The sequence below is a fragment of the Canis lupus genome, chromosome 12, assembly GCF_011100685.1.
Source record: "Canis lupus familiaris isolate Mischka breed German Shepherd chromosome 12, alternate assembly UU_Cfam_GSD_1.0, whole genome shotgun sequence".
Classification (NCBI taxonomy): Eukaryota; Metazoa; Chordata; class Mammalia; order Carnivora; family Canidae; genus Canis; species Canis lupus.
In genome coordinates this window covers 58,456,366-58,600,544 of record NC_049233.1, presented here as the reverse complement: position 1 = coordinate 58,600,544, position 144,179 = coordinate 58,456,366, and the positions used below count along the sequence as shown (strand labels likewise).

General features: G+C 37.7%; 1 long non-coding RNA gene across 3 annotated transcripts; it reads right to left on the bottom strand.

Annotated features, from left to right (window-relative positions):
• Positions 1–62,123: 62,123 nt before the first annotated feature.
• On the bottom strand, positions 62,124–130,045 carry LOC102153675. 3 transcript variants are annotated; one of them, XR_005368064.1, is made up of 9 exons: positions 106,264–107,495; positions 105,832–106,162; positions 102,633–102,790; positions 97,296–97,421; positions 76,307–76,461; positions 75,494–75,542; positions 67,082–67,167; positions 64,893–64,986; positions 62,124–62,474 (listed from the first exon to the last, which is right to left on the bottom strand). It is a non-coding gene; the product is annotated as an uncharacterized LOC102153675 (long non-coding RNA). The 3 variants fall into 3 exon arrangements; XR_005368066.1 differs by lacking the exons at positions 105,832–106,162; positions 106,264–107,495 and adding an exon at positions 129,990–130,045; XR_005368065.1 differs by lacking the exons at positions 105,832–106,162; positions 106,264–107,495 and adding an exon at positions 104,252–104,530.
• Between the last annotated feature and the right edge of the window lie 14,134 nt (positions 130,046–144,179).

The window sequence follows — 144,179 nt, the reverse complement described above, 5'->3', positions numbered from 1 at the left end:
AAAAACAGATTTTTACAATCCTGCTAGCTGTGATGGGTTCACTAAATTTTGTTGATATTTTTATACATTACTGGCAGTTCTTAGACTCTAGAAGCTCGTGGCCTATGGGAATGTCATTTAGATGCAAGGGGACTAATATATAATTTATCCAAGGATCAGAAAATATTTCCAGTGGTAGGCAAGCTGTGATTATTTTATAAGATGAAACATCCTTATAAATTTACTGATGGCTAGTGCTGGATGATTAAATGTTGTAAATAGTTGTAAAACATAGTGAGCTTTTTTTTCCTCCCTAGCTTGAATTCACCAGTACAGTGAATGAAAAACTGGAAACACAAAATCTTAAAATGACAAAACCATAGACTGATAGCACAGAGGAAAAAACTCTGGAAACTGACTTTTCAGCCATGTTATAGCTACATCATGTTCCCAAAAGCAGTGCTCTGTCCTATTTCTACAGATCCCCACAGAAAGATGTTATATGACTTATTATTTTAGTTACACTGATTAAAACTAAAGTGCTTACAAGATCAATAATTATATCTGACTTGCTTATGTCCATTCCAGTGTCAGTGTGGAAGAAACTAGATGCAAAATCACCTCTGGCTCATATATTGAGTAATACCTGAGTGGCAAGCTCACAAGCCTGTCACAAGCCAGTCTGGGTGGAGTATACAAATCTCCCATAAGACTGTTTTTTGGAGGAGTGAAAATCCATCACTTTCTTGTATCCACTACTTTCTCTTCACCTCCAACAGTATCTCCAGTGGTTGCCATCTCTCATGGGGACACAGCATTAGGTTGAGGGAGCCTATCCAGTCTGCTAAACTCAGTATCTCACCCCAAGGCCCCCCACATCCTCCTGCCACTGATGTCAAATTTGAGCCCTGACAATGGTCAGGTTTGAGGCGGGGCATTGAATCGTTGAATCCACAGCTGTTAAAATCTGGGAACATGGGGCAGCCCGGGTGGCTCAGCGGTTTAGCGCCGCCTTTAGCCCAGGGCCTGATCCTGGAACCCCTGCATGGAGCCTGCTTCTCCCTCTGCCTCTGCCAGCTAATTTTTAAATGCAAATAACCCTTGAAGGGATGACACAACAAGGTGACACAGGTCATCTTTTCCTTACCTGCAAGGGTTCTTATTAGATTTCTTTCTTCTGTGGCCTACAGCTTAAGGTGGAGTTTCAGAGATAACTATCAGATTATTTGAAACCCTGTTAGTGGTACTGGATGGGGACAATCTACTTTGAAGGGTTCCTGAGGTGGGTCACATGAGGGCTGAAGCAATATCTGGAGGAGATCTTTTTCAGGCAGATAATAATGGCAAGAACAGCCAGCGTTTCTTGAGGGCTTATCATGTACCAAGCACTATCCTAAAGCTTTTTATATATACAGACTCTTTTAATTCTCATAAAAAGCCTTAAAAAGTAGACTCTACCATTATCTCCCTTCTAGAGATGATAGAATTGAGGCAAAGTCAAATAACCCCAAGGTCATGGGAAACAACAGCGTGGGGATTTGAACTCAGCTAACCTGGCTCTAGAGTTTAAGGATTACCATCTTTTCACCTGGTTCCTTTCAAACAACAGTGAAGCTCTGGGGGTGAGAACCCACGAGAGAAATAGAGTCTAGAAAAAGAGTGTGGAAGCCCCACTAGCTAAATCACAAATTTCAATTTTGCTTCAGATTAGTTTTCACAATCTGTTCAAGGAAGGAGATTGTCTTGATCCCATGATCTCTCCCAGAAGTAGGAATCTGTGTTTTGTGTCAACTTTGTTAAGCCATGTACCACTTTGAGTGTCTTTTCCCTATATCTCAGATTAATTTACCAATATAAATTGCTTCTGTTAAAGAAAATAAATGTGCATAAATACTTTTAAATGTGAAGCAATCATTCTATATGATGATACATATCATTGGTTTTGATAAGTTTTTTAATTCAATATGGAAACAACTAAAATAGCTAGGTAGTTGAAATAAAACTACCCTAAATAAAAAGTCTATGGAAAAAGAAATCAAAAAAATCCTTTTAAAACAAGTAACTTTAAAACAATCATTTTGATTTTCATTGTATTTATAGATTGTAATCTCCAAGGCAAGTTGAAAAGTTGGGAGAAATTGTCTAGATAATTCCTAAAGAAAGATTACTTGTGTCCGTGTATTCTGACAAATAAAAACCAGTCTGGTTATTTTGCCCCACCCTGGATGTGGATTTCTTCAATGATTGGTTGGTTGCTTTTTGTTATTCTAAATACTCAGGAAAATTGCCAGGAGCATATAAACCAACAGCAGTTTCTGGAAATTTGCTTTTCTTTTTAAATTGAAAGACATTTGGTGAATTCTCTGTTCTAAAAATGGTAATTTAGGCAGGAACATTATGGGCTTTTAGATTTTAGAATCATGCTTCAGTTCTATCCTTCATTTTGCCAATAGAGATTGGTCACACTCCACCAGCCTGGTGTCGTGTTTTGGAACTTGGAACTTCCTATCATTGGGAATCATTGCCATATATTGCTCTGGGATCAATTGCCTACTGTTGGTAGTTTCTAGGAAAGCCATTCTATTCCTTTTCCTGCTCTGAATCAATAAATAGGTCTGTTATTACATGTGCCCCTGGGCAATTTCTCTATTATAGAGTCTAGCCTTGGAGTCAGGACGTGAGAAATAGGGTTGGGTCCAGGAGTGGATAGTTCTTTAGAGTCATGTGACAAGTGTTGCCAAAGCATCTCAAATACTGCCTACATTTTAAAGTTTAAGTTAGCATAAATTGTCTCAGAAGGGTCAGATTTTTGGTGCAACTGGAAAGTTGTTATTTAGTCAGTTTCCCTTGGAGGTCCTGGTCTTCTGGATGATAGCATGGAGGTACACAATCAAAGCAATAGTAGCAGGGTGGAGAGCAGGAAGCTAGAGTCAGCTCATTCAGATGAGTAAAGATCTAATCAAGTGCCATCTCGGCAAGGTAAAGTTAAAGAGCACTTGGAAAGAACCACCAATGCCAAGGTTTTCTTACATGAAATATAGCACAAGGTCAGGCTTCTAAACTCTACGTACCTCTGACCTTTGGCTCTTTTATGTCTCTATTTTTCTGGCCTGACAGACCACATGCCAATGTGCAACCCAGAATCCCTCACCCTTGTGATTTATGGCTTACAGCTGCTTCAGTGTCTCAGACATGGCAGCTGCTTTTCAGATGTCTTCAAACCAGAGGGAGAGTGTTAATGTGAACTTGAGTGGCTGCAGAAGAGAAGAGGAAAAGTTGATGAAAAAATCATCTGAATTCAGCCCCAAAGCTTTCCATTGATCTTTGCCTTCGGGGCCAAGCAAAATGTTTGGTTTATTTCATAAGCTAATTAGGTGTGTGAAAGGCTACTTGGCATCTGCTATTGACTGAAGCCGACAAAAGTGATCACCAGGCTGGGTCATCAATAAGGGATCAATAACAAGCGTGTGATTGGATTAGCCATTTGATCAATGCTGTGTGCTAATATATTAACAAGCAAATTACTGAGCAGCCCTTAAGAGCAGAATGCTGACTCTGATTGCATTACAAACTAGTGAGATCTAATGACCTGCCAAGTGCAAGGGGTTAGTTATACAAATCAAGACCTGAAAGTATTTTTTCCTTGAAGATTTCTCCCCCGCCAAAGAAAATGCTTTCTTAAGTGGGATTCAAATTAAATTACAATTAGTAAGCAGTTGCACTGGGACACCTAATTTCCAAGCAGATATCATTCATGACGAAGAGGGCTTGGGAAGTCAAGAGATAATAGCCTGGAGAACTTTTAGGAAAACCCAGGTAAATATCAAAAAAGACAAGCACAAAGAATGCCAGAATAGTCACCAATATTTCCCCAGTACAATTTCGGTAAATAGATTCCCAGGATGGATATATAGAATTTCATCATTATTAGGATCTAACGGTGATCTTTTATCAAAATCATATGGTCTTCCTAGCTCCCAATTTTGTTTTAAGGTGACCTGCTAGAAAAATTAAAAAAAAAAAAAAAAAGGTGACCTGTTAACTATTTCAATCTCAAGATGGGTAAACAATGAGACGTCTGTGTGTGTATGTGCACATGTGCACACGCGTGTATGCGCAGAGTGGAGGATTGTGGCCAACAGCACAGAATGCCCTTCCAAAAGAAAGCAAAGAAAAAACGAAGAAAAAAAAGGGGGGAAATTATGGCAAGGGATGTGGAGGAGTGAAGAGGTCTTTATTTTCCAACTCCAGAACTTGTCACTATTAGATGATTCTATGAGCAACCTTCCAAGACTAAAAAGCCACAAAGCAGAGCTTCTCTTCTACCCTGCTGTCCCCATGATTAGGTGAACCGTTTATTCGATTGATTGTGCTCTTTCTGATTCCCTAAGTGGAGACCAGGCAAGCCTTTGCTCACTTTCCCTCTTAATCCTTTTCCTTTTAAGAAACCTTTTTTTTTTTTTTCCCTTTGCCTTAGGGAAGCTGAACCGATTAGGCTAAATTCTCCAGTGTTATCTGCAGACTAGAAAGGTCTCCGGGCCCAGAGGTAGAGTGGCAGCCAGAGCAGCAGCAGTGAGGCAGGCGGGGCAGCCCCCCTGGCTGGAGCCCCCAGCCCCCTGCTCACTGGCCAGGCCCAGGCGGGAGGCAGCTGACAAAACAGCCGGCTTGGCCCACCAGAGCTGGGGGGGGAGGGTGCGGGGAAGAGGCTGTCAGTCAGCACCCCAGAGGTGTGGGGGCAGGGGACATAATAGCTGATGGGCCCTGTCAGTTCCAAGAATTTAAGGTGAACCACTGTTGGTTTGCCTGAGGCTGAAATGCCTAGTACCTCAGGGCTGTGTGTTTGGACACTAGGGGCTACGGGCAGATTTTCCCATTTGACATGCATTTGGTGGGTTTCAATTTTTATACCTTTACCAGTTAGCTTCTGTACCCAAGTAGCTAATTCTGTGCCATCAAGAATGTCTCATGAAATTTTTACGAGAACTATTTTTTCCATTTGAATGTAACTGCTAATAGGCCGTGATCGCAGTGATGACAATCCTCTTAGACCCCTTCCTTCATGGTGTTGTCTGTCTCATGTGGGAAGCCCTGTTCTGTGTTTTAAAATACTTTTTTCTGGAGGCTACCAAAGCATAACTTACAGGAAGCTAGCAATATAGCTAAAGAGCTTAACTCTCTTTTAATATAGCAATACATGAAACTATGCAGTCATCACATCTACTGTTGATGGATTCTCACCCAACACTTTACCACAGAGTGAGATTTTTGTAGCTAAATGACAAATCTTTGGGATCTGACAAAGCCTACGCTGCAGTGACATATGGTATAATGATATAATTGTCTACGCTACAAAATTAATTCTCTTAGTCATCAAAAATTACATCCATGGTGAGGAGCCAATGCTTTGAACCAGCAGTAAAAGCCCATCTAATTAAAAACTCCATGTTCATCAGAAACCTTAAAGAGAGCAGTTAAAGAATATCCTACATCTCATAAATGCAAAACAGGTGCCTATAATTCTATAAACCCTTATTGCAGTGTTGCTGGTTAATGCTTCTCACATTATTCTACACTTCTCCTTCTGTAGTGTTATAAATTTAAAGCTTAAAATGATAGCCTCGTAAGTATTTCTGCAGGAAGAATCAGCTGCATGGTTCTGGATGATAATGGTTATTTAAGATCTAAACCATTGGAAACCAAGCTTTTTGCTTGTCACTGTGTCTGATTTTGTAATGTGCTGGCTTGCAGGAAGAACTGAGAGGGAAGAGTGAATGGTAACAGGCTAAATAAATAAATAAATAAATAAATAGCTGATTCTTAGTATTTCATTTAGAAATTTGTGATTATTTCACTTTAGAAAAAAGCCCCACAAAAATCTTAAGTGGCTTGATAAAAATGATCAATAGAATATATTACACCTGGAGCATCACCTAAAATACATATGCCTTCAATAGTTTCTTTTTAGAAAAATATCTGTTTTGGTTTCTAAGCTATCTCATTTTACCTACTTCCATGATAAGCTTATTGACAGTTAATACTAAAGATTCAATGTTTTGTTTTCCATCAGTCTGAAGATTACTATGTTTCAGAATCTTACAGATTTGTTTTTTGTTTTTTGGGTTTTTTTTTTTTTTTTGGTTTGTTTTCGTTTTTACTTTGACTAAATTGAGTAAGAGTCTGATGTGGCCCTCATCAGTGGGGGGATGAAAGACATGTTCTTTTGTCTGCTTTCACCCATAAAAGATTCATCTTTCCCAGACGTAACTGGTTACATTCTTTAAAGGTCCAGAAGGTATGACTTGGTTCCATTAGATAGCTCAAGTCGTTATCCTGTGAAGAACCAATAATTAATCAAGATGAAAAGGCAGGGATGGGTAGTTAGGTGAAGCATACAGGTGAAGTGGTTTACAAGAAAGGGAATAATTCTTTTTTCCTTTTTTAAGATTTTATTTATTCATGAGAGACACAGAGAAAAGCAGAGACATAGGCAGAGGGAGAGGCAAGCTCCCTGCAAGGAGCCCGATGTGGGACTGGATCCCAGGTCTCCAGGATCACGCCCTGAGCCAAAGGCAAACCATCAACCACTGAGCCACCCAGGCATCCCGGAAGGAAATAATTCTAAGTAAATGCTATAAAATTCTGTTTGGGGATCTTCACACCCAGTAGGTGGCTATTATTTAAAAAAGACTAACCACTTCACACCCATGGGTTGTACATAAATATACCAGAAAATGACAGGTGTTGGCAAGGATGTGGAGAAATTGGAGCTCTTGTGCACTGCTGGTGGGAATGTAAGATGGCACAGCTACGGTAGAAAACACTATGATGGTTCCTCAAAAAATATAGAATATAATTGCCACATGATCCAGCAATTCTACTTCTAGGTATATACCCAAAGAAATTAAGCAGGGATCTGAACAGATATTTGTACACCCATGTTAATAGAAGCATTTTTCACAATAGCCAAAAGGGGTAAGCAAGCCAAGTGTGTATTGATGGATGAATGGAAAAACAAAATGTGACATATACATACAATGTGGTGTTATTCAGCCTTTGAAAGGAAGACATTCTGACACATGCTACATCGTGGATCAACCTGGAGGACATTATACCAAGTGGAATAAACCAGTCACACAAGGACAAATATTGTATGGTTTTACTAGGAGGTATCTAGAGTAGTCAAATTCACAGAGGCAGAAAGTAGAATGGTAGCACCAGGGGATCAAATTAGGGGGAAATGGAGTATTACTATTTAATGGGTGCTGAGTTTCAGTTTGGGAATATGAGAAAAGTTCTGGAGATGGATGGTGGTAATGGATGCATGACGTTGTGAATGTACATAATGTCACTCAACCTCACACTTAAAAATGGTTAAAATGGTTATAGTTTACCACAATCAAAAAGTACTAGTCAGGAGATAACACACAGAGACATCTATGAGCTCCCTATATCTCCACCCTGCTTTTTTGAGAAGAGGAAAGGAACAGTCACCTGCCACAGTACATGTTGCATTTTCCCTTCTACTGGGAGCTCAGGCCAGAGGGAAATATTTTTCATTCTTCTGCTGCCCTCAATTGCCAGGGAGTGAAGTTTGATGGTAGTACTGAACTGGGAGCTGAATTAGTCCTGCTTAACCTCAACCTGCTTTCTGGAGTAAGGTTTACAATCACATAAGTAGGCTCTGCCTCCTAGAAGCTTCCTCCACTGCACCAGGGGACCACAGTAAGAAGACTTGCAACTTTCACTTTTTTACCTTTATTTGGTAAATATTTACCAAGTGATCATGTGCCACTTTACTCAAAACCAAGTGCTACATCTTCAGTAGGAGTCGTCGTCATACCAGCCATTGGCCAATATTCTTTATACAGATTGCCCATGACATTAGTATTGTCTGTCTCAGCAGTTAGGGCTATAACCCCAACAGAGCAGTGTCCTTTAAAGACATGTCATTGGTCAGTTAGTTCTGAGATTTCTAACGTTTTAAAAACCCGTTTATATTTTTTGCCTTGGCCTTATAGGGAGCAAAAGTTTCACTACTGAATTGAACGATCATGGCAAAACACTACTTCTTCAATGCATAAAGCACCTGCAGTTTATACAGACTTCTATCCTAAACTGATCATCCCATAGTCTTACATTTTGAGATTTGTTTTTCTTATTTATATATTTTATGACAGAGACTTCAGGTCCAATCTTTATAAACTGGAGTTACTTGCTTTTTATCCTCATTTAAAAAGTATGAAGTATTTGATATGCTCAAAAGAACACATGCACTATATGTATAAATTATGAAGCCTAATAATGGAATGAATACCTGTGAGCTGACCAGCCAAGTTAAGGAATAGAACAATACCAATATTGTTTAAACAACCCTTTCACTTCTCTTGGATCCCATGTAAACTCTCAAGAGGTAACTCTAACATAATTTAAAAAATCATTTTCTTTTTTACTCTATAAGCATATATCCCTAAGCAATGTATTGTTTTTATTTTGTTTTGAATATTTAAAATGGTACTGTTACATATCATGTCTGAGACTTGCTGTTCTCATTATTATGTTTCTGAAATTCATCCCTCTGACTTGGATAGCCATAATTCCACTCATTTTCACTGATATATAGTATTCTATTGTATAAATACAGCACAATGTGTTTCTCCAATCTCCTGTTGATGAGAATTTAGGTTGTCTCCAGTTTTTCTTTTCATTGGCTACTGTGGACACTGATGCTGTGGATAGTCTCATGTGTGCCTTCTGGTGCCCAAGTTTTCCAATAGTTTTTCTCTGCAAAAGTTCTTTCTAAGATGCAAAAGTTTTTCTAAGGTCAGGAGAGAAATTGCTGGATTATAGGCTGTGTTAGTGTTAGTTACCTTTTTTTTTTTTTTAAGATAAAATGAGTGGAAACTGACTTCTCATCTTCACCACATATGCACTGTTTCTAACCTGTTCTAGGTTTTTAATCGACATCTCCTTTAATTTGCCTTTCATAAACTGTGGTGCCTCCAAGAAATGCCTCTTTCATTCTAATTTTTGTTTCTCCCATAAGTGAGCTCCTCCTCCTCAGATTGTACATTTCTGGTTGATCTTTAAGCCCAACAGAAAGCAATTCCTATCCTTTGCTCCTAACCTCCAACTATCTCAAAGCTTGTCAACTGAATATTTCCAGTTCTTTAAAGAAGGAATTAATTCCAACTGTTAACGTACTACTTTAGTACTATATAACTGAATATAATTAATACCTATTAAAGGAAATAATTGAGAAATCTACAAGTATAGCAAGAAGTTGCTGTGGCCAAGTTCAAAGAGGTTGCTGCCTGTGTTCTCCTCTAGGATTTTGATGGATTCACATCTCACATTTAGGTCTTTTATCCACTTTGAGTTTATTTTTGTGGATGGTGTAAGCAAATGGTCTAGTTTCATTCTTCTGCATATGGCTATCCAATTTTCCCAACACCATTTGTTGAAGAGACTTTTTTCCATTGGATATTCTTTCCTGCTTTGTTGAAGATCAGTTCAATAACCAAAATATGGATAGAACCCAGATGTGCATTGACAGATGAATGGATAGAGAAGGTGTGGTATATATACACAATGGAATATTACTCAGCCATCAAAAAGAATGAAGTCTAGCCATTTGCAATGATGATGGAGCTAGAGAGTATTATGCTAGGCGAAATAAGTCAGAGAAAGACAAATACCATATGATTTCACTCATACGTGCAATTTAAGGAACAATACAGATGAACATAGGGGAAGGGTAAGAAACAAAATAAGATAAAAACAGAGAGGGAGCAAATCATAAGAGACTCTTAACTCTAAGAAACAAACAGGGTTGCTGAAGGGGAGGTGGTTAGGGGGATGGGGTAACTGGGTGATGGGCATTAAGGAGGACACTTGATGTAATGAGCACTGGATATTATATGCAAGTGATGAATCATTACTTTCTACTCCTGAAACTAATAATACGCTATATGTTAACTAAATTGAATTTAAATATTTGTATTTTTTTATTTTTTTAAGATTTTATTTATTTATTCATGAGAGATACAGAAAGAGGCAGAGATACAACAGAGGGAGAAGCAGGCTCCCTATGGGGAGCCTGATGCAGGACTCCATCTCAGGACCCCGGAATCACGACCTAAGCCAAAGGCAGACACTCAACCACTGAGGCACGCAGGTGCCCCATCCAAGTATATTTAATACAACCTACTAACATTCTAGCCAAGAGTTTAAAACATCAGTATTTCAATTAGGTTTTTCATTAATTTCATCAACTCAGCTTGCTCTGGGATGGGCACCGTGCTAACTACTAGGAACATAGCAATGAACAAAACATGCATGACCCAGAAGACAGGTAATAACTAAGTGTGATTGACTTCATGAGGAAGAGAAGAAGTGTACTATGTTTTAAGACAGTGTCGGGATGCCTGGGTGGCTCAGTGGTTGAGCATCTGCCTTTGGTTGAGGTCATGATTCTGGGGTCCCGGGATTGAGTCCCATATCAGGCTCCCTGCATGGAGCCTGCTTCTCCCTCTGCCTATGTCTCTGCCTCTCTCTCTCTCTCTCTCTCTCTCTGTGTGTGTCTCATGAATAAATTAAAAAATCTTAAAAAGAAAATAAGACAGTGTCGTGGAGGACCAACCAAGTCTGCAGGTACAAGGAGTGGGGGCCATGCAGGCTTTCCCAAGAGAAAGGTCACTCAGTTGAGATGAGCAGCTGGATGTGAGATGGTCATCTAGATTAGAGGGACCTAGGGAAGCAGGTGGAAGGAGCATCACCCAAAGCCCTAAAGAGCTGTAAGAGTGAGAGGATTTTGAGAAGCTGGACTAAATAGGTAAGCAGGGGTTAGATCATGCATATGTTCAAGGACAATGAAATGTCTTGGCTTCTTTCCCCTAAGGGCAGCAGAATGATCTGATGAAATTAATGTTTTAAATCTATTGTCTGAGGGGCACCTGGGAGGCTCAGTGGTTGAGCATCTGCCTTTGGCTCAGGGCGTGATCCTGGGGGTCCTGGGATTGAGTCCCACATCGGGCTCCTTGCAGGGAGCCTGCTTCTCCCTCTGCCTGTGTCTCTGCTTCTCTCTCTGTGTCTCATGAGTAAATAAATAAAATCTTAAAATAAAAACAAATCTATTGTCTGATAGCTATATGAAAAGTGTACTAAAGGGGTGCAGTTGTCAAAAGTGGGGAGTCCATAAGAATTCTATTGCAGTGAGAGAGGATGGGACTTGGCTGAGGTGGTGGATGGGTCGACGAAGAAGACTGGAGAGTTTTAGAAGCTGAAATCAGCAGGACAAGAAGATGCAGACGAAGAAAGAGTTAAGGACATTTTCAGATTCCTGGCATCTTTATTGCCCTATAACTCAACAGAAAGCAAGCAAAAGTGTTCTACTCTGGGGCTAGTGGAAAAGAAACAGAATTATACTACTGGTGCAACAAGGAGAGAGAGGAAATTGCCAACATGTTTCACAGTGGAAATCATACTAGTGGTCAATATCTGTCTTTGAAAAATTTGCTTCATCTTTTTCTCAATCCTCTTCATATTCCCCAGCTGTTTCAGTCTAAACCCTTCCTCCTATGGGGCTGTACCTCCAACACCAGGGTCCTGATCTCTCCACAGACAAATCCCTCTCCTTCTGCTCAGCTTTCCTGGCATTTGCTGCCAGAGCTCATCATTACTAAACAGGTTTATTCACCTGACCTGACTGTAAGCCCTTTGAGGCAGAGACCATGTATTACAATCATTTCAGGGCCATTATGGTCTCCACTCTGCTCAGCACTGCATCATCGCTGCTCCTGATGGAGGCACCTTCAGCATTGCCCATCAATCCCGAGACCCGCGGTTCCTTATTTTGTAATCTCCATGGTCATCCACAAAGACATAGGTCTGGAATGCAAAATCAGCAACAAAATAATTTTATCTCTCAAGAACATGCCCGCATTTTTTATTGCTATTTGTCAAGTAGAAGAATAATCCAGTTTCAAAGTAACTAAATCCCTAAGCACCAGACACTTAAACCACTTGTTGTTGACCCTTTGCTCAGGACCAAAATATAGCAACTATTCATATATGTTGGGTTTTGGGTAATAGTTTCAGGAGAAATTTAAACAGCTCACATTTCAAAACAGTGCACATATTTTTCTAAGATGTATTTTGTAAATATGATTCACATTGCAATGAATAATTATATCTCAATAGTCCTGATAGGGATGTTTGGTTTTGTTTTAATTAAAATGAAATGACACCCACACACATATACATATTTTGTTCAAAGATAAAGGCAGGGGGCACCTGGGTGGTTCAGTGGGTTAAGCCTCACACTCTTCATTTCAGCTCAGGTCATTGTCTCAGGGTTTGAGGTCAGCCTGGTGTCGAGTTCTGTGCTCAGGGGCAGCTGCTTGAGATTCTCTTTCCTTCCTCTCCCTCCTGCTCTGTCTTCTCTCTGCTCACACCCCCTTTCTCCAAAATAAATAAATAAAATCTCTTTTAAAAAAGATAAAAGGCAGGACATAATTCACAATAGAGATGTATAACTTAAAAATTAGGTTTACAATCTAAGTTTTAAAATTCAAATCTACTATTTTAAGTTTTTTTCTTCCTCTGCTTAAAAGAAAAAGTGTACCCCTAATTTTATAGTGTGTATTTACATTAACACTCAATTTATGCACAGCAAACACATATTTAATGATGTTAGACTATTGATCCCCAATTGTTTATTACAGGGTCCTGATGGAGAAATATTCTGAGTTGTTTAATGATATCTATGCTTCATACCAACGTAGTGTTTTGATTTGAATGTTCTTAAGACCTTGTGAAGGAAGAAGTCATGGTTTTATCGGTCTTTCGGTTTATACAGGGCAACTAAGACACTGAAGGTACAAGCCACATTCTTAAATAAACTTGGTAGAAGGACTGTACTGTCTTCCCTTTCAGGCCAGCAGTACTTTTTTCCACTACATTTTCACTATTGGCATCCCTAATTCGTCTTGGACTTCTGTCTCTAGAATCAGACAGAACTTCGGGATGACTCACTGAATCTTTTTTTTTTTTTTTTTTTTGTAGTCTTAGAAATAGAAAACCATTCTAGATTTTGGTCTAGCTCCAGACTGCATTGGATAGAATAAATGTTGGCTCCATTCACATTGGTTTTTCAGAATGAAATATATCCCATTATTTAAGATACCACATTATTTTCTTTTGAAACAGTAGCATGAAATTCAGTAAGATTTTATAGTTTGAAAACCAGGGAAGACATTAATTTAGTTAAAAAAAATATAAAGATATTTTCATTATTTAGAAGGTGAATATTAAGTATTGCATCACTTTCAAATAAATAATTTATGTTATTTACATTAAACCATTAGAGATAATGACAGTTCTTAGTAAGTACAAACTTTTGTGAAACTTATTATGTTAGAAGTACAGAAGAAAAATCTCAAATGATGCCCAGGAAACGTGTACTTGCATTTTGTTTTAATTGGCTAGACTTAAGTAGGAAGACCTTTAAACTTCTTTTATACCTTCATGAAGTATTGAACTTCTTTGATAGTGTGCCAGAAAAAAAAGCATATATACTCCATATATAAGGTATCATCTACCTGTAAAAACCTTATGTCATCCTGAGTTAGATAATTTTGTATTGAAATGTTATTAATATTACTGCTTAACGTTAGCACACATTAGAAAAAAGAAATGATTTTTAAAAATATTTATTTATTTACTTGAGACAGTGGAAGGAGGGCAGAGGGAGAGAATCTTCAAGCAGATATCCCACTGGTGTGGAGCCAACATGGGGCTCACTTGATCTCATGACATTGAGATCATGACCTGAGCCTAAATCAAGAGTTGGCTGCCTAAACAACTGAGCCACCCAAGTGCCCCAGAAATGATTTTTTTGTGTGTGTTGGCCTTTATTTTATTTAATTTTTTAAGTTTATTTTTTTTTCGTAATCTTTTAACCCAATGTGGGGCTCAAACTCATAACTCCAAGATCAAGAGTTATATATATACTCTTTCAGTGGAGCCAGTCAAGAGCCCCAGAAATGACTTTTTACACATGCATTTAATGTATGCATCTAAGGATGACAGTGTAAAATGTGTCCTTAGATATACCTTCAAACAACCTAAAAGCAGCCTTTTTAGCAAAATTGGAGTCACTTAACATCTTCTCCTAACCACAGTGTACTTGCCATCACGCACCCTAACCATAATGTTCCAAACCAGCAGTTGCCAAGGAAGAGCAAGGGCATGATGTGAAGAGCAGAGATCCAAGGGCATCTGAGTATGTTGTTCTCTGTGGCTGGATTCTGTTCTCACACCAGAATATGGCCACCAGTGGCTTTATCCAGCATAAAAAATACAGAGCTATTCATAAGGAAATTTCAAAGCATAAAATATACATTAATTCATAGAAACAAATGATATAAAAGAGAAACGACTGATAGCCATCAATGGACAAAATATATTAATATTAGTAAACATATTTTTGATCAAATGTATTCACTTTTAGTAATTATGTCAATGTAATTTCAATAGCTCAGCTTAATATATACTCCAGTCAATATGAAAGATAAAGTGCTGTACCAACAACCCATTCTTTTTCTTTGATTTAGCTTTTTCCTTTTTTTTAGTATATAAAATACATACATTTTAACATTTATATAATGTCATCAATAAAATACCAGTTTTATCTTCACTCCTGGGTATGAATACTCCTTGACTCATTTAAGGATATGAATTATACAAGCCACGACTCTTCCTTCCCTCTTACATAGGATGCTGGCTTGCCTTTTGTATTTGCAATCTGTATGCTGAATAAATTGGTGTGTTCCTTTCCCTTGAAGAGGCTACATATTTCATACATATGTGGCAGTTGTAGGTACATATGTCTGCTGTAGGTACAACTCACATTCATCGCAAGTAATTACATAGAAAGGGTTATAGTGAGCAAAGTGAGTTGATAAAAATGATAATGCAAGGCTCTATATTTATTCATTTGCAATGATTTCCACATCAACTTCACTCAGTTTATAAATCTAAACATTAGTTCTCTTGCTGTCAGCACTTCAAACTCCACCTGGGATCAGTCAGCCAAGCTGTGATTTCTGCCTCCTAGAATCATCATGCAAAAGAAAGATTCTGCATTTGGAATGTAGCTGACAGGTTGGTTGATGATGCACCAGACAAAAAGGAATGCACTTTTCCTCCTCAGCTGTATAAGCTCCTCTGTTCCACAGGCTTATACCTTTAGTAAGGAAAGCAGATGTGACTTAAGGAACAGGGACAAGGGGGTGGTAGGCAAGGAGTTCTCCTTCCATGACCACATCTTTAATTGCAACACATTTTTGGGGGGGCTTATCTTATAAGGTATTAACATTTCCTGGGCATCAATAGCTAATTAGGTCTGATGATTTTATTCCCGAAAGAAAAAAGTTATATGCAAATTTTGCACATTTAAATGGGGGATATGATAACAAATTTGCCAAATAATCAACTCTGTCCAGCATATAATTCTTTTCCTTTGAAATTTCACTTTTTCCTTTTTTATTTTTTTTTACATTCTAAGTTTTTTTTTTTTTTTTCCTATAGCACTGACTGCAATAGAATTTATCAAGCTGTTTATCTTTAACATGCTAGTCATGTGTTACCTATCTCTGGGGCCTAGAATATTAAATTCATGAATTCTTCTTGATTTCAGGCTTTGACAACCATTCATTCGTACATTTCTTCTTTTGTGTTGAATGTTTATATTTCACAAAAAGAATTACCCTGAAGACATAGCATTTATCTGTCACTAAGCAAATATGAGCTCTCGAAAAAATAAGAAGTTCAAAAGTAAAGAATTATTCAGAATTAGGTGGCTAGTTGCTTCTATGTCAAAGAGGCAGACTTTGCTAAACAGAAATTCAGCCTATATTGGGTTCTGTTGGGTATCTGCAATTGTAGATATAACAGACCAGAAGTTGAATATGTACATAGCAGCTAGAAACTCATCATATGGATTTTAGGTTACCTTTGCACGTGGGCTTTAGCGAAGCTATGGATGGAAATGTTCCCATAAAAGAACTATCCCATTTGTATATTTAAAGCTTACCTTTGAATCATTCTCTCTGCTGTTTCCCTATCTCCTGTTTTCTTAAATGCAAGTTAATCTGTTTATTTAGATTAGACAGCCAATCAAATAAAATACCAAATAAGAGTCTGACTGGTCGAGGAGAGTTGAAAGTTACCCTGCTGTCGAAGATAGGAAAATAGACTAATAAAATTAATGCTTTGGCAATATGTAAGTCTATTTCCTTTCATATTTTACCTACTACATCAAACATAAAATCATCCTGGATACTTTCCATTATTTTTTAATGCAATAAATTTATTAGGTTAGTATTCACCTACATAGTTTTTATGTTACTAACAAAAATATTTTTATATAATTTTATTAAATTTTTAAAATATCTCTCTTACCCAAGAAAGACATCTCCATTTACAAATGGAATGGAATGTGTATCTCTAAGTGTGTCTTATGGGGCCTATTATTGTTCTTGTACTGACCTGTTGGAAAGTCAGTTCATTAAACAATTATTCTGGGCTGTGGTCTGAGCTTCTAATATAGCAAATTTAAAGAATCTAAAACAAAGATAGTAGTCTGACACAGAGTCAGTGAGCTATGCATTAGAAGGGGTTCACTGGCTATGACTTATGGTGGGTTATCTCCATCCTTGGTTTCTCATACCATTGGTTTTCATATGATAGCACCCCGGGGAAATCGTTTTTTATTCTTTCTTTCCTTTTGAACAGCCAAGATTAAGGATGCTTTTGTGGCTTCTTCTAACTACACATGGGCAAAATCCACAAACTGATCTTTCCTTGGAACCATAACACTGGAAAGCAGAACAAAATAAGACACATTCTGATTGCTTTGGTAAAAGAATTAGGGATTGGTGATGAATAGGGTGGCCTGGCACAATGCCTGGTACAAATTGGTACTCAATAAATACGTGTTGAATGAGTAGAAGAATAATACCTAATTACCAATAACATCAGCAACTTTTAGAAATGGCCCTGGGATTGATATTTTATCCCCAAAGGGATTATTCAGTCATTCAACAATGATTTACTAGGCACCTAGCCCATGTAAAGTTGTAATATCCACTCTAGGGAATACTAAAATGGATAAATTATAATACAAACTGATAACCGAAGTACCGTAAAATTTGCATGAGTACTAACATAAAATCGAAAGGAAAGGCTATGAAAGAGATCCAGATAAAGTTAGTGTAAAGGCAATTATTAGTTCTTCCCTGCGGTGACTAACGCACATCTCCCACACAGTGATTAATGATATACCCCCTTAATAAAAGCTACTACTTATTTACTGCCAAGGCCAAGTGCCTTCTAGATGCCAGGTATTTTGCTGCTATTTTCCAATTAATATGACAATCTAGCATGGAAAGCATCACTGTCCTCATTTCATAAATGGGGAAATGGCAGCTCAGAGAGGTTAAGAAGAAAATTTTCTCAAAGTCATGCAGCTAATCAGCTCTAGATCCAGTGTCTCTCACTGCTGCAAGGGGAAGACCTACTGAGTTCCTGCCTCTGTTTCTCTCTTCTTTCTGCAGCCCAGATCCTTCACTCTTAACAGCTCAGTATGTTCCCTCGAACCCCCTCCCACCACCAGCCCCACCAACTCCTCTCTCTGGAGAGAGTTAAGAAACGCTTAACACTCTGAAACTCTCCTCCAAGTTACCTCCAAGTCTTGTCTGGGAGAAACAGAAGAGTTCTGGGTTTCTTTCTGGTCCCTGAAATCAGTCCTCACATGATAATTTCCAACCTTTTGTAGCTTGTGCCCAAGTCATGCCTGGATTGTCTAGTAATCCAGTCCTTCTGGGATGGGGGTCCTGGCTTGCCTGGGGCATCTTTATCTGTGGACTGGCATCCTATCCTTGAACTCCAGCCAGGAATCTGAGGCACTACCACCTGACAACAGAGTTCACTGAGTCTCCTGGCATTTCCTGTTTGGATCCTCTGGGTTACAGATTCCCTAACATGGAACACAAGGCCTTTGATGGTAGGGCTCCCACTCACCTGTCCAATCTCACCTTCACACCTTCATACCTCACACCTTGGTCAGGCCGAACTACTACAAATCTCTGAATTTGGCCCATCCATTTTCCCACCTAGGACTTGACATAAATTACTCCCTCTATCAGGATATCTTTCCTCACTCTTTTCCTGTTTTCTGAGTTCACTCTTATTTAGAGCTTCACCTAGATATCCACCTCCTCCAGGAAATTGCCCTAGGTCTGCCCAAGACATTCTAGGTTTGCTCCTCAGTCTCCTTAGTAAGCTAAGAGCGATTTGAGGTCGTCATTGTATTTCTAGAAACTAAGCCAGGGCTGGCACACTGCAGACACTTAACAAATATTTTTTCATTGATATAAACCTACTCACAAAGCAATTTACAAGGACCATAAAAATCAAACAAGCAGCACTTGGACAACATTGATTTCCAGTTCCCTATTCTTTGATACAGTAATTTTCCCCTTGATGCAATATTCTAATATACTGGCTGACTCTTGTGAATTTTTTAGGCCACCATGAGAATTTTAGTTCTAGCACATGAGAATTCTAAGTCCCTCCTGTTGGAAGAATTATTTCCACTCATAGTTATTGCAGGGACTTACAGAGTACAGTAGTGTGATTTGCAGGTGTGGAACCTGGGGCCTAGATAAGTGTCACATGCTGTTGTGATGAGCCTCATGAACAGAAGATTTGAACTTGTATTCAAATTATATTTCTACTGAGATAGAATGTCAACATTTTAAGTATGTTGTTAATTAAGACGATTCTGTGTCTGTGAGTCTTATGTCTGACAAAGCACTTACCAAAAATTTTAGTAGGAATGTTCCTAGGAAAAATGTCTGTCTTGCCACCCCTGTGTCTGCAATGTGGGCCATCAGTTTGCCATGTCTCCCAGCAATGCCATCCGAGAAGGGAGAGGATCTTTGTCTGGGAGTGGTGATGGCAAACTCAGAAGATGGAATGAGTACCTCGTAAGGCATGGAGCCATTGCAAAAGGCCTGGAACACTGTCTGAAATGTGTTAAGAGTTTTCTGGCCACATTCTCAAATGATTAGGAACATAGCGTTCTTTCATGCTTTGTGGAAGTCTACTGTATTGCTGCCATCCTTTAAATAAAATTGTCTTTCTTTTAATGGAAGGAAAGGATTTCTCTGGGGTATTTTGTTGTTGTTCTTGTTGTTGTTGTTGAATTGTGTTCCCTGAGGCCAAATCTGCACAGAATGCTTTCTTAAATAAGCAAGTCCTGACAGTATCATTGGAAGAAAACAAAAGAGGAGAAAGGTCAAGTTTTCTCGGCACACATGGGCTAGCACTAACATTTACTCCACATTTATTCACTCATTCATTCAGGTGAGGTTTTAGAAACCTAGATTATGCCAAGCACTGTGCTGGACACTGGAGATCTGGATGATACTGTAGTGAGCAGTGAACAAGGTAGCATCACTGCTTCCTTCCAGCACTGGAGTCCCGGGAGTGGGGAGTGGAAGGCATTGGCTGTCATTGACCAGGGTGAGTTTTTCCTTTTGATCCATGTCTTTCTGGATTCAGAAGGCAAAATGGCCCAACAAGAACAATACAAGGAACAAAATCCTTTGTTCACTTAGCCCTCTGACTTTTTTTCTTAAATAAACTGATAACTCTCAGGTGGAAGATTTCTGATCATTGGTGAAGGAAGATTTCATAAATCACCACCCTGCCAGGAAAACTTGGGCACGTGTGACTACTCAACTCTACTAGCATTCCCCCTTGAGACTTCTGTGCGTGTATGAATTCCTGTATAGAGCAGAGAGACATTTCATTCTTGGATGAACTCGGGAGAGGTGAATTAGCCTCCACATTTTAGACATATGAATTATTCTTTAGTCTTCTTTATAATATAAAGGGAAATACATTTCATCTCATGCAAATACGTATTCAACCTTTTTTATTTAATTGAGTGCAGGAGTCAGTCTCCTATTCTATTTTTATTTACTTATTTGGTAGTTTTGAGGAAATTTCTCCATTTTACTAACCACTTTAAAATCCTTCTTCAGATTAAGATCAACATCTGAGGCTAGAATTTAAACCCCAGAAAAGGTAGTAAAGTAAAGAATCTTTAATTTATGAAACTGAACAAGTTGACTTATCCAAACATCTCTAGGGCTTTAATGGGGGATATCTATAATTCTCTGAATTGTATTCCTTTCACAGTGATATTTTGTAATTCCATTCTATTACCCTTGCTTAACATTAATGAGATAAAAAGATCACATTATGGCGATTGATGTTCTTCAAATTGAATGCACGTTTCCATGTACAAAGCTGTCTGCTAATTTAAAAAACATAGCATGTAACATAGAATCATGACCATGGTCATCACTCAGCTGGGACCAGATAGCATTTTTTATCTATTCATTGGATTTAACAAGGCATGAGATGGAAGCAGAATACAAAGTGTGGGTAGATTATCCCATATCCCTCCTTTTGGCCAATTCTTGGCAATCTCAGCAAGGAAACTGAGGCTTCATGTTTCCATGGAAATAAACCTCAAGGTCAAAGGGGCATATGGAAGGTCAGACAATGACAAAGGAACATCTGAGAGGCCATCTGGATGAGTGACCTGACATAATTAGTCATTAATCCCACTCTGGGGAACAATAGAGCTGGCAGAGAGTGTGTTTGGGCTTTGATCGTGGTCTGGGTGATCTCATGGGGAAGAGGGAAAAAAGCCCCACTTGGTAACTAAGCAGATTACCCCGGCATGCTATTAACTAAAGACGGGGTGGCCGAGCAGGCCGGTGGGATACGCATTTTACATATTAGACTACATTTCCCTTTACTTACCACAGGCCCCTCTAGGGCCATGTGGCTTTCGGATTAGCTTCTGGGTAGCATTTTTTACAGTTTACAATGGAAAGAGAGCAAGAGTCCCAAAATGCGTTGCTTAAAATTCTCAGGCAACAGATGGGAAGATAGCTGGAGAGCCAACGGCATTAGCCAGCTTGGTTTACAGGTGTCAATATTTACTAAGCAAAGTTTGCCAGGGTGCCTTTTGGGAAAAAGCAGAGAGAATAGTTAATCAGTAAAACAATAGCAATCAGTCCGTTGTCTGTTTTTAGCAGAATGGTTAGAATTATAAGTTGCCTTAAATGGTAAGGAGTACTCATCGGCATCTGTCTTTCTCTTTGGTTCTTCTTTTTCATGTTTATTAGTCTTAGCTGACTTTGATCAGTTACCCCTCACATGTAGCTGGAATCCTCCTATTTGAAGAGTTGGTGATGTTTTGAGATCGATTGTGTGCATTTTTGTAGGATGTGAACACGCTAGCAGTCTTTACAAATGCATGTATTTCGGCACCTGCTGAAATCACCCTCTGCCCCCCCAGGGATAACTGATTATACTTGCTGTGTAAAGAATGGTGGCCAGATGAGGTAGTAAATATATTGGACCAGAGTCTCTTTATTAGAACAGATTTTTGAAGAATGAAATTTAAAAGTCATTGCGAAGTTTTTCATTTTGAAAGCAGAATCTGATTAGTCATTTGGGTAGTATATTCTGGTAACCAGACATGAGGCACACATTACTGGAAAGGACACTGGGCTGAGGGTGGGGGAGCTGACACATATCATTACCCTAACTCTGCCGCTCATCTGACGTGCAATCATTTTGTGAGCATTTCTTCTTCTGTGAAAGGATGGGTTGTGCTATATCAGGGATAAGAAATATTCTCTCTGTAATGCCAATGATGATAGGTCAGTAGTGGCTGCCTACACATCCACTGAACATTGAGAAGGGCCCGTGGGGGGTATCTATGCTTGGTGGGAAAGAGTGGTTAGTATTATCTGCCATTGGTGTGGGAAGACAAGAGGCATAAGTGTTAAATGCATCTACTTCCAGATTTGATTATCTTATTTATCACTTCCAGTTCTAGAGAACTTAGAGGAGGAGACTATTTTCATAAATACTTTAAAAAAACTATTTAAAGTTGGGCACATATTATTGCTGTTATTCTCAGTAGCAGTAGTAGCACCAATGGTGACAGCAACCCAGACTCTTGCATTAGGTCTGGTCCAGAAGTGATGAGTGTGAAAAAATCAAATTAGCTTGGTTACCAATATTTAACTCTATTTCCTCAAGTAGAATGTGGGGGCCCAAGTCACAGAATGTCCTGACAAAATTAAGATGTCAAGTCAAGGCTGAATGTAACTAATGACAGAAAATAGCTCTTTGATATATAAATACATTGCCAAAGGATTTGTGCCATCTTGTTAATAAACACATCCATCACCTCACATATTTATAATTTTCCTTTTCTTTCTTTCTTTCTTTCTTTCTTTCTTTTTTTTTTTTTTTTTTTTTTTTTTGGTGAGAACATTTAAGTTTTATTCTCTTAGCAAACTTCAATTCTATAATACAGTGTTGTCAACCATGGATTTTTTTTTTTTTTTGATGTTTCACCATTTAATACTTGAACCTTTAAGTAATACTCTCCCAGTACAGATATGTAACCATGTATAATCATCAGGCTTTGTTCTTTTTTTTCCAAGTTTTTATTTAAGTAATCTCTACACCCAACATGGGGCTTGAACTCATGACCCTGAGATTCAGAGTTGGACCCTCTTCCATCTGAGTGAGCTAGGTACTTCTCTAGTCATCATGCTTTACATAGATCTTCAGACCTTATTCATCTTACAGCTGGAAGTTTGTACCACTTACCAACCTCTCTCTATTTCCTTAACCACCTCCAGCCTTTGGCAACCACTCTTCTGTCCTCTGATTCTATGAGTTTAACTTTTTTTTCTTTTTTTTCTTTTACTTCCACATGTAAGTGATACTATGTGGTATTTGCCTTTCTTTGTCTGGCTTATCATATTTAGCATAATGCTTTCAAGGTCCACCCATGTTGTTGCAAATGGCAGGATTCTTTCTCGTGGCTGAGAAATTTTCCTGTGGGGATGGGAGCATGAGGGTGTGTATTTATGAAAAGTCTTAAACATATTAAAGTCTTAAAACATATATGTTTGGCAGAGATTCACAAAAATCCCAGAAAAAAATTCACAAAAATCACACAAAAATTCGCAATAAATTCCAGAAATTGTCATTACTATCCATACTTTTGTTTCTGTTAGATTGATTCAAATCATATTCATATGTCTCTGTAATTGAAAACTTCCACTAAAATATTTTCATCAGAAAACTAATTTAAAAATTCTATTACTCTATTACTGTTGGTAAAAGCTTCCAAAGTTTTTCTTCTATGAAAGTCAGATTAAATGGCTGACATTTTTGATCCAATGCTTTGGAATGGATTGTCCAGGTCTTGGTAAAAATAATTGAGACATTCAAACTTGCCCTTTGATTTCTTCTGATAGTAAAATACTAACATCTTCCGTCAATTGTCCTGCCATTCTTCTTCAAAATTTGATTCTTTTTTCTATGAAATAATTAATGGCTTATTTCAGAATTTCTGTGGACCAATCAAGGAATGATTTAAAGGCTTCATGTTTGTATTATTCGTTGTTCAAGGTGAATGCCAGCTGTCTGTAAATATTTCTTTGCTTCTGATTAACCTCATTTATAACTTTAAGACAGATACAAATTTTCAGAACAGAAAAATTTATACAGCCTTCACTGTTTATTTCATATCTACTGCTTAGTTAGCAGACTGTGTAGCACTCTAAGGGTTGCACACACAAATTACACCCGAAGTGAGCTCAAAGGATTTCAACCTGTTGGGAACTTTGCCTGTGCTTACATGCATAACTGAATCTGTGGATGTTAAAGGATAGCTCTAAAACTGGGAATTCTCTGTCAACTTCCATATAGGAAACGATGCTTTTTAAAGGCTAAGTAACAAAAATATGCTCATTTAGAGCTTTCACATATATCATGGAGAGGCAACAGCAAACACAATAATTATTTGGGAGTTAGACAAACAGATTTGAGGGAGAAGTGTTTTATCACTGACATTGTTAAGGACATAATTGATATCAGTATCTCCACCTCCTCAACTCTTTTTTCTTTTTGTCCCATGGACCTCACATGTGATTCTCAAAACCATAACTTTGTCACTTTCCCAGCAAAGCATAGATCCTCTTCCCAGCTCATTTTACTTAGTCATAGGACCACCTCTCCTCAGTTCTTAATTTTGCAGTTCTCTCGAACATATTTTCTATTGCTCCATTTGACTGTACTATTCTATATTTATCATTTATATTAGCTTCTTAGTACATTAAACAAATCCAACAAATCCAAATCTCATCAAAAATACACATTTCTTGCTCTATTTTTCAGAGAAGACTTCCCAGACCCCTAGGTAGGATTAACTCCTTCCTACACTGAGATACCAAACCGTTTTTTCTGACACCTCTATTGTAGGTCTTACCATCAATATCATAATGATTTCTCATACATATCTATTTTTCCCTTAGCATGTGAACTACAGAACAGGAAACTTTTTTCTCCGTCTCCAACATCTTGTACAGCTTGAAACATAGTCAGTGACAATAAATTATTTTGAAAATAATGAATGAATATTTAAGCTGGTGTTAAGACTAACTCACCAAATTTTCCTGTCTTGCAGATTTTTTCCAAATATACTCCCCTTTTCTTCTTCAAAAATCATATATTGGCCTATATACGATTAATACTGCTATATTTCCAGGCAATAATTTTTGTTCTATCATGTAAATATTCCACACCTTCACTTGCACTTAGGTTAGAATTGTCAAGTCCCTGACAATCAGAGAACTTGGTTGTCAGGGATGTGGTAATGGTACGTGGTACTACTATTAGTAACATGGTACCAACTGATACAAGCTATTTCAAGCTTTTGAAACCAAATAACAGCAATTGGTAGCTCAAGCAGGAATAAGAGAGAGGCAAATGGACCAGAACACAAAAGACCATATTGTTGGCTTTCTAAGAAAACACACACTTTCTCAACACTATTTAAGACACATTGCATTTGAATGCAATATCATATTTTTTTAATTAATATTCTTTGCTGATAGGCCTTGCTTATTTCATTGACAGATATTTTGGATTTCTCTGGTAATACACTTCAGGAGAAAGTGCCAAGCTAGCTACTTCTTCCTGATATACTTTGATTATTATCATTGAACAATTTCCTACAAAAAACAACTATGAAGATAGTACTCAGTTTAGCGCTAGGAAATTTAGAAATAATATAAGACGTAGTCTTCCCATGAGGCTAAGGATCTTCGGGGGGAAGTTGTGGCATGTGTAGGGAATGATTTGAAACAATGCAGAGGTGTAGAGTGCTATTAAATCATGTAATACAGGCTCTTTGTACTAGCTTGGACTAGAGAATATCAGGAGAAGATTCTCTATGGGTCTGTGAAGTTTCTGCATGTCTTGCAAGCAGAGGCGCTTACTACTTTTGTTCTAAATTATTGTTTCAAAGATGTTTGTATAGTAAGCAGACTGGAAGATAAAGATAGTGTCTTTCTCTGGGGTAAGGAACAGGCTTGCTTACAGTCGTTATAAAAGATTTGGGTTACCTAAGCTCAAGATTTCCCTCATGTAACACAATCCACTCAATGTTTAGGCATCGATTTCTTTCTCTCTGTGGAACTTGGGAACGAGAAAATTTAATGCAAATATAATGATACTCAAGATGCTTGCTGTGTCATGAGTAATATAGTCCTCCATCTCTGATCTCAGAGTCTCATGTCCTCTGCCAGCATCTATGAAATTGTGGCAGGCTAATTTGTAAGCTTGCAAGTAGGGTAATGTCTTGGGACCTTTATAGCTCTTGACAGAGACTAGGAATAAAGCTGTATGGAATAAATAGGATTAGAGTTGTACATGAAAAATGAGTATGGTTTGGTAGGGAACGAATGCTATGCGCCAAAGAGTGAACTATGTAAAATGGGCTCAGATTTTGGAGGTTCTTAAATCAAGTTAAGTGGTTGGATTTGTTCTTACATACTGTATATTTTTGAAGAGGGTGATAAGATGAGAGCAATATTTCAGTAACATTGGTCTGTGTATTAGAAAGGAAGAGAGAGAATCGAAAATCATGGAGGCCCATTAGGAATCGTAGCAATCAAGATGTAAGATTATAGGGAGTCAACATGATAAAATTGGTATAGAAAGAGAGGGAATATGAGAAAAGACAAAAAAGTAATAGGAAACTATAGCTTTTTATTCTAGGTTAAGCCTTTCAGTGACTAATGGTGAGATGAGTTTTAAAGTCAGATAATACGAGCAGTATGATTTTAATCTAGTTCTTTAACCTCTCTGACTCTTAGTTTGTGGCGTTAAAACACCTATCCCACACCTGCTATTATAAGGATTAAAAAAATGTCAGTAAAAGTGAAAAGTCTTTATTCTGCCGCAGTCTTAATCACATAATATAATGCAAATAAGGGGTAGGATAGGAAATAGTATGTTTTAGTAAAGGTTGCTGATTTTAAGCTGGATGCTCTTACCAAGTAATTCTTAGAGAGAGGATTTGACTATTTCAAGGTAAGAAAAATAAAGAATAAAATTATATTTAAGAAAATTTTATTAACAACTGTGTAACCAATTAAAATATAGCAGAAGAAAAGTCTTTATTAGCGGGGAGTGGAGGGAGGCAGATAATTGCTTTGGATAAACTGGACTAAGATTATCACTTGGAAGTCACAAAGATGATATCTTTGGTTTTTGTTTTCTCTCTCTCTTTCGGTTACTCAGGAAGAAAAAGGACAGAATAGAAAACCACTCCTTGGACTGCTATGTGCCAAGATGACCCTGAACTGGTGCTTTGCCAAGTTCTCCCAGAAACAAATGACCTTTTTCATGGGATTTCTAGACTCTTTGTTCCTGTTACTCTTTACATTTCATTTTTATGCCTATTTCCATTTCTCACCATGTCCATCACACAACCATTAGAGCAAGAAGAGAGCATAAAGTACAAATCAATCTGTTTTGTTTCTACTTAGCACCCTTCATAAAAACTTTGCTTGTGAAAAGAGTCAAAATGAGATCAGGCAAAGAGCCCAGGGATTTCATAATCCTACCCATTCCTACCATTCAGCTCTCTACACTGAGCACTATAAAGGTTCTGTGCTCTCTAGCCTAGGACTTCTCTGTAGCCTCTACTTTAATTTTGTTTCTCTGTCTTTTCACAGACTTAGATCAGGTTATGTGCTTAATACAATCTTAATAAATATCACTAAAGAAAGCAGTTGAACAGTCATCAGTGAACAGAGAGATGAGAAAAAACGTTGAAATATTGCACATTAAACATTTGCAAAAATTAGCTACTTCTCATTCTGAGAAAAATTAATATTGGCCTCCAAACTTCAGAAAGAATAAATAAGGGGATACATTTACTGAAATTAAATGTCAAATAATTAAGAAGTGCCCTCACTAGCAAAGTGAGCCTTGTACCTCCTGGGAGCCCTATGAGTAGTATCATTCTTCAACTCCAGCATGTGCTGTATCCCAATTCTGCTGGATTTCCCTTCATAGCACTTACCACTTTCCAAAATATCATTTACTTATTTGTTATATTCTCTCTCTTTTTTCCAGTGAAATGTAAGCTTCACGAGAGTAGGCATGGGCCAAGGGACAGAATTTCGGTTTTGTCTCCTTTGTTCTTCACTATATCTCTGGCCCCTAGGATGGTCCCTGGCCCAGAGTAGGCACAAGGAAACAGTTGTTGAATAACTGCAAATATGGAGACCAAAACATGGGAGAAATAAAATGATCAAATTATGGGTGCTACACCAGTGTCTCCTCAAATTAGCAAAATTCTTATGTTTCTTAGGAAGAGAAAGATGCAAAGAAGGATGAAATGGGTAACTTAAGATTGCAAAGTTGAGAAAGTATTGGTCTCTGGCATCTATGACCTCTGCTTTTTGACTCTTGCTCTCTTGTACTAAGGCAGGACCCTATAGAACAAATTATGAGAACCCAGAAAGTGTCAGCAGGACAGTTTTGTTCCATCTCCACTTGGATAGCCCCCACTATCCAGGCTTCACCACTGGTGCCCTTTCTGCCAGTCTTCACCACATTCCCAGGCACTTTCAGTGCAGAGGATTCCAGAAAGCTAAAAATTTCCTATGCTTGTTTTCAAAGGGGAAACTCTGTGTATATATATATATGTGTGTGTGTATGTGTGTATAAGTTACATTTTTTACCTCTTACTTAGGACTTTCTCCCTTATTTTTATTTGACCAGTGATCATTTCTTCTTTTTTTCCTATCAGACACATTTAATCTTCCACTAAAACCTGATTCTATCTCTTTAGCCTATCTTGCACAGGACTATCCAAAATTTAACTCTTTCCTATGGTCCCAATTCTCATCTTTTACTACTATATCATGTTCTGGATCTGGGACCTCAAACTGCATAATTCAGCCAGCAGATGTTATCTCTCTTTTTTTTTTTTTTTTGAGAGAGAGAGAGAAGAGAATATTAAGCAGGTTCCATACCCAGTGGGAAGCCCAGTGTGGGACTCCATCTCAGGGACCCTGTCATCATGACCTGAGCTGAAATCAAGAGTCAGACACTTAACCAACTGAGCCACCAAGGCACCCCTATTTCATCTGGTTTTGAAGACTTTTAAAAATTGGGAAGTTTCACAGAAAGCTGTGTATTTCCAGTTACTTTTGCAAAATCAGAGTTGGCCATACTTAGTCTGCTTTATCACAGGCAACAATCAGCTGAAGTTCTATCATGGCTGTGACACAGGGTGGATATGTTCCACTTCACCAACTGCTCTTCCTTTCTGCTTCAGCTGGTATTATCAGTTTACTGTTTAGACCAAAAGACATTGGAAAAAGAGTAGGGTAAGGATGTACCAGGCCATATTCCCAATGATCTTATTACTAAAATCTACTCCTTTTAAAAGACCTAGATCAAGAAACTTCTACTCTATGCCATTGACTTGCTCTCCTCCATGCAAAAATGTATTCATTCATTCTCAAACATTTATTGAGGATCTACTAGGTGCTAGGCAATGAGGATTCAGCAGTGAAGTGTACAGAACCAAGTGTACAGAATCAAGGGTATATAGTTGGCAGTCATTAGCATCAGATGGTATTCAAGCCACTGGATGGGGAAATATCACTAAGAGAGTGTGCATGGAGGAAAAAGGGAGAAGTCTTCTTGGGTTTTTTTGCCATCACTGTTCACTACCACGGCTTTTCTCATGGCTTTTTCACCATATTGGCATTTTTTTCTTTTTACAATTATTTAAAAGATTCTGTAGTATTTATTTAAAAATAATTCAAACTTGTGGAAAGCTTGCCAAATGGTACCATGGATAGCCATATACCCCTCCCCTGCATCTCTACATTGGTAGGTTGTTAGTACTTCATCATATTTGCTTTCTCTCTCCTTCCACCCCAATGTTCTCTTTCTCTCTCTATCTCTATCCCCCATTTGAGAATTATTTGCAAACATGATTACATTTCACTCCTAGATACTTCAATATACATTTCCTAATAATAAGGATATTTCCTTTACAATTACAATCAGAAAGCTTAATACTGACACTATGATTAAAGATGCTTGTCCCTATTCAAATATCCCCTCATTGTCCAATAATTTTTTTTATAGTTTTTTGTTTGATTTTGGTTTTAGTATCTGGTCAACAATCACTTGTATTTAATTGTTGTATCTCTTTTGTCTCATTTAATTTAGAATAATTTCCTAGTTTTCTGGTGAGGGGCTAGGGATGGATACACAGGTGGGAGAATAGGGATGAATACACAGGAAGTTTTTGTGTTATTGACTTTTTCTTTTCTTTTCTTTCTTTTTTTTTTTTTTTAGAATTCTGGACAGTTGTTTTTCAGAGTGTCTGTCCATTTGAATTTGTCTTACCTGCATGTTTATGATTAACTTAGGTTAAACATTTTTGGCAAGAATATTACATGGACGATGTTGTATATTCCTTATTGAATCACATCAAGGCACACGGTGTCAGTTCTTCCTATTATTGTTAAATTTGGTTATCTAGTACTTAGGTAATTATTTAGGTAATAGAAGATAGTGTTTCTCAACTCAATTTCTCTATATACTGCTCCCAACAAGGTTTCATTCAATATTCTAGCATCCAAGGATCTAACTGAATACATTATTTTTATAGTGTAGTAAAATGATGACTTTCTGTTTCTATCATTCCTTCTACATTTATTAGCTGGGTTTTTTATTGTAATAAGAAAGCTTTTCTTATTCTCTCTCTCAAAAAAAAAAAAGCTTTTAAAGTATCAGTTTGGATTCATAAACTTTTAAGAAACATTTCATGTCTTTTCCCCCATTCCTGCCATTCATCATTTTGATTCTCAGAAGTAATTATTTATTTACAAGCTGTTTCCCACTTAACTGTGAGCCTCTTGAATGTGAGTCATAAAATCATGTCTTGTGGATTTTTCCTCATTGCCTCACACACATGGAAACCTATAGATGTTTACTAAATGAATGAATGAATATAACTACTGAATTATCTATCAAATTTGTTCATAGTTTTCAGCAATTAAAGCAATGAGATACTATTTATTATTTATCAATTGACAAATATCAAAACGTATCCATATGTTACATTAGCATGCACTGGGGTTTTAAAAGGATATTTATCATATGTTACTAGAGGATGATTTAGTAACATGTATTAAAAGTCTTTTAAGGAATAATGGCTAAGATTATGATAGAAATGATTAGAGTTAAAACACCTTCAAGTTTATAAAGAATAGATAAAAATAGATTTCCTTCAACTCAATAATTCCACTTCTAGTGATATCAGAGATGCATTTTTGAGACATCAAACCAATGTTTCATGTGGCAATCCCCTTTTTAGAGTAGTTTGGCATCTGACCAATGCAATGGATCAGTGCAATTCACTGCCTTGTGGAAGTGGGGTGAGAAGCTGCCAAGAACAAGGGAATCATTGCTTGACTTTAAATTTCACAACAGTGGTTGTTGAATCCATTGTGAATTAAAAGGCTAAAAGCAAGTACTTTGGATTTTCAAAAGCCAGACTTTAATGAGAAATGGGAAAAGTTTGTACATTTCAAATGAGTCAGAGCTTAAAAGACTTACCACAGAATAGATGATAAAGCAGGGAAAAATCTTGAATATTGTGTAAGCCTTTCCTGGGGCAAAAGAGAATAATCCAGAGAGAAGGGAGGGAAGGCATGGAGTCAAAGGTCAATGTCCTTGTTTCCACCCTTCAGGTTTGAACATCACAGAAAGGAGGTGCTTTGAATGGGAAGCCAACCCATGTTCTCTGTTTTTCATTTGCTACCCCTTCAGGAGATTACCGGATGCTGTGTGCCAACAGAAGAGTAGAAATGACAACATGTCTAGCTTAAACCAGATAAAAGTCAGGTTTTCATGGGCTGTCCATGACTGTCAATAACCAGAGCTTGTAATAGAATTCTGGGCACAACTGAGAATTAAAGTTATGTATCTTCCAAGGCATCATGATGGTAACAGACAAAGGGAAAGCTGAAAGGTGGACTCTGAAGGTGATCACCAGTGTGCTGAGGGTGGGGCATGGACAACCTCACAGACCTAGAATTTGTCCTAAAATTATTTTTGAAAATGCTATTTTTTGACATTTCATGGGTTGCAAACACTTTCAGCATGTATAGTAAAATTTTTGGTCTTAAAATATTTTTGTCTACATTACCTAAAAAAAAAAGATCAGGATAGTTAATGTTAAGTCTCACATTAACCCTTTACCAAAAACATATATAATTATTAGATTCCAAAGGTTGAGTCATGAAACATTTGGCAGTCATACTCTTTATTTGAAAAAAGATTCAATTGACTTGTATATTTTATATCCCTGTATTTGTTTCTTTGTCCAGGTCTATGTAAGCCAAACTATAAGATGTTAATCCTATTTGTAACTGATCACAAGAAGATTATTACATTTTAGGATTGGTTAGGTCCATCTACTTATGAAGTCCCATGCTTAATGAAGTTAATACTTCTACTTTGTTTCATTTCATTTAAAGGAAAGAACAACTTAATTTTTACTGCATAGCTGTTTGGGAAAATTTAATTCTAGCTCTCAGAAATTTCTTAGTCTTATTATAATGGTCTAAGATCATAGCAAGGTCTGAAAGGAGTTTTGTGGTTGTTTGGCAGGGGCAGTGGAGAGGGAATGGTGCAATCATAGCAGCGGCTGGCATTTAATACTAAGTTTCTGTTCTATGTCCTACCCATCAAATTATAAATGAGTGGATGAGATGTTATTGGCCACTAAGTCATTCCTGTGAAAACTAGGAGAATTACCAACGTGCAGTCCTCAAATGGTCATATTTTCTTTTGGAATGTTGTGCACAATTTGAAAAAGTTCAAGAGTGAAACATTTTCATCATGTTAATGAATGGCTTTTGCCTTTGTTGTTGTTGAAGTAGATGTGCCTTTAAGTTTTGTTTACCCTTTACAATAGATCTTTTTGCTTCAAAGACAAAAAACTTATACAAATCTTACAAGAGGGGAGGAGTAGAGATCATGGAGTAGGAAGACCTTGAGTCTGTCTCCACCTTTGAACACAGCTAGATAGTTACCAAATTATTGTCAACACCCAAGAAGTCATTTAGAGGTCTGAGAGAATAAAAACTGGAAATCTGCAAGTAGAAAAGCAACCACTTTTGGGAAGGTAGGGTGTGTGGAAGTTCACTTGGGGGAGACAGAGCTGTGGATGCAGCACCAGGGAGGGAGTCTACTTCCAGAGGCTACCACAAAGTATTAGAAGCAGTGGAAGGCAAAACCTGAACTTTGAAATTCACTACCATGAGAGACATGCCTGGATTACAGGCGCTGAGGTGGTGAAGACCTGCAGAATCCCAGGAGTGACAGGGTGGTCTGAGGATCCCCTGGGTCCCAGGAAGAAGGGGTGATGCCAGGGTGCTACACTGTTCCCAGGCATGGAAGCCAGGAAGCTGGCCGAGAGCAGCGGGTTTTGGTGCGGGCTCTGCTCTAAACTGTGAACTGCCAAAAGGTAGTGCGATGGCTTTCCTGAGATGCAGGTGGGACCCTCCCTGGGGGAACAGTGCAGGTCAACACCCAGGACATCCCTGAAACACAGAGTTTTCAAACTCAGTCATGGGCCTGAGATAAAAAGGCTGGGACACCCACAAGGTGAACTCAGGGTTCACACAGAAACCAGGGAAACAAATAGGGTGATCAGTTCCTTTTCTGTGAGGGCTCACTAAAGAGTAGGGGCACAGATTTTTAGCTCCAGGGACTAGGAGCAGGGTACAGCCATTTTCATCCCTCCTATGGGAGCTGAAAGCCTTCGCAGAGCAGGATAGCGCCCCCTAGTGGAGTCCTGGGCCCCCTACATCAAACCCCTCCCACCCACCCCCATCCCTCCCTTCCCCTCCCCACCTCTGCCCCCCATCCCCCTGCTCTGGAGAATCAGCACAGCAGGTCCCTCTCCCGGAAGACCAGCACAAACAGCTGGCACCAAGTCTACTGATTACATAGAGTGCTGCAAAGCTTCAGCTCTAGGGGCAAAGAAGATTGAGATTCTTTTTACTTTTATTCTTTATTTTTATTATTTTTTCATTTATTTTCTTATATTTTCCAATTCCTTTTTTTATTATTTAAAAAAATTTCATATATATACTTTTCACATATATATCCTTTTCTTGGGTCTACTTTCATTTTATTTTATTTTTTTTATTTTGGGATCTGGATTTTTTTAACAAGCCAGCAAAAACACACTGAGATCTAGTGGGGTTTTTTTGTTTTTTGTTTTTGTTTTGTTTTTGTTTTTGTTTTTTGGTTTTCTTGTTGTGTTTTTATTTTTCTTTTTTTGTTTTTTTTCTTTGTTTTTGTTTTGTTTGTTTGCTGTTCTTTTTTCCCCTTCTTTTCTTTTCTGGATAAAATGACAAGACGGAGGAATTCACTCCAAAAGAAAGAACATGAGGTGGAACTCACAGCCAGAGATTTAATTAATACAGACGTAAGTAAGATGTCTGCACTAGAACTTAAAACGATTATAAAGATAATAGCTGGGCTTGAAAAAAAGCATAGAAAACACTAGAGAATCCCTTACTACAGAGGTAAAAGAACTAAAATCTAGTCAGGCTGAAATTTAAAAATGCTATAACCGAGACGCAAACATAAATGGAGGCAATGAAAACAAGGATGGATAAAGCAGAGGAGCCAGTCAGTAATATAGAAGATAAAAGTATGGAAAATAATGAATCTGAAAAGAAGAGGGAAAGAAAACTAATGGACCACAAAGGTAGACTTAGAGAACTCAGTGAATTAATAAAATGTGATAACATTCATATCATAAGATTCCAAAAAGATGAAGAGAGAAATAAAGGGTCAGAAGGTTTATTCAAACAAATTATAGTGGAAAACTTCGCTAATCTGAGGAAGGCTAGAGGCATCAAAATCCAAGAAGCACAGAGAACTCCTATTAAATTCAACAGAAGTCGGCCATCCCCAAGGCATATCATAGTAAAATTCACAAAATACACAGATAAGGAATGAATCCTGGAAGCAAGGGGAAAAAAAGTCCTTAACTTACAAGTGAAGACAGATCAGATTCACAGTGGATCTGTGCATAGACTTGGCAGGCCAGAAAGCAGTGGAAGGAAATATTCAACTGAATGGGAAAAATATGCAGCCAAGAATTCATTATTCAGCAAGGCTGTCATTCAAAATAGAAGGAGAGATAAAGAGTTTTCCAGATAAACAAAAACTAAAGGAGTTCATGACCACTAAACCAGCCCTGCAAGAAATTTTAAAGGGAACTCTTTGAGTGGAAGAAAAAAGACCAAAAGCAACAAAGACTAGAAAGGATCAGAGAACATCACCAGAAACACCAACTCTACAAGTAACACAATGACACTAAATTCATATTTCTCAATAATCACTCTAAATGTAAATGGACTAAAATGCATCAATCAAAAGACACAGGGTATCAAAATAGATTTTAAAAACCCAAATCCATCTATATGCTGCCTACAAGAGACTCATTTTATACCTAAAGACCCCTAAAGATTGAAAGTGGGAGATGGAGAACCATCTATATGCTAATGAACATTAAAAGAAAGCTGCAGTGGCCATATTTATATCACAGAAACTATATTTTAAAATAAAAACTGTAACAAGAGGTAAAGAAGACCACTGGATCATAATTAAAGGGTCTATCCATCAAGAATATCTAACAATTGTAAATATTTATGCCCCCAACTTGAGAGCACCCAAATATATAAATCAATTAATAACAAACATAAAGAAACTCATTGATGATTATATAATAATAGTAGGGGACTTTAACAACCCACTCACAGCAATGGACAGATTATCTAAGCAGAAGATAACCAAGGAAATAAGGGCTTTGAATGACACCCTGGACCAGATGGACTTCACAGATATATTCAGAGCATTTCATCCTAAAGCAGGAGAATACACATTCTTCTCGAGTACACATGGGACATTCTCCAGAATAGATCACATACTAGGTCACAAATCAAGCCTCAGCAAGTATGAAAAGATCAAGATTATACCAACATATTTTCAGATCACAACACTATGAAACTGGAAATTAACCACAAGAAAAATTTGGAAAGCCCTCAAATACATGAGGGTTAAAGAACATCCCACTAAAGAATGAATGAGTTAGCCAGGAAATTAAAGAAGAACTTTAAAAACTTATGGAAGCAAATGAAAATGAAAACATGACAGCTCAATACCTTTAGGATACAGCAAAAACAATCCTAAGAGGGAAGTAAACTGCAGTACAGGCCTACCTCAAGAAGCAAGAAAAATCTTCAATATACAACCTAACCTTACATCTAAAAGAACTAGAAAAGGAACAGCAAATAAAGCCTAAAGCCTGCAAAAGAAGGGAAATAATAAAGATTAAAGCAGAAATAAATTATATAGAAAAAGCTAGTAGATCACATTAATGAAACTAAGAGTTGGTTCCTCAAAAGAATTAATAAAATTGATAAATCCCTAGCCAGACTAATCAAAAAGAAAAGAGAAAGGATCCAAATAGAGAAAATTATAAATGATAGAGATCACAACCAACACCACAGAAATACCAACAATTATGAGAATACTATGAAAAACTATATGACAACAAACTGGGCAACCTGGAAGAAATAGACAAAGTCCTAGAAACATAAACTTCCAAAACTGAAACAGGAAGTAGTAGAAAACTGGAACAGACCCGTAAGCAGCAAATAAATCAGTAATAAAAAAACTCCCAACAAACAAAAGTCCTGGGCAGGATGGTTTCCCAGGAAAATTCTACTAGATATTTATTTATTTATTTATTTATTTATTTATTTATTTATTTATTTACAAATATTTTATTTATTTATTCATGACAGAGAGAGAGAGGCAGAGACACAGAGGGAAAAGCAGGCTCCCTGTGGGAAGCCCAATGTGGGACTCAATCCCAGGACCCTGGAATCACGCCCTGAGCCAAAAGCAGACACTCAACTACTGAGCCACTCATGTGTCCCTCTACTAGACATTTAAAGAAGAATTAACACCTATTCTTCTCAAACTGTTCTAAAGAATGGAAATGAAAGGAAAATTTCCAAACTCATTCTACAAAGCCAGCATCACCTTGATTCTAAAACCAAAGACCCCACTATAAAGGAGAATTACAAGCTAATATCCCTGATGAACATGGATGCAAAAATTCTCAATAAAATACTAGCACATTGAACTCAACAATACATTAAAAGAATTATTCACCATAATCAAGTGTGATTTATTCCTGCCCTGCAAGGGTGGTTCAATATTCAAAAAACAACACAACACACCCTACTAATAAAAGAAAGGATAAGAACTATATGATCCTATCAATAGATGCAGAAAAAGCATTTGACAAAATGCAGCATTCTTTCTTGATAAAAACTCTCAACAAAGTAGAGATAGAGGGAATATACCTCAGTATCATTAAAGCCATATATGAAAGACCCACAGCTAATATCCTCAATGGGGAAAAACTGAGAGCCTTTCCCCTTGCAGTCAGGAACAAGACAAGTATGTTCACTATTACTATTAACATTGTACAGGAAGTCTTTCTCTCTGTCTGCCCCCCACCCCCCACCAAAAGAAAAGAAAGAAAAAAATCAGCTTTAGAGGAGAGGCCATGTTTGTTCTGTTCAATGGCATTAGCAAGGGCCTGACACATAGTAGGTTCTACACAAATGATGTACAAACAATGAATGAATGAATGAATGAATGAATGAATGATGCTCTGATATGATCTTTGCATAAAACTATAAATTTCTTAGGCAAATTATTTTAATGTAACTAATATAAAGAATTAAAAAAATAAGTTTTAATGATGGGGCCTCTACAGAAGACTGAAGGCCTTCAGTTTCTCCATGTTCTCTGGTCAAGAGAATTTCTCTTCTTGAGAGGAAAAGCCTTGTTCTCATCTCTGCATAGTGCCCAATAGAGACAAAGGGTCTCTAAGACCATTCCTGGGGGGATGGATTAATACCAAGAACCCAAGGGTGATGTCACCTGATAAACACAATGCTGCTGAAAAGTGATGACCAGGAAAACCACACTGCAAGTCCCCGGAGCATCTAACAGGGGGGGGAAGGAAGGGTGGATAACAAGTGATCCTCACAGAAGCTGCTTTCAAGAAAGGCAGGCATGGGAGGTCTGAAGCCTTAGTGATTTGACTCATGGAGGTGACAAGTATGGAGATTATTAGAAGTTTTAAAAATCATTACTATTTTTGTGCCATCTCTTAATTTTATTCCATTGGTTGGCATATTCTGGCAAATTCCATTCCATATTTTGAGAAGAAAACTGCCCCCCCCACCACTGCTTCAAAGTATAAATATCTCCAGGGTTGCTACAGTTACACTCCTTCCTCTCTGTCTGAGTTCAGTACCCCATTTTAAAAAGATATATTCTCCTCTCTCTCATCATTTAAGAACAGTTCAAAACTAAGTTGACCATTTTTATGGGTGCGACTGCTCCTCCTTTTGTGTCCCTGAAAGAATTAAATCTGGGCAGCAAAAGAGATACTGTTTATGCTTCTAAGGTTCACAAAGTTTTTCCTTGAATGTATAATTAGAAAATTTTCAGAGTCAGATTTTAACTTCAGATTGTGAAGGGTTTTGGTGCCTATTAATTTCTCTTTGAGAGATTAAATGTATTTGTATGGTTTAACTCAAGTCTTTCTATTTGGGAATAATGAAGTTAATAATAAATAAAGTTCTGCCCCTCAAATAACTGGCAAAAAATGATGAATGTATGTTTCCTGTTTGTCTTTCTGTTGGTTATAGACTAAATCATTTACAAATGGTCAATAAATAAAAGACCATTTGAATTCCCTCATTCACTTTAATTTAAAACAAATGAACAAATTTTATTAAAAAGCTACAATTTAGCAAAATTAAGATTTAAACACTTCAGAGTCTATCTGCAAAAACAAATGTGCCAATTTCCATGACCATATAACATAATTTGGTGGTTGAAACTGGCCTTATTTGGTGAGCAGGAAGTTCTGGCCCGACATCAGACCACCCATCAGGGAAAAATTCAATTACAGAATAAAGACAAATGAGAAAAATTAAGATGCTGTTTTGAGTAGTCCAAATTATCACTTTTCTTTGGTTTAGAGGCTGCTAATGGGTAGCATTGCATGAAGTGGAAAGTTTGATGAAAGTAGAGATTGTGGCATTATTCTAAATGCTTTATTTCTTGAATTGGAAGTCCATGTAAAAGAGGATTGGAAGAGAAGGGTCAATGGGTGGCAGTGGAGGACCATTCACTATAGAAATGTAGCACTGGAAGAAGAGGGGCAGGGGAAGTTCCCTCACCTACGCTGATGAAGGTAAGAGCTATTATCTGAGCCAAGTATTTCTTACTCAGCTTTTTATTTCCAAAATGCTAGAGGAAACAACACAAGTGGCCACAGCGACAACAGGGCACAAGTTTGGCTTGCCAGAACTCAGGATTGTTGAAGCAGCAAATCCTCCTGAAGCTCTGAGGTTTGTATCATTAATTGATGACTCTTCCAGGCTCAGTGGAGCAGCTAATGAACAGCACAATCAGTGCCAAGATAAGAGGCTCTCCTGTAGGCCACCATCTTAGATCTGCAAGTTGCATTATTTGTTTTTAAGCAACAGCATAATCATAGTGAGTACACAACTGGCTACTTCTGAGATGTGTGACGTGTTAAGTGTATTTAACTATGACTTTAAACCTGTTAGGTTATCAAATTGGTTTACATCAAAATCTATTGTTTCAATAGATTTTCCATAGCCAGACAATGGCAAGCTTGTTTCAAATAATGTTGCCTACCATAATTCTACAGAAGGGCTTTGGATAGTAACTTAGAGTTTTCTGTAATGAGGTTTTAATTAACCCATGAATTTCCTATGTTGACATGAAGCTACTAGAAAGGAAAAATTGCTATGGATTGGGTAGCAAAAATAATACTACTGGTTGAACTTTCTAATTTTCATAAAAATAATTATTTGAAATTACGATTAGAAGGTCTAATAATCTAATAATCTAATTATAATTATCATTGTAGTTATATAATTTATCATTGTACAATCATAATTTTTTTACTATTTACTGTTACTATTATAATACTAATAATGTTAGTAGTACTAAAATGTACATGTGAACTGGCCAGGTAAGTCCATTCTTAATAGATATAAAGTTTATTGTTACCATTTAAATAGGAGGAATATATGCAGAAAATGAGGAACATTCTTCATGTACTAGTTTTTTATTTTTTTATTTTTTTATTTTTCATGTACTAGTTTTTATACCCACTTTTGCACATTAAATCTGGCTTTCTCCTCTTTTCGAGAAAAATCAAAGGAACCTGAAAGCATTAAAACAAATACAGAGGAATATATACCAAAGGAATAAATAAGTTTCTAAATGACAATGATAACATTGGGTTTTGTTTTGTTTTGTTTTGCTTTGCTTTGTTTTGTTTTGTTTTTGTTTTACTCTGGAAAGGATTCAAAAGTAACTCACTATCTGTCTTCAAGTCACTACATTTCTGTAAGGGTTTTACATTGAAAGAGGCTTTATATGCAAAGAAAGTTGGGTCAAGCAACACAAAGGACCACTGGGGCCTCTCTACCCCTAAGTACAATGGAAGACTGACTCAGGCCCCAACATCCTCATAAGGGTGCTTGTCAATTCCAACAGGGCTCACTCACATGGGGTCATCTTTGGGACTTAAATCCTGCCTCCACTGCATTCTTGTTGATCTACCACGTGCTGTTCTTCTACACCTCCACCCTGGTGCTGTGTTGGCCAAACACAGAACACAATCTGTTTCCTTGTTTCCACACGTGTGCATGCATGCATGCACATGCACACACTATCTACTGACAAAAGATGCTTTTGGAATTAGCAGACTTTATTGAAGATTTTGGGCAGAAAGAGAGTGGCTTATATAACAGAAACTCAAACCACTTCAGCCTGACATTTAGATGTCATAAACCCTTTGCCATGCCCTGCCAATTTCCTCACCTGCTTCTTATTTACACTCTCCCCTCTTCTCCATTTTTTTGTCTTTCCATTGTTCCAAATTTCAAATGCAGAGCAGTTTAATCCCTTTTGTTGTTCGTCTTCTGCCAACTCTTGCTGACATGGTTATACTTTTCAACTCAATCAGTTTATAAAACATTGTTTTCCAAAACACTTCCTTCGAAGGAATTCTAGCACCAGCTATTTTAAGGTATTGCTTTCCCACTCTGCTATAGTTAGAAATAAGATTAATATATTTATATGTTAAGATAACTAAATGTGAAACAGACTGCCAAGTGAGATAATGTTTAGAAGGTCCCTGAAATAGAAATGCACTAATTCATTCAAGAATATTTATGTGCTAGGTTATTCTAAAAATTGAAGATACATTCAGGAAAGAAAAGCAAAGGAAGACCTTGGTCTCATGGGGAGAAGACAATACATATGCAAATAAATTAGCATAGAGAGCATATCAAGTAGTAATGCATGTCATGAAACAAATGGAGATGGGTACTAGAGGGTAACGGGGATATGTGGGTGATATTTTACATGGGGTTCAGCAGAACTCTGCAGGAAATGAAGATGTGAGCCATGCCAATATCTGGGGGAAGATTCTGGGAAGTGGAAATAGCAAATGAAAGTTCTAGAAGCAGGAGCATAATGGTTTTGTTTTCAACGAATAGCAAGAAGTTCAGAGTGACCAAGGCAGAATAAGTGACAGATAAAATCAAAGTGTCCAATAGCCATATCACACAGAGCCTTGTAGAGTAAGATCTTAGGTTTTATTCCAAATGAGATAGAAGCCATTGAAAGATTTTCGGCAGAGGAATGTTGTGGTATGAAATTTGTTTTGATGTGGCTGCTGTGTGGAAACTAGACTGAAGGGGGTAGAGGCAGGAGTATAGAAACAGGGAGACCAGCTAAAAGATCATTGCAGTGATGTGGCAAGAGATAAGATAGTCACCTGTACCAGGTCAACAGTGACCTGGTGAAATCATGAGAAGTGATAAAAAATAAGGCTGAGATTTTTTTACTACATCAACTAGAAGGACGGAGTTACCATTTACTGCAGGAGGAGCAGGTTTGGGGAAGAAATCAAGAGTTCAGATTTAAAGATGTTAAGTTTCAGAAGTCTGGAACACCAATCAAGAGCTGTCACAAGTGGGCAACTGAATACACACTTCCAGAACTAAAAAGGAAGGTTGGAACTAGATATAGAAACCTGGGAATCACCATCATTTAGATGTTATTTAAAGCCACAGGGACTAGATGAGATCACCCAAAGTGTGGTTCTAACCACTGAGCAGATGATGTGGCCAGTATTGAATGCAATCGTCCATCATCCCACCAAATCAGACAGAAGAAGATATTCTTTAAGAACCCTTCCAGCTGTAATTCTTTAATTTGCCCTATTTTATAAGTGAAGAAATTTATGGTTGAGAGTCTGGGAGTACTTTTCTAGAGGAGATGCTGAGGAAAGGACTTGTCAGAAAGGAAATGGTTGAATTTGTGAGAGAGGGTATAATTGGTAGTATAAGTTTCTGAGGGATTAGAAAAGATCAAATCCAAAGCTCAAGTAGAGGGACTGGCTTTAGGAGTCAGAACAGCTTCTCTACTGGTAGATTTAAATAATAGAATAATATTCTATTGGATAGATTACACCATCCTTTCCCTATTGTTAAACAAACCTTCCTCCCCCACTCATTATACTGTGATAAGTGCTACAGTAGAGCTAGGTATAAAATTAACTAAAATTAATGGGAATGTATCCATTAGGATATTGCTATAACAAAGGCCAAAATAATAGCAGTTTAAACCAAGTGTAATTTATTGTGTCTTTCTCAATAGCTTTAGCATCTACAGCCTGGGGCTACTATAGCAGCTCTACACTGTTTAAGACTCAGGCTCTTTCCATCCAATTGCTTTGCCAGTCTCACATGTTGCTTCTCTTTTTATGGTTTGAGATGGCCAGTTCAGCTGTATAATAACTTCAATCAGAAGAGCAAGAGGGGAGAAAGGGGAAAAGGAGGACATGAACAATCCTTTAAAGAACCAGGAAGTGGCTCAGAGTACTAGGGTCACACAGCATTGATCAGGACTTTGTTATACAGCCCCAGTAGGGAGACCAGAGACGTAACCTTCAGCTGATTGGTTATGTGTGCAGCTCCATTCAGGATAGTGCTGCTGAAGGAGGAAGTATTCATATCAGCCTGAGCGAAAGAAGAAGTCCAAGAAGTATTTGAAAGACTGAAGTTTGAGCTGAGAATTTATTTTGAAAATACAGCTTTGGATTTAAACAGTATTTTATTAATGACAAGTGATTTCAAGACAGTGATTTTTCGATATCCATAGCAGTCCTGTTAGGTAATCTGGGCAAATGTGATGATTCCTGTATCACAAATTAGGAAACAGAGACTTGGGTTAAATGACTGGATGGAAGTTGTATGTCTAATGCATGATCCTAAAATAAACCTATGTTTTCTGACTTCTCAAATCCAATGCTATGGCAGAGAACAGACCAAGATCTGACTCATACCCAAATAAAATGGTACTTAAGCAGAATTATATCTTATCTCCAGAGATCTTCTCTATTTGGGAACTTTTAGTTGCTTCAGCAATGTGGCTTCCAAAACAACAGTTTATAAGAGTAAGTAGAATGATGATAGGAGAAATATAAATAAATTTCTATCTTTTTGAGTTTAATTCGTACTGGGAAAACATCCAGACTTTTCCAAATGGTTTGTCTTAGGAGAGGAAGAAGGAGATCGGGGCATCCAAGAGGTCCTGGTGATGCGTCATCGGATAGGTGCCCTGGCTGCTTGTTTCTGTTCAGTGTGGGTCACTTCATTTGCACAGATGACTCTTGCTGCCAACCTCTGCCCTCCAGGGAGGCTGGGACTATGGGTACCAATGTGTGAGTTTTGCTTTCACACCCTCCAAAACCACAGACTCAGTGGCAGCTGCTATGTGCAATATAGCAGTGGCTCTGAACGCCTTTCTTAAACTCTTTATTTCAGTAGTATCTTGCATCCTAAAAACCTTGCAGACAAGAGAGCTTTTTTCAGCAGCCATCATTTATGCTCTGACATTGAGGTGGGGTTTCAGCATGCAGAGCTCCTACGTTATTATGGGGTCCTCATTTCATATTACACATCAGTGCATGGGTAGCCTTCCAAAACCCGCACTTAGCATCTATTATGAGTATTATCGCTTTGAGAACAAAATACAAATTTTTACCCAGTTTCGTGATTCTTTTTGTAATAATTAAAAGAATGATATCCAAATCTATATTTTGATGTGCATTGCCTCAGCTTCTTTAGAAGAATATACAATAACCTTACTTCTGGAACTCGAATTCTTCTGCGTTTCTTCATCTTATGCTTAAATTTTACATTTTTAAAAAGTCTTTTCTTTGTGATATGATGTATATTCGAGGACATTTATTCAAATGGTTAGATAGATTCGTGAAAATGGATTCAAAATCTAGCAAAATGTGATCAATGCTATAATTAATTAGTGACTGAGAAGTAATGGAGAAGATGGTGAGGAAAGAGAGAGTGTAAGACTGAGTAACAGATGGACTGGATGGGTGATGGGCATTAAGGAGAGTACTTGTTATGAGAAGCACTGAGTGTTGCATGTAAGCGATGAGTTGCGAAATTTGACTCCTAAAACCAATGTTGGACCTTAGGTTAACTAGAATTTAAATAAAAATTAAAATAAATGTATTTATGTACATTTATTTAGTCTGAGTAACAGTCAGAACATCTTTTCATCTAACACCCTGTAGAGTTAAGAAAGAACATACCACATACTTCTAGAGTGGACTTTCCTTTTACTCAGAATAATTTTTGCATTATGGTAACAACTTCTGCCTAAACTCTCTTTGCACCTCTGCTTTTTTTCTTCTTCCTTAAGAGAGGGATGTGGTATATTTTCACAGGGGGGAAGAGCTGCCTATGTATCAGTGCCCCGCCACCCACATACAAAGAAACTTAAAGGAAACTCTATGGGCATTCCTTAAGTTTTGTTCTAACCAAGGGATATGATGGGAAGGGAGACAATTCTAATCTAGAAGAAGCATGAGTTTCCTGTCAAAAGAACTTGAAATCAAATGAAGGCTTTCCATCTGCTGCAAAAGGCTCCTCATTTCCGTGTGGGTATGTTTTTCCTCCCCTTCACTTCGGTGTCACACTCCAGGGACTGCTGTGGTCATTATCACCATCATCATCATTTTGAGACATGCAAGACTTCACAGATCCCTTGATCTTTATACCTTGTCCCCAAGGGAGGATATGGTTTTCCTCCTTTCCAACATTGGCCAGCTTTCCTCCCGAGGTAATAAATAAGGTCACAAGACTGGTCAGCAGCTGCTCTCTCTCTATTTGTCACAACTAGTTGGGTTCTTTCTTCTGCCCCATTTGGCTTGAGACCTTCACTCACCTCTCACTTCCTTTCTTATCGAACTTCACTGCCTCAAAATTCTCTTGGCCAATATGGAGAGTCTCCCAGATTCTATAGGATTTACTGTTTCTGACTCAAAGTTTAGAAGAAAATAAGTGATTTTTTTTTCACATGAAATTTGCTAAAGATAGTGACAATAAAAGTATTTTTCAGGAAAGTGAAAAAATTTTTGGAAACTTCATTCCTTTTTCATCATTTATCCATTTTCTAGTGATTTTTAATAAACCATGAGACCTAATTTTTTAAAGCAGTTAACCAATTAATTATGTCTTACATCTGGAAATAAGAGTATTTGGTTTGATTACCAAATGCCACATGTAGGTCAGCTGAGTTAGCACTTACTGGGATTATAAAAATTACCAATTCATGATTTTGTGTTATTATCCAAATATAGCTCTTAAGATTTCTGCTTAGGAAGAAAATACCATATGATTTCACTTATATGTGGAATCTAAAAAAACAAAACAAATGAACAAACAAATAAAAATCAGAAACAGACACATAAATAGAACAAACTGGAGGTTGCCAGAGGGAAGGGTGTGGGGGGGATGGGTGAAATAGGTGAAGGGGATTAGAATGTACAAATTTCCAGTTATAAAGTAAATAAGTCACAGAGATGAGAAGTACAGCAGAGGAAATGTGGTCAATTAAAAAAAGAGAATTCTCCTTGGTTAATAGGTCAGTGATAGCTTATAACTTTCTACATATTTATGTATATGTACCTAATAGCTATAAATGGAAATTTTTTTCATTTAATATATGAATAGTGTTAATCACATAAGGTTATTTTAACCTCTGTTGCAGTCTTATATTTTATTCATTCCTATATTTTCCTAAATTTAACTTACCATCTTAAAGTTTGGCCTCTCAGAAGTATTTTTCAATGATTTATATATATATATATATATATATATTTGATATATAAATCATATATATATTTCCATATACATTTACATATATAGCTGGTTTGAAGACCGCAGGTAATTGATGTTCTTTGCAGCCTGTGTCTGATGCTGTCTCAGATGCAGTCTTTCCACGGCCATTGTATCATGTCAACTAGGACTCAGCTCCAACATTATCTGCTCAGGGAGGCTTTCCCTCTGCATCCATCTAAAGGAGTCTCTGGTCCCCTGCCTCCATGTGCTCTTTGGTATCATTCTGATTTATTTTCCTCATCTCAACTTCTTTCTGATAGTATCTTGCTTCTGGTTATTTATTGACAGTTCTCAACTACAGTGTAAGCTCCATTTAACTATCTGTTTTGTCATCACTATGTCCTCTGTTCCTATAATGATGCCTGGCACCAAAGAGGTGTGAAGGAAGAAATAAGTATTGAATGAATATGTGTTCTAAGTTGCTGCTGAGGGCAAGGTCACAGAGAAAAGCCATAGGACTGGTACAAAATTTGAAGGAAGGGGACCTTTCCCAGGTTAATGATATTGGATAACTCTTTATAAGCCACACTGTTCTGCACCACAAGGGCAAAGTAGTTTCCTGTCCTATTTGTAATCACAGCTTTTAAAGAAAATGGAAGACTAATTAAAATTGTATGCCTGAAAAGACATGCAGAAAATCATTTTTAAAAGAACAATTTTTAAAAAGAGAAGGAGAAAATGGGAAGGGAAGTGGTATTGCTGAAATGGTCAAGGAGTTGACATATGTATTTTAAGGACAGTGTAAATTATTATTATTTTTTTTGGTAAAGATTATTTTTATTCTTTGAACTCTCACTGGGAGAAATTTCATTTTGAAGCAGATTCTCACAAATCATAATTTAGAACCTACATACAGAAAGACCTTTCTCTTTCCTTGGTCAGGTCCACATAACTCTTTGGAGGGTTGGGAAAACCTTCACACTTGGTCATGGCTCTGTTTCTTCCTTCCCTGTTGCTTTCCCAGTGGCACTGCCCTCTTCCTGGGCCAGCAGATGGCCATGGGGAGCAGGGAAATAACACGTGGGGAGCAGAACAAGCACTGAGCTTAGCTGCACTTGTTCCAAGTATCAAGGAAGTCAGAGAAGACTAGAATCCAGCCTGAAGGAGGGCTAGAAACCAGAGAAAGTTAGCAGGAGACTATACCTTCTTTTTGTTTTTAGCTTTTTATTCAAGGGTAATATTCTCAGAGAAAGTTCACAAGTCCAAAGCATCTACCAAGGTGAACTTTTACAACCCGAGCACCCCTGTGTACCAGATCTGGAAACAGAACATGACCAGCACCGTAGAAGCTCTCCTTGTGGCCCCTGCCTGTCACTAACCCTCCTCACCAAGGAGAACCACTCTCCTGTTTTGCTTGGTTTTATACTTGATATAAATGGAATTATGTAAGATGCATGATTTGGTGTCTGGCTTCTTTCATTCTCTATCATGTTTATGAGATTCAGCCACATTTGTCATGCATTGTGTTTGTTCATTCCTGCTGCTGTGCAGTGTTCTGTTGATGAACACAGCACAACCCATTCATTCTGCTGCTGACAGGCAATTGAATAGTTTTCCTTCTTGAAGAAGGAGGTGGGAACTATTCTGAAAAGTCTGTTATAAACATCCTGATATATCTCTTTTGATGACAGTATGCACATACACACATACATTCCTGTTGGAGATAGAGCTAGGAGCAGAATTTCTGGGTCATAGGGTGTGCATATGTTCAGATTTCGTACATAAGCCAGTTTCCAGAGTGGTTACAAGGACTTACACTCACACTAGCAATGCATGAGAGTTTCAGTTCCTCAACCTCCTCACCAATATTTGGCATTTTCTGGTGGTTTTTTTTGTTTTTAATCCATGTTTAGCCATACCAGTGGATATCTACTGAATGTGATTTAATTTATATTTCCTTGAGGTTACCTTGTTCTTATGTGCTCCAGTTACAAAGTTTTGGTATCATGTCTGATGCTGAAGCCAGGAGTGAGCTACCCAGGGGCTCACATACAGAATGAGACACGAGACCAAATTCATTCTAAGACAAAAAGGTTAAAGGTTCTTGGGTTCAGAATCAAAGAGAAAAAATAAAAGCGGGCAGTAAGGTTACTTTTGAATCAACTTCACTTTCCCCCAGCAGTTCATCAAAGTTAGAACCCATCTTTTCAGATAGAATAACTCTCTATTCTATTCAAGAAAAATAAGAGTATATTAAAAAAAAAAAGACTGAAGCCTTTACTAGAGAAATGATTGCATAAATACTAGACTATAAAATTCAGAAGAATAATTACATGATGGACAGATTTATACAGACCTGGTCCTCATACTTACAACCATTCTAAAGGACAGTGAGAACAAGAACCCAGATACTCACAAATTAATATCCTTGATAAGTCTCAGAAATCACAAGTCTCATTAACATCTCTCCCAGAGAACTATTTTTGGTAAGGTGAACAGATGTTGGGGGAAAAAATCACCACTACTAGTTTCTTCCTGACTTTCTCTTTTGCTAAGGCATCAAATTGTGGGGTGAACTCATTTAGGTAAACCAGATGGAAACACAGAGCAGTGTAGCTAAAGTCTTGGGGCTACTCAAAGAATCATGACATTTGTTTCCTGGTTCTTCAAGACAAGCAGCAGGGCTTGATTTTGTGTCTTTATAATGGTCCTGCCTCAGAAGGCACAGGCCTGTCAAAAGTCTCTTCACTTTAAAAATCCACTGAAGTACTACAATTACATAAAATTTTTCCATGGGTGAAGCTGGGTAAAGCATACACATGACCTCTTTATTTTGGTAACTTCTTGTAAATTATAGGTATTTCAAAATAAAATTTAAACATCTTAAATATCTGTCTTCTAAGACGGAGAATCCATAAAAAAAATAAATTTCTTTGGATTTCAAACAGATATAAAAATGTCCTGTAATTTTAACAGCAATCACATGTATTCCTTTAGGTTACACATAGTAGAGAAACTCCTGTCCGAAGTGCCTATTAAAAGATTTTTACACGAGTTGGAAGCATTGGCATACTAAGCTGTGATACTGGGGCACGACATCTCAAGTACTCTGTTTAAATGATGGATATATGGTAGTGATTTTCACTGCTTTATTTCTCCAACATGAAATTGCCACTTAGCTTTCATAAAAATTTTAATGAAAAAATAAGAACATAATCAAATAGTCTGCAAACAAATCAGCAAACTAGTTGGATGTAGTGGCTTGCGTTAGGTCAACTATGTTAGCCTCACATAAGAAAGATAAATAAATAGAATTATTTCTGAACTCCCACGAGATGCTTCTTGAACAGGAAAATATAACCAAATTATTCATCCACCCCCTTTAGCTTCTAAATTATTCCCAATTTTAGTTCTTCAGACTTAACTTTAAAAAACAGATGACCAGATTTATAATTGTGAGATGGAAAGCAATTAAACACTTAACAATTTGAATTGCTTTAATTAAAATTGAGAATAAAATAATGAAGATTATGCACTTCGATTTCACTATGACCACTCTATGAGAGAGTTTTCTTTTTATAAGCTAGGAAGAAAAAGAAAACTTTGGAGAAATTAATTATGCTTTACTTATTTTTAGCACATTAGTTTTCCTTCAGGGAAAGTCTGCTATGAGTTTCTTTGTAGAGCTTGCTTTCCTAGAGACTCTCACACATCTTTTTTTCTTTTTTTTTCACCAACAGATACTTGTCTTCGGTGAGGAAAGGCAAAAAGCAAACAAACAAAGAATGAGTGATTAAGTAAATGCCTAGCTGTAGATAAGCACCTCATAAAAAGTGATAAATATACCAGACATCAGGATGATTTAGTGGAAATGTTATGCATATTATAAAACATATGTGAATTTATCCATAGGATAAAAGAGAGTGACAGAAAGCTAAATATTCCCACCAGGTAAATAATACATGTGAAGTTGGATAATGCAAACAAATTCTAAATATGCATAAAACATAACCAACTAAATACATATTTACCTAAGAGGTCCCATAGAAATTTATACTACTCTCTAATATTCATATAATATTAGTATGGAACATATTAAAGGGCATTTGGTCACACATACCAAACATGCAAAGACTATGATGAGTGTTATATATCAGCTAATGTTAGCTTTTCACAAAGGAATGTGAGACCCCAAGAGAGGTAATTAGACATTATGGTAGAAGGAGGTGACTGGAGCATTATCTTACAAAGGAAGTGATATTTGTGGCAATATGATAAAGTTATGAACACGCTTGCTCTCAGAGTCGAACAATAAGAACTTCAATCAATACAGCAACCTTGAAGCTACTGACCAAAGCAATTATTTTTAGGGGAGGCTGAAAGAACCGCAATGTGCACATAAGGTCACTTTCGTTAGAAGAAACTTGGATTTCTTTCCTTTGAATGCTGCTTAAAATTAACTTTAAGGCTCACTTACTCTTTTATTCATTCATTCACTTATTTGTTCATTGAACAGCAATGAACAAAATGACAGAAATCCTTGTACTTACAAGGACAGTAAACAAGTGGATAGTAAGACATATAATATGTCAGATGTGGAAAATACAGCAGGAGGGAAAGTGGAAAAGGAATGGTTTGCAGTTAAAATAAGGTCAAGGAAACTGACCTGGGTGAGACAAATGGAAGAGGAGGGAGTCATGCAGCTATCTTGGGGAGTAATGTTCTAGGTAGAAGGAGCAGCAACTGTGAAGACCTTGTGATGGTGACAAACTTGATGTGTTTGAGGAAGAGCATTGGAGGCCAGTAGGGCTGGAGTAGAATGAGAAGCAGAAATGTAGAAGAGGACAGAAGGGTGGTGCTTATGTGGCATAGGCCACTTGAAAGGCTTCAGCTTTCACCCGAGCTAGAGGAACACGTTGTCTCATGGAAGAAAGGCAGCTGGGCTTTGGGGTGAGGGGTGTGTGGAGCAATGTAGCTGGAGGGAAAAATTAGGGAGGAGAGCAGCAGAGATCATGGCTGGTTAATCTGGTTTTCTTCTGCTTGAAAGCTTATCAATTATCCCTAAATCTGCCTTCATGGGGATGAGTGAAATAATAAACTAGGGATCCAGTTAGGAGATGTGAGTTCTGTTCCCAGCCAGGACACTGATACCCCTCCACTACTACCCTGCCACCAGGCATTCTTCGGCTCCTCCATTTTTGTGCAGTAGAATATTGCAGGCAGGTGGACTTTTTCTCTTTCCCCTTGTGGCTTTTTAATGACCTCCCACACAGAAACATTAGCAGACAGCAAGCAAATACACTACACACGCCGCATTTCTTCACCCAGGCACACCAGCAGATTTTCTATTGATGAAATAGAATTTAAAGATAGTCTTTATTTTGTGGAAGCTGGATTGCTGTGCACTTTCACTCCCTCTGCTGGTTGTGAGGAATGTGGAAAAGCACAAGTCTTCCATCGTTCTGCTAGAAGAGATCCAGAGCTACCCGCCAGATGTAGGTTTTACTGAGGTTTAAGCCAGAGGAGAAAGAAAGTCAAGGAAGTAGTGTGCATTTAGGCAGACAACCACACGAAGGAAAGATTCGTTCTCTGCCTTGCTCATGAAAGAGCTGCAGAATCATGAGGAGCCTCAGGGCTCCAGCAACTTGGGACAGAAGCAGGGCTTGTAGAAGTGCCCTCAGTGCTCATCATAAGTAAAAAGACTTCATGGATAGTGAGATTGTGCTGTTAACAAAGAGTTAATGTAGCTTTATCTGGAGCACCCATTTCTTGTGATCTGGTCCTAATTTCAAGATAATAACTGTTGTGGGGAGGTGCTTATCTTAATGTTCATTTTTAATATGTCAATAGGGCAATCAAAGTCTAGTTGAAAGTCATTTCAATTATTCTCTGAACTCATTTAATGACCAGTCTGATTGGATTTTTAAAATGTAGTTCCGTAAAAATAGAGTCTTCATTAAAGTTTTTCTTGGGTTTTAATGCCTTCCCTCTGTGAGACCAGAAGAAAGTTATCACCACTAGCAAAGCATTTATTTTCAAGTCTTGTGTGTGCCTGGTGTGACCTGAGCGCCTGTGCCAAGTTAAATAAAAGAAGCTTGGACATGGTTTGTGAAGAAATTAACTTGTATACTTATTGTTTTAATAGGTCAGACATTTCCTACTCCCTCATATCCAATGACTTCCACCAAAAATAAAAGCTGCCGATCCATTTAACACACATCACATTTCCTGGAAAAGCCACGAATACAAGACCTACATTAGTCAGGGTCTTTGCGCAGTATTTGTAGGCTCTGCTTATCTTTGGAGGAGGCAGAGGGCTGGAGGAGCTCCAACCTCCATCCTCCTTCCTGCAGGTGAAACAGGAGTCGTGTTGATGAAGGTAGTAGCGGAGAAGAAAATGCTTGGCCCTCATTTCTTGTGAGCACTGCTGGCCACAGGAGTGATGACGTTGGTCTTGTAAGTCAGTCACATGGTATGTTTGCCTTCTTCCTTGTATGACAGTTATTTATATACTTTGCTTATTGAACTTCTTGATAGTAAACTCATCAAGGTCTGATACAATGTCTTATTCTTTACAGCACCTAGTATGTACTAGTTTCCCAGAAGAGATTGTTGAATAACTAAAGAGTTATTTACTAGATTCTGAATAAACTATTCTATAAATAGTTATATTTGTTAAGCATTTATAGTATGTTATGGACTGTGCTCAGCTTTGTAAATACTTTCTCACTTATTCTGTATAGATGGATGAAGTAGGTCCCAGTTATTTATCTCCATTTCACAGATGAGAAATTACTTGCTCAAAGTTACCTAGCTAAGCATTGTGCCCCAACCCATTTACATCATCTTTGCATATTGTCTTTATGAAATGACATGGCCCTTTGGAGCAGTGGTAATGGGAAAATGGGGTCTCATTCTACAAACCTGAAACTATTTTAAGCTCCCTTCCCAAAACAGAACAATCAAGGACCATATTAGCTATTAAAGTATTAATATCTTTGGATTTATAGGGATCCAAATATCTAGAAGATATTTGAAGAGACTACAACATTTTCATTCATTTAATTAAAATATCTTGCTGTAAAGTGCTGCAGATACAGACATGGTAGAGACACTTCAACTATAATGAGTCAATCATTAGAATTGAAATCCAGTATGCTAAGGGCATGGTTAGATGTGTGAGAAATGCACCACAGCAGCTCAGACAAAGCAGCACAAAACTCTACCTGAGTCTCGGCCTTCTCTGGGAAGAGGACATTTGAGAGGTGTTTCAAAGTGCAGCTGAAAAGGAAGGGGGGGAGCAGAGGCACATTGTCAGGGGGCTAGCATGGGGAAGAGTGAACATGTGTCCACAAAATAGAAGTTGGCTCCCCTAAATTCCCCCATTCAGTTCACACTTTTAACCATCCTTGGTGAATGAAATGCGGTATATATATTTAAAGGATATTGAAGAAATCCAGGAGCAGATAAATGCTGCAACAGATCAGGAGGCATTTTTTATCGAAAAATCCATGTAATTAAACAAAAAATGTCTTGCTAAAGACACAATAAGGAATTGTTGAACATTGGTGGATTGATCGAGACTGGTTATTGGAGTTGGCTAGCATACCTTGCAGAGGCACAAGTATGCAGAGCCCCTCCCCTGCTGTTGGCCTCAAAAGAACCAGATGAGAGCAGGTAAATGGAACAAAATAAATAAATCCTCCCATGCCAATCCCAATACAAGAACAGCAACAACACGTCTTTGTCTTTGAAAGCCAGAATTATTGGGATGGCATGAAATTGCAAATGTCAACATTTATTTTTGGCTACCGTGAAGAAGTAAATGCAAACTGTAAAGTTAAAAAAGAAAATTGCTGTGGCCTCTCAGTTTCTTGAGAACAGTCTTTATACTGCTTTACTTCGGAGTAGAATAGAAAAAGTACAGTTTTTAAAAGTAGTGGTTAATTAGCTATGATTTTGCTGTTTCCTTTCTCTGTCTACCTATTTATTTCTCGATTACATATTTATCATTCTTTTGTATTTAAAAGTTATATCAACAGCTTATACATGACATGAATATGATATATATATATATATATGATATATGAGATATATATATATCTCCTTTGACTAAAGTTTGAAATTTCTTTGTAATAACTTGGGAATACCCAAATTATTGATCCACTCTTTCCTGCCACAACTCTAATTGCCTGTTAACATTATTTCTCAACATACCTTTTTTCATATCAGAGATGAATACTGCCTTAAAAATAAATGCATATATAACCTGTTACAGTCTCTACATAAGATCATATCCATGTGAGCCAGAACTTAGTGTGGTAGGGTGATATATATCAATTTCACCATGCTCTAGTAAAAACATTTCCTGGACACCATTTTCACTTCATATGATGCTTAGCAAAGCATCAGACTGTTTACTCCTTTATAAATTATTAAACATCAGTGAGTCAGAAAAGTATTTCTCAAATCAGGTTTATAGGTTATTATTCTCCGAAAGGCTCTAACCATAAGATTTGGCATGTGATAATTATTAGTATAATTTTTTTAAGGAAAGACTATTGCTGCACACTTAACACTAGTAACTAGTATAAATAATGTTTGAATTGTAGGCTGTATGAATTTTAGTAAATGTTAGGTCTAATTGCCCCTAACAAGTCCAGTCGAAAAAGCACGTTTCAATTGATAAAAGAACATGCTACTTTCATGGTTCTCTGGCAAGTCAAAGGGCTTGTCCATTTTCTTGACATTGTATTTACTTAAAAGAGTTTATCTAAAGGGAAAGAGCAAGGCTGCAGGCAGCTTAGAACAATGTTGTAATTGTCACTAATTAAGTGCCCTCAGCTGTGTCTATACTGGGCTACTGTTTACTTGCCTCACACATACTCAGCTGTAGGTAGCCACACTAAAAATTCCTCCACTTATTACCTTCCTTTCTGTTTTCATTTCTATGTGGGGAAATATTGACAAATATGTCACATTTGACTTTCACGCTTTGTTCTGTCAATAGGTAAATTGAGGATGCAACTGTTCTTCCCTACTTCAAAATTATCTGTATAGAGAGTGGGTTGGAGTTGGGGGATACTGGAAGTTGCTCTCGGATTTGACCGATGAAATGATTCTGAGGAGTAGAAATGCAGCACAATCATGCTTGGAGTACATCAACATGTTCTCAAACATGCTCTTTACAGCCATGGCAAGCAATTCCCAAAGCTGGCTGGCATTTCAGCCAACATCTAACCACCGACAAAGTTAACTACGACTGTTATAGACCTAACCCATTACTGGGATCTATTTAGCATCATATTTTAACTACTGTACCTTTCAGCCTTAGAGACCTGTAAGAGTTCATTTTTGCCACCATGAACAATTCTTAAGCCTTCTTTGCCTTAGTTACCATGTTTGTAAAAAGATAATGAAAGACTAGATCAGTATTCTCAAATTTTAATGTGCATGTGAATCCTCTGGGCATCATATTAATTCAGATTTGGATTCAGGAAGTCTACAGTGAAGGTGGATGGTCCACCTTGACTCCCAGGTGCTAATCCACGACCATATACTGAGTGCCAAGGAGCTAGCTGATTTCTAGTGAGCCCATCAACTCAGATATTCTCTCGTAAGGTCTCTGCTTATGAAACATACTTTATCCTAGATTATGTAACAAATTCACAATTCACTGCTTTTTTTATATCATGCTACATATCATTTTATAACATCAGTGAACAAGATAATGAATGAGGGATGAAATTTAACCCTGGACTGTTTTCTAAAGTTTTTAATTTCATAAATGTACAGTAATTATAACTGTAGAAATTGGGTGCCAAAGTTATGCGCCTATGATTTTATCACTAAATACTAGACAGCAGAAAAGTAGCATCTTCATTATCTTTACCACTTCAGAACATCACAGGGCCCTATGAGGCTCCCATTAGTATCTATTTCATTTCCTTTTGTGTGGATAAATACACATTCCAAAAATACCAGGAGCTTTCAGATATTTATTTCTGAAATATTTGTGGATTTCCTTTTGATGCATTGATTTTCTTCAAGATATCTCAGAATTCTGGCCATCTCAGATTGCCTCTGGTCATATCTCTCCCATATACCACAATACCACTCCACTCAAGCTCCCCCCAAAATCAAATTAGGTGGAACTTTACTTAAGAGAACTCTCCTTCTGGAGTCTTTTTATTTGATTCACCTGTATGCGTAGCTTTCTAAGAACAGCAGAAATACACACAACATTTAAAAGCCTCTATGGCCTCTCTTTCTTGGGATGTTATTTTAGCATCTGCACTCAATTTTCAAAATCAGCCTATTTCATATTCTCATGATTTCATAAACCTTGAACAACATTTATACATCTTGCTCTCTCGGTTTTATTGTGCCAATTGCTAAGTGATGGTATGGAAGATTTTAACAAAAATATTCATTTCATATTTTTCTTTAAGAAATTAAATGCAGTAGGAGCAAATATTTTTTAAAAACGTTTCCAATGTTGTTCAAAGCATAATATGAAATGCTGAAGTAAACATTTATGCAGATAATGCATTCATGACTGAACTATTTGGATATTAAATATGGTTGTGGGATATAAATTAACTTAAGCTCTTGAAATTTATAGATGAATTCAAAAATGTAAATCTGCTCAGAAAAAAGCTATTTATCTCATCCGTTTGTATGGTAATTGGCGGTTCATAATGAAATAATCTGATGCACAGAGTCCAGCTAAATTAGCCTGCCCATAATGCACTATCTTGAAGTGACTTCACATTCTCATTAGAGCCTTTCTAATTTCTAAAGCAAAATTAATGCAATTAGTGATCAAATCAATACATATTGATCATGAGTTTCTTCAATATGGCATGAAAATATCAGGTCAAAAAGAAAGGGCTTTTTTTAAATCATAGAATTAATAAAAGAAATTTAACTTGTGGGAAAAGCCCCCCGCCCCCCGCCCGCCCCAGCTTTATCTTATTTTCCGGAGTTAGCTATTATTTATGAGAAAGTAGCAATATTACTTTTACCATTGTTTGGATGAAATTCAATATAATGTGCTGTGCCCCCAACCCTTCCCCCCAACATGTCAATACTGTATTCATTGTCCATATGGATTTTTCTTCCCATAAATATCCAAAAGCAAATTTTTTCCTCATGGTGCAGAATTTCAGATGACTAATTACTCAAAAGCATTTCTTTCTTTTCACATGCAAATGTAAGCAAGATTCCAAGGAGAAGTACACCCCCACAACCCCTCGACCCAGTAAATGTACCAGTGTTGGAGTGGGCTGCAGTTAAATGTATGCAGGAAGGAACTTGAGGCCCAGAATAAAAAATCAAAACACATTTGTGGAAATCAAGAGACTGTTGCTTTTCTACATACTAATCAGCTTATTTCAGTGAGAAATAAAATACTTCCAAGAAAAAAAAAAAAAAAAAAGGCTCCATCCCTGGAGCCCCTCCCACTCCTACCCAAATGGATTCTGAGATGTGTTCAACTGGTGTCTACAGAGGTTCTGAGGGCAAACTAGGGATGAACTACCTCAGCTGTTCAACTTCTGATTCTGAAAGTCACCAGATTATGTAGATTTGGGAGGAAATTTCTGAGTAAACCCTGAGAAAAGGATCATATTATTGGGCCAAGTCTACCTTTGAGATCTTCCCAAGGGCTAAGCTGGAGAGACCTGATCCAGGGCCTTAAGACTACAGATTGTAGCTATGGCCAGTTAAGTTGCTTCTACATCTTGAAGACATGTTGGAGCACAAGCCACTCTTCCTAGGTCTTATTTCATGACTGTATTTCCAGAAGTTTTATGGCTTGTGAATAAATTCCCTTTTTGTCTGCGATAAAATTAAATTGCTATGTTTTAAGAAAGGTAATTAATTTGAGTTTTTCCTGCAATTTTCACACCATATGAACATGAATAAAGCTTTTCATGGCGTGTAAATTTATAAACTGTGATTATGGAAATGAATGGCAGTGACAGGTGTACATTTTATTTTGTTTACAGACTGGTCCCATTTACTTGAAAGTGATTTCACAGATTTCGGTTGAAGTTCAGATGCTTTTGCACTGGTATGAGAACTCTTTGGTGCTTCTGCTGGGGCAGCTTGGCAGAATTGATTTTATATCCTCATCAATGTCACAGTTCTTGAAATTAGAGAGTGTTTTGGCAAAAATAGTGGGTTCATATTTGCCAAGTCATTTTTTAATTCTCCTGAGGGGAACAGTACATGCATTTATAGGTGTTTCTAGAATACTATTTTAGAACAATATTGTCCTAAGTTTGTTGTATGGTCATTAGACCTTTGTGATTCTTTGGTTTAAAAAAAAAAAAAACCACCACAGATATCATGGATAAAAATGAAATTTGGAAATGCCTTATAGACTCCCAACAGTTTCCAGAAAATGTAAAAGTGTAGATTAGTGTAATGAGAGCTCTGAGGAGCCCTGCAGTCAAGAAGCATATTTAGTGTTTATTGAGCTCAACATTCCCAAATTAACTTGGCCACTCGATTTTCTGGTTTTTCGTCTTCTAAAATCTATCAATGCCCCCTTTAGATCTACTTTGGGATACTCTGATCTTGATTTGGTAAATGGTAGGGAAGTTATAAAATCTGAATTCTGGGGATATGCTGAATGACAATGACCACTTTATGTGTGGTTTTGGTCATTCATGAGCAAAACCAGATCATGAACATACGTCTCTCCCCAACATTAATATTTTGTTCCTCAACCTGAAATAGTTCAATCAAATCAGTACTTTAAAAAAAAAACAAAAAAACATTAAGACTGACAATAACTGGGACGCCTGCCTGGGTGGCCCAATGGTTGAGTGTCTGCCTTCGGCCCAGGGCATGATCCTGGAGACCCGGGATCTAGTCCTACCTTGGGCTCCCTGCGTGGAGCCTGCTTCTCCCTCTGCCCCCCCCCCCTCTCTCTTTCTGTGTGTGTGTCTCATGAATAAATAAATAAAATCTTTAAAAAAAAAAAGATTGACTATAACCTTTACCTGGACTACCTATTTCACATTCTCCCACTTTCTGAGGAAAACCTAAAATAGCTCTTTAAAAAATTAAATAATGCACATTCATTATAGGGAATACAGATAAGGGAGGAAAAAATCACCCTGAATCCCTATACATACATATCTTGATGTATATTCCCCCTATATTTTTATTTGACTATAACTATGTATCAATTTTGTATTTGATACGTGCTATTTTTATAACCTATTTTTTTTCCACTCAGTGATACACAGTGACTGTGCTTCCATGCCACTCATCTGTAACATCATTGTTTTTTCATTGCACCCATGTGCCATACCTTTTAAAAGGCACAAAACATACAGCGGGTAAAGGGCCGTGTGTTGAAAAGGCTTCCACGTGTTCTTGTTAGGTGTGTGGCAGGGCAGGTCCTACACGGACACCACTGCAGTGCTGCAGGGGTGGAGGGGGGCAGAGGGGTCGGCTCTTCCTGGGGACGAATCCCTCAGCAGAGGGAAATCAAGGAGCAAACAGAAGCTGAGCACCCTGTCTGGGTCCGTCACCCCCCAGTCCTCTCCCCAACTCATCTTCCCAAATACTCCTGGGGCATGTCTCTGCTTGTGGGTGCACCTTCTCACAGGTTGGAAGGGGATGTTGGCCTTAGAGACCCTCTCTGCAGGGCCGAGCAGGAAAGTCAGACCCTCCGCCTATTAGGATATCTAATAGCCAAGCCCACCAGCCAGCCTTTAGCTGCCTGCCCTAGAGATGCCTAATGTCTATGCCACACCAGAAGCTCCCTTGAATGTCCCCCGATTGGATTCTGGTTTCTGGTCAAGCTCTGGAAACCCGTGTTCTGCTGCTGTGAGTTCTGATCTTGCAGTAGCCTGAACAGGTTGCTACTAAGGCTGGTACTAATTTGATTTGATCTGATATTTAAAATTACTCCTTGCGGACACGCTGCGCACACGTATGCCAAAGATTATAAGAAAGCTCCAGTAAAACAGGGGGACATGTAATAAGATTTTCTAAGGAAATGGAAATCAAAACTCATTATCTTTTCAAAAAAAGACTTCTCTAAAGACCCCAGTCTGAATCAAATGCTCCCTTACATACATTTCCCAACTATTTTGCACATTCCTAAGATTCCTGTCACCCTACAGTGTTCGCCTGTGTGTGCCTGCGCAGGTGAGCACCTGAAGGAGATGCCACCCTGTTTTACCTGCTTATTTGTAATTTTCTGTAATCCAGCAGAGTCCCTAGACACTAGTTGTGGAGCAGGGAGCTTAGGGTCTTACTCCAATTTAGAGAAGTGGTTAAAGGCATGGAACCTACAGTTCAAGTCTCAGTTTGCTGTGACCTTGGGCAAGTTATTCAATCTCTCTGCTTGGGTTTCTCCATTTAAAAATGCAGATGATAATACTACCTGCTTTGCACGGTCATTCTGAGTAACAATGATTTGGATTTATAATGCACTTCTATGGGGGCCTGGGTGGTTCAGTCGGTTAAGCATCTGCCTTCAACTCTGGTCATGATTCCAGGGTCCTGGGATCGAGCCATGTGGGGCTTCTTGCTCTGGGGGTGAGGGGGAGGGGCAGGGGAAGGGATCCTGCTTCTCCTCTTCCCCCTGCTTGTGCTCTCTCTCTCTCTCTCTCAAATAAATAAATAAAATCTTTAAAAAAAATAATGCACTTTGAATAATGTTTGGCATACAAAAGTATTGCATGGCTATTAATTTAATTTTACTTTAGTCATATTGAATTGCTACTGAAGCCTCTGTTTCTTTACAGGTGCAAGAGAAATATATTGGAAGTGGCCAGCACGGAGCCTGAAACGTGCTACAGGCTCGGTGGACACTTCCCGGGCCACACTTACAACCACTGTGTCCACTCATGAAAGCTTGAGATGGGGTGAGCATGAAAGTGCACTGAAGGCGTGCCCGTTAGCAACTTCTTGGGCCTCTTGCTTCCAAGCCCTCTTTCCTGCACATCTGTAGTGGTCGTGCAGTTGGCTACTGCAGTTAAGTTATACCACCAGATTGTTGTGGCTGTTTCTCAGGAGGAGAGATCAGATGTGTGTGTGTGTGTGTGTGTGTGTGTGTGTGTGTGGCAGGGGAGGGGGGCGATCACTCATGTGAAAACAGTAGGAAATGCTCAACCCTGCGTCCCCTCCACCCTTTCTCTCCCAAGCTGTGACACTTTGTAATGTAGGTAAGAGAAGAAATCATAGTGGGGTCTTTGGATTGGAGATGGGAAGGAGGCCCATTTTTAATGGCATTGAAATAAGAGGTAAGCCTAAACCCACCATTGCTTATTTATGGCTGTAGTTATTTCTCTCTGGTACATCCCAGAGGGTTACTTTCTGTTGTTAATTGGAACTTCTAAGCCATTTTTATTTACAAAGTGTTTTACAGTCATTGGTATTGATGACTTATAATTCCCCCATGAGTTAGGTGTCAGGATGAGGCATTGACACAGGCTCCACTCTCAGGAAGCTGAGACGTGAGGGTGGATAAATCTGCCCGCCCCTCCCACACAGCAGCCATGGGGTCCCGTTTTGCTTTGTTGTGGCTTGTCAGACCAGTATTACCTTCTCCATGTGCTCCAATAGCCACTACGATCGGATTCCGGAATAAAGGGTCTTTAGAGGAGGGTCGGAGGGAACCTGCGACACTCGGCACGCTTATTTTGTTTTTTAAAGAAGACAAACAACTGCCTGTTTATTGTTAAATTTGTAGTGCCAGTCATGACAAGCATAAGGATAGTAACACTTTTGCCAGCAGGGTGCTTATCTGTTTTACTAGTTCAGAAGGACTTGATTGATGTGAAAGGCCAAGGTCTCAGTGAAGATAATTTAGCCATTTCCATACAGTTTATGCTTGTGTTAGTTGTATCCTGCAGGGGAGTCCCAGGGGGTGGCTTCCCTGACCTTCCCTCTAAAAGGTAACACATAGGAGATTCCTGAAGGAACCATCATCTAACAAGACTAATGATGGCTTCCATGCCTATTATCATTCAGAGACATAGAAAGAGGCTTTAGAAATGCAGTACCACATTCCTCCCTTGATGTTGCACATGATCTATTAAGGCGTTATGTGGCAGATAAATTAATCATTAAAAACTTACTGTTAAGTCTTTACAAATAATAACCAGGTGTACCTTGATTATCTTTGATCTCAATATATATTTTTTCTGTCACTAAACAGATGATACATAGCAGTTTGTTTTACTGACTTTTCTGAAGGACCCAAAGAAAGAAGGCTATTTTCCTCCAGCACTTTCTTCTGCCTTTTTTTTTTTTTTTTTAAAGTTAGAAGGGCTACAAAGAAGTTTTTCACTCAGTAATAGCTCATGACAGCCAGGATCACTTTTTCATATTGCTTTGCTGGGATGTGAGTATAAAGCATCTTCCCTGTTTATTATTCTAGCCATCCTCCCAGTTGATTTATTTCTCCCATTCACTGCTACTTAGTATTTAAAAGTTCTGACCAAGGGACACGCTCCACATCTTGTGTGCATTAGGTGTTCCATGATACACTGGATTCCACTTACTGCCATCACTTTGGATTGAGGTGGATTTTTTTTTCAATATCATATGTTTTTTCATCACATTAACCACTTCCAGAGCTAATAACATTTTCTACATTCCAAAAAGAAAAGAAAAAAAATGAGAAGATGAAATAATACAAATACAACAATCAAGCTAGATATACATAAGACAAATGAAAATGCATTACAACACAGAACAGGTTTAGTACCATAAATGATGTAATGATTAAATCATTCTTAAGTGATTTAATATGCTTCTGGGGAAACTCACGTTAATAGAAATTGCTTGAGTAACTGATAAATTCAGACACGGCACTAGGAATGTGGTGATGGAGATGAGTGGTAACAGGAGGGGAAGAGGTGTCCTTCCACAGGCAGTAGGTTTTGTAAAGCTTAAGACAGCAAGTTTGGTTGAAATTCTTGTTCTCACCACATATCTCTACAGTTTACTCCCTTAGGAAATACATGCTTTTATTAAAGGTTAGTTTAGAGAGGTAAAAGTTTTAATTTAGCCTTTCAAAAATTATTTTTGAAAATCTTTCCTTTGGAGATGTGGAATCTTCAATATCTTAAGGACTATTTTATGGTTGGGTATTGAAATATGGGGATTACTTCAGAGGGAGAATTAAGATTTTTTTTCTGGTTTGTTTAATACAATATACGTGAAAAGGATTCTTTATTCCCTCTGAATTCTGAGAAATTGATGGTGATGATGTGCATTTTTACTTTTTAAAACTTATGTAGAACATGATTAATAGGAAGACAAAAAAACAACCATATCTTCATAAAAATGCCAATTACAACAAGAACATACTAAGGCTATTGATATAACTTAATGTTTTCTTTAAAATCAAAATGTTAAAAAAATAAAAATAAAAAAAAAATAAAATCAAAATGTTGGGGCACCTGGGTGGCTCAGTGGTTGACAGTCTGCCTTCAGTCATGGTGTGATCCCAGAGTCCTGGGATCGAGTCCCACATCAGGCTTCCTGCAGGGAGCCTGCTTCTCCCTCTGCCTATATCTCTGCCTCTCTCTGTGTGTCTCTCATGAATAAATAAATAAAATCTTTAAACTACATAAAATAAAATAAAATGTTTTTGAAGGGACCGATAACTATTATGAATTGTGATAATAGCAAAAATTTATCAAACATCAAAACTGTTCTAAGTGCTTCACATGTGCTACCTCATTTTACTATCATAATATTATAATCTAGTATTATTTTTCCCTGTATAGAGGCAAAGAGAGATGAAATAATTTTTTAAAGATTATTTATTTATTCAGAAAGAGAGAGAGAGAGAGAGGCAGAGACACAGGCAGAGAGAGAAGCAGGCTCCATGCAGGGAGCCCAGCGTGGGACTCGATCCCGGGTCCCCAGGATCACACCCCAGGCCGAGGGCGGCACTAAACAGCTGCACCACCAGGGCTGCCCCCCCCCCTTTTTTTTTGAAATAAATTTCCCAAGAACATATGACTAGGGAGGAATAGAGCAGTGATGGATGAGAAAGTAAATATTGTCTTCTTTTTTTTAAGATTTTATTTATTCATGAGAGACACAAAAAGAGAGAGGCAGAGACATAGGCAGAGGGAGAAGCAAGCTCCCCTCAGGGAGCCCCATGTGGGACTCGATCCCTGAACTCCAGGATCACAGCTTGAGCCAAAAGCAGAGCTCAACTGCTGAGCCACCCAGGCGTCCCAAAAAGTAAATATTTTCTACTGAACAAAGTACAATGCCTTGATGATGTTTTTCTTTTTCTTTTCTTGGTAATACTGACAGTCCATCCAGTGCCATTCTGGCATCTTAGATTGATAAAACTGAGGTCCAGAGAAGTTAAGTGGTTTGCTTAAGGTCACACAGCAAATTAATGGTAAACAGGGAAAGCTCTTCAGCACTCTACCATGGTATCTGAATTGGACCTATTTGGCAGCCTACATTGGACTGGAGTGGTACCAGTGGTAAACGGGTCCCACTCTAAGAGCAGAAAGTAAGGTTATCTGGCTAAATAAAATCAACCCCCTCTTCAGTTAAAAACAAGACACCTTGGGAGTAGAGTAAGAGCATGAGTCAGAATGAACCTGAGGTGAATTTATGGAGCAAATGACAATTTCTTGGGTATGATCCTAACATCCTACTCCTAACTACATCTTCATCCCTTTCCTGCACTATTCAGTGACTTGAATTCAGATTCATTATGCTTATCCTGACTGAAATCCAGTCTCCCTGTATGGTCATCAACTTTAAAGTGTGAGTGCTTTAATAATCCCTTTCTGGGATTTTAAAGAGACCAGCTAAAAAGATCATTGCATGTGGATCTTTTTAGTATTGTAGCATCTAGAGACAGAAACTAATTTAATATAAGAGAGGCTTCCAAGTATTCTTCAATTCAGATAATATAAACAGCCACTTTTTCTTTTGTGAATATACGTCTGACCCTAAAAAAGGTAATGAAAATTTTCGGGGAGAACATTTACAATAGGCATGGTAATTATATATTTATTTTAAGATTACCTATCTTTGAGATGCTCAATCATGGTCAGATTTTAAAAATAAAATCAACTCTTCGACTATTATCCAGTATAGTAGAACCTCGCCAATTAAATTCCTGGAGATAAAATAGAAGCACAGGGAAGTTACTTCTTATAGAAAAAAGTCAGGGTAAAGATGGAACCTTTCTGATTCCAATTTGTATGAGCCAGTATGCCATTTTATTTGGTAATAGTTACAGGGATAGGAGAGGACACTGGGAATATATAACTCTTGGACTTCAGACTAAGATAATTTGAGTTCTTAGATTACTGGGCTAATCTGACTAAACACTAATTTTCTGGGTTCTTATTCTTGTAAATGAGTGCATGTTCATGTGGAAAACACAGACTTCAGACAAAAACATCTTATATCCCTTCCTATCTTCCCTAAACCCAGTGAAGAAGAAAATTAAGGATTTCTACCCTAAGAAGAAAGTAATTCCTCCTTATTAAAGAAATAAAGTTGTCAGATTTACTAAAGAAAATTACAGGATGGTCAGTTATATTTGAGTTTAAGATAAAGAATGTATTTTTTTTTTTTTTTAGTACGTGTCCCATGAAATATTCGGATGTAGCGTATTTTATCCGACAACTCTCAAGAGGAACCCTGAGCCCACTCCTAGTGGAAAGGGGGTGTGGGCACTGACCAGCAACCTGTGGGTCCCCGTGGAAGTGGCTGCCTCATCAGGGCTCTGGAAGAGCAGTTCTTCTGCCAACAGATCTTGGTCTGTGCAGTAGTACAAGCACTGCCTGAGTGTCTGTCTTGTCTCAGGCTGTGCTTGGAGAGATGGTCATTGCAGGTTGGCCATGTATGGGGCCAAATTCATGTAGGGGAAGTGGCCAGGCCTTCAGGAACTGGACCACAGAGACAAAATTAATCCTTCAATTTTTTTACGCTATTTTGATGGAGGCCATTCTTACATTTTAAGCATGGCATTGATGTTTATATTCAAACTACTGCATTGTAATCCAGTCATGTTAGCTGGATTATATTCAAGGTCTACAGGTTTCATCTAATTTAGGATATAATTTGCTGACCAAAGAAAAAAATTTTATTACAAAGAAGTATTTGTTGTGGGCCTCCTGCACAGTCTTCCAAGGGGGATTTCTTCTAGGTACTCCTCCCAACTCTACGGTACTTCACGGTAACCAAGTGAAAATCATTTGTCCTTCTCAGTCTTGGCTTTCTTATCATCCTTATGTGAAGTATAGGAAGTGAAGCGGTTTGAGGGAGAAGACTCAGCTGAATGATATTATAACTGGAGCTAAGAAGTGATGACTTGTCTGGCAACTACTCAAATGAAAATTGGTGCTGATTTCTAAAAAATGGTAAAACAGTTCCCCCGAGTGATTTTATTCCCACCACTGGCTATTTATGATTTTTAAAAATATATATAAACTAGAAGATGCAAAACATTTATAAGGGGAACCCTGGGTGGCTCAGTGGTTTAGTGCCTGCCTTCGGCCCCAGGAGTGATCCTGGAGACCATGGATGGAGTCCCACGTCGGGCTCCCTATATGGGGCCTGCTTCTCCTTCTGCCTGTGTCTCTGCCTCTCTGTCTCTCTCTCTCTCTACTCTCTGTGTCCCTCATGAATAAATAAATAAAATCTTTAAAAAGAAACATTTTTAAAAAAACATTTATAAAGATTTTAAATGTGTAGTATTTAAAATAAAACCCTCATCACTCATCACCTTTTTTTTTTTTAATCTGATGAGCTATTTTAGCCAAGAACAGTAAATTAACATAAATTGGCCTGTGGCTTGAACACTAAGAATCAGATTTTGACAAATCAATACAATAAAAAGCATGTTAGGACCATTAAACAAAAGAGAAAAGCCAAAGAACTCTATAGAAAGGCATGTTTTCCAGCATAGCAGTTTTCAAGTGCTCAATGTTCTTTTCCTGCGGCATATGAAGGGCACCTAGTGCCCCCTAGCTGAGGAATCTATGTAGTTTCCCGCCCTTCCCCCACTTGACAGACAGCTGGTGTTCTTGGCGCCTCTGTCCCTGCACACCGGTAGCTCTTGGGAGAGAGCAGCTCTCCCTGCAGCAAAGTGCACCGCTGATGTAGGCTCTCTCTCTGCCTTGTCTTTTGTGTGTTTTTGCAATCAAAACTAACATCTTCTTGTCTCTCTCTTTCTTAGTGATTTGTTTCCCTCCAATACTTACATCCAAAAGGAAGATGCTCAGAGTGATAAAGTGGTCCAGAGCCTCTAACGCTGCAGTGATGAGGCATGAGGAGCATACATTATCCCCTGGAAATCAAGTGCATTGTGAGTCAGGGCTTGGGAAAGCAGCTCAGTGTGTACCTGCAGGTTTCCTTACTGGGCCATTGTTCTATTAGTTTGTTAGAAATTAAGACAAGCGTCTGTATGGGAAAAACTTTTTTAAAAATCTTGCAAGAAAATACACTAAGGTGGTTACCTTTGAATGAGTGACTATGGTTGATTTTTTTGAATTGATATTTGCTATAATTTAAAAGGTTCTAAGATAAACACATAACTTTATAGGTCAAAAAAATAATAAACTGTAATAAAGCAAAAGGAATGTGAGGTTACGTATTCTGAGTTTGTCTTTCCTTAGGTTTCAGGAGTTCTGTATAAACTTGCTACCTTTGTGAGCTTCCATGGTTGAATCAATTCAATGCATTACCATGCAGCAGCAGTTTCTATCTTCAAAGACCTAAAGCAGGAGAAGATTGCAGAGCCCCCTTGGACCCTTGCAGCTCTAGATGTAGGATGTAATGAGTATGTCTCTTGAACTAAGAGAGTAGTGGTTGGCTCTAAACCACCTGGGCTGAGTGAGCTTTCGTAGCACATCATGTGGCAGTTGAATGTGGAAGTCACTTTTGAACATACAGAAATGGGTCCCTTAAATGAAATGCAAAATTATGGGTAGTAAATGGATTGTCCAAATATATCCATTCCCCTTTTCTTCCTGAGTGTTGCAGAATCTCTGTGGTGAAGTCAGAGGCTGTATGAATTTTGTACAGTTTTCCCCCAGAAGTGCCTGGCACATTGTAGACGTTCAGTGAACTTCTCTTGAATGAATGAAATGTAAACTGAGTCAAAATTTCATCACATCTGATCAGAATCCAATTACCTGAGCGAGCACATGTTAAAAGACATCTAGCACAAACCCAGGACAATATGGGCATTCAGTAAGTGCTAGATAAATGCCTTCCCTATAGACCTCAGGTTTTTCTGCTTTCTATAAATCTGTGCTCTTTCTAGAAGATAGTAGTTACCAAATGGCAGTGTGTGTGCCTTTGAAGATGTTAACAAGCGATTAAAGAAATACATATAAAAGTTCCAGGGCCAAATAGTTTGGGGAATGGTGCCTACCTTATTTTGCCCTTAGAAAATTTCCACTTACAAAACATTTGAAAAATACAGCAGTAAAGCAGCTCGTTTAACCATTTTCAAAAATATTTTTATCTCCACGAAAGTTATGTATGCATCTAGTTCTCCAGTGTTTGTTATGGAAAGTAGAAATCCTTCACCCCAGCTTTACGTTCCCCACTTCCCAGAGGCACTATTGATTCTGTTAGCATTACTTTCAGTATCTCTAAATAGCCCTAAACAACTATTTGTACTCCCACTTTTTGATATATTGGTTTTAGGTATTATCTATTGACTTTGACAATGGAAGTATTAAGAAAAAGGGCTCAGACAGTGCCACAGCAGCAAACAGTGCAGGCTGAGACTCATACGTGGAAGGACTAGCAGGATACACAGTTTCTTGGCATCAAATGGAGAGTTCTGCTTGAGCGAGCATAGCCAGACACAAGGATGTGCTCTGGAGAGGGGCAGCTCCATCACACCAGTTGCTTTCTTCTTATGGGGGCTTTGCTGGCAGGGTTGTGGTGGGGGCAGAGGATGTGACAGTGGGTTTTATACAAATAAGGGTGGTGTTGCCTGTGGAGATCAGCATTTTGTAGCTTTATGCCAGTTGCCTAGGAGAGTCGAATACCAGTCTTGAAAGATCCTGGGAGGAAGGAAACATTGGTCCCAAAAGGCTCATTGGCAGATAACCAGAGAAAACTGCAGGGTTCACCAGTGGACAATCCAGTAGGACTCTTTTACTCCACTGCCTCATCCTCTTGGTAGTTATTTCACACTTTGGTTAGATCAATATTCAGTGTATTCATTATTATGACCATTTGAAACGCTATTCAGGGTTGAGCCATATAATACCTTTGATTAATTTATCCTCCTGTACAACTTCTAGTTTTCCCTGGGGTTATTTTACTGTTTTATGTTTGCAAAGTTCTTTATGACTAATTTTTCCAAACTCTCCCTCATTTGTATAACCTTCCTCTCAGTATGTTCAAGCACATTAAGCATTCCCTCAGTTTTATCTTCTTAAAGACATCTCTTCCAGAACCTTCAGGTCTCTAGTCTGACCGTCTTGCCCTCAATGCCTGTTTCACCCAGTGGCTTAGTTTCTCATCATTGTAGTGGTCACTGTTGGCACCCTGCTCAGATTCTCTTACAGGGCTGGGGTGCCTATCTTGCAGTTGCTATATATGCCAGTGCCTCACAGATGCTCCTTCCCCAATAAATTATCTGAAGTCAAACGGGAGCCATTTCAACTAAGAGGTTACACCCCTCCCATGGTCAGTACTGGATTGACCCAGGATACAAAAGTCTGGTCTCCTTGCCTTTAGGTGCAATTTATGCAGCTGTGCTCCCCATAGGATGATGCTGAGCTGTTCTTCAGCTGCGTCCTCATCTTTGCCTCCTTCCCCCACCCTATTCTGTTTCCCTCTTCTGCTTTTTCCTGAGAGCTCTGCTCCAATAAGTCACAGGCACATGAATTTCTGTTTCAGGCTCTGCCCTGGGAACCTGACCTATGACAACCATCACCCTGAGGGGTCTTTTCACATTTCTCTTGAGTTGAATTTTTCATAGTTCGCTCTTATTTTGTGGAATTGTGTCTTCCTCCCTCTTGGTTTATTTTCTTGGTTAAAGGCATCCTTTTGTCATTTCCTGAGAATAGTTGCATGGGAGATAAGTTTTTAGTTCTTGAATGACTTAAAATATTGTAGGCCACTCTCATACATGATCAATAGTTTAGCTTGGTATAGAATTTTAAATTGGCAATCATTTTCCATCAGAATTTTAAAGTCAAGGTTCTATCCTTTCTAGTTTCCAGTGTTGTTGAGAAGTCTGATGACTTTTGATTCCTGAATCTTCTTTGTGTTACCTTTTTAGCCCTCACTGGATTCTCTTGAGATCTGTTCTCTGCCCGAGTATTCTGCAGTTTCTCGGTGATATAGATTGATATGGATCTCCTTTTTGTGCATTGTGTTAAGTATGCAATGGACTCTTTCAATCTGTCCATTTATGTGCTTTAGTTTGGGAAATTTTCCTGAATCATTTCTTAGAAGATTTTACACCTAACTTTTTTCTCTTCTTCTTGCTGTGATTCTTATTATTTGGATGTTATAATTCTTTAATTGATTCTTTTTTTTTAAAAATTTTTCTTATTTAGCCTTTTGTTCTACTTTCTGGGAGACTTTTTTTTTTTTCTTCAATTTTATCCTCCAGTTCTCAATTGAATTTTTTATTTCGGTAATCATATTTTTTTTTTGGTAATCATATTTTCAATCTCAAAAGCCATAATTCTTTGTTCCATTTTTAAGGTATTCTCTTGCTTTATGAACTCAAGATATATGTCTTATCTATCTGAAGGGTTAACGATAAATTTTGGATTTTTTCTTGCATAGTTTCTTTTTTTTCTCCAAATTTCTTTCTTGTTGCCATTATTGTTGTGATTGTTATAGCTCAAATATCTCTCAAATTTCTGGTAGTTTTGGCTGACTTCTTAACTTTGAGAGTGAAGCTCTATAGAGTTGTTTGTTACCTCCATGTGCTTGGCCAGGACTCTTCAACCCTGTGCTTCCCTGTAGGGTTATTGGGCTGTGCCAATTATTATATTGCTTAATATATACATTCAGCTATATGTAACATAAAATTTAGAGAAGAATGGTTTAAACAAGGAAAAGCTTATTTATATCAAATGCATGTTTGGGCTTAGCATAACACTCCAGGACCCAGACATCTTCTATCTTGTTGCTCTACTATTTTGTGGATGTACAAGAAGGCTCAGCACCATGTCTACATTCTAATCCACAAGAAAATGGAAGAAGGGAGGAAAGGTTTTACATAGAACATCTGCTTACATCACATTGGCCAGAAATATTGGCCACATCTCACGGCAAAGGAGGTTGGCCTTTTACAAAATATGTATAGCCATATGACTAATTTAAAATAATGTTACTATAGAATAAGGGAAGAATGGATATTAGGATGCAACTAAAAGGTGATGGCATAGTCAATATCTTTTTTTTAATAATATATTTATTTTTTATTGGTGTTCAATTTGCCAACATACAGAATAACACTGTTAAGTGCCCCCCTCAGTGCCCACCACCCAGTCACCCCCACTCCCTGCCCTCCTCCCCTTCCACCACCCCTAGTTTGTTTCCCAGAGTTAGGAGTCTTCCATGTTCTGTCTCCCTTTCTGATATTTCCTACCCATTTCTTCTCCCTTCCCCTCTATTCCCTTTCACCATTATTTATATTCCCCAAATGAATGAGACCATATAATGTTTGTCAATATCTTTAAGGCATTTTCTTTGGGCTGGTCAAATCTTCCAGAAAAGATTCTTCCAAAATCCTGACTAGAATGTTTTAACCCTGGTTGTCAGAGTTCTGGGAATTGAATGAGACCAAAACAAAACAAAACAAAACAAAATAAAACAAAACAAAGACCCAAAATAGCAATAGTGATAGTAGTGGGGACTGGCAATCATTTATTTATTTTGTGTAATTATTTATGTATTATTTTACTTGAATTTAATTTTAATTTTTAATTGTAATTTTCAAATTTAATTTTATTTAATTATTAAATATTTATTATTTTATTTAATGTGGATAATTCTGGTTCTCTAATCCAAACACCAGAGCTCCAGAAAATCTAGCCTTGGCTTGGGGTGGGTTGTTGGCTTTTTCTGCATGGAGTGGTGAGGAGGTCTGAGAATCTCATTTTCGACCAATCTTTGTTTTCAGTCCTATCTTCACTTCTAGTTTCAGAAGTGTTGCTTCCAACTTATGAGTCCAGCAAAAATTGGGTTGCTTCTCAGCTTTCCTCACTCTTAATTTAGAATTCAGTTTTCTCAAGTCTCCCAAGACATGAGCCACTCATTCATCTGCTTTATATCTTCCAAAATTTGGGTTTTGTTGACTTCTCACCCATTCTCTTTGTCTGACAGGTTTATACTTAAAAAAAAAAAATCCCTTACTTTTGTTTATGTGGGAAAGAATAGAAATAACTTCAGAGTTTCAACCCATTATCATTAACCTAAAACCTGAATTCTTTAAAGCCTTTTGTTTCAATACTTCACTTCTTTTCTTCTTGGAGTACCTAATAACATTTCCTAAGGAAAGTATAATTTGATGTGATGATGATGGTGATGGTGATGATGATATCCAACATATAGTGAGTCCTTACTGGTTCTTACTAAGTACTTCACCTTTTATTTCCAGGACTGACATGAAAGCCAATTACACAGGTTCTACTGCCCTTAGACCTAGACATGTAGGCTCCTGCACCAGGACTTGAGCTCAAGGGGTCCTATACTTTGAGAATGCCTTCTTTAATAATTTTTAAGAATTTCTCTGGGCCTTGGGACCAACCAGTGCTGGCATTGCCAGGGTATTGCAAACTCTACTTAGAACCCATGTGTGCTATGGCTCCAGTTTCTTCCATTTAGGGCATTTTCTGGCCCTCTATCCCTTGTGTTAGGTTGACCAGATGCCCTAAGGAACTCTGTAACTCATACCAGTAGACTCATTCCAGGGCCTGGTGGCCAGCCTGGTTCTAGTGGGCTGCCCTGGTGAGCTGATCCAGCTGACTGCAGCAGCATTCTTTCTCAGAATCATGTAAGATTAGATCAGGAGAATGTGGCTGACATGCTAATTTGGGGGGACTCTGACTCAGAGGATAAAGAATCTGGACTTACACTGTGCAGTAAACAAATGTTCATGTTCCCTTTCTCTCCTATTATTAATTTTTCATGATAAATCACAGGGGACTGTGAATATTCTTCATCCTGTGTCCAACTGAGTAAGAGTTACCCCACACCAATATGTCAAAGGCAAGTCTTACCCAGAATATACAAGAAAATGTAAATGATAGTTCATTTTATGGCCATGTCAAACTTACCATTTGGAACTTTATAGTGTAAATGTACAGTGACAAATCTTCCAGCCATGTTTCCTCTTGAACTCTTTTGACTTGCAATCATTAACCCCTAGAATGTTATCTCTCTCAACCTTGACTGCACCTCTGACTTTCCACATTGCCACCAATGGGGAAGGAAGGTAGGCAAGGAATCTATGGGCAAATTGAGAAAAGTAGTCCCTATACATACCAATACCTCTAGTGGTGATTTCAGCTGGTTCTAATCATTCAGTGCCCTATGCCCTACCAATCACTGTGTTTTCTGAACATCAATCCTTGTTACTTCATGTAACTTTGTTTTATTGTTGCACTAATATAACTGAAGGTCAAATGGATGAAGTATTTTGCCTAAATTTGCAAGCTAAGAAGTAAATGCCAGTGCAAGGATGTTACCCTAGGGCTGTCTGACTCTAGAACTTGCTTTTCAGGGTATACTCTACTACCTCTAAGATCCAAAAACATCAATGTAGAGTTTAGACATATTTTCCCCCAAAAGAATCCATTGCACTTTTTGGTACTCTGTACTTCAATTAAAGTAGTTAGTTTGCTGTATTATACTTTAAAATGATAACTCTATGTATCTGAAGTCTCTAAAAGAGAGAATAAAATGGATATATATGAAACAATAAAAGGCTCAGAACATGGTGTAGTGAAAAAGTGCTTGGGCTTTTGACTCACACCAAAGGAAGTCCCAATTCCAGAAAGTTATTTTGACTTTCTATGTATCATTTTTCTCATCCATGAAAGAGAAATGTTAAGTATCTATCTCAGTAATTAACAGTAGGCATTAAATAAGATTCCATGGATAAAACATAGCAACTGTATATGTAGGCACTCAATGAATCTATTTTGTCTTCCCCAACTACCAAACACACACTTATGGATATGGATAATTCTGGTTTACAGACCTATCTGGAGAAACCAATCTCTGTCATCGTATACCCTTGTGTCCTATCAGAGACATATAAAATGAAATAGTCAGGGACATAACACACTTATGTTAAGTTTCTTATCTTTGCTTACTTAATTTTGCCAAATGGCTTAATGACACATCTAAATTTCTAGAAAATCTGTTGAGTATAACCTATGGCTGAGTCACTGTTTTTCAATGTTCAGACCCTGGAGCAAGCAGGAAAAAAAAAGTCACAGAATACTTGTTAAAAACAAGCTTTGAAACTTTAAGAAAAAGAAAGGAAAACAAAAAAGCATAGATTTTTGGGATATCTATAGTTTGCGAGATTTACATTTGGAGACATTTTGAGCATGGAAGACATGTGAGGGCAAAAGTTATTTTTTATGGTAACTTAGCTTTTAGTGAGTTTGCAAAAGCAAAGTTGGAGAGTTTTTTGAGATCCAAGTGCCAAGATTTATAGACAGCAGCTGGCTAGTATGATCCTCACATTTCCAAGCCCAGTAGACATATAGAAACAAACTAGTTTATGAATACAATCTTGGGAGAAAACCAATCAGAAATTTTGCTGCTACTCTTTGGTTTCTGTGTTGTCCTCTTCCCTTTCCTGCCACCACTGTCTACTTGCAGAGCATACCATCCTGGGCACTAGGCCTATGAGAAAGGTTTTTCATATTCACGCACCACTGGCTTTCCCCGTAAAATGTGAAGATGGATTCCTCTTGGAGCTGCTCTCCACAGGCCTGGTCACATGTGTAGAGAAAGAGTAATTGCTCTATAGATCTTGTATGGGCAAATACTTTTGCTGAATGTTTACTATCTGAAAAATAATATTTTATTGTTCAAAGGTGAAAAAGACCCTTTTGGGGCTTCTGTTGGAACTAAATTACATGAATTCTTACCCTTTTTCCGTGGGAAAGTAACTTTTTAAAAAAAATTTCCAATTTATTTTCATTCTTAAAGTCTAAGTCTTCATACCAGTCATGGCCACCCTGCTTTACTCACCTAAGTAAAAACATTTATATTCATGATGATTACATTCTGACTATAATTTAGTGAACAAGAAAATATTCTGGAAGAGAGAAATGTAGCATTCTATAAGCACTGTAGAAGTAGAAATTTTCTTTTACTTTGTGGTTCTAACATATACTTTCTATAGAGGGAATAACTTCTGCAAAGGCAACTCAAAAGACCTAAAATTAGCACCACATCTTTGATCCAATAGACTATAGTATCCAAAGATTAGAATATAATGAGCCTACATATTTTCTCATCAGTACTTTCATAAGGGAAATAGATAATTGAAAATTAAACTCTTACTAATAGGATGCTGGATATTGGGTTTGTATCTTTTGAAAAGACAAGAGAAAGTAAATTATAAATCAAATCAAGTTTTAAAGTCATAATGGAATCATGCTTACTTGAAATGTGTGTTCATGCACAGGCCCGATAGACTGCCCATAACATTATCTAGCAAAGACAAGAGTCAGAGAGAAACTGTTTATTGTGGGGAGTCGCTAAACACATATATACTTCAAAACAGGACGACAGATGTGGAGCAGCTGCTCATTATCCACAAGGAAGCGGGAGTCTGCCTTCTTTGAAATTATTTATAAGCTGCTTCATGTTTAGTTCTAATATTTTTTTCTTTTGGGTAAATAGAATTAAGCATTCATGATCAGAATTTTAAAGTATATACTGATTTGCAACAACAACACTCACATATATCGCATTATCAAAATGCTTCACACTTTAATTACAGCAATATTCATGAGGGTCCTGATATAGTAGTCATTATAATAAACACTTATCAAATGCTTACTGTGTGCCGGGCAGCACTCTAAGTAATTTAACTCATTTGATCTTCACAACTACCTTCAGAGGCAGGTACTATTCTCATTCTTATGTCTCGAAGCTCAGAGAGGTTATTAAACTTGCCCAAGATCACACAGCTAGTAAATGGTGTTGCCTCAATTCAAACACTAGCATTCTGACTCCAGAATCGATACTTGGCTAAGCCATCATATTGTATATCGCTGTTCATAAAACAAAATATAGACTATTTCAGGTGTGTACGTTACATAGTGTGTGACAATTGTTGCCTTAAAAGAGAAATTTTCTGACCAACAGGATTATCAGTCAGAATAAGCTTGGTTAAGATGTGGACTCAAAATGACACAATAGCACCACATGCCCAAGCCAGGTCAGCAAGAGGCTCTGCTCCCCCGACTTACCTAGGGACCTGGACCTCCGTTTTCTCTGGCAATAGAAGACAGGATAGGATGTAGCAGGACACAACGGTTCCTAAATTTCCCAGAAGTCTCACATTTCACATTCGCTTACATTCCATTGGATGAAACTAGTCACTTGGCCACATTTACCTGCAAAGCTGTTGAGAAAAGTAAGTAATGAGTAGAAAAATATTAGAAAAAAAGCCACTGAAGTCAAATAAGAATAAAAAGATTGCTAAGAAGCATTTAGCTACTCTGAATGTTAGCTACTCTAAATGTTGACAGAAATTTAGGAGACACAGGATGTCCAAACTTCCACAAAGCATTTGACACCAGTGTCAAGTGGACAAGCCAGAAAAATGATGACTGGAAGGTCTTGTGGCTAAAGAGTAAGGCTGGCCCCTGAGGACACAACTGGACACAGGGCAGCTCCTTGCAGAGGCCTCAGCCTGCTCACCAGTTCTAAATCCAGAAGCACCTGTTGGCAGGCACCTCTGAAATTTCAGGTGTCTCACCAACTATAGCGATGTTTAAATCAGATTGCTAAATTATTAATGTAGAATAACCATAAAAGTGGAGCAATCTTCTTATTTTGGCTGATAAATTCTATACTCTGGTAGATTTATCAATTCTGAATTATACATAAATTCTGAGCAAATAGAGCGAATTGATTGTTTTGGTTATCATTGGTTTAAAACTAGGAGAGCCCTGAGCTATGCCAGACTACAAAGGCAGGTCCACACATGAGATGAGACATTGGTGAGAATGATATATTGGATACAGCCAAGCCTGCTTTGAGTTGGTCTGCCGGCAAGTAGAGGGCAGGGGAGGGCACACTAGATCAAGGATTCATGAGGGAACAAGTGGATGTGGCTCTGGGTTCTTCCCTGGTCCTCACAGAGACACACCCTGTCATCTCAGCAGATGATGAGAAGTGTGGATTCTGTTGGGTTGGAGGGACCCAGAACTTGAAGTTCACTGTCCTCATATAGTCTAGGGTTGAGGAAAGGGAGTAGCAGCAGGCAGAGGACATTTCAACCGTGTCCGTGCCATAAGAATCTCACATCTGAGTTCCAGATCCATCATTTTTTCTTTTTTTTTTTTTAATTTTGGTAAAATACACATAACATAAAGTTTGTCATTTTAATCACTTTTAAGTGTACGGTTCAGCGACATTCAGTGATTCACATTATTTTTTTAAAGGTTTTATTTATTTATTCATGAGAGACACAGAGAGAGAAAGAGAGGCAGAGACACAGGCAGAGGGAGAAGCAGGCTGTATGCAGGGAGCCCGACTTGGGACTCGATCCCGGGACTCCGGGATCACGCCCTGGGCCGAAGGCGACGCTAAATGGCTGAGCCACCCAGACTGCCCAGCAATTCACATTATTAAACAACCATCACCACTCTCTCTCTCTAGTACTTTTTCACCATCCCAACCAGAAACTCTTGACCCATGAAACCATAATTTCTCTTATAAATTTTTTTCTTACTGAAATATAATTGACATACAGTATCTTATTGGTTTTAGATGTTCATCATAGCAATTCATTATTTTTGTACATTACAAAATGATCCCTTCAATAAGTCTAGTTGCCATCTGTCACTATAGCAAAGTTATTACAGTATTATTGACTATATTCCCTATGCTGTGCTCCTCATCCCCATATTATTTACACCAAAGTTACGAAGACCTAGGTGCCCCCTGTTTTATTTCTTGTCTGTCTGATGCCTGCCACAAGACTGTACTCATGTACATCTGGCTATACCTGCCTGAAGGACTGAATGCTCAGTTAGGCATTCAGGTTAGGTTAGGTTAGGGCTGGAGGCACACAGAATAAATGTCTATGCTCCCTGGCACTTTTCACCAGCACACGAACATCTGCTCCCTCCGTGACCACATTCTTTCTTGCAATTTAGTATTTATACCAAGTTTGGACAATAAATATATTGATTCTTAGTCCATTCGGGTTGCTATAACAAAATACCAGAGATTTGGTAGCTTATAAACAACAGAAATTTATTTTTCACCATTCTGGAGGCTGGCAGGTGCAAGATCAAGATACCAGCAGATTTGGTGACTTGTGAGGGCCCACTTTCTGGTTCATAAGCAGCATCTTTTGCTGCATCCTTATAGGGTAGGAAAGGGGCCAAGGGAGTTTTCTTGGGCCTCTTTCACATGGGCACTAATTTCCTCATAAGGTTTCTGTCCTTATGACTTAATCACCTCTCAAAGGCCACAGTTCCTAAGACCACATCACGTTGGGCATGAGATTTCAACATATAAATTTAGCCAGGGAGGGATTCAAACATTTAGACTATAGCATATTCTTTTGTTTTTATAGCACATTCTCTATAGAGGCTCATGCCCTATTTATCATAAATAGGGGTTTCTCTAGATACCTCAGGTGTTTATTCACAGATTACTTATGACAGAAGGACAATCTTATTTTCATATGTATTTATTTTCTAATTTAACTTTGAAAAACTACTTGATGTTAGGAGAATATTCTTCTTACTATTTATTATCTACAAATGCTAGTCCAATTGAGCAACCCCTATCTGGTTGAACAGCACCAGGGATGCTGAAGGGTAGGTTCAAACCTACCTGGAGTACCACGAGACACATTTCAGATGGGACTCAGTTGTTAGCCCTGTTAAACTAAAAAGTTTATCCCATAATTGGATAAAACCATAAAATGGATGCTGATCAAAGTGTTTAATAACTTCAAGCAAAGGAGGAAATGCAAGATTTCAGAATCAAACTCTAAAAAGGCCTACTGGGGGCAGCCCGGGTGGCTCAGGGGTTTAGCGCCGCCTTAAGCCCAGGGCCTGATCCTGGAGACCTGGGATCGAGTCCCACGTCGGGCTCCCTGCATGGAGCTTGCTTCTTCCTTCTGCCTGTGTCTCTGCCTCTTTCTCTCTCTCCTCTCTGCTGTGTTGCTCATGAATAAATAAATAAAATCTTTAAAAAAATAAAAAAATAAAAAATAAAATAAATAAAATAAAAAGGCCTACTGGGCTAAAATGATGAAATCCAACACTGAGACTGAATGGTGGTCGATTCAAGGTCCTGCACCTGGATCCCAAACTTCAACTGTTTACGGGCAAGGTATGGGTCATGGGGTTTGTAAATGTTCACTGGTCTGACTTTGGCTCTTTTATATTTCCCAGCTACCCTGTAATTAGCTTTGCCACTGACGGACTCTGACAGTCAGTGAGTGAATGTGAGTGAGAGTGACATATGTCACTTCTAAAATGAGGAAGCCAAAGATCAGGTGTGCTTCCCCCCACACACTCCCTGCCTCCTGTCCTCAGCAGGATGATACTAGGGAGACCATGAAATGACAAGTTGGAGGAGCCATGAGATGAAAGCAGCATATTCCTTTAGTCACCTCTTTGAAGTGAACAATTCAAATCTCCCTGGAATAGGATGTGAGGGAGAATAAATCTTGATTCCATTAAGCTATTGAGATCTTGGGGTTGTTTGTTTACATCTGAAAAGCATTTAAGTATTTTAACTGGCAGTAAGTTTATATGAATCAACTAGAAGGATGCTTCCTATTCTTAACTTAGTAGCACTCAACCACTGGCCCTCCCTCTAAAAGGAAACACTGATTTCCTGTGGACACCTCAACATCCTCTAGGTTTTTCCTCCCACCTTGCTAGCTGCTCCTTTCTCTGTCTTTCTTTGCATTTTATTCTCAAGGGCTATTAATTATTGAGTTCTAGGTTCAGGGCTCTGGGCTTTCCTCTTTTTATTTGATGTTCTTCCATATGGATTCAATTACCGTCTATATGCAGAAGACTCACAAATTCATATCACCACCTGAGCTCCAGACACACATAATCAAACCTTCTACTTGATGTTTCCTTGTGCACTTTTCAATGACTCTTCTTACAAAACTGTACTCCTAATCTTTCCTCACAAATCTGGCCCTCTTCCAATGTCTCCCACCTCAGTGAATGGCACGGCACCCCTCCAGTCACATCAGATAGAACCTGTAAGTCTATGAATCTCTCACCTTTATCTAATCCTCCCCTTCCCCACTTTATATGATCCATTATCAAGTTTTGCCAATTTTCCTTCTAAATAGTTCTCAATTCCATTGTCTTCTTGCCTGTTACCACAGGCCACCTTGGCATTATCTGTTCCCAAGTCTTTTTACTGATCCATGTGCATATATTCTGGTGTCTTCCCAATCCACTGTTCCCTGTAATCTTTCAAAAATTAAAATTTCATCTCCTCCTGTTTAAAACTCCTCATGGAAAAAAAATAAAACTCCTCATGGTTTTCCATTTGTTGTGTTAAGCTTGAGATAAAATAGGGTCTCAAAGATCCTGCATGATCTAGCACTTTCTTCATTCCTGCTGATAGGCATCCCCTTCCTTGTTCCATTTGTGTTGGACTTCTTTCCATTCCTCACACCTTCACGAAGGTCCTTACTACCCACCTCTACTGCATATGCTTGCTTCCTCGCCTGAGATGATTCTCTGTCTTCTCGTCACCCTATTAGCTTTATCCTCCCTCAAGCATCTTGCTCAAAACAAAAGAAGCCTTTTTGATCTCCCTGATTAGCTCAAATCCTCCTATTACAGGTTCATAAGACTGTATACCTTTCCTTAGGACTTGTCACAGATGCAATTTTACATTTATTTGTGAGACTGTTTGTTCCTCTCTATATCCCTTCACTGGATTATAAACTCTATGAAAGCAGAGGCCATGTTTTCTTTTGTTCATTTTTATCTCCAGGACCTAATACAGTGCCAGATAGAGATTATATTCCCAGTATTTGCCAAAGGAAGAGTGGAAGGGGAAAGGGTGGAAAGGAAAGATGGAAAATGAGAAGGAAGGAAAGAAGAAAGGAAGAAGACAGATCAGTTTCTCCCCCATGCTTGGGAGAACTGGGTTAGGTTGTAAGTGCTATATTTTGAGACCAAAGCAAATCAGAATATATTCAGAAGACAGAAACCAAAAAGGGAAGGGTGAGCCAAGTTGGGGATCCAATTACCATTAGTTTCCTGTAGTCAAGGGATCCTATTCTAAAGAAAAATATGTTGTAGTATTTCATGATGTGAAACAATTTATACAGTTCATCTTTTGCAAATAAAGGCATTTACAAGATTTGTAAATAATCTTCAAAATCTATTTCTGGACAAAAATATACACAAAAGTTCTGCAATTTCACCATGCATTTTTTGATGGGAACTTTTGTCCCCTTTTCCTGTTGCTATTTCTATACTAATATAATGGAATTATCTGCTTCAATAAATCTCATGAGTAGTCTCCTGTGAACATCTATGGCTTAATTCAAGAGGAATAGTTTATAGTATTTGTCAAAACCATTTTTTTTATGCTAAGTAGAATTACCACCTGATTGCTTCTGAGTTTGATTTTTTTTTGCTTTTAATAATATTGCATATGAATATGAAAGTTATAGTCATGTAGTCATAAATTAAAGAATATATAAATACACACGTGGTGGCAAAGTTAAGATTAATAACCAGATTAGCTGCCAACTATGAACGTTAATAAAAGTGACTAACCAAATTATAAAACCATCTGCTATAGTCATTTATTGGGAATTGCCAAGTTTCTAAAAGTTGCTGATATTTATTTATATTTTTAGTAACAGGTTAGACTTTTGCAAATTTTTCAGTTGTACTTCCCTTTAAAATTCAGAATTTCACAGTGTCAAATATATCCTTCTCACCACTTCTAAGCCTTTAAACTGCATACCAGAGGAGGGTATTTTTATTTGTTTGTTTCAACACCAGTAAAAATACAGAAAGAATCCAATGACTTGATTCTGGATTAAGGAAGCTAATACCTGAATCAGAGGAAGGATCTGTATTCTGCAGCACTAGCTCACAGCAGAATATCAAACTGGGTCCACCTCAATCTGTCACCAAGAGTTCCATCAGTGACTATGCTAAAGGAGCAGGAACAAGACTGGCTCCAAGTGGCAAATCACGTTGGCAGGAGAGGAGGACACTCACTCTTTGTGGGGAAGAAGTCTAGATTAAAGCATTGCTCATAAGAACATGGTTGAGGAACAACTCTGAGGATTCACATGGGACTGGCCCCAGCTTCAAATCTCCAAATGGGTAAGGGTCAAGGATAAGGCATGTTGGAAGAACTGAATTCCAGTCACTGGTAAAATCTTAGGGGATTGTCTTAGAACAGAGTCCAAATCAGCTCCACTACCCAACAGATCAGAGTCAGAAGGAAGCCCACACTATAGAATCAAGAGCAAAATTGCTTCGAATGAGCCGTAAGTAAATGGAAGGAATTTAGAATTTAGAAGGAATTTAGAACTTACCCACTGTCCAGGTAGTGGGCAGAGAAGAAAGTGAAAATAACATGATCCCACTGACACTAAGTCATATGTGAATCAGAAAGGTAATGAGGTTTAAAAAAAAAAGCAAAACACTTTGACTCAGTTACATTCACATATCTTATGAAAGTATTCTAAAGAAATGAACTTGGACAATTAAAAATTGTATGGCTAACAGACTCAGACCCTCTCTTCATCATTCTTTTTTTTTTTTTTTTTATGATAGGCACACAGAGAGAGAGAGAGAGAGAGAGAGAAGCAGAGACATAGGCAGAGGGAGAAGCAGGCTCCATGCACCGGGAGCCCGACGTGGGGATTCGATCCCGGGTCTCCAGGATCGCGCCCTAGGCCAAAGGCAGGCGCAAAACCGCTGTGCCACCCAGGGATCCCTCTCTTCATCATTCTTATACAAATCTGGTCATTGGCAGCATCTGTGGAATGAAGAACAAGGAATGAAGATTTCAGCTTGCAAAAAAATATTTCTGAGATTCCTTTTAAGAAATATTTTTTTAGGGATCACTGGGTGGCTCAGTGGTTTAGTGCCTGCTGTGGGTAGGCCCAGAGCGTGATCCTGGAGACCCGGGATCGGTCCTGCATCGGGCTCCCTGCATGGTGCCTGCTTCTCTCTCTGCTTCCCTCTCTCTCTCTGTGTCTCTCATGAATAAATAAATAAAATCTTAAAAAAAAAAAGAAATATTTTTTAAATGTACTTGGCCATCTTATCTGAATAAATACATTTATAAACATTGTTACCAGGTAGCAAGAGGTGATCCTGTCCAATGTTTGCAGAGATTTTATGGTTGGCAAATATAGTGTAAAATTTGCAAAGATACTAGGCTAGGAGTATGTTTACATTGGATAAGTGAAAAAGCCCGGCTTACGCAGTGAGCTTCATTAATGTCGACAGTCAATTCGAAAAATATAAGCCCCTAAAGTCCACTTTTCTTATCAAAACTTCTAGGTCAAAATGATTGGGAAAAATATTTCAACTCACACTTCTCTTGGTTTTTAAGGGAAGAGGTGTCAAATTTATGGAATCTCAAATATAGGTTACTTGACAGTATTAAAAGAAATTCCACTTAAAAATACTTGCTGGCAATGTATTCTATTATTTTTTTTAAATCCACTAATGAATTTTGTGTGTGCGTGTGTATGTGTGTGTGTTTGTGTGTGTGGTTTTTTAATAGCCTTAGACCTTGTAGGCTTGAAGCAGTTACATATTACTTGCAGTAACTCTTGGAAGTAGCACACGTAATTCAACCCCGAATCTAAACCTTTAATCATCTGGTTTTGACAACTTCTGTTTAGTGTGTTCTGCCAACAACATATTAATTAGATGTGACCCAGTGGTTCCAGGTCATTGCAGGAAAGCAAACAGAGCTCCAGAGATTACATGCTAAAACTCAACTATCTTCTTGGCTGCTTTGTAAAATAAAGGAAGTGAAAATCTGAAGTAATTCTCATAAAGACGAGCTACCTAAAGAAAAAAGGAGGGACTGGGAACACATGGATTACCAAGATTATATGTGTCTATGAATTGTTTACTTTGTCTGCACAAACCTATTCAGAGTGGTCTTACCAATATTCCCAACACAGTCTGCTGTGTTTCTAAGGAAAACATAAAGGACTAAATAAACAACTTTGATTTTGTGAAACAGTTGGTATAGAAAGAACACTTGTTGTGGTGGTCATTGAGTAACGTATAGAACTGTGGAGTCAACATATTATACACCTGCAACGAATATAACATTGTATGTTAGTTATACTTCAATTTTTAAAAAATCAACTAATTTATCTGGATGAATCTCAGTGTTCTAAATATGTAACAGTATTAGTCTGCTAGGCTGTCATAACAAAGCACCACAAACTGGATTGCTTAAAGAACAAAAAAAAAATTTAAGTACACTGCTAAATAATAGAAGCAAGTGTGGAAAACATTTGTGCATCACAGCAAGGAATGTAACTCAGTCACTTAGAGGAAAATTATTATATCATCTGTCCCAGTCATATCAGTATTTCATTGAGAGTAGCTATTCCCCCAAAAGATTAATAAGATGATAAGATCTTTATTATTATAATTAATGACAATAAGGGACACTGGTGAGAATCAGTATTGATCAACAACATTGATTTGAATCATTGAATTAAACTTATTGCAGTAGAAATCTTTGCAGTCAAAAAAAATGAAGTGATAACAATAGGATTTCTATGATTGTAACACTGATGATTAAAAATAAAAACACTACAGGAAAATGGATATCTTTAGTATATTTTGGTTTTTCATTTTTAGAATGTTAGGGAAAGAGGTATCTTGACCTTTTAAGCAATTTTCCTGTCAGAAACACTAATTTCCTTCTATATTCAGTGCTGGGCAGGGATATAGATGCTTTTGCTTTTCCCAGCATGTGGTATTGACTTTGGAGCAAAACTTAAATGGAACCCAGATGTTTCTCTCCTAAGCCCCAACTCTTGCCTCCAGGCCTGCGGTCTCTGGCTTTCCTTAGGCCAACCCTGATTCATAACTCAGCACCTTTTGGAATTCCTTGAAAAGAATCCACCCTCTCAAAAGCATTATTGAGATATATAGACTTTATTGAAGACTTTGAGGGAAAGGTTTGCTTTGCAAACTCCATAGCAAGCAACTTAAAAATTAATATAAAATCATCTCCTAAGTGCTCTTCTTAGACATTCCTCCCTCTCCTTTTTAACCATCCTACCTGGATTTTCTGCCCTCCCTCTGGATCTTCTGGAAATTTCAAATTACTCCATCATCTTCTGTGCAAAGTCCTTCAACTCTGCCCATCTTCCATGCCAAACATGGTCACTCAAATGCAGCATGGCACATAAGCAAAGGGCCCTCCAGGTAAAAAGATCCCCTTGCTTTATAAAGCAATGTATTGGCCCATTAGGATCTCATCTTTCATACTAAGAAGTTCATCCAAGTGGGTTTTTTTTTTTTCTAAGAATATATAACGTTCTGCCTAAGAAGAATTCTGTAGAATAAAAATTTCTCCATTTCTCTTAATAAAAGTCACTTTCTCTGATTCAGAAATTCCAATAGCCTACACCTAAACAGCAAGAAATACCAAGGAATGTGATAATCCACAAACATATCTATCAACTCCCTGGAGGTCTCTCTCCTCGAATAAATTCTAAAAAATTCTAATTTCAAAGTATAAATTGCTACATATGTTTTGGCCTAACTAGAAGATCTGGTTTTAAATAGATATCCTTGTTTTGAAAATGACCTTTGATCACCCAACATCATTTCTCCATTCCACTCACCAGGAGTATACACACATTTTTTTTTAGAAAACTATGTATCACATAAGTTTATATCAATGAGATCAAACCTTTAAAAGAAGCAGATTGATCCAGTAAGATAACTTACCGAAAGAGCCTCTTTTCTTGTTATAAACCACACCAAAGAAAATTTGAACTTGCAAATGTGTGTGTTATGGCATAACTAATTATTTAAGATGTAGCTAACAAAATGACATAACTGTTGGATTATGAGTCTAGGAAGGGCCTTGGTGGAGTGATGAGGAGGGTGTGTGGAGGTGGCTGGAAATTATATCTGTTTGATTTTCCAGTTTTGGGTTGTGGGACCATGTTAACTGGGCAACAAAAAGAACATAAGCTGCTTAGAGTCACAATATCAGGTGTGACGATGGCTCCATCTCTAACCTTAGTGAGTTATGGCATCTTTTGAATTTCAATTTTCTCATCTGTAAAAGAGAAATACAAATCCTACCTCAGAGCATTATCGTGAGCATTAATTATATGAGTATTTTACACATAGGGAGATATCAAGACAATGCAATCAGAATTTCATAGATGCAGAAAATGAGTCTCTTCTTCCTAGCCTCAACTCAGGACGCCTTTTTGCGGGCCCCCCAGATCATCTGGGAGTAACACTCAACAGCCGGCCATGGAGATGAATTTGATCCAATACTTTGTTTAAAATTTGCCAAGGCCACATTCTGACTTTCATGGGCCCTGGCCACTTTTTGTCATTGTAGGCTCCTTCCTCCATAAAAACACATTGAAAATTATGTTTTATGAATGTGTTGGCATAAAGATGAATACAACCCAGGCTTGATCCATTTTGATATATTTATTATGATAATATTCTTTTTTTCTTCTGATTTCTGAAAGAAGTTAAAACATTTCTGTAGGTCTCTAACAGTACCTTGAGCCCTGGGCACTCTGTCTACAGAGACTTCTGGATAAGTCCCTGTTACCTTCTTGCTCCTGTTGGGAGGCTCCAACTTCTCGTTTGTGGTACTTTTTTTCAAGTATTTAAGGAAAAGCCTCGATCCTCTCTCTTCTTTTACTCTTTGTTGAACACATTAATTTTCTCTAATCTCTCTTCATAGACTCAATCCTCTTATCCTTTTATCATCTGGTTGATTTCTTTGGGTGCCTTTGAATTCTAGCCAAGGTATTGATGTTTCTCTTTGGTAAGTGTAAAACTGTATATGATATCCCAGGCCACCTGATGTAGGCCATATTGAATAAAATGATTTATTTCCTCTTCAGACATGTGAAACTCTACTTTTTGAACTTTTCCAAGTGCATTTGGGCTTTTTAATTTTTATTTGTTTTTAGTAGCTGACAGGGCATATTTAATTTCTTCTGAACTCTTACCCTCAGGTTTTACTGCTTTCCAAATGTCATTGTTTCATTTGTGCCTTTTTTGACTGCATGCACAGAATATTCTCAAATCAAAACTAATAATAAATCAAACACTTAGCCATGGAGATTCAGCATATGATTACCTATCTCCGAAATGTAGCCATTAAAAGAAAGGGGCAACCCTAGGAACCCAGAGTTTAAGCGGGTTTACAACAGTATAGCACACAAAATATGACACAATTCACCTTTCTTTGCTTCTTGGTGATCATTTAAAACATTCACGTTACATTTATTTAAAAGTCACTTATACTAGTTTTTGTTTTATCTTAATGTAACTAGTTTACATATTTGTTTTATTTCCTCTTTAAAATTCTAGATGTCTAGAAAAATGGTTACTGTTTTCTCCACAGTTTTCTAATGATTATTGCCTTGAAGTTTTTTTAAAAAATAATATAATACATTTTTATTCACACTGTGCTGTATTCTAAGAAAAGATTTAAGAAGGTCTATAAAGAAGCATCCAAGATGGTATCATAAAATACATTTGAAATAAATCAAGGGAAAAAAATCAAAGAGAAAATAAAAGTAAGGAAATAAGTTGGATAAAAGGTATGTATGATAACATATGCCATGAGTTCATACATCCTTGCTGGAAACAGGCCACAGCACTGACTTTAAGGTCAGTTTTTGAATACTAGGTAAGGCAAACAATATGTACTTCCAATTTTCCACCTAAAAACTGATAAAAACATTTTAACCAATACTTACTTAGGATGAATAAAAATAGTATCAAATAATTTTTATGTGGCTGTGACTCCTTTACGGGGAAGACAAAGTGTTCTATCATAAAGCTTATATCTCCCCATCCCCCTCCAGCTCCCCATCTGCCATATCTGATTTCTCAGTAACACAAGGAAAATTGTCAATTATCTACAGCCAGAAATTCTCATCTGCTTTTTAAAAATCATCAGGGCTGTCAAGTTGAGCACTGCCAAACTAAGGGATACAATTCACAGGCTATACGTTAGAAATTTAAAAATCTGGAAAACAGAAAAATATAAAGAATGTACAAAAGAGTATAAAGATACACCTTAATTACACAGAGATAATATCTGTTAACACCTTGTTCCTTTTATGTTTTTTAAGGACAACTTCCTATAAAGGGAATTCTTGCATTAAAAGATATGCTTGTGTTAAAAAAAAAAAAAGATATGCTTGTGTTTAAAACAAAATTTGCCAAATTAGCCCTCAGTCTGTAATATATGAGGATGGCCATTTCAGTATATTCTTGCTAAATTTATGGCTTTTTTTTCCTTTATGACATGAAGATAATATTATCTAACAATAACCCTATTAGCTCATGGGGTTGTTGTAAATAATAAATGAGCTGGCAATATGTAATGTGCTTAGAACAATGTCATGCACATTTTTGCTATTAATTTCAAATTTTGTAGATAAAAGTAGTTTCTCATTTTTTCATAGTTATTAGGGATATGGAATATGTATTCATATATTTATTGTGCATCTTTGTTTCTTTCATTAATTGTCTATTCAGAACTTTGCCACAACTTTGTAATGGTTGCTTGCTCATTTTATATATTCTCTGTATACTAAGGATATTAACCATGTATATGACATAAATGTTTCAAATACATGGTTAATTTCTCTCAGTTCTTGCTTTTTTTAAACTTTGGTTTTATGTTTCTTTACAGGCAAATGTTTAAATATTTTAGTAAGTCAAATAACCAATTTGGGGGGGTTCTGTTTCTTCCTTTTCTATTTACTTCCTAAATATTTACTTCTGTGATTGCTGTAACAAGTTGCCACAAACTGGGTGGCTTAAAAACAACAGAAATTTATTCTCTTACAGGTCTGGAGGCTAGAAGTCCAAAATCAAGGTGTCAGTAGGAATTATTCCTTTCAGAAGCTCTGAGGGTAAACCTCATCTGTTCTCACACTTCTCTCCTAGCTTCTGGTGATTCCCTGCAACTCTTGGCTTTCTTGGCTTGTAGATGCATCAGTCTGATCTCTGCCCCCCTGTTCAACAGGCTTTCCCTTGTATGTCTGTGTCTGTGTGTCCAAATTTTCCTGTTTTTATAAAGACATTGGTAATATCAAATTTAGAGCTTTTTTTTCCCCTTTAAATTCAATTTGCCAACATAGAGCATAATACCCAGTGCTCATCATATCATGTGCCCTCTTTAATGCCCATCACCCAGTTACCCTATCTCCTCTCCACCTCCCCTTCCACAACTCTTTATTTCCCAGAGTCAGGAGTCTCTCATGGCTTGTCTTCCTCTCTAATTTTCCTCCACTCAGTTCCCCCCACCTGCCCTCTCTTATGGTCCCTTGCACTATTTCTTATATTCCATGTATGAGTGAAACCACATAATAATTGACTTTCTCCAACTGACTTATTTAATTCAGCATAATACTCTCCAGTTCCATCCACGTTGATGTAAATGGTAGTATCCATCCTTTCTGATGGCTGAATAATATTCCATTGTGTTTATATACTATATTTTCTTTATCCATTCATCTGTTGAAAGACATCTTGGATCCTTCCATAGTTTTGCTATTGTAGACATTGCTGCTATGAGCACTGGAGTGTAGGTGCCATGTCATTTCACTACACCTACATCTTTAGTGTAAATACCCAGTAGTGCAATTGCTGGGTCATAGGGTAGTTCTTTTCTAACTTCTTGAGGGTGGCTGCACCAGCTTACATTCCCCACAACAGTGTAAGAGTGTTCCCCTTTCTCCATATCCTCATCAACATTTGTTGTTTCCTGTCTTGTTAATTTTAGCCATTCTCACCAGTGTAAAGTGGTATCTCATTGTGGTTTCGATTTGTATTTCCCCGATAACAAGTGATGTGGAGCATTGTTTCATGTGCTTGTTGGCTATGTGTAGGTCTTTGGAGAGATGTCTTCTGCCCATTTCTTGACTAGATTGTGTTTTTTTGGATGTTGACTTTGATAAATTCTTTATTTATCTTGGATACTAGCCCATTATATGATATGTCACTTGAAAATATCTTCTCCCATTCTGTAGATTGCGTTTTAGTTTTGTTGATGGTTTTCTTTGCTGTGCAGAAGTTTTTTATCTTGATGAAGTCCCAATAGTTCATTATTGCTTTTGTTTCCCTTGCCTTCATAGATGTGTCTTACAAGAAGTTGCTGTGGCCAAGTTCAAAAAGGTTGATACCCATGTTCTCCCTTAGGATTTTGATGGATTCCTGTCTCACATTTAGATCTTCCATCCATTTAGATTTTATCTTTGTGTATGGTATAAGAAAATAGTCCAGTTTCATTCTTCTGCATGTGGCTATCCAATTTTCCCAACGCCATTTATTGAAGAGACTGTATTTTTTTCCATAGGATATTCTTTCCTGCTTTGTCAAAGATTAGTTGACCACAGAGTCGAGGGTCCATTTCTGTGTTCTCTATTCTGTTCCATTGATCTACGTGTCTGTTTTTGTGCCAGTACCATGCTGTCTTTGTATATAGCTTGACGTCTGGCATTGTGATGCTCCCAGCTTTGGTTTTCTTCTGAATTTGGAGCCTATCTTAATCTAGTATGAGCTCATCTTAATTTGATTACATCTGCCAAGATTTTATTTCCGAATACAGTCACATTCATAAGTTTCTGTGGACATGAATTTTTGTAGAACATTACTCAATCTACCACATGAAGTACTTTTGTACCCCAAGATCACAAAAATATTCACATTTATATTGTAGGTATATATGTATTTTTATATTACTCTTTAATCCATCTGTATCTCCATTGTTTCCCGATATAATCAGTGTTTAATTATTTAGGCTAGAGTACATTATCTTAAAACTTGAGCTTTTCCACTTTTTTCCAGTAGTAATGGAAATGTAAAATAGCAAATATTCCATTTAAATAACTTTCACAGAGACAGACAGAGAAATAAGAAAAATTTAAGAGGACATTTGATGACCCAGAACATGACCAAGAAATACCAACCTTGCCCAGTGCAAAATAAATGCTCATCACTCTTGGAAATCTTCGTATTCATCTCTTTCTCCTAAGCTAAGATTTACATAGTTTTATGAAGATGAAATCACACCCTGATTTAGTGCTCAGATGAACAGAAGATGCTTGTAGTACAAGAAGCCCTTTGGCATTTTTTGTCTTCTATTACATCACATGTTTGCTTTCATGTCATATTTTCCCTCAGATCTGGCTTTCAGATGAACACTCCACCCAGTGCTCTGGCTTTATTCATTTCCATATTGTCCCGCCTCATCCTGGGGTAGATACATGGGCAGAACTCTGCTTGTTCTCCAGATACTTTTCTATAGGTCACATTGGATTCTTTAGTGATTTTCAATTATACTAATGTTTAATGGGTTTCCTCCTTGGATTGCCTTGCTGACTGTGTTATGTCACAGATTGTAATGCCTTATGCTTTGGTTCTTCACAATACTAAAATATGTATATATTTTGGTCTCTCAGATTAAAATCCTCTCTATTCTGTCTGAAATGTCTGTGCATAGACTGGTATGCTAATTTATCACACACCTGTTATTTTTTTCTAGAGATTTGTGTACTTTGAAGATTTTAGGTGGTTCCATATTCCATTAAAACCTATTGTATTGAAGAATTTCATCCACTGCAATAATTTCTGAATTGTATAACTGCCAATTAAACATAAGATTTAAGCTTGTTCTTCAAACCAATGCATACATTTGATATTAATCTACCTAAGAGTAAAATTGGAAGAAATTATTTTTCAGTCAGTGACTAAACACACACCAGGGAAAATTCTCCTTCTGGATCTAGACTTCTGGGTACTGGAAAGAAATAGAACTTAAATCAACAAGCTAATATTTAATTATATAAATATTAAAAAAGCACAAGAAAAAAACATTTCTGACAGAATGAATCACTCTGTCAATAGCTTTTAACTCTTATATAGCTTAGTTTAAAATGTAAGCAGCTAAGTAATATTAAGGCATATGGATATTAGAACTCTTCGGGTGTTCATTATTTCATATATAAATATATCTAAACATTGTTATCTTTAGACATAAAGTTTACAAATGTATGCCAGGCCCCATTCTTAACTGTGTTTCTGCAAGACCACCAGCAAAGTTGTTTCTAGATATAAACATTATCACAAGCTCCTCAGGCTCTCCTGGGCTTTTCTACATCATTACCATCATCTGAGATCTACTAGGTTCTTTCCTTGGAAACACGTTTTTACTGGACCACAACTATGGATGCTGATGGGGAACCTTGGTTCTGGGAGAGACAATCTATCCTAAATAGAGTATTTAGTCTAGAGATATTAACAAATTTCTAAAGGCTTTGTCCTGTAACCTGATTTCTGAAGGCCCAATCATCATCATGACCCATAGATTCCATTTATCTAACAATTATTTAACTCTGCTATGTGCCAGGTCTTGTTCCAGGGTTAATGAATGAAACAAAAAATAATTCCTTGCTCTCATAGGATTTACTGTATGGTAGATCTTCTTTAACCCAAACTGCAAATTCCTATATCTCTTAAGACTAATGTTCCAAAGAGCATGTTAGGAACACCAGAAATAGACTTTTTTGAGATCTGATAAGAAACAGCATTTTTTGGTGCAGGAATATATATGAGATCTTACTCATATAGACACGAGTTGTGAGAAGGAATAGGGCCTATACAAGGATTTTAATAACGTGGAAAAAACTATGTAAGGTAGGGTATTACTGCATTGGGGTGAGATGGTTCCATATGAATATTTGTTAACTCAAAGAAAGGTCTTGGCCAATTGGGGTCTCTATAGTAGCTGGATGAGTACTGTTCATTAATGTGGGGGTGGGGGTTAAGGTAGCACTCCATGACACAAATTAGCTGGTTTGGGATCACACTTTTTTGAAATTCTAGATTCTAGGTAAGAAAAGCACCAAACCAAATACTGTGTTCACCTGTTTGGTTCACCAAACCAATTACTGTGTTCACTCCATTGAATCTTTTTGTCTAACAGTGAAATGCTAAATGACAGGAGAAATCCTCTTCATAAACAATAATGATTTGTGTCTGCTGTCAGCTGTGAAGCCATCTAAAAACAATTCCTTCCCATCGCCTGGCTCAGCCGAGCAGCTGCCATTTCCCTGGCCTAGCTTGTACTGTTGCAGAGCTGAGCAACACAAACATTGGTGGTGCACCTGCTGCTGGGCCTGCCAGAACGATGGTAGTGCCATCGCTCAAGCCAGAGGAACGGGACCATAAAATATAGACGCGCGCCCTTGCTAGCTCAGCTGTTCTCCCCAGTGCTCTCTCCTGCCAGACCAACAACCAGTCCAGTTTGCCTTACAAATCCTTTGCCGGCAGGACTGCACTGAGATATAGCCTTGTTTACTATACCCAGGGAAGGGAGGCTAGTCTTTCACCGTGGTCATCTCTTCCTTGGTGACCTTCTTCACATCCAGGCTGCAACCATCACTCCTCTTGTGATGACTCCACCAAATCATTAACTTGAGTTTAGAATCCTGGAACTCTGGTGCTGGAAGTAACCCTTAAAATCATCCAGACTCCCTCCCAAATTTTAGAGATGAGAAAACTGAAGCAGCAAGATGTTAAGTGACCTTCCAAGCTTATACAAAGTAAGAGCTAGTAAAACCAAGATTACAACCTGGACGCTTGACTCCCAATCTCGTGCTCTTTCCACCCCTCCTTGTTTTACCTGCTGCTTCCCACAACAGCTCATCGCTTCCCCTTATTTTGATTTCTGTAGCCATTCCTGTGTTTCAGGTGATCATTTTTACATGCTTTTGTAATATTTTTCTGGCTGATATCCTACCTACATTCTCATATTCATTGTAAGATAACCAGTGCAGATTACAACTTTAAAATCTTTATAAGAGCTGTCTTTCATGGTTTCTTTATTGCCTCAACTTAGGTCTAAAGTGGATCCAACCCCCTGTGTCTGCCTACATCCAGTTCCCTGTTCTTGGAATGCTGCTCATGTTTTTCTATTTTCTGTTCCTTCTACTTGGAAAGACTACCCCCTATCTCTGCTTATCAATGTCTACCCAGCTTTCAAAACTCAAATCAACTGTCATCAACTCCATCTATTATTCCCCACATTGACTGTGACCTCTTCCTTCTATGCTTTCCCATGATTTAATTCTCTCTTTCACATAGCAACCAACCCCACAGTATAGTTACTAGCATATGTGTTTTATTCCTTCAAGAAGACTTTAAATTTTCCCATGCCTGAGATTCTCTCCTATACAGTCTATACCTGCTACACCCCCAAAAGTGCCATAAATATGGTGGATGCTGAGTTGAATGTCATAGTATTTGAGCAAAATCTGACAACAGTATAGTCTCTTAGCTTAGAAGGTTCATTTTGATTTTATAATCTATATTCATAGCTCCACCATGTCTTGGAATTAGAAATCAAAGCTTAAAAAGTGGGATTTTTTTTGTTTCTTATTTTTTTTAAATATTTCAACAAGCACTATCTTTTTTAAAAATGTGGTAATTGCAGTAAAATACACAATAAAACAAAATAAGATAAAACCTACTATAGTATTAAATACATTCGTATTGTTATATAACCATCATCACCGTCAATCTCCAGAACTCTTTTCATTTTGTAAAACTGAAATTCTGTACCCACTAAACAGCAGTAACTCTCCATTCTCCTCTTCCTTCAAGCTCTGGAAACCACCATCCTACTTTCTGTTTTTATGAATTTGGCTTTATGAATCTAGGTGCCTCGTGTAAATGAAATTATACAGTACTTGTCTTTTTGTGACTGGTTACTTTCACTTAGCATAATGTCCTCAAGCTTCATTCATGTTATAGCATGTGTCAGAATTCCTTTCTCTTTAAGGGTGAATAATATTCTATTGTGGGTTTACGCCACATTTTATTTAGCCATTCATCCATGAAGGAACACTTGGATTGCTTCCATCTTTTGGCTGTTATGAATAGCACTGCTATGAACATAGGTGTACAGATATCTCTTTATGACTCTGCTTGCAATTCTTTTGACCATAACCCAGAAATAGAATTGCTAGGTCATACTCTATTTTTAATTCTACTTTTAATTTTTGAAGGCACTGCCATATTCTTCTCCACAGCATTTGCACCATTTTGCACATTTGAAAGTGAGATTCTTTAAAAAAAATCTTCCAAAAGCCTAAGGTGTAACAGAATACCTGAAGTAGAAAATATGAGATACTGCAGTCTATAATCCAAGCTGCTTCAGTCAGATGAGTCACAGCTGGTGTTTGGAAACCAATTCAATGTGAAGAATACAACCCATAGCCCTGGAGTTCCTGAGCCTGACTGTGCCTAAGAATCTTCCCACCAGAAATCCTGAGCTAGAACCTCTGGGAACCTGCAGTCACATAGAGCTCCTCCAGTGGTCATCTGGCCTGGGGATATGTGGAGAGTTTTCTCATGGACTATGAATATGCTCATAAACTTGTTTTGCTAATGGCATTGGGGCTGGGGGAGTGGAACAATGAGTTAGTATTTATTTTAAAATATCACTTGTTTAGATTCATATTCATGGCCATACCTTGGGACAGGACCCCTGCATGTGCCCAGTTAACTCCAGAGTGGTGGGGCAGAAAAACCAGAGCCAGGGGGATGCACTATGCGGCCATACCCAGCAGGGAAGAAGAAGTAATGGAATAATAGATGAGTGTCTGAGAAATCAGTGGCAATGGATTTGATTGGCTCTCCACACGGTGGATGGAAGATGGTCGAATAAGGAATGTAACAGAGAATCCAAGGGTGGGCAGAACTTGGAAAATGAGTAGTTGGGAAACAAGTTGGAATTGAGGAACTCTATCAGTAGGGAGCAGGGGCAAGACAAAATAGAAGGTAAAGGAGAAAGATCCTAGTTCTAGAGGGAATGAGGTTATTTAGAAGCTCACAAAATCAAGAAATCAGGCATAACTTAAAAACTAGGCCAATGTTAAACATGACATCACTCTCTTCATAATTTTTTATTTTGTCATCCTTTCATCTATGCAGTGACAATCGCTGTAGGCCTTCTAAGTGCTTGGCATCATTATTCTGGGTCCAGAGTGCTCTCTTGGAATCTTCCAGTTCCTACTGCTCAAGGTAAGGAATGGTCCAGCAGTCTCACCACAGAATATTGTTACTAACACCCTATAAACTAGTCTATTCATTTACATTAAGTACTGTATTTTCCAAGAAGTCCTAATCTGTAAAAAAAAAAAAGGGGGGGGGGCATTCTTTCAGTAGACATTTCAACCATATCATTAGAAAGGGCATTTCAGTCCTTACCACTGTTTTGATTTCTAATTTTGCACACTCTTGATTAATCTAGGGCACCATTACCTGGCCAGTAGAACTTTTCCCCTGATTTTTTTTTTTTAAACTTCTCTCTCCTGTGTCCTGTTTTATGGACTTTCGTTGCTCATTAATGTGTGGATAGGAGTAGGAAAATAAGACAAAAATCAGTTGTGTTGCTACTTTTTAGCAGCCATGATACGGTTTACTAGATGAGGAAATTAGAACTGTGAACTAAAATTAAGGTCTTGAATTATCTGAAGATTTCACTCACTCTTGTTATCCCTAACCCCAGGGAAGAACTCTCTGTTTACTACCACGAGGAAGGAAGAGCTTCATGCAAGAATACAATTCTGTTGCAAATGCTTCCTGCCAATTTTGAACAAGCATAAATTGTGTATACATCTTGAATATTTAGGTTAGCCATCTTAATTTAAAATATGCTTCCTATAATTTCACCACTTATGTATTTGTTAATTAAACTGGCAATGTTATAAAAGTAAAATCGAGTTTCAATTTAGTTTTGCAATTATATTCTTCAGCACCCAAAACAATTTTATAGCTAAGTATAAATACAGAACATTCTTTGAATAGCTAATCATCAGTACCTAAATTAAGCGAGTGTTTGGATATTCCTTCAATCTTCTAATGGAACATTATTTCTGACTTTAACTGATAAGGGGCTAACTTACCTGCCCTATGGTAAGTAACTTACCAATAACTTTAATTGCACCCATTATTCCCTCTGAAACTGTGCTCCCTTTTTTCCCCTTGATTTGTATTATCTTCGTGACATCTTGGTTGTTAAATAGGTGTTTAGGGTTATCACCTCTGAGAGTTTCTGTGGAAGACATTCAATGCACTGCAGATAGAAAATACTTATTCTGCTCTAATCTTTGTTATCCTAAGCAAAAATTTAATATACAAATTCAACATAGGTGCCTTATAATAGCAACATGCAACATTAACATTATGACTGACACATCTTTCTATTTCCAGTCCATCATTTTCCAAAGTTATTGTAAGCAACCCTAGTCCACATGATGCGCCACAAAAAGTGGTTCTGAAGTAGAGTTTGGGAAATGTTGCACTGCTTTCACACATTTGAAGAGGTCCAGACCAATTAGTATATTATAGATTTAGTAGACTTGCTGTAAAGTAACCTGTATAACTTTATTCAAGTCTTTCCCATGGTTATTCAGAAAATCTTTTCCTCCTCCATGGAAAAAGTGTTCCCCAAAACACCACTTTTTCTTCATGTTTAATGCCAGTTTACTTGTATCTGTGTCTCTACTATATGTTTAACATATAGCACAAAAAGACTGCCTTCTAATCAGCAAGTTATGTGCTAGCTTTAAAATACAGTAGATTCTCCATTAAATGGCATATTTTTTTCATTCAGAAAATTGGCTAGGTTGACGCCTCACAAATAATGCCAGATGGTTAAAATTGGGGTGCTGAGGAAAAGCACAACGATGAAATATTCCTTGGGCTTTTGGCATCTTCAATAAATTATAAGTCAAATGTATACATCCTTAAAAGTACTATTAGTTTCTTGTAGAAAGAACGAATGTTCACAGGGATGTGAGCATTGATATGTCTTCCCTCAGTGAGATGAGGGAAGCATTAGGTTCTATTGCTTTTTAGAGACCATCATTCTTGCCAGCGCATCTTCAATTTTTATAACTACAGAAGTGACAGTTGTCTCCTTCTGTTTTGACTTTTCCTTAAACTGACACTTTGTTTCAACAGAGATTTGCTGTTTCCCTCTTACGTTTATGAGTTCTTACCACATATGGGACTGACATTTGCAGGAATCTTTGACATGTTAAGAGGACACAGCCCAGGATGGGCATCAGCATCCATGCACTTCTGTCCCGTGTTTGCTCTTGTGAGTAAACAGACCCACTTAGCCTCTCACCATATTTTCACATATGGGAGCCAATCTCTGGGCTTGGGAAATAGGTTAACATCAAATGTAAAAGATGGAAGGCACCTCAAAAATTATCCTGTTCAGGAACTCTTAATGCTGGGCAGCTGGAACACAGATACATGAGCAAACAATGTGGAAGGACCTAGCACATCAAAAATTTAGATTTAAGCGATCTAGGGTGGCGTCTACAGCCTGGGATTTAATATTTTCAAAAAGTCTCCATTGAGGAGGGGAGCAAAATCTGCAGTGTGGGTTGAGAGCAATTAATTTTAAACTTCATTTTATGAGTGAGGGATTTCTTGAGCAGTTAAGCAATTTGCTTGCTTACCGCTGCAAAATTAATTAACTCATTTGAATCAGAACCCAGATCTTCTGATTCTTAACCAGTGCACTCCTGTCACATGGAGCTGCCTCTCCTCACCACTCTCCTTAGCTGTGTGACCTGGGCAAGTCATACAACTCCTCTGTTACCTTGTCAGAGAGGTTACCTGACAAGAACCATCGCAGATCAAATAATCAATGGAAAACATGCCTGTGCAAATTTAGATGGCATTGCTAATTCATTGTAAATGACCCCAGCCGTGTTGTTCATTTGCACTAATTAGTGCGATGCTTCCCATCAGCTTTCACTTGGAAAAGTGCTTTCCCCAATTTGTATTTGAAGTCTCTTGGCATGTTATTCACATCCAGATCCAGTATCTTTCCTGAAGCTACACAGTGGTTTTTACACATCTGTCCCAACATCCAACCCACTCTGGGATGCAACCCCTTGGTGATAGTTTTTCCAAAGAAAACAAAAGTAAGAATGCTTAAATAAGTGTTCTACCCCCATGTCCTGGACTCTGATGGTGCTTTGAGATTCCACAAAGTAAGAAGCAAGAGCAAACAGAGAGTATTTTCTCTATGCCTTCCCAAGGGGACCCAGCCAGCAGCCTTGCCCCTTTGGAGTGGCATATCTGCTTTCCCCACCTGTCCCTATGAGCCCAGCACAGCAGGTTCCCCACTGTTGTCTCCATGTCAGCTTGAGCGTCCATCCTCAGTGGGTCTGCTCTGCACCCCCAGGAAGGGTACAGAAGAGGAGAGAGGAAGGCCACCCATGGGGTTGTATGCCAGGACCGCCACTGTGTCTCTGCCGAGCAGATGGGCTGGGTTGCCTTGATGCTGGAGCTCTAGGTGGTTCTTGGAGTGCTCTTTAGACTCCTGACATCACAAGAGGCCAATGGGGATAGTTAGGTTGTTCAGCAGGTGGCTACTACTCTAAGCTCTCAACTACTATCCTAGAAAAAATGCAGAAAGTACCACTGACAAATGCCAAACTAGTCTCCAGGGTAACAGACCCAGATACTGCCCTTATTTCTAGGTCATAAGGATTTTAACTTGATGTCCCACTGGGAACTACAGGGGTGCCTGTCTGGTCCTCATTATCATGAATAATTGAATGTTGGAAGTATGTCAGAGGGCTTCTATGGACATTGTTTTTCACCTACCATAAAGTGATGGCAGTCTGTAGGAAAATCATTTCATGGAAGGTCCCTAGAACGTGCTGATCTAAGCAGCTAGCAGCAGTCTCTCTAAATCAGTCATGCCATGGTTTCAGCCTAATTACTGGAAGTGCTGTTCCAGTTAAAGTCAGTAAATACCAAAAAGTTAAGTTTTATTGCAAAACAGATTACAGTTCCAGTAAAGATGCTGTATATGAACAGAAATGTGCTGGTTACAAATGTCCATCAGGCCCAATCCTAAGTGATATAGATGATAGAACAAAGGGGGAGGGTGCCCACAGTAGTAAGGACAGATGCTCCTAGCAAGGCATCACAAGTCTAAAGCAAACCTAAATGTTCACAAACGGTATGCTGTGACTGGGTGGAATAAAATCAGACAGACTCAATTTTTAAAACAGCTTTAGGTGACAGTCTTCTCCAGGAAAAAAAAGTGGGGGGGGGGGATGGCTCCATTTTTAATCCAATGCCTGTTTGAAAGCCTTCATCTACAGCTCTGCTATGCCTTGCATAGAACAGGCACCCCGTGATGTGAGCTCAATGAATCCTGTAAATAGGAAGAGGAGAGAACCTGTTTCAAAGAGCTTTCTGAGGGATCCCTGGGTGGCGCAGCGGTTTGGCGCCTGCCTTTGGCCCAGGGTGCGATCCTGGAGACCGGGGATTGAATCCCATGTTGGGCTCCCGGTGCATGGAGCCTGCTTCTCCCTTTGCCTGTGTCTCTGCCTCTCTCTTTCTCTCTCTCTCTCTCTCTCTCTCTGTGACTATCATAAATAAAAAAAAATTATTTAAAAAAAAAGAGTTTTCTGAGCTTTGTTGCTCAGCATTCTCTGCCTCCAAACTACAGAGGGGTTAAGTCCAGTGACCAGCAGGGGAAGAGGTGGCTGTTTCCTAAACTTCTGTCTGGTATCTTTAAGCAAAACTGGTATCCTTTGCTGGGAGTCTGAACTATTCACCATTTATTTCTTAATTTCCAACCTTTTCTTATATAAGGGAAGATAATAATCTCTTAGATCCTGAGGATCTGTTAGGCCTTTTACCCTCAGGCTGTAAGGCCCCTTGAGAGGTAATTGTATTTCTTTCATAGCATAATAAGTGCTCAACAGATAATTGTATATTCACCTTAGACGTATGTCTTATTCAATGGCCTTGCCAATGAGGCCACTGTCAGCCAATAGACTTTTCAGTGCCTACCCTTATATTCTGGATGCTTTCCCATCTATACAGATGGGCTTCATTTCTCTTTTAATCTTTCCCCCATCCTCCTTCCTGGTGTCCTCCTCACCCCACATCCCTTTCCACAGCGTATGGGTCTAGTCTGACTGCTTTGGGGGGAATTAACTCCACCCTCATTGATAGGATTCTAGGGCTCACGGTGAAGATGTATCTAGGTAACTTTGAAATTTTTTTTCTGAACTTCTAAAAAGGATTAATGCCTGTGCCTTCCTCCTGAATTATTTTATTACAAAATTAAGTTTTCTGTAAATGAATCTCATGTATACCAAGTTGGATTGATCCAAATCCTTAGTTAAAAAAAAAAAAAAATCCTTAGTTCAAGACACTGTCACTATTGGCTCATGCCTAGTCTCATTTTAAAACTTTTTGCTTCTCTATTTAATAACATAATGAGCCCTTGTGAACACACTGCCTGACACGAACCTTGGAGCGTTGCCAGTAACTTAAATCAGCCTGTGTGTTCCAGTTCCCGCCTCCAATGCACAGGAGCCACTGTCCTGCTGAAGTTTGTCTTTATCTATCATCCCCAGGCTTTTGGAAATGTGGCTTTTATCACATATATGCCGAAATGATATATTGTTTAGTTTAATTGCTTTTTGAACTTTTTGGAAGGGATATCCTCTTGTCTGAGGTACTCTCGCACTTGCCTTTGTCACTCAACACTACCTTCCCATGATTCACCAGTGAATCTCCTTTTACAGCAAAACAGATTTATCTTTAAACGCAATAAAAAAAAAAAGAAGAAGAAGAAGAAGGAAAAAGCCTCAAAACCAAAGCAACAAAAAACAAAGCTGCTACCTAAAATGCTTATATAGTCTCCCACTGTGAATGGTAGGTCCCTGAATTTAGGTTATGTTAAATCAGAAGACCACTTGTATGGAATAATATATAGAGTAAAATGTCACACTTTGTCTCATTTATTCTAAGTAACTTCAAGGAAGGCTAACACAAGAATAACTAACTCATTACTGTTCATCTATGAGTCATGTTACTATTCCCTAATACTTTCTATCAAGTTGTTACATGATGTAGGATACAAAAAATATTTTTACCTCAATCTATGCTAAAACTCACAGTGTATATTTTTAATATGATGCTCAATAATAAGGTTCAGAGGATTTCTCCTGTTATCCTCATATCTAGCTCTTCCAAATCATGAAAATACGTCTCATAAAGGTTATTTCTTTTGCCATTTCTTGCTCAAACAATAGCAAACACCTCTCAAAATTTTCTAGATAAGTTTTCTAGGTTCCACACTGCAACAACTCTGAATTAAATTCCCTGGACTCTTTAGGGACTGCTCACTGGAACTTAGCCTTTGAATCTTCTAAGACTTGGCCATTAATAATCTAAGCTGATACTTTCACTCAGTAGTTACCCAACTCACCACAGAGCTGCAGCATCAAATCAATCTGGTCCCAGAAGTCCACTCTGCAGGCCCAAAAGAAGCTGGACAACTCCTTATTCTCCAGCTGGAAGATTTAGACCCTCACACACCAGATCTCTCCTGCCAGGCTATTTGCACAGCAGCATGGAGTCTTGGTTCTGAAAAAAAAAAAAAAAAAAAAAATTAAGCTTTAGGAGCTGCATGAGAGATGAGTCTGAGACATCAGAAATAAAAATATAGGATGAATGGTTGAAAATATCCAAATTCTAGTTCTTTCCCTGGTAATGTATAGAGGAAATCTCTAAACTACTAAGCAAAGGCTATGATTCTAATGAAAGAGGAAAGGTTTCTTCATTTCCCATGACCTCAAAGAGCAACTGTAGTTAAGGAAGCAACTTTGAAATGAATTACTTTGGTTATATGATTGCACTTTTCTTGTATGTTTGGCCAAGATACCCACTGAACATTCAACATTCTAGTGCGTGCTGGAGAGGACACAAAAAGAAGGATTGAAACACATTTATTTCATGCCCAGCCCTGTGTGAGACACTTCTCCTTTACAACTGGGGTAACTGGTACCCAGACAAGTTACCTAATTGCCATGCTGTATTATAGTGTTAGCACCAGGTCTGAGTGCAAAGTCCATGTTCTCTCTATAATTGAAGTGCCTACTTTTAAGGAATTTTAGAATCTGAGGAGAAAGGCACAAAACAAAATAAAACAAAACACCCAATTTTGATGGCCAAGAGACTGGACCAGAATTATCAAAGGAATGAAGAAAATTAGGTAGAATGCTCATAAGGAGAAATTCAGGATTCAAGCTCAAGTTAATAACCATCATGGAACAGAATAGAGGCGTTAGTGGGATGGTTTTGTTAAAAACAGATTTAAAAAAAAAAACAGATTTTAAAGAAATTGATCTGATTACAGCAGTCGCAATTTGATAGCTGTGGCCATAGGAATGGAGAGAATGTATCTCATAGGAGGGTCTCTCTCTTTTATTTTTAAATCTCCACATGTTGGCTAGAACATGGTACATGGTAAATAAAGGTTTATTAGATGAAAAATGGAGATATTGTGAAGGAGGGCATGCCATAACTCAATAAACATATATCTAGTCATTCAAAAAGATGGAGAGAATCATCATGCTGTTGGAAGAACTGGGGAAATAGCTAACGTACAGTGTCAGCTATTAGCTATGTGTGGTTCTAAGTGCTTTTACCTACATTGATTCAATCAACATACATAACAAACCTGCGAATAGATGCATTATAATCCCTGTTACACAGGTGGGCACAGGGAAATCGATGTCTTGCCCAGATTGACATGGCTACTGAGTGGTAAAGCCAGGACTGGAACCAGGCTGTCAGGCTGCGGTCTCCATCTGCATCTCTATGCATGAGATTTGATGCACAGAGACTAGGGCAGAGAAGGTCTCTTCTCCTTTTGATTCAGAAGGGAGGGTAGATTTTTGGAAAGGAGCAAGACATATAGGTGAACTGTGGATATGCAAGTATGCTCTGCCTGCGGTAAAAGGGAATACTCTAGGGGCTTATTCAAATACTTCATAACTTCAATCAATACCGCAGAGCTGGGCACTGGTGAAAAACAGCACTCACCATGGGTACAATGTTCCTCCATCCTCCCGCTGGCTAGAGCTTTTACTTGGTTAGGCTCTGGAACACATTAAACAGGCTCTAGTTTTATGAAATGATTTGAACTCATCTCTAGCTTTATTTATATGTTTTTTCATGTCAGTTTGGGCTGCAATAACAAATTACCATGGGCTTAAACAACAGACATTGATTTATTCCTCACAGTTCTGAAGGCTGGGAAGTCCAAGGTCAAGGTGCCAGCAGATTCGATGTCTGTGTCTGGTGAGAGCCCTCCTCCTGGAGGCTTCCTTCTCCTACTCAGGATATAATCTCATCTCTGGCTATCTCAGACTCAGAGATAATATCTCTTGTAGCTCTTCTTACTCATGAATGAATCCCATTCATTCGGCCTCCACCTTCATGATCTATAATAATGCTAAGCACACTGCGGTAGATGCTGCTAAATGCAGGCATTCCTCTGCATCTAGATCTAATATATTCTAGTTCATACTCGAGTGGATTCTTCATGACATGCCTCAGGGAAGGTCTGTTTTCATTCCTGGAGCTGGGCATTCAGGGGGGCCCTTTCCATTATGTAACTCCCAACCTTTAGCTTTGATTTTATTTTTTAAATTAGTTTTCTCCATTTCCTTTGCTGTCTCTTTATAGAATTCATATATTAAGGATTTGGGGGACACCGGGGTGGCTCCGTTGGTTAAGCATCTGCCTTTGGCTCAGGTTATGATCCCAGGGTTCTGGAAAGAAGACCTGCTTCAGGCTCCCATCTCAGCTAGGAGTCTGCTTCTCCCTCTCCCTCTGTACCCACCCCCCACCCCCACCCCCATGCTTTGCCTGGAGTGCTTGCTATCTCTTTCTCCCTCTCTCTCTCTCTCTCTCTCAAATAAATTTTAAAAAAAATCTTTAAGACTTTGGGATCTCCTCAAGGGCCCTCTAATTCTATTCCATTTTATTCACTGTCACTATCTTTTCATTTCACTTTGGGGGGGGGGAACTCTTGAACATTATATTTTATGTCTCCTTCTGAGCCTTACATGTCTGCCATCACAATTTTGATTTCTACAGATTTTTCTTTGTTCTCAAAAGTCATCTTTATGGCATTTGGGGAATCATGCATTGCATAAATCGTATTTTGCTGAGGCTATCAATGACAGCTTTTCGGGAAAACTTTTATTTGCTTGTTTTGGTCTCTATCATTTATGTTGAAGACTTTTCCACAGGTTTTGAAGATCTGGGCTCTTTGCTCACATTTAAGGTGAGAGCCCATGGTGCTTGGGCAGAGCCTGGCAAGGGTGGGACTCCCTGCAGAGAGACTGGCCGTTACATCCCCTAGAGATGAGCTTCAAACACCACCAGAAAGGTGTCTGCTGGGCTGAGCCTGTGGGAGCTGAGTGTGGAAAAGAGCTAGGTATATAAGTGATCAGTCATGGATATAGTATCCTAACCTGCTGCTCTACCCTCTCTTTAGATTAGACCTCCAGTCTCCTCCTGCTTATGTGGGAAGAGGATGAAATCCAGGCTATATACCTATAGAAGATCAATCTGGGGACCTAAATAAATACTTCTTCAGCTGAACTTCAACCAACCTTCAGATATGAGCAGCAGAGAAACCTCTCATGCTGAGCCTCTGAGAGGAGTGTGTGGTGTACTTCAGGCTGACCGGCCTCTTCTCCTACTGCTGGTTTATGCTGTGGCTCTCTCAAGATTCGGCTAAGTCTTCCATCTGCTTTCTATTTTCTAATATTTATTGTTTCACCTCCTCCATTATCTTAGGCTTCATGGTTTATACAGTTTTAAAATATTCCTTTTGCCAAAATCCAGTCCATTTTTTTCTCAAGATCAAGAAGGTAGTGTATGAGTTCTACTTGCCATTTTTACCCGGAAGTTTTCTTTCCTTATTTTTAATGGTATGGAGATCTTGCAAAGGAAAGACATCATTTAGTTACTGACATAGAACACATGCAACCCAGATTTGACAGCATCCCAATAGGCAACATCTCTTCAGGCTTCAGACTCACCTTGAAATAGGACCCAGCTCTAATCCACATTCCTGACAAGCCAGTTGAACTTCATGAAGCCTTAGTGATCAATGTCTCACTATGTTCATACTTTCAACTGAAAATACATTGTAGCAGTGATGCAAGAAAAACCAAAAAATGAAAGTATTAATACGTTCCATGAAGAAAAAAATGGTACTGACTTGGAAATAAGATAGAGATTATGGATAGGACTAATAGAATGGGCAGATGTGTTTTGACAGTGATTGTCGGATGGAATAAATGAAAGAAGCTCAAAGCCTCAGCCACCATAGGTCTGAGAATGTCTCTGGGAGGATGTGTAGGGATATTGGAATATGACAGCTGAGGAGCTGAGTGAACATGTGGCAAGGCACACTTTATTTATAGTATAGGACACTGAAATCCGTCGCTGACTTATTTTAGCTCTTTTATGCTAATTTTATATTCTAATTATTCATGGCTGATATTTAGGAATACAGTTGATTTTGGTATAAGCTTAAATGCAGCCACCTTTCTAAATTCATTTACCAGGTTTGTCTATTTAATTGTAGATAATTTTGAACTTTCTCCATAGACGCACATGCTATCTGCAAATAATAATTCATTTCTTCCTTTCTTATCTTTATACCTTTAGTTGTTTTTTTTTCTTGTTCCATTGCACTGCTAAGGACCTCTAGTTCAATGTTAAAGTAGTGATTGCAGATATCTTTTGCTCCCCATCTCCAGAGGAAAATTTTCAATATTTCAGCATTATATATCTTGTTTGCTATAGATTATTGCAGATAATCTTTTATCAAATTAAAAAGGTTCTCTACCATTCTTAGTGTGGTACATTTTTGCATTTTGGTTTATGTTGTTTTGCCTTTTGAGCATAAATGGTTGGGTTTTATCAAATGCTTTCGCTCCATCTGTTGAAATTATAATTTTTCCTTTTTATTTTGTTAAAATGGTGAATTACAAAGGTTGGTTATTTTTTTCAAAGATTGTTTTCTTAAATATTAATACAAATTGGTATTCCTAGAATAAATCAAACTTAGTTTTGAAATATTATCTATCTATAGTAGGGATTCAAATTGCTAATATTTTGTTGAGATTGTTCATAAATCTCTCATGAAGTCCATAATTTTTCTTTATTTTAATATGCTTTTTCAATTTTACTATAAAGGATACAAGTAGGGGATAAGGAAATGAGTTTATTCTTTCTCTAGATGAGTTTGTATAAAATTGGTATTTTTTCCTTTTTAACTGTTTGTAAGAATTAATTGTTGAAGCTATCTGAAATAAATTTTTTTGTGTGTAAAGACTTCTAATTGTACAGTCAATTTATTTAATAACAGCTATTCATATTTTCTAATTTTTAGTCAGTATTGGTAATTTCAGTGGGGGATTTTGTCTTTTTCATCTAATTGTTTTAATGTACTGACATATAATTTTTCATATCTGTATCTATATATACTTTATATAGGATCTGTAGTGCCCTCTCTCATTTTTGATATTGGTAAATTGCTCTTTGTCTTTTTTTTCTTAATCAGTTTTATTATATGCCAAATAATTTTATTAGTTTTTTCAAAGAATCAACTTTTGGCTTTGTTGTTTTCATTAATAATACATTTGTTTCCTATTTCAGGAGTTTCATTCTTATCTTATTTCTTTTTAAAAACTTTTTTAAAGATTTTATTCATTTATTCATGAGAGACACAGAGAGAGGCAGAGACATAGGCTCCCTGTGGGGAGCCTGATGGAGAACTCGATCCTAGAACCCCGGGATCACGACCTGAGCCAAAGGCAGATGCTCAACTACTGAGCCACTGAGGTGGCCCTTGATTTATTTCTTATTGTTTTGAAAAACTTTTAATTAGAATATTTAGACCATTTAGATTTAATGTAATTATTGATATGTATGGGTTTATATTTATATCTTACTATTGTGTCCTTTTAGGTCCACTCATTTTGCCTATTATTTCTTCTCTCCTTGGGTTTACCTTTCTGGTCTTTTTTCTTAACTTCTTGAGATAGTTACTTAAATTATTATTTCTCAGCCTTTCTTTATTTCTAATACATACCTTTAAGCCCCACATTTTCACCTGTACATAGCTTTAGCTGCATTACTCAAGTTTGAATATATTATATTTTAATTATTTCATTTGAAATTATTCCTAAATTCTGATGTTATTTTTTTGATCCATGGGTTGTTTTTGAGAAGCATATTGCTTAATTTTAGAACATTTGGTGAATTTTCTAGTCATCTTTTTCATCTTTATTTCCAGTTTAATGCCTGGTTAATAAAGTCTATGATGAGAGACTATATTCTAAACTCAAAACTTTTAAACCTGGTAAGACTTGTTTTATGGCCCAGCAGATATTCAATTATTGTCAAAGTTCCTTGAGTATTTTGCTGCTTTGTATAGTGTTCTCTATGTGTGAATTAAGTGCCTTTTATTAATCATGCTGTTAGGAATGATATATTTTATTTTTTTGGCCTGTTTTATTAGTATTGAGGGAGATGTATTAAAATCTCTTACCATGATAGTGGATTTTGTTATCTCTTCTTGTAATAACATCAATTTTTGCCTTACACATTTAGAAGTTATGCTATTAGATGCTTACAAATTTAGAGTTGTTACATCTTCCTAATGGATGACTTTTTATCTTCAAGAAATATCTCTTAATCTCTAATAATACTTCTTTCTCATGTCTACATTTCTTTATATTTAAGGTGTGCCTCTTATAAGTAATTTATAGTTGGGCTTCGCTTTTTAAAAAATTCAATATTCTATTAATTAGGATATTTAGACCATTTATAATTAGTATGTGAGTTTCCATCTATCACTTTGCTATTCATTTTCCTTTTTGTTCCCTTATTTTATATCACTTTTCCATTGCCTTCTTTTTTCTTTCTTTTGAATTAATCAGATGTTTATTTTTCTCCTGAGACTTATACATGCATTTACTGGTTGTTAGTGATTTCTCTAGAGATTATAATAGGCATGTTTAACTTATTAGGGTCCAATATAATTGAATGTTCTTGCCACATTCCAAAGAGTGCTAGGACCTTAGTAAACCTTAACTCCACTTATCTTCTTCTCTTCTTTGTGTTATTGTAATGCACTTCATTTTTAGGTATAGTATATGTATAGCATTAGATTTTTAGGTAATATAGGTAAAATCTGTTTATTTCTTCTTATTTTAAAAATCTTTTCCTTTCTCTTTCTCTTACGGTTTCATCCTTTATGTTAACTGCTCTGGTGCTCTTTCTAGTTTAGTGTTTGCTTTTAAAATTATCTTTTAGGGCAGCCTGGGTGGCTCGGCGGTTTAGCGCCACCTTCAGCCCAGGGCTCGATCCTGGAGACCCGGGATCAAGTCCCACAGTCCCACGTCAGTCTCCCTGCATGGAGCCTGCTTCTCCCTCTGCCTGTGTCTCTGCCTCTCTTTCTCTGTGTCTCTCATGAGTAAATAAATAAAATCTTTTAAAAATTTATCTTTTACTTCTAATTATTTCTTGAGTTCTGTCGCTTCATTTTAATTTTTTTCGTTCTGATTCCTATTGTTCTTTCAGCTCTTGTAATATGCTCTCAATTTCTAAAAGATTTTTTGAAATAGCATAATTTTTTATTTTTAAATGTGTATGTAAACATTTACCTTTAATAATTTACTGCCTCCTATTTTCATGTGAATTTAATTTTTATGAACTTTTACAGAGAAGCAAACTTCAAGATAGATTTCAGGGTTTCTTTGTATGTTCTTGTGCATTGTTAAAAAAATTTGGCAGCTCTTTTTGAGATTTTGGAGCTCTATTTTCCTCCCTCGTTTTTATCTGGACCTTCTCTTCATCTCTATTGTCTCTGTCCTTAACTTTTATTCACATCTATTTTTTTCTCCTCAATGTAGGGCTCTGTCATAAATAGAATCATAAATAGAATTTTGAGAGTTCTAAGGACTGGCCTGCTCCCTCCCTCCAGTCCTTATCACCAGACTGTGCTGCTATTAGATCGGGCAAAATCTCTCCTGGTTTCTCAAATTGGCATGCTGCACTTCTCACGAATGTCTGTGGGTTATGTGGGGACTCTCCGGTTCTCAGATCTGACCAATGTCTGGTGCTTTCCTATGCCTTCCTTCACATGGAAGCTGATAACTGGTAGGTCTTGTAGCTATTGGTAACCTCTTCCCATATTCTTGTATTTTGGAGTTAATGAGGATATTTTGTCACCTCTCTGTGTTGTTTGTGGGTTTTTTATGTTGGATCTAGTTGTCTTTTTAAAAAATATTTTATTTAAATTCAATTTGCCAACATATAGTATCACACCCAGTGTTCATCCCATCAAGTGCCCTCCTTAGTGCCCATCACCCAGTTCCAAAAATCATGATGCTTCAGATTGTCTGCCCCAATTGTCTCAGATTTCCTTTAAATAAATTAATAGTTTAAATGTAGTTTTTTTTCTCTGAAATTCTTATGAATTATATGGACAATTCCTCCAATTTGGAAACTTACCAACATTTTTATAATATCTAGATTTATTACAGGAGAAGCTTTATTGCCTTGGGAAAAATTATAAAATGAATCCACAGTAATTTATAGTTGATTCACAATCTACAGATCATAAATTACTACCCAAAATGTGTTTTTAAATAAATTTTGTATTGATCTTTAGGATGAGAGAAATAACAGAAAACCCAACAATGTCAGCAACATTGTTGCTGACAATTAATATTTTTGAGTGTTTATATGTCCTGCAACACGTTCTTATTGGATTTATATAGATTGATTTATTTAATCCTCACACCGACCTTATAAGATAGAATTTATTAATATCTTCACATTGTGAATGATAAAACTGAGGTTAAATAGTTTGCAATAGTCACACAGAGGTTAAGTAGGTACCAGCCCACTACTCTATCTTCAAAGATGTACTCTCAGAAGGAAATATTACCCAAAATTGGTTTCGAGGGCAAATTTTGGGGCAGAATATTTTAAAAACTTAATGAGATTTTAAATATTAAATATTTATATTTATATTATATATTACTATATATTATATTTACATCATAAATATTAATATTAATATTTAACATTTAAAAATCTACATGGGATTTACAGAACAGAGTTGAATGTAATCCTTGGTAATTCTGTATGTATCACAAGTTAAGCCAGAATGTTCTCCTTGGCACACAACTTCATCTCCTCTTGGCTTTTTCTACACTTAAAACGATGATAGAAAATGGCATCCAAAGTTGGATGGTAGGGTGTCATAGCAACCTTAATTCGGTTACTTGATCCTGAGAACCAACATGTTTTCTGCCCGGTTTTCAAGAGCGTGTAAAGACACGTTAGGCAAGCAGCAGGGACATCAATGTTCTCACCTCATTGAAACTCTGGGCTGTGCCTGCATAGCTACAAACTACCAAGATTTCAGGAGAACAACTTCTTTCTTGACTCATACAAATGGGTCTTGACTTTCAATATCAAAGGGTTAATTTAGACAGACATCAGAAACCAACTCAGGCCCCCAGTCCGAGAGAGAGCCAGGAAAGACTTCAGAACCAGGAGCTTCTCCTGCAAAAGCCTGCAGTCTGCATTCCATTCATCTATTAGTTTTCATGGTATTTTTTACGGTTCTTAATTTGCCCCATCCCCAAACAGCCTATAGAGCAGATAAGAGTATTTTAAATATATATTTTCTTAAACTTTTTAATAAGAAAGAATGTGTGACTTCTCATCTCTAAAAGACTTTTCAAAATGTCTAGGCTTTGAAGATTTAGAGAAATAGCAAAGCAAAGGCAATCAGGAAAGAATGGATAGACTCTTCTCCACACCACTTCCCTTAGACAGCTCGGCTTATATCTACAGGTATTACGGACGTGTGCAAGATAGAGTTCCTAAAAGGGACCTTGGAGAGGAGAGGGTTCTGAGTGATGACATCAGAAAAGGAAGGAGGAGGTAACAATGTGAGTAAAATATCCACTGAGGTGCACCTATGGTGAAAATGTACACATTTCATTCATAGATTATGCCTTCTAATAAACTGCCACTCTAGGAATTTTATTTCTCTTCTTGTGTGTATCTTTCTGATACCTCAATGTTTGGAAGGAATGGAGAATACACTATCAGAAAGAAAATAATACTATTCATTGAGGTTACATCTAGCCAGAGGGTGGAACAAGACAACTTTTTATTTTTCCTCTTAAATTATCCATCACTCATACTGAAGCCATCTTATCTTAGCTCAGTGTCAAGGATTTTTCTCCTTTTCTGACTCCCTCTCTCTTATTCACTGCCCCTGATAATCCAGGCTACTTTTTCACCCCTATACCTCCAAGTACTGGATTTCAGCTATGTCGTATCATCTGGATTTCCCACCTCTTTCTCATGCAGCTGGGGTGACTGAGTGCAGGTGGGAGGGCCTTAAATTCTTCAGGTACTTTGCAGTAATATTTACAAGGTAAACATCCCCCCCCCCCCATCTCTTATAATATGACTACCTTCTCAGAATAATGCTAGGGCATTATTATTATCTGGTTCTTTTACTTCACTGTGCCAAATATCTACTTCTATTGCTCTAAGTAGGCATGGGCAGCACTCAGAGAGATAAGTAAGCCAGCTCTTCCCCCTGCCCCACAATGAAGAGTTCAGGAGTAGAAGGAGAGTCCTTACTATCTGGTGCAGCCTTTGAAGTCATGCACAGGTGTCTTGTGTATGACTTGTTAAAGCTCACCAAACAGTGAATAGTTTTCACAAAAGCTAGAAGATGCAGGTTGCAAAGTTTTTCCAAGTTGCTAATGCAAAGACATGGAATAACACTAGTTAGGCAAAACAGACCATGTGGTCAAGGTGGCAGAAAAACTGAATTAGGGTAGTGATTGATGGCACTAATAGCCGGTGATGGAAGCCATGAACAATTCCTTCTCCCCAGGGTCCCAGCTTTTCCAGCTCAGAAGTTTTCTTGCCTTTCACTGTGGGTGGACCTTTTTTTTTTTTTTTTTAAGATTTCATTTATTTGGGAGAGAGAGAGAACACAGAGGAAGAAAGAGCACAGAGGGAGAGGGAGAAGCACACTTTCCGCTGAGCAGAGAGTCCAATGTGGGGCTTGATCCCAGGACCCCTAGATCACCACCTGAGTTGCAGGTAGATGCCTAACCAACTGAGTCACTCAGGTGCCCCTGGACCATTTTATAAATCCTTATGCAATACCACGATGTTAACATACAACAGTATATGTTAAATCCTTACCTGAGGAAGGTAATCTTTGTAAATTTGAAGGCAGTTTATAGTAAAGGTAGTTATACCAAGTATGGAACATATAAATAAGCACAAGTGGTAATAGAACACTCTTGAAAATGTGGTTCCTAAATATCCTATATTTTTCCTAAGACATATAATTGCATTATCTATGCTTTCTTCAGGAGACTGCTTCAGAAATAAATGTGTCTTTAAAGTAACTGCTATATCTGAAGCTGGAAATAGTCTCCAAATCATCCTCTGTCTCTCCTCTCTCCTGAGTTCCAGGAGATGCTCAGGTATGAGCAAGATACACATTTAACAAGTGCCACGAAGAAATGCTTGTTTGCTGTTTCACTATGCTCTTCAAAGTCAACTGGGATGGTGGCAAAGGGCAACTGTCTCACGACCCCTTACTTTAGTGTAGAAAAAGATCCTCAGTGGTCAGAATTACTCACTTTATACAGGGTAATCATCAAAACATTTCTAAATATCATAATTCACCATCATAGAGGTTGTGTTATTAGAGAAAATTAAATTATTAAGCTAGAATAAGAGATCAGGCTGCCCAGAACTAACATGTCATAAGAATGCAGATGTTGCAGTTACCTGAACTTCCTGTTTCAAATGAAAAGTAAGAATAAGCTTTTACTGTTATATTAACAATCACATAATCCTCTAAAGGCGGCTTTTACGTCATGAAAGATTCAACATTTTCTATATTAGGAACATTCTTAAATTGGATCTTTCCTTTTATGAGTAGAGTGACATCTACTACTTCTGAAAGCTGCTCCTTTGGGGACCAATGAGCATAGTAGGCATGTATTGGTTGACCACTGCTTAGGGAAAACATTCAATTTGCTAAGCACTTTGCAATAAGCATTTCTGCACCACCTACTATATGCTGAGCACAGTATGACAAAATGAGTCAAAGATCCAGAATATGCCTTTCAGAAGAATATAAACTTTTTGGGAAAACAGCAAATGTTAAAAGAAAGAAAAGAAAGAAAAAGAAAGAAAGAAGAAAGAAAGAAAGAAAGAAAGAAAGAAAGAAAGAAAGAAAGAAAGAAAGAGAAAGAAAGAGAAAGAAAGAGAGAAGAAAGAAAGAAAAGAAAGAAAGAGATGAAAGAAAGAAAGAAAGAAAGAAAGAAAGAAAGAAAGAAAGAAAGAAAGAAAGAACAGAATATGGAGTAGACATAATAAATGCCATGGAAGAGACTGCAATGAAGAGACAAGGAATGTTAGAGGAGGCCTGGAACTTGGCAAGAAGGTAGAGAAGCCATTCTAAGCAAAACGGTAGAAGGCAAAAGTGCATGGCAGGTATGAACACAGTGAAGAACCTCAGGAAATAAGGTTATTTTCATGAGGAAGGGTCAGATGATAAAAAAAAGTTTCCATTCCAGCCTCACCTCGGAGGCTCAGTCAGTTAAGCATCTGACTTCAGCTCAGGTCAGGATCTCAGGGTCCTGAGATCAACCCCCTCATTGGGCTTTGTGCTCAGTGGGGAGTCTGCTTGTCCCTCTCCCTCTCCTTCTGCCTATCTCCCCACTCACGCTCTTCTTTTCTCTCTCTCAAATAAATAAAAATGAAACTTAAAAAAAAAAGGAAGTTTTGATTCCATAAAAAGGGACTCTTCAGTCCATCTCATAAACAGTGGAGTCATGATAGTAAAAATGAATCATGCAAGTGGGTGGCAGTGGCACATAGAACAGACTCAAAGATTAAGCATCAGCAAACATGAACATTTAAAGCAGAGTTTTTGCAGTAATACATCCATTACATGAGTAGAGTCTATGGTGGTGGAATCCATGGGCTAGAAAGAAAAACCAAAACTGGATTGATTGAGGACAGGATTGAAAAAAATAAAATGCTGAAGATCATGCCCTAGCACAGGGCCTGACAGAGTTAAACAAAGGTTATTCAGTGCATGGTGTTTCAGTTGGTGGCTAATAAGTAAATCTCAGATTCTGAGCCTGGGCAAATGAGACTCAAAGAGCCAGTAGTGTCACAAACAGCCTCACACTGGCTTAGCTGAGACCACACAAAATTGAAATTATGATCACTTAAGGTCAGTTCATTTAATTCAGTAAATCCAGTTTTAAAAAATCCAACTGGTTAGTTTAGGGATACATAGAAGGGGCAGCTAGGTTCTCCATATTTCCCTTTTTGTCAACTCATTTTTGATGTTGTAGAGACCTAGGCCCATGAATGAAGAAGGATCAAGCCATATTAGGGTCTGTGGGATATGCTAACCTTTCCGACATTTTTCTTTTACCGAAAAGATTGTTGATTAAGTTGACTATACTTTCAATGAATAAATATTTTTTTTCCATTGGATCATTTGCAAAGTCCCCAAAGAAAGAGGACTTCTCATGGAACATAAACACAATAAGCCATTTCTGCCAGGGCAGTTCTACTCACCCTGCACCAGCCTTCTGTATAGCTGTCCCTCCCTCTTTTTTCCTGCTCCTGGTCTTAAATCATTTCTTTATTGTTATTACCTTGGCTCAAAGCTCCCATAATAGCTTTTTCCTTAAGCGCAGGGACATGGAAATCAGAGCAATGGTCACAACCGAACAGTATTGCTGGTGTGAAAGATGGGGAATGCTGGCCTGTAATGACAAATGGTCAGATACACGGTATTATATCCCCACAGACGTCACAGGCCACAGCCTCATTCTTGCAATTCTCTGTTTTATTTTTAAGTATGTAAACTTGCAATCTTTCCTCATACGAAAGTCAAAACAAGCAATATTTAGTCTGAGACTAGAAGAGATCATTAATAATTGGATACTTCTTGCATAGTTCCAGATTGGTAGAGCCTTGTGGGTGTTTATTCCCAGATCCATTGTTTTTTTGTTTGTTTTTTCGTTTTTTGTTTTTGTTTTTGTTTTTTTTTGTAGTTACCGGCTCTTCTAATTAAAAACTTCAGAAGGGGAGGATTTGAAAGCTATGAAGGTGCTGCCACCTTGAGGATCCTTCCTGTCCTTTTGGAGATTTACCTTTACAAAGCAAGGGTAGATGAGTGGTGGTATCATTTTATTCTGGAAAGAAACTGAACTAACTTGTGGTCCTCCAGTTTGGGATATCGCAGAAGCCAGGGACAACAATCCTGATGAATGGTGGCACCTTACACTCTTCAGCCATAAGTTTTAGCATCAGGTGTCACAGGCACCCATCTGAAGCAGTCTTTCACACTTTCCTTGCTGGTACTGCTTGGATTCACAGGAACCTTATACAACTTCCTCTTCTGTCCCCAGCTCCACCTCCCTTGAGCGGTATAAAATGATTGGAGGGGAAAAAAAAAGATTGGATCCTATTTCGTTGAGGTTGAAAACAACAGAAAACAAACAAATAACATAAAACGAGCAAATAAATCTGTATGATTAAGGTACAGATTTAATCACAGAAAAAGAACTACAAAATCCTCACTTCTCCAACTCTCCCAAACGCTGTCAATTCTTCCAGCATTAACGCTTTTGTGACAATAATGGTGCCCTAAAAATGCCCTGCTCAGAAAACAGAGGAGTTAGGGATAGGTGGGATCCCATTCCTAAATTTATAAGGGGCAGGATGGCTGTCAAATTCATTACCATCTCCAAGTGAAAAGACAATGAAGTGTGTTACCAAAAGTATCCTTTATCAACTAGTCCTCACTTGAGATGTAGTTCTATGTATGTTAGATTGATTTTTTTTTTTAATAAACATACCTTAACAGTAGACTGTTCGTTTGGAGGATCCTTTTGTATTTCTTGATTTTCAGAAGCCATTTTCACTAAACCTTCAGTACGTTCCACATGAATCCTTTAGAATATGTTTATCAAGATGCCTGCTTCCAGCATGCTGAGGAAAAGAAGACTTGAACTTCTATTGAACCTGAGGCTCCAGCACAATTCTGGGGCAGAAGTGGTTCCATTTCCCCATTAAAAAGCTTTCATTTGCAAGCCACAGATGAAATTTCATCTGCTTTGCATCAGTCTAGTTTTAACTTGAGAGAACTTGGCACCACAAGCCTAAACCCCATTATTGGTGTTCCCCTTCTGAGGGGAAATAATACATTTACGGCTTGGTTTTTGTTTATTTTGTTTTTGTGTAAAAAAAATTAAAACTCAGTGGTGCCCTCACATATTTCACCCCTCATTGAAAGTTTATTATTCTGGGCTGCTCTCAACTGAGCATTTCCGGAATGATGGCCATATGTGGGTTTTTTTGGCCTTTGTGTACCTTGCCAAGCAACCTGGAACTCTGTTGGCACCTACAAACACCCTCTTGGGTTGCTGAGTCCACTTCCATACAAAACACTCTTTTATATATGGGAAAATTAAATGGCCCATTTTAAGTTTCCCCTTAGAAAATGTAATCATAAATAAGCTTTCTCTTTCTCCAGTTGTTATGCTACAAAAGTGCTTCCCAGGAGGTTCTTATTAGACCCATAAAATGCATTTTAATTTGAGGGGCCCGGAATCATCTTAATTGGACATTGACAGTCATGTGGAAGACTCCCCGGGGACGATTGCAGGGCAGAGCTACTCAATAATAAGCTTTTTGAGGACAGGAGATGATCTCTCACATTTGGAGAATATGTATTTATTGAATAAGGATACAGAAGAATGAGAGAGAAAGGAGAAAAGAAATTTACTTGCTGGAGGCTGATTGGGAGCTACCACAATCCTCATTACTCACTCAGAGAGCATTGGGCACTGAGGAGTGACCAGCCTATGGGTGCCTGTCACCATCCTCTGCACAGAGCAACAGCTCCCAGAATTCACCATTTTCATTTCTCTATGCACAGAATGTAGAAGTAATGGTAAAAGGACTACACGAGCAACTGGAACAAGCCCCTATTTCATTCTGGTAGGGATTTCTTTGCCATCCTTGGTTTTATCTTCCTGAACCAAGTTCTTCTAACTTAGCCATTCTTAGCTTTTAGCACCTGTCAATTAGCTTAGCTATTATCATCAAAATAAATGTCTGATTCAACATTTATTCTTCCAGTGCAGAGAAATGGTTTGGCCACAAAGTCTGTATCTGAACTGAATAGATTTTATCATATAACATAAAGAGGGCAAATCTTTGCAAAAAGTATAGACATTTTCCCCCTCAAATGAAATTTAAAAAGCACAATGTTCAACTTGTTCTGCAAAGCTAAAAATAAAGGAAGGGGAACATGTAACCAGTGAACTTCTTGGCAGATTAAGTCACACGACATAACGGACAGTATGACTCACATTTCAAACTGTTATCGTGTCCCAATATTAGAAGCACTTTTTAAAACATCTTATTATTTAACTCGGTGAGAAAATCAATTACGTGTTATTCATTCTATATCTTTTCTTCATCTGAAAACAGAAATAAAATGTGACTTACAATGTAACTATGGATACGGATAGAATTATGAGAATTTCAAGATGAGCAGCTCACTTAATCCTATGAATCCATGTCACTACACTTAGATTATAATAACATAATAATGGTAACTGTAACCAGGTATTGTGTTAGGAGCTTTGGATCCACCACATAATTTAGTCCTCCTGGTACTACGAAGAAGTCACTGTTATAATTCCATTTTATTCTGACACTCAACCAGACAACACAACTTCCCCAGAGTGATACAATAGTAAGTGGCAAATCAAAATTCAAACAGCTGGAGCCCAACACCAGAAACCACCCTGTGAGCAACCGCACAGTAACGATCATCCTGTTATAATCGTTCACTTATTCTATTTCCATTTCAAGATTCTTACTTACAGTGACTATTCACCTTAGCTCACATTGTCCTTGGAGAAGTGACTTCTGGCATCTACCACAGGGAAGTTCTAAAAGGATCGGCTCAGTTTGGGGTTGTTGTTGTTTTTCTAAGTTACAGTGAATGAAGAAACTGCGTCAGTGAAACTACCTAATCTATAGAACATCAAAAGAATTTGATCTTAAAGAAACCAAGTCTGTAGTATAGTATTTAGGTCTAAAAGAGGAAGACTGAGTGAAAGAACAGGCAGTTGAACAACGGGTTCATTCTTTCACTCCTTTAAAAGCTTACAAAGCAACCCCCGCCCCCAAAGAAAAGAAAAGAAAAAGCTCAGAAAGAAACTAGTAAACTTTTTTTGTAGTTTTATAATATTGGTAACAGCTAACAGCCTCCGGCTTTAGAACTGATGCTAGTTAGGAAGAGATCCCTAGAACATTGTTTTATTGGTAATGGCAGTATGTCCCTTATTATCGTCACATGAAGAACAAAGGGAGCTACAGAAACCCAATGTCCTCGACTTGCTCATATGGATCATCACAGCCTCAGTCTACCTACGAATTTGTAACATGTGCTCTAATTAATGAGCAGCGTTGCAGTGCGCCTTTTACAGATGGATCACTCATTGTAGATGTTAACTACCACAACGAGTAAAGAGAGAGGGTTGAAAGAGTTCCAAAAAATTTTTCACGGTTCACATAGCAGACAGGCATGTGCGAGGTCAATTTACAACAGAGGGCAGAGGTTGCCATTAGAGCCTTTCCCTTCATTTTATTTAAAAAATTAAGCATGGTGGAATTAGGAAGTCATTTTAATGACCTCATTAAAAGCTTCACTTGGTAGATGGAGGTATACAACGTATTTTAGTTTTTCCGTAACTAAAATAAATAGTAAATAAGACTCCTTAGAAATGTTGTGATGGCACAACAAAAAGTCAAATTTATGAGGCTTTTTGTACCCCAGAATGATCCATTGAATGCTTTTTACTCACCTCCCTATGTATAAAGGTAAGGTTTTGCAGATTTTCCACTGGGAGAAAAATAAATAAAAGGATTCTGATGGGCTTTCAAATTAAGGCAACATTTAAATGCAGATTGTTCATGTTGTTTTCCTTTCATATATATAAAAGCAAATATATATATATATATATATATATATATATATATATATACACATATTTTTTCCCATCACACAGTGACTCCTTTCCTACATTTTCTGTAGAACCTGGAGAATCATCAACCCTTCCACACTTTTCTCAATATTCCTTGGCTTCAAGTGGCTTGTAGTACTTTTCACATTCCCCCAAACCCCTGGGAGGGTTTGACAACAGTTTCACGAACTGAATGTTAAATATCAAATTTGTGAAGATCATGATATTATTTATGGACTATGGATAAAATGTTTCTGAAACATTTTCCTACCTTTAAAATCCGATGAATGCAGTCTAATTTTAAATTATATTTGGTCAAGGGTGCTTTTGTTGCTTGGGATTTTATTTATGGTCTAGGATGTGGCCATAGTTTGAATAAGATTCCTTGCCTGTGAAGAGCTTGGCCTGATGAAAGGGATAAATCACCTCTTATTCATGATGCTGCATACAACATGACATAAGCCACCTTGCTGCTTATTCTGGGCACTTCATTATTCCCATTGTTGTCAGACTCCTTGGTAATCCTATTTTAGAAACCTGAACAAACTGGAAGAGTCACAGAGCACTGACACACTCCTTTCCTGAAAGGTAGTTGGATAAACCACCTCTTCTCTCAGACAAGCATAAGTAACTCGGCTTATTCCTACACTTAACGTGGTGACCATTTTTAACCATTTTTAGACAAGCAAGCCCACTTTCCCTTTGCTGGGTTTTGAGGGTGCATCCTCTCACATGTTTGCACTGACTCATTCATCAACACATTCTCCTTTCTAACAAAATGCCATCATCACCTTCGTCCAGCTTCTTTAGCCATGGCCTGAGTCTTCCGTAAGGAATGATTCTTGGGATGTTCAAAGGGGTGGGGTCTGTCTCACACATCGTCATGAAGAACTCTTCTAACTGGAAGCTATCTTTGAAATCCTCATTCTAAAAGAAATGGATTTTAGAAAATGGCCAACAGTAACTGTCACTACTATGTTTTACCAAAAAGAAGTCTTCTGGCCTACATGATAAAAACAAAGAGAGAAACAACTCCCTTCTCCACCAAAGACACAGGTTAGCGATGGCCATGATCGTGAGAGGCAGTGGGCTAAGGCAGAAAGAGCCCCTGAACAGGACACAGGCTGCCAACTAGACTCGGTGACCTTGTGCAGGCATCGAACCACTCTGGGCCTCAGTTTCCTCTCTTCTAAAAAATGAGGATCTATGCTAAGTGCACCCTAACACTTTGTCCGGCCCTATCTATAATACCATTGCTTTATAAACATGACAGATGGCACAAGCTTTTATATTTGACTGTCTCTTATGCATACGTACCTGTCCTTATTTCACATCTTTATTCCACAACCACTCTTCTCCTGTACTTCTTTTCTGATAACCAAACCATGCAGGTAAATTCAATTAGGGGCAGGCCTTCTCTCTGGGCACCAGCAGAGCAACCAGCTGCTGATCATTAGAGCCCCTCCACATCTAGCTATTTTTACAAAAACCAATTAGATTGCTTACATCAGGATTTTTAACAAAAGGATATTGTCTTTGAATAAGTCCAAAGTGATGTGGACAAAATGATAAGCAGCTTATTAGACACTGAATAAAACACTAAACAAACTACAGTGCTTGTAAGTAAGCCAGCAGTTGGCAGCCACACCTTCCCCCCGCCCCCCCCCCCCCCCATACATCCTTCCCATCTTTTTCATGAGACCCTTGTGAGTCGTATAACAGGCTGGGTCTCCAAGACATTGTCCGTCTGTGATGCTATGAATGCCAAGGACAGAGCAGACCCTAGCTCCACAAATATTTCTCAGTTCCCAAACTGCGTGATTATTGTTGGAGGTATTTGTGGATAATTCTTATAACTTTGTTCTTCTGGGGATGCCTGGGTGGCTTAGCAGTTGAGCATCTGCCTTTGGCTCAGGGTGTGAGCCCGGACTGAGTCCCACATTGGGCTCCCTGCATGAAGCCTGCTTCTCCCTCTGCCTATGTCTCTGCCTCTCTGTGTGTGTGCGTGTCTCATGAATAAATAAATAAAATCTTAAAAAAAAAAAACCTTTGTTCTTCTACCTCTTTCTTCTACCCTGATTATACAGTGCTGGCTTCTGTTTACTCTCCCTGTCTGGACTCAGGTTTTCTGAGACAGCCTCCCTCATGCTCTGACGGCCCTGCAATGGACAGTGGCTGCTTTAGCTCTCTTCCTATCCTTTTCTCCAATATGGGTGGGCAATCATCTAGAAAACGAGAAGCTCAACTAGGTAATCAATAAAACCCAACCAGCCCACTTACGTAGGTAGCCATTTGGGGTTGTCTATAAAGATTCCTCCAACCTCATTTCTTGGACCATACTGAAGAGGAGAGGCTACTCAGCACTCAGATGATGATTTGGTGGAAAAGACAAAGTTTGGGGACATGCCAGCATGGAAAAAAGATGCCTCCTGGAAGCCAAAGAGAGTCCGTCTCTAATTCATTTTCTTCATTTTATAGCATTCCCAGATCTTATCAAAGTCCATGAACTCTTAACCCCTTCCTTACCAGTGCATTTAGATAATAAATATAAACAATGTTTTTGAGCACTTAGTATGTGCCAGACACTATAACTGAGTGCTTTTTGTTCATCCTCACAACCACCCTTTGAAGAAAATGCCATTATTATACCCATTTCACAGATGGGGAAAATGTGGCTCAGACAAGTTAAGTAATTTGCCCAACATCACATACTCGCAAATAGCAGAGCTGGGCTTTGGATTAGGCAACCTGGCCCCATGACCTACTCTTTGCCCTCTCCCACCCCTCCATATGGGTTTCAGATGCACAACAATTTGGTTGGAATTATGTGTGTGTGTTGGTGGTGGGGAAGGAGGGTTGAAGTGACTTAATTCCATTGAATAGCAAGTATTTGCCTGGATGCTCTTTCCCTCTTTCAAAACAACTGCTTGCCAAAAGCATATCTTATTTGTTTAATTTATTGGTGCCTGTGAATCTTAAACTGGCAGATCTGCTCTTCCAAAATTATCCACCCCAATCTGGGTTGGGAAACAAAGATTGTCATCTGGTTTGGGATGGGTACAGCCACTTTAAGAGGGTTCCATATGAATAACAAGAAACATAGACAATAGAGAGAGTAGGAAGGGACTTGATCTTTTTTTATACAAAAGAAAACTGAGGCCCAGGGAAATGAGGGGACCTGTCTGGGTTCAGAAAGTTTGTTAGTGATAGAAGAGAATTAGAATCATCAATTTCTCTTTTAGACTTCTTTCTAGAAATGGATGGTATTTCTTACCCGGTAGAAGTGAAAATATCTAACATAGATGCCATAGCCCTGCTATGGTCAATGGGCTTATATTTTAAGAACACTTGTACATGTTTTCCCTTCTTTCTCCCATCAGTGTCCAAGGGAAAAGACAATGTCCATAAGAAACCAGCAACTATAGTCATTGTACCTCTTCTGTCATCCCAATAATCAGAACGTGGCTCCTTCACCCCCATTTCTGGGCCAAAGGGGCCATGGCTGGAGTGGGGGGATATGATGAAGAAAGCAAAGCCAGATTCAACACCTGTGAGCTGGCAAGTGTTTAATCCCATCTTACTCACGGTGCATTTCCCTTAGAAATTCGCTTAAATCTTACTAGGCCTTTTAAGTTTTTCAACCTTCCTATAGTTGTACCAGGAGAGAGACATTTTGTGTATTTGTTGTTTTTTTTTTTTAATACTTCCTCTGTCACCAAATACTTAGTCTTATTTTTTTTTACCAAATCCTTAGTCTTAGATATATAAATAACCTAAGTCAATTATTAGACCTCCTTCCATGCCAAAGATAGGCATGAATTCCCTTCCAAATTATTTGTCAATGGAAAAGAATTTATTCAATAAATTTAATAATTTACTCATTTTGAGTTTCCCCATAGTGTTCAGCTTGCTTGTAGGTTTCACCTTGCCATGTCACTGGATCTGGCTCTGCTTCTACTTGACCTTTCAACTCAACCTTCAGCCCCCAAATTACTGTAGTGAACATGACTCCATGGCTCATTCCTTGTGAGAGAGAATCTGGCCAGTCAGTGAATTGCTAGGCCTTGGATAACGTGTCCATTCCTAGTCCAAGAGCTAAAGTAACCAGAAGAGCAGCAAGCTTGCCTTTCTATTACATGGTCATCATGAGACTCTAAAAAATGCTAGTAAATTCAGTAAAGTTCAACAGAAAGTATTCAGACATCAAGCTAGAATGAAGAAAAAGACAAGCGTAATATTAGGATATTCTTGATAATAGAGTTCAACCCCTTATGCTAGAATAAGATCAATATATATAAAACCAGATAGTCTATTCAAAATGCAGCATCACTTTATGTAAAGAGAAGTATTATAGGAACTCTCCAACTTTTTACTTCGTGGGATTTTACTGTGTTTAAATACAAAGGGGAAGGACAGAAAGCATTTTCTCAGTTTGAAGTTCAGAGATAGAAAAGGACTACGTGACTTTAGAGGTATAGAGATAGTAGTGCCATTGCTTCCTGAATGCTGGCATTTCCCACCTCCCATCTTGGAAGTTATAGTCTCTTCCTTTGAGTTCCTTAAGCTCTTCGTCCTGTAGTCTTTAAAATTTTCCCCTTTTGCCTAAGTCAATAGGTTTGTGGAAGTTCTTTTTTTCTTTTTAACCAAACTAACCAGCAAGTCTACATGATCATCCATATCCAAAAGCCTTATTTGTTTGTTTAATTATCCTTTCACTAAACTGGTGAAACATGAGAATCTCCATTGGAAAGAGAGTTAAATGCTTCCATAATTTGAAAAGTTTTTATTTGCAATGTTTCTACACCAAATCTATGCCTGTGTGAAAAATCAGATTAATTGGCAATATGGTTAGTTTGAGTTCCGCAGCCAGTCATTTGTTGAACAGGAAATACATGTAATTTCAGGCTCAGGATATCTAGTTATCATCTGGCAAAGCTGAATCTCCACAAACTCAGAAAGCTCATATACAGTGAGTAGAATCCGAGCACATGATATTTCCAAATCAGGATGTATACTATCTTTCAACTTCAGGCATCATAAATTTTAAAAAGCGAATAAAGATACACACACACACGCACACACACACACACACACACACACACCATTTAATAGTAAGCAGCACCACACAGTGGTGAGACAGGGAATAGCCACTAGTTGAGGGAAGCACCAGCATTTGTTTCCTTGGAGACAGAGGACTGGTTCTTTGTTATTTTTCCAGAGCCGTTCATATGTGATCAATGCAGTGCTATTTTCTGTGAGAAAACATTTTTATGATGTTTTCACTTCTTGACCTCTGGACAAAAACAATTGCTGGCTAAATTTCAAGCTCACAGATGAAAATGCTAACAATGAAAAAATAGTTGTCATATTTTACCATGTGTGTTTGTGTTTATTACAAACTGAATGCATTTCAAAAAACAATGATTGAAAAAATGCTATTGCCTGAGGACTTTCCTTTTATGCCTTGGCACAAAGAACATTTTACAGCTAAATTTAATCTACTGAAAATCAAATTTAATAACTGAAAATTTAGCACAAATGTAACCACAGGCATTATAGTGATCACATTAAATAAATGAAAGTAAAATACACCTCTGATATTGTAAATTTGGCTACAGTTTGACTTATAATTTATCCTGTGTGTGAAGTATAAAACAGTGATCTGAAAACCATTCCCACCATCTCAGTCTAAAGATATTGCTTCTTCTGCTCTTTGAAGTATAAAGACCTTAATTTCTAAAATGTATTCTGTTTGTGTCACAATGGGATGTTCATCTTTCTTCAACAATGCTTGATCTCTTAATACCTTCACTGACATCCTCGGTGGACAGCCTTCCTAGGCATTTCTCCATAAGTGAAGAGTTTTCAAGAGAACTTCAGCAGAATCACTGGTGTCTAAAGAGTCATTTTCTCATTATTTAACTTTTTAAGCCTTCTTGCTATAGAAGAAAACATGATTAGCAGCAGAGCAGCAAATAATCTGTAGTTAAGAAGAATGCACGGTAAGGATCAGCAAAGCTCAGATAGCATCTCTGAATGGTTAACAAAGCCTAAAAATAAAGACAACCCTTAGCACAGTTGAGTAACATATGCAGAGTGAGGCCAGCCCCAGCGCTTTCAATACTTTAATATTCTTCATATTCCAGAACACAGAGAATGGAAGGTCCTGTATTGCCCATATTTTCATATTTTCTCTATTTTTTGATGCTCTGGGGCCTCACCTGCCTAGGGGAGACCACCTCTCAGGGACAATTCCTAGAGACTTTAAAGGACTTGCCCAGCAAGCCCCCCTTTCATATGCAAACCAGCCAGCCCCAAGTCCATACTCTCCAATCTCCAACCACCTCCTTTACAGAATTCTCACATACCAAGCCTCAGGACTAGGTATAAAAGAGCTTAGTACAATCCATACACCCCTGAGAGCCTGCTGGAATTATTCAAACTAGCCAATCTTATATCTGCTTACCTTGCCTTGCCCATTCTTTCCCACAGAAACTACAATAAAAGCTTTTACCCACACTTTCCTGTGCCTTCACTCTACCTCCTGACCAATCTGTGCTTCCTTCCCATGTGGACCTGCATAGCATGCCTAGCTTCCAGCTTCTGAAGATCTGTGAGCAGAAAAATTCTCTCCTTCACCATAGTCCTTTCTGTGTCTACATATCTTAGTATAAAACAAATTAAAACAATCCCTGGGTACATTTTAGAGCAGGTTCCTGATAATGCAGTGCTCTCTCATCTCTCCATCATTTTCATTTCCTAATACCACTTTATTCCCCGAATTATGTGAAAGTATGTTTTGTCCAGGACTGTGGGTGGATTTGAAGGCCAAGAGATGTATAAAGAGAAGATGATTATTCTCTTTGTTATTTTGTGTGTGGATCTTATTTATGCTGTTGAGAAACTTTTCCCATAAAACCTAGCCTAACTGGTGATTCTGAAACCACACTTTCTGGGGCTTTATGACCCAAATTTAATTTCTTACTTTGAAATTTGATTATGGCTCTGGTCTCTGTATTAGTTCCAACCATCTTTTATTGCACTGGCTTTTAACTGATTTTAAAGTGCTAAAAACAAATACAAAACTGATTCAATAACCCAGGCATTAATTTGGTGGTAATCAATAGTCGTCACATTTACGTATTTGCCCCACGTGGCTTGATGCCTTTGGCATGTTATGACGTATTATATTTTGACTGAATAATTAACTTCCAGTCTGCCTGATAAATTGTTTCACTCTTCTCATAGCTTGTGCCCAACTGACTGTGCTGCTCAATTTCCTCTATTGGATTCAGAGTGCCCTAAGGCTCGGCCCATTTCATTTATGCAACTAAACACTGTTCTCCTAGGGTTACATTTAATTAAAACAGCAGTATTTAAGAGAAATATTTCACTTCCAAGGACTAAACCATCCTTTGCTAGTGTAATTACTTTACAAAAATCACACTGTGGCAAGATAGGGAAAACACAGTTGCAATTATGGGATCACTCTCTAGAAGCTGTAGAACAAACTCATCAGGAAGCAGCTATCATTTTTTTGCCTTGTTTCTACTTAATAAACGTATATGCCAAATGTATCAACAAAATACCATCCACAGGAGATGCTGAGGTCTACTGATTTTTTGTTTTGCTGACAGAAAGCAGCTTTTGAATCTTGTATCCGAGTCTGCTACTAGGTGTGTGTGAGTGTGTGTATATGTGTTCACATACGTGGGTGAGTGGGTATGTGTGTGCCCGCGTGTGTATGTATGGGAGGGCATTATCATAAATTTAACTCCTCCTCCATACAAGGCACTTTTCTTGATCACTGTGCATTCGTTCTCTCTTTTTTTTTAATTCTTACAATTCTAGTAAATATTGTGATTCTCACAGTTACAGCCCTATATAGTGGTTTTTCAACTTCAAATGTTCTCAATAACGTAAAGATTAGTAAGAATGGACATTTATGTTTTTTACGGGGGTAGAGAACTTAACTGCTGAAATGAAATATGTTTTAGGAACTCTGCCAACTTTATAGGGAAGTTAACATTTCTGTGCCAGGCCCTGAGTTAAGAATTTTATGTATGTTTTCTCATCTAAGCCTTACAACAATCAGTGAAATGGGATTTATTATTCTCTTTTTATTGTTGAGGAAAATCAGGCTCCCTAGAGGTAAAATGATTTTTTTTTTTTTTTTTTACATTTATGTAGCTCTTTCCACTCCCCTGTATTTTTTGTCAAGGGATATCCAGATGGTGAGGTAGACAATATTTTAAGATCTTAACTGAGGTTCCTCTTTGTGCTTTTTCTTGATTTGCCTGTGGCTTTCCTCTCAGTGGAGTGGGCGGATATAGCTTTCCAGATCTCACAGAGAAGTCTTATGCCAGGTCCAACATGGCACCTGAACAGGAAAAGCAATCATCCAGGCCAAGACTTCTCAAACCCACTGTGAAGGATCAGTTACTTTTTTAATAAAAATAAAATAATAAAGATGAATTACTAGGTATATGTTATAGAAAATCCAAAGACATAAAAATACAAGCCCCAAGTTTGTTGTTTTTGTTTTTGTTTTTTATTCATGAGAGACACAGTGAGAAAGAGAGAGGCAGAGACATAGGCTGAGGGAGAAGTAGGCTCCATGCAAAGGAGCCTGATGTGGGACTCGATCTCAGACCCCGGGATCATGCCCTGGGCCAAAGGCAGACACTCAACCGCTGAGCCACCCAGATGTCCCCGCAAGCCCCAAGTTTTAATTATTAAAACCAAATTTCTAACTAAGTGTCTGAATGTTTACTCTCAATTCCTGTACTGATCTCACTAAAACTAGTAACAAGTAATTTAAATAGTTTATGTACTCATATCATGTCCAAATACCACCCCTTTTAAGCCATGGGCCTTAGGGGAGCCACCCAGAGTTCTACTCACCTTAGGTTGGGGTGGGGGGACCAGGCAGGGGTTTCTGGTCCTCAAGAAGGCAGAGAAGTATCTAAGGGGATGACGGACTAAAGAACCCTTGTGACTGGGTCAGGAAGGACACAGAGAATATGGATTATACAACTGAAAGCCAAGGTAGGACTACAAGCATCCATGGAAGACAAAGTGAAGGCAAAAGTCAATCCCCACGGCCTGGTGAGGTGAGTTACACTTCAGTGAAGGCCTTGGAGGGCAGAAGACCACCACAGATAAGACATGGACCCTTCAAATGCACCAGCATTGCCTGAGATAAGCCTCCATAAACCCAGAGTCTTCCAAAGAGAAGGGAAGAATGGGGGGAAAGAATCTTGAATGTTGAGTAGTGAGTTTCCAAAAAGACTGAGTTTAAAACCAGAAGTGACTGAGTTATCTCAATTTGGCAAGATCCAGTTTTCTGCTATTGAAGAGAAAGAGGGTATCATACACTAAAATAAATGCAAGTCCAGATATTTTTTAATTATATTTTTGAAAACAAAAAACTATATATTTTGTGAAACATCTTATCTTCTACATGGAATTATTTATACTTTAATAGAAGACAAATGCTCTGATCTAGAAGAGTGAATTTCTAACAAAAGAATGTCTAGTCACAAGTCACTAGAAAAGCCTTTTTTTTTTAAAGGGGAATTTTAATTTCCTAAGTCACAACACCACAGAGAGTCGCTTACCCATATGCTGAGGCCTTTTGAGACGTCGTCATGCCCCACAGAAATCACTGGCAGATCTGTAATAATCCATAACACTGTAAGGCTTTGCATTTTAGAAATCACATAATAGTCCATGTGTTTATTTGAGAATTTAGAGTGATACACAGCTTAAATATCTGCGTGGTAAATAACCTGTCTCGGTGACAACTGAAATTGCTCTTTCAGTCAGGTGTTTTGCCAGGATGCAGACCATGGCCTCCATATGCCACTAAAACCTTCAATTTCTCATCCCAGTGTCTGTGGCTGTGCCCTCCAAGCAGGGACACTCACCTATCCTGAATGGCAAGGGCTCTCCAAACATGTTAGCCATGGGCTTTTTTTTTTCCTAAATAAAAGTTGTTATTTATTTATTTGAGAGAGAGAGAGAGAGAGAGAGAGAGAGAGAAAATACAAGTAGGCAGAGAGGCAGGCAGAGGGAGAGGGAGAAGCAAGCTGGCTCCTTACTGAGCTGGGAACCCAATGTGGGGTTCCATCCTAGGACCCTGGTATTATGACCTGAGCCAAAGGCAAGACACTTAAATGACTCACCCACCCAGGCACCTTAGAAAGCCGATTTCTGAAGCAGAGAAAAGTGGTAAGGAATGGACACATTTCCACTAGTAACCTCCTCTTCCTGCCAATTCCAGAGGCTATGCAAAACCCTGGGTCTCTGAAGAACGAATTTAGAAACCACTTCAGGGGCCCCACCTACACAGAGGGCTACCTCCCCTCTGGAGGTAATGAAACTATGGACTTTACCCAGGAGTGCACTTCCCTCCTATTTGAAGTAGTCAGCATTCAGGAGACACTTTAGTGGGAAAAGTTTTGACTGACGGTTATAATGACAGTTGATGAAGAGAATGTCTTATCTCTGAGGGCATGGCCTGTGTGACACCATAGATCTGGTGTCTTTCTTAACATGAAGTTCCTGCTATGCGGCCACATCACTGGACTTGAATGAAAGATGTGGCTGGTTTTATTCACTGTGACTTGATAATAAGGCAAAGCCTTAATGCAAAAACCTGGAAAGTCCTGGCTTCCCGTCTTGTTGACACTGACTTAGCTAAATGACATCAACAACATGTTTTTAGTCCCACATTTTCAATGAATATATCCAGATTTACTGTTTTGATTTCTTGTGATGACATCTTGTGACAACATCTGAAACAAGTTTTGAAAAGTAATGATATGAATATTTTATGCTGTCTTCCACTTCCTGTACTTTAATCTCCATATTTGAGGGTACTGCTTCTTCCATGAATCATCCTTCTAACTTTCTGTTTGGTTGTGTAGGGTAATAATGACATATGGTAGCTATTATCACAATCAATAGCAAAAAATAACCAAAAAATGCTCAGTTTTAAACACGACCACTTTCTGAATCCATTGATTTAGAAAGACACGTTTAAGCCAACATATTTATACTTTATTTAAAATCATAGAAACAAGCCATTATTGAATACATTCTTTAGCCTCTCATCAACTTATTTTAAATATACATGAATTAGGGGCACCTGGGTGGTTCAGTCGGTTGTGTCTGACTCTCGGTTTCAGCTCAGGTCATGATCTTACCATCGTGGGATCGAGCCCCGCACTGGGCTCTGTGCTCACAGTGAAGTCTGCTTCAGATTCTCTCCCCTGCACTCTCTCTCTTTCAAATAAATTAATAAAACCTTTAAAAATAAATAAATGAATATACATTAATTGAACACGTACAACACCTTGTGTTGGGATGGCAATTAGAAGGAGTCATGACTGAACTAACAGCTATCTACAGTTCAGTAGCATTGTCAGAGACTCAGAAGGGAGTGCAGTGTACACATCCCTCTTCCTAACAGAGCCATTGAATCTTTCAGGTATGAGTTTTTTTGACCCCAGCTCAACTTCAAGGACAGCCTCTGAGTGACTTAAACTATTCAGATTAATCCCATTCTCTTGACCTAGTCCCAGAATGAAAGACACAATCAATGATTGAGGAGCTAAAAGAACAGAGCTAAGAGAACTTATGAGAAACAGAACCAGAGCAATAATCAAACCAACTGTATAGGTTTTTACTGTATGGGCAACAGCCTATCTAGGTTTTCTGTCACTTGTTACAAAGGCACTCTCACCAAAACAATATCAACAAGTCAACCTCAGGAAAAAGTGAGAAGTTACCAAAACTATAGTCAGAAGTTCCCAAAATAATCCTATTCCTTTAGATAACATTTAACATTGAGCTGAAAGTTGTCATCAATTCTAAGTGATAATTTCTTTTTCTAAAAAAAGCAGCAACAAATATTCCAACATGTCTTTCTAAAGAGATGACATCTGTAAGGAGTTAACATTAGGATCAACTATTCTCTTAAACACCCCCTTACCATTAGGTATATGCTTTATTTAAATTCCTCCTTAACTTTTGAAATAGTTGAATATAGTTCTGGAGTTTGAAATCATGTGAACCAATGAGGAAACTTGTGAAAAGAAAACAAATAACAGCATGTTTACAGTGTTCCTGTTATTCACCATTGCCCTGTGTCCCTGATCACTCGGTTAGGACATCCCAGTTCTAGCAGTCTATGATTTTAAGTATCTGTTAAGCAGCTACTTTGGCCTTGACATTGTGTGAAGCTCTGTGAATTCCAAACATTTCAGTGAAGTCTGTAGAATACTAAACATCTTAGCCATGACCCATGTGAAGTCTACTAAAACTAACTGGTTGCTTTCTTTAGGTAAAATTAGAAGTTTAGTTTAATTTAAGATATAAGTTTGCTTCACTCAGAGTCCATTGGTATGAAAAATTTTTAAAAACTCACTGCTTTTCTACTTTAAAATATTCACCCATGAAACAATGACTTTATCACTTTATTTCTTAGAGAAGATGGGCCAGAAAAATTATATAAACACTAGGTGGCACTATCGTTTGAAATAACATTTAGATAAAAGACCAGCTATTTAGGAGAGATGGTAAAACAGAAAAAAGAAAATCAAAAGAGTATAATAAATCCATACTTAAGAAAAGATTAAATACTGAAGTCCTTTAGTGCTTATTAGAGAAAATGAATTAACCTTATGTAGTTAATAAATTAACTCAATAAATTAACTTAAGTAATCTGTCTAATAAAAAAAAAACAAAACTAGTTTTTTCCTCCAGTTAAGGCTACTTCTCACTAGAAGGCAGCAACTAATTAAATCAGCCATAGTTATTCAAAAATATTTTTGTTTTTCCACATGATTCAGCCTTATCAATCAAATTTTACAACTAAATAATTTTTTTCTCAGAAAATAGAAACAAGCTATCTACTGGCATTCCTCACTGAAAGAAAAAGTTACATAAGAAGTTAAACATATGGTTTAATTTTTTTCTTCTATTTAGAAGATAGGCACACAGGTAGTTTATATCCAACAAACTCAGTAAATTATAGCTTTTATAAATTTAGGATATTTGCCTGAAGTTACTTTTTTTTAAGATTTCGTTTATTTATTTGAGAGAGAGAGAGAGAGAGTGAGCAGGAGTGGCAGGGGATGGGCAGAAGGAGAGGGAGAAGCAGACTCCCCGCTGAGCAGGGAGGCCAACACAGGACTCAATCCCAGGACCCTGAGCTCATGACCTGAGCCCAATGCAGCCACCCAAGCACCCCTAGAAGTTACTTTTATATATAAAGTTATTTTTACATATTTTAAATATATGCGTCTGTATGTATATATACATATGTGTGTGTGTGTACATATACATATATATATATATGCAATATTTTATTGATCGTGCATAGTCTTTGTTAACTGGCTTCAAATTCAGAACCATGGGAGCTCTCAGCGCCCTGAGTGAATGAGTAGTCCATTGGACTCCACCTTCTCTGGGCCACTCAATGATCTTGGTTAGTTTTCAAACTCATGTCTTCTGTCCTTCAGTTCAATCTACTTATATGATACCAAGCAGCGGCCCTTTGAGAACTCCCTCCCAAAGTTAGAACACAAAGCCTAACAGTGAAATAAAACAGATTTTTAAAAACTTCACCTGAATATTTGATTTCACATGACCAAAGACTTTGTAGAGTAAACGTAAGCTGGTTTTCATCCCATTTCAGAGAAAAAATAATAATATGTTCTTTATTTGGATGGCTCAATTTGTCCTCCCTAAGTGTTCTGGGCTCAGTTTGTCCTCCCTAAGTGTTCTGGGCCAGGGTCCATTCTCTTCTATGGAAAACAGTCCTGTTAAGTCACTAGGAAGAGATATTTTCAAAGTAATTAGGTAGGTTCTGCTAGGGATTTCTTTAATATTCCTTGTCTTTACTCACAAAATATTGCTATTGTGACTGGATAAACTTAGAATACATTCACCATCTGAGGCAGGAATATCATTATCATAACATAAAGAGGCCAAAAGCACTAAGAATAAGGTTTTTAAAACTTGGACTAATAATGTGTTATTTTATTTTGTTAATTTAAGAAATGAAAATATTATATCTTTGGAGACAGAAACTTGAATTACAAGCAATGAAAAAGAATACAGGAGATTGAGGGTAGCCAAAAATTACAAATACATACTGAACTCTTCTATTTTTTAAAGAATAATATTACGGATCATGTGACATAAAAATTTATAAGACATAGTCCCAGTCCTTTAAGGAGCTTAAAATTTTGGAGAGAAAATCTCTAAACACTCATAAAGTTAATTAACAATAAAAATACAAGTAATAGTTCAAGACATAGATAAGAAATTAAAGGTAATACCTAAGATTTCCTGCATGAATGGTACAAATACAAAGGTATAGACGTTGTTGAGAGGCAAATATAGTTATAAGTTGAGGTATAGACTAAGCTACTGTAAGAGAGACCTAAAAATTCAGAGGCTCAAACAACACAGACATTTAGAGGAAAGGTAGTCAGGGTAGATAAATAATTTGACTCCACTGGGTCATCTGGGAACCCCCAAACCCCTTTCATTTAGTTGTTTCATTGCCTTTCAGGGTATCGTACTGGTTAAAGTGGTGTTAGCATCTAGGGTAGATAGAAAAAGCATCTCAATGGCTCAACACAATCATTTCTCACTTACATAAAGTCTGGAGGGCAGCCAGAGTGGCAGCAGGGGAAGGCAGGACATCTGCTCCAGGCAGACATTTAATGACCTAGGTTGACTGAGGCTCTTGCATCTTCAGCAGTGTGGTCCTGGGCATAGACATCACCATAGATTGCTTATGAAAATGAGGGTGCTCAAAAGGGTTTTTATCTTCTTTTATTTTATCTTCTTTTATTTTGTTGCCATTTTCTGGGTTCTTTAACAATAAAAATCCCTCTTCTAACCTGTTTATTCTCAGCAGCGTCTGTGGTCTAAGATAGTCCACAAAATTTCAATCCCACCATGTACTGCCTTATGTAATATATAAATGCCACCTTGAGTTTGGGCAGACCTATGAATATGATGGGCTGTATTATTTCCATGATTAGGTTACCTGGCCTAATCAGGTGAGCCTCTAAAAGGAAGTGGGCCATTTCCGAAGTCAGAGATGCATGTGAGGGAGATCTTCTGACCTGATTGATAGCATCCACTAGGATCTAAAAGCAACTCCCAGCTGACACTCAGTAAGGAAATGGGGACCTCAATTCCACCATCTCAAGAAATTAAACTTTGCCAACAACCAGCAATTTTAGAAGTGGACTTGGAACCTCAGATGAGACCACAGCCCCAGTCAGTACCTTAAGTTCAACCATATGAGACCCGAACAGAGGGTTCAACCATGCTGTATGCCCAGACTTCTGACCTACAGAACTGTGACATAATGTTGTAAGCTGCTAAATTTTTTGGTAATTTGTTATGCAGCAATAGAGAGCTAATACAATTCCAAAGTTGCTAGACATAATTCTCAAGCTCAATTTCCTTCTTTCTTTCTTCCTTACACTCATACTTCTCTCCTTAAGGCCACAAACTTAATATGACATTTTCTACAGGCAAAGTATTAATGCGCTTTTGTTACTTAAAGGCTTTAAAATTTTACTTCTTCCCTTTGGGGCTGTCTTAGTCAGTTCAGGCTGCTATAATGAAGTACTGTATCAACAACATAAATCTATTTCTTACAGTCCTGGGAGTTGGAAATCTCAGACCATGGTGCCCAGCATGGTCAGGTTCAGGTGAAAGCCCGCTTTCCTGGTTTGCAGCTGGCTGTCATCCGTGGTCTCCTCACATGACAGTGAACAGAGACAGGAAGGAAGCTCTCTCCTGTCTCTTTATATACGGGCACTATTCTCATCCATGAGGGCCCTACTCTCACAACCTAATTACCTGCCAGAGACCCCACTTCCAAACACTATCACACTGGGAATTAGCTTTCAACGTACAAACTAGGGGCGGTGGAGAGAGGGTGGGCACAAATATTCAGTCTTTAACAGGGGCCTCTAGGCAGTGGGTATTTCCAATCCCTCTAAATCCTAAATTTCTGGACTGCCTTTAGTCAGTCCTTTGTCTTGCAAACCTGCTGAATCTTCCTCATGTACTTCTCTTATGTAACCTTGCTAAATGAAACCAGTTACAACCACACATACTACTAACATTCTGTTTTCCAACTACATTTGCAAACCTGAATAAAAAGGATAATTTTCCAAGAAAAAAAGATATATCATAAAAATTTGTTCATAAAAAAATAACTTGTTCAAATAATAGAGCAAAATGATAGTTTTGAAAAACAAAAGACTTGAAAACATTAGCTCAGAGAGGGGACTTCTTGTCCAACTTCAATAAAAGCCATAGGAGCAATTATTCTCCTACTATTTATTCATTTCTAGAACAGAGAGGAAAAGAAAATTTCATTTTTTAATAAGTTATTACAATTTTGAATCCTAACCTAACAAAAACAGAATATAGACAGAATATAGACCAATCTCACTTTTGAATGAGATGTATAACCCCAAAAAAGCTGGCAAAATATATATACATTTTAATATATGTGTAAAAATCCTAAAATAATAGCAAAGAATCCTGCAGTATAACAAAAGAATAAAACTCCATCACCCTAGGAGGGGTATTAAAGTATTCTGAGCATTGTTTAATTAGCATTGGTTAGCAAGATAGAAAATACATACTATTCTACAAACAGGCCAGAAAAGAAAAATCAGATCTTGAAAGACTTTGTTAGATAATAATAGTGATAATAAATATCACTAATTTCAGATGTTACATGAAATTTAACACTTATTTCTGATTAAAGTTCTCAATAAAATTGGAATGTAACACATTTCCTTAATATGGGGGAGGGTTAGAAATCTATTTCCAACCAATAACCAATGTAATGCTTAGTGTTAAGACAGTGAGGAGAGAATTGGGAATATTTATTATCACTATTATTATCTAACAAAGTCCTGGAACTTCAAAGCAATGACACTTTAGCCGGGAAGTTGTAAATAGGATTATAATTTGCAAATATACCTGAAAAATCCAAATAATTAATTTAAAAAAGATATTAAACATAATTTACAAAAAACATTATGGGTGGGGCAACAGATTAAAAAATGATAGTATTTTAAATATCAATAATAGTCAGAATATAATAGGTAAATTATGTGTTATTATGAATAATAACAACACAAAAATAAATACCTAAAATGTACTTAATAAGTCCAGAAAATATATAAAGAAAACAAAACTAATAATAATAAGTCCAGAAAATATATAAGGGGAAAAAAACCTACAATGATTTTTAAAAATCACTCAAGAAAAGTTGAAGTGCTATTGACAAAAATGAGACATTTGGGATATCTTGATAATCAACTGGAAACATTTAGACAATCCCTACCTCATAATTAAAACATATGTATTTCAGCTAAATTAAAAGTTAACTATAAGACATAAGATTACAAAACTACAATGAAGGATTGGTGAGTATTTTTAATTCTGGTGTAAATAAAGACTTGTAAACTTAACTTCAAAGGCAGATTCCTCCAATGGAAAAAAAATTGGCAGAGTTTTATCATATAAACTTTAAAGCCATCGCCCGTCATTTTCAATGGAGAGGAGGTAGTGATCAAAAGGCAAGGCCTCCTTTTCCCAAGGCCAGAAGCATATCAGAATCTTCGTGTGTGTGAATTCTAAAATTACTCTCACTTCGTATAATTTTTACTTTTTAACTGTCATTAAAGTAAGTGTTTAATATGTGCCAGGCAATGACCACAAGAAGCAGACATCATTATTCTCATTTTATAGATGAAGAATGACATTTAGAGATGTCATTATCGCTATTATTAGTAGTAGTACTGAGGTAATATTATTAGCAGCTTGCATATTCTGAATACAGTGCTAAGTACTTTATAAGGATTCTCATAATGATTCTATGAGGTAGGGACTATTACTATTCTCATATTCAGATAAGAAATCTCAGGTTCAAGAGGTTAAAGAATCTGACTAGGCTCTAAGTGGCAGCCTGGAATCCAGCCCACATCTGCTGAATCACACCCCCCCTCCCCCACAAACCAGAGCTCAGAAGCATTAGTTATGCTATTTAAATGTGTTGAAATTCTCAAGTAATCTTAAAGGTAGACATGAGATTTTCATGTTTTAAACGAACAGATAATTGTTTGAAGATGTTGAGAAACAGTGACTTAAAATTTCCATAAATTCAAAAAGTATTAACTAATAATGTTAAAATGTAACATAAAACTAGAAAAAATTATTTGTAACATTTAATTAGCATATATTGAATGCCTATTATGAGCTGGACACCATTTTTTGTACCGAATATTTAGAGATGGAATAGATAAATCCCTAACCTTATGGAGTTTACATTCTAAAAGTAAGGTAAATATGCTTACAAAATTGTTACAGAAAAAATGAGCAGCAGTCCAATATTAAAAGAAATAAGGCTGCAGATAGGCAAGAATGAAATGAATTCTCAGGAAAATATACTCTCATTCTCACTAGTAATAAAAGAAATGAAACTTAATAAAATACTAGTTTTGATCTATCACAAGAACAAAGATTAACAAGAAGGATTACATGTAGTACTGTGGTTGGTGTGTGGAAGGACTCCACCAATCAGAACATAAATGGGCTCAGAATTGCTGTAAAACTGTGAGAATAGGCCTGTTACCAACTTAAAAAGTGGTATGTGAACAGCCCACAATAAAGATTCAAATAATATAATGGAATTCACATAAAATGGAACATAGTCAGTGATTAAACATGATGAGTTGATCACTACTTCCCAAAAGGAAAGACCATTAAGAATTGAAGAATATCACACGTTAAGTAGAGGATATAGAGAAAAAAATATAAAATGAACTAATTATTTATGAATCAATGTATCTATATCCTGTCACAATACTAGGAGATTTTTAAAAATTTTTGCCAATCTAGGTTTTAGTAATAATGTATCATTTCTATACTCTTTAGGCTGCACCTACACCACACTAAAGTTGAATAAATTCAGTAAGTTGAGGAGAAGGTCACAGACTCATTCAGCTGTTGGGATCTTAGAGACAAAAAGCCTGTGGCTGGAATCTCACTGCCCCTGTTCTATTCCGCCTCTGCACATTGGCTAACTTCTATCAAACCTGATACATGCAGTCAGATAAAATATACTAGAATTAAAAGGTATATTTCAAAGCATTTTCCTCTAGAAAATAGCACAAACCACAATTATTTACCATTTGTTAGTCTCTAAAAATAGAGTATTACTTTCCACGTCTCAAATAGGCATTAAAGATGCAGAAGCTATGAGTCATGCTTGGCAGGTTAAATATCTTATTTGCCTCTAGAACATGGACCACGTCTTTATATTTCATCAGGTAAGCCAAATATGGCATCAGGGGAACAGCTAATTCCCTCTGTTGTCCTAAGTCAGTGCTGATATTAAATGACCCTTTCATCACCACCCAAGTGCTAAGGAACTGACCGAGGCAACTACAACTTTGTTTACACTAGGAATGCTTATAATTTGATAAGCTCAGGCCTTGCCTAATTGGGGCCACTAGCCTAAATGTTCATTCATTTGGCAAATCAATCTAATGTGCCTTTCTCCCACTAATTTCTTTTTTTTTTAAATCGAGAGACCTGCCAATGGATTGGTGTTACATAAATATGGTCTCGAATGTTTGACCAACAAACGGTCCTTTGAAATTAAGAGAGGGCGTGAAGGAAAGAAAGGGCGTTTCCGTTAGAGAAATGTCACCTATGTTAATTTTCTAGTTGGAGACTGCCATCTAATTTAAGCCAGAGCATTGTGTTTATGAATGTAAGGTCTCCCCACCAGGAAAGGATAGAATTTTTTTCTCCATAATATCCAATTCTGCAAAAAAGATCTCTAAAGCTGAGGAAGTGTGGGTGTGGAAGCCTCACAAGCTATTAACTAGCAAGCTAACTTCTCAGAAACACCCAAATTAAAATTTTATGGCCAGATTTAAAGCAATATGTCATATTATTATCTAAAGCTTTTACTTGGTGTTTTACAGTTCACAGGGAACTTGTGTAGTTCTCATTTGAGATAATTCACAAAACAACTCTCGCAGCTCAGGAAGGTTAAGTACCCTGCCCTGAAATACTCAGGTAGGAAGCAGTCAGGTCAATCCAAATCCAGGTCTTCTGAGTCTATATTCGGTCGGTCATCTTTCTATGCCGTACGTTTTCTTTGGTTTAGCTTTGACCTGATCACAGCTTTGAGTAAAATGCCCCATAAATCTTCCATGCCCATCACACCACTCGGCATTAAGGCAAAGAGCATGAATGACAAATAGCTGACATTTATGCTGGCTCTCCCCACTCTGACACTGCACTCTTTCCTGCTATTCCTGGATGTGGCCTCAGAATCCTTCACAACACAACCCTCCATGCATCCACTATAAATTAATCAGATTTGGAATGCCAAAGGAAACCTATTTTTGTCATCCCTGATATAACGTTCTGTCATCTTGCATCCTCTTAATGCTTAACAACTACAAATTCATTAAAAAAATATTTATGTGCATCTGGAATGAATCGATTCTCTATCATTTTAATAGTACCCAGCCTTTGAATTTCCCACTCTGATTCCACCACAAGGTCATCTTCCCAAAGTCCTGTTTTCATTATAGCACTTCTTTGTTTCAAAACCCTCAATGCTTCTCAGTGACTACTGGCACCCAGCTTCCTTGTTCTGGCATCTGAGGCCCAACACCATCTGGCCCAGCCTCTCTTTCTAGTCTCACCTGATGCTGTTCCACAACATGAACACCATTCCCAGACAACTGGGACCAGTCATTTTCTGATACACACTCCTCTTAACACCACCCTCTTCTCTTGATGAGCTCGGTCAGAAATGCCTTCTTTCCTTCCTTATCTTCCCAAGTTTATTCACCAAAATCCCTGCCAGTTTTTCAATTGCCAGATAACCAATTGTTGTCTAAGTTTTAATTTTGGTTCTTCCACTTATGAGCTGAATGAGGTTGGGCAGGTTATTTATACTTCCTGTGCCTCTACTTCATCTATTAAAGGGGAACAATAATATGTTGTGGGGCTGTTATGAAGCTTATTCTATGCAAAGATCTCAGAACAACTGGCACATAGATAAGGGCTATGCAGTACTTGCTATTAATGGCATTATTATTATTTAAGAAGTGATTGTTTTTTATTATACTCTAACACCACTAGGTATTGTTTTGCGATAAACACACACACTGCCTTGATGTATTATTATTTGTATATATGCCCTAACAGCGTTTTAAGTTCTTCTAGTGAAGTAAGCATGTTTTCTTATTTATTTTTATTTCCCAAAGCCAATAACATAGAGCCTTAAAAATTGTAAGTAATCAATAGATATCTATCGAATTCCATGTTTGCATAAAAGAATCCTATCAATAGACATAGCTTAATAAGTTTTCAAGTTTTATTGTCCTTTTCCGCCATACACACAGTAAGAAGTAAATTATTTGCTAGAATCTCAGAGCAGGCAATGAACTTGAAAGGGATTGCAATTCACTCTGACTTCTGGTTTAGGGGAATCTAAGCTATTCAAAACAAATGACTACTTCTCCACATTTAATTGATCTCAAAGGACAAAAATACCTTCAATCATCCCATTTGGCTTATTCTAGTGTTTATTTAGCTAAATGCTTTTCCTCGAGTCTAGCCAAATTCTCTTGACACAGTGAATATCTCCCTAAGATATTATCTTCTCTGTCTTTAATCCAAATAAAGTAAGATTCTTAGTTTCTTCTCAAAGGATCTATTTTTCTTGCCTTTAAATCAACTTGAATCCTCTTTCAAGATTCATTCTTATTCCTGCACTGAAAGTAAAAATAGAAACCAGTGCCAAGAATTAAGGATGAATGATTTTCTGGATACATTAAAATATTATTTTGTATTTTTCATAAAAGCTACATTCTTGCCCCGTGTGCACTGTGATTAATAAGACCCTTGGAACTTGGCTGCATTTGTGTGGATTTTGTCCATCCCAGAGCTGTCTGACTTAGTTTAGTCCCTAAGTGAACTGTTTTGCAATGGGGTCTATAAACCACTCTCAAATGTATCAAGGAAACTCTAGGAGGTGTTATTTGCCCCAGCTAATTTAGTGTCATGAACAGACGTGATGAAATCTCAATTTCTTCATCCAGGTCAGAGTTATCCAATAAAATTAGCCCTTAAGGGGCTCCTGAGAAGCAATTCCTAATGGGTGATCTTTCAGCTTGTTATTGTATGCACTAGCAGTGGTTTGGTCTAGATTTAATCTTTTTAGCTCGTAGACAAGACTATCAGAAGACAAGTAAGTGGTGGTGGTGAAGGGGAATCTAAATCCTTATTAAAATCAGTCAGGATATGCCGATTGTTTCTCCTTGGTCTGAATGCAGCTCACGTCTCATATGGCACGAACACAATATTTTATAACATGACTCACTGTGCAAAGAACTATGTCTCACATCTAATACTTTGTGTTCATTTACATCATTGGAATAGATCATTGGGTCATTTTTAATAATTCAAGAGCTTTTTCTATTACTTTAAAGGTTGTACCAGCCTAGAAAACTATTTTAAGAATGCTCCTATACATTATAGCAAAGACTAAGAAGTTTACAAAATAGTGGATGAATTTGTGGTTGAAAGCCTAAAGTGATAAATGATAACCGCAAAAATCCCACATGTGAGGAAATACTCTGTTCTTTTTGGAAAAGGAAAAGGCACTAGGGAAGATCAGATCTAAAGTTTTCCCAAAGGCTTATGCCCTGAAAATTGGAAAAAGACCAAACTCTGGAAACTGTTAAGATTTTTTTTTAAAGGGATTAGGTCTGAAAGCAGGCTGAGGGATAACTACACTAAACTGAGAAATGGATTGTGCCCAATTGCTATCAGATGTCCCAAGTTAAACACAAGTAATCTTTCCATTTACTTTTCACGATAGTGACAGGCAAATCAGAATCTATTTCTGATGCTCTTTCATGGCAGATACTGGAGAATCTGTCCTGCCTTTGTACATTTGGTGTTTATGACAGGTCGTATTTTCTTTGAAAGCCATAGGGATTGAATATATACTAACCCAGGAAGTGGCATAAATGATCCAATAGAGATGTTACTCATCCTTAAATGGTATCTATAGCTTGGAAAACTTGCCAAAGGGAGTAAAATAACAGCAGCAACAACAACAACGATAATACAATCATAATCCCTCACTGCAGTTGCATTTTCATTTGAAATGAAAATGTGTTGTTTTGCTTATTACGAAAATTTCAAATATTCACTGTCTACTAAAAATACTAAGAAAATTACAAAAAAAAAATTGAGTAAGAATCACCGACAGCCTTTTGCTCACATAACTACATTTAATTAGTTTGTAAGCAGCCCCCATCTCTATGCATATATAAGCACATGTAAAATTGTATTTCCAAGTTTATATACACAAGATCATATTGTGTAATATATTTTCATTTCACAACACAGTATGCATATTTTCATGTTATTAAATAGATTTTTAATGGTTGCATAGAATTCTGTTGGATGTATGTACATTTAGGTTCGTGGATATTTAAGCCATCTTCAATTTTTTGCTATGGTAAATAAGACTTCAACAAGCAATTTTCAGTGTGTGTACTCACAGATTGGTGCAACTGTACCTTCAAGAAAATTATTAGATGTGGAGTTTCTAGGAGGACAAAAGGGCTGTCTTTACATTTTGATACATTATTACCCTCCAGAAGAGTTTTGTTAGTTACTCTCAAAGCAATGTGTGATCAAATTCATTT